Source organism: Protopterus annectens, chromosome 14.part0 (genome assembly GCF_019279795.1).
Source record: "Protopterus annectens isolate FY-2018-M chromosome 14.part0, PAN1.0, whole genome shotgun sequence".
Classification (NCBI taxonomy): domain Eukaryota; kingdom Metazoa; phylum Chordata; order Ceratodontiformes; family Protopteridae; genus Protopterus; species Protopterus annectens.
The window spans coordinates 550,367,746-550,485,245 of record NC_056748.1 but is presented as its reverse complement, the minus strand read 5'-3'; the positions used below and the strand labels follow the sequence as shown (position 1 = coordinate 550,485,245).

General features: G+C 38.9%; 1 long non-coding RNA gene across 1 annotated transcript; it reads right to left on the bottom strand.

Annotated features, from left to right (window-relative positions):
• Nucleotides 1-21,810: 21,810 nt before the first annotated feature.
• On the bottom strand, nt 21,811-76,482 carry LOC122789093. Its single transcript, XR_006362768.1, has 3 exons — nt 75,826-76,482; nt 24,256-24,430; nt 21,811-22,141 (listed from the first exon to the last, which is right to left on the bottom strand). It is a non-coding gene; the product is annotated as an uncharacterized LOC122789093 (long non-coding RNA).
• Nucleotides 76,483-117,500: the final 41,018 nt, after the last annotated feature.

Below are 117,500 nucleotides of genomic sequence, written 5' to 3'. Positions count from 1 at the left end.
TTCATAGTCAAGTTCTAAATTATGTGAACAAGGCTTCCATTTGTGCTGATGGTGACATTCCAGTTCAAAAATAGACCCTTACAATTTAATCAGCATCAGAAACTCAAATGTAAAATTTTGTGTGGCTTTAAGATCATTAAAGTAGCTAACTTAAGTAGCTTCCATGCCCTTAGTTAATATCCAGAAAATTACATGTTTTTTTAACTTAACATTAATTGCTATAACACCGTAACTGGTAAAATTGTATCCCTCTCACTCATATTTATACAGTGTGTCATATAAATGACAAATGGAAGGACTGTTACCTATAAGCAACATTGTCTGACTTCAGCCACAGCTACTTCATCTTTTTCTTAGGCCTTATATATCCAGGATAGCTTTCCAGAAGTACCATATTGAGTTTGCAAGTAATACAAACAGTGCCAAACTTTCAGGTGGAGGCTAGAGTGTGCATGAACATTCTAGGCTCATGTCCACGTATTTCCTGACATTTCAGGCTTCATGTTTGTGTAAATGTTTGCTAAATTTCCCTTTTGTAGGCATTGAGTTACACACCCCATGCCTTAAATTGCTGTTCAGAAAATATCATTTTACACTGGGCCGTGAGTAACCTTGCCAAGTGCTTCAGACCTTCACACTTCTCATGCTAACATTTCCAGAAACACATGCCACTTATTTTTAAGACGCAACTTTCGCAAGTGTCAGCAGAATTCCAGGTTCTTACATTTCAGACTGGCAACATATTTCCTTTGTCCTAAGCTCTTAGTCAGTGAGTTCTTGCATCAGTTTACAATGTGAGCAGCTAATCTAGTCTCAATGCCTTCCTGGGAGGTTGACAAAGGAAAGTGATCTCTTCCAACATGTACACAGCTTTTTATGATCAAGAAAGATTGAGTGTTTTTTCCTTCTAGTATTTAAGGAGCATCATTATATATTCTTTTTACGGTAAATGGTGCTGTTGATCCTCTATTTCTGAACTTTTGTGCACCTTATTTATAAATAAGAATCTCTAGGGTCAAGATATTGTTTCTTTTTTTTCTTTTTTTGTAAATATGGCACCAAGAATGCCAAGCCACTACAAATATACCAAATACACCAAATATACCCACAACTGGTATGTTTTTAATATTTTTTTTTAATTTGGGAAGTCTTTTAGATTCAACACAAACAGACAGATTAAGTTAATCTTTCAGATTTAGCACAAACAACCAAAGAGTAGGTCAGTCACATGTTCCAAAAGGAAAATCAAATAAACGAAATGGAACACTCCAAAAGAATTACTTAACAAAATTTAATGTTTTAGTGTTTTCATCTGATGACGTTCTTGTAATAGTAACAAAAGTGCTAAATCATTAAATTATATCAAGTCTTTGAGATTAAGTGGGTTTTATCATGGGTGGTCTGAAAATATACGTAAATGACTTACTCACCATTGTGGAATACAAGTGGAAACAGAAGGAACTAAACCAGAACTACACCATTAAACTCAGTAGTAGTTTATAACCTTAGCCTTTCATGTTGTATTGTAAGAATGCTACCAAACAGACTGTATATATTTTGGGAGAATTCATAGCTCTCATCTGTCCAGATTTTCACAGAATATCCAGATTTTTGTTCATATTTCTGGCCCATTTCGCATAAAATTGTAGTTTTCTGGCAAATCACTGGCAAATCACTGAGGACTGAAGTCAGAAAATAATGGCAGACATTTGATTTTCAGTCTTAATATCCTTCAGAAAATTCACATTAATGCAAAACTTGTTATTCTATCAACTTTCTAACTTAAGAACAATATTAAAAGTGTTCCTATTTTGGGCTTTTGACCCCCGTTATTTTTATTTATTTATTTAACATTTGTTTACTGGGAAAGTCCGACTGGACACAGGTCCATTTTCAGTGGAGGCCCGGGGAGAAAAGCTCCAACAATATGAAAAACAAACATTATACCACAAGAAAATTACAGAGTACTGGTCAACAATGAAAGTACACATTGCAAATATAAATGACTGAAAGAGATGACACCTTAGCAATTTTAACAAAATGTTTACATCAAAGAGTATTATACAAACTAGACTAGCATGTATATTAGAAAGCACAGTATGATATTTTTGAGGAAGACTTGGAATGATTTGAGGTAAAAGATTAAATATATACAGGGAAGGAAGAAGGCATAATAGGATAGTACTGTAAAGTGTAGATCTAAAGAAAGTCAGAAGGTGTGTACAAAGTGGAGAATATAGAGTTAGTCAGGTGGGTATTTGTGGCTTTGTCCAGATGTCTTGCTCTAAGAGGTTGAGAGGTATGAGAGTAATATCTCCATGACATAAAATGATAAAGCTTTGATTGTGATCTAAATGACCTGGGTTTAATTACTGACTTGGACACTTGATGAGTCACCAAGCAGAGGATGGGAGTGTGAGGCTATTGCTGGCTCATTCATTCTGTGGAAGGGAAGTGGTCAGATCTATGCAATTCTGGCATCTAACATATGTAGGTGCCTGGCATGCAGATCTAGAGTCAGGGACAAGTGCTTGCATTGTTAAGCTGGTAATGGCATACCTCTGTTGTGCATGCACATGCATAGGGGAGGAGGTACCAGGGCATAACTACATGTGGTCTTTATCTCTATATACTTAATAATATGGCCTTGCAGGTGGGTTAATTGGATAGTTCGGTGGCCTGGATACCAGTAAACACAATTTTTGTTCTATCCTGAAACACTTTAATGGCCTCTTTAGGGATGGGATGAAACAGGCTTTCAGACAGCCAAGACAAGAATGCACCCTACCATACAGAATATGGAAGATGGAGAGTGGGGCACAATCCACCTTCATGCCTGTTGATGGCTATCACCTTATTCAGCAGAATGGCCCCTGCTGAATGGTCATGCAATGTCAGCAGTGCTGATAGGAGGGGACCCTATGGTTAACAGCAGAAAGGCAAAGAACATTAAAAATACTTCTGGGTGGAGGGTACGGTGCCTTCAGACTGTAAAATTGCAAATGTGATTGGCTTTCATAACTGTGACAGTAAGGCAGATGCAGAAAACTATTAACCTATTGGTTAGATCTCAGTCATAAGGCAAAGTATTTAATAAGTGCGAAATTAAAGAATTTTAAAATATCTGGGTATGGGAGCATATGATATAAAAAAAAACATGGGTTTATAAAAGGAAAGTTATGCTAGTTAGTTCTAAGAGACTTCTTTGACTTGGGTAATCAGGAGCTTAAATCAGAAACAGTTACATACCGGTCCTGTTTAGACTTCAGCAAGGCATTCAAAACTGTCCTACACTTAGCAAACAAATTAGAAATACCTGAAATGAGTCCTAGAGTGGTAGCATGTTGAAGGTACTAGCTAAACAATAAGACACACATGTTTACAGCTTATGGAGTCCACGTACCTGAAAAATGGCAGGAATGAGCTGCATAGCACACTGGGCAGACCCGCTGCATTTCATTTTCACTCGGTCTATGTGACATTACAAAAGTTGTTGGAGGAAGAGAGTGCACGTTTGTTACATATACAAAGATTTGCAGTGCAGTTGCTACAAACAAAGGATGAAAAGTGCGTGACTTATTGGAAGAATAGTTTAAGTGACTGTAGTTTGAATTTAAAGCACTACAATGCAAAATATAATTAATTTGTTAAGGAAATCCTCAACAAAATAAAGTACATGGTAGGAGAAGAAACATTAATGAAAGCAAATGTAACGATTTCTGATTACCTAAATATAAATAAACACTGTGAGAGAATAGCAAGGTAGCTTTATGTCTCACTGGGATGTTCTGGAAGGCACATATTCAGTAAAAGTCCAGGCATTGTTAACCTCGATGTAGACAGCTGTTAGCACCTCATATGAAAGAGTTTTTAGTTTATCTGTATAGATGCTTTAGGGTCAGTGTCACTAAACCAGATAGCAAAATGAAGTAGGCAGAAACATTTAACTAATGGTATGTTAAGGGAATCTATTAAATTCAAATAAGCTCTATAGTTCCAAGAAAAAGAGAAAGAGAGACAGAAATGTATGGTTAATTTCAATTATAATCAACTAGATGGAACAGAAAATACAAAAGCAAGCATTATTTCACAAAAAGGCTAGTAAATAGAACAGCATTTCTAGAGCAAGCAAGTTCAAAAACTGTAATAGGATTCACAAATGCATGACACAGACATATGGCAATATTTGTGCGAGGTGAAAAAAAATAATCAGTTTTCCGGGAGGGACTTGTATCTTGTCTATTATATAGGGGAACTGAGCATGCTCAGTGATTATTATCTGTAGTAAAATTATGTATTTATATATTTCTGTTACCCCATAATGATCAAATTGTTCATATCTGTGGACTTAAATAAAAACATTCAGTCAACACTGAAAAGGAAATAAAAGAACAGCTATCCTTTGTACACATGTGCGGCTGTATGTAGATGTACAGCAGCAGACAGTACTGACATGATCTTTTGTCCTGTGACAGATTAGTGATATTATTGGGTCTCCGTAGATAGTGAGGACTTGCCTGGCCTTTGCTCTGAAGACCACAGTGACAAAACATGGACTGTGTTTGTCAAAGTTACAACAGGCTTGCTTTTTTTTTTTTTTTTTTTTTTTTTTTATGTTTTTGTTTTTGTCTTCCTCCAGCTATAGAAATAAACAAAACAGCTTAAAACAGAATGCTTTATTCTGATCTGCCTGGCAGGTTACCACTGATACATTGATATGTAGTTTATTTACTTATTCACCCCTTGTCGACCAGGCTAGTCCCACTAAGCTAATAGCTTCTTTTCAGGGGAATGACAAGATTGTATTGATACTACTAGGAGAAATTTGTGACAGACTGTCACAACCCTGATTAATGTTCAGATAGAAGGGCTTAAATTAGTCTGAAAAAGATCTGTGATAATTAAGTTTAAACAATGACACCGCATTCGGTTTACATTTATCACCATGTGCTGTAAACTCAGGAAATATTTGGCAATGCACCATGATATGCAGGTCAGTGTGTAGTGCTGGGCAGTATGTCAGATAACTAGGGAGAAACATTTCTATTGCAGATGCAATCCAGTAGGTGGCAGACTGCTCAACAAATTACTTCAGGATGAAGTAAGCCTGTAAGAGAAAAACAAACAGGTCAAGTAGAAAAGCATTAACTTTTCAGTACCACATGTCCTCTGTGACATAACTACTAAAAAGTGTAGAGACATAATGGCTTTCTGTTGTTCTGGTCAGTACACATCAGTCTTGATAAAATTAACATATATTTTTAATTCATTATAGTGTATGAGCTCAAAAAGTAAGTTGGTACTCCAGATGACAGTGAAAGATTTTCTTCAAAACTGAACACAACGCCATAGCTCATAAAACCTTTAAAATAAAACACAATGTTTGAAATATATTTTATATTTTCATTGACTTAATAAACTGTTATGTTATACTATAAGACAAAACACTGAAAATGAGTGAGAGACGTGCGTGACATTTGGCTTTCAGTGCTCCTACATAGGAGAATGTTATCCTTTGATATCCTTTGATATCCCTGATTCAGATTAGCTCATTTGGCCTAATATAATTTTCCATAATGAAATGAAGTTTACAATCTAGCACTTGTTGGTCATATTCAGTGTGTGAGGATAGGGAATGAACCTGGTGCAGGCCACATCTGGTGGAATATTGTAGTATGGGCAGGGCATTGGCAGTAGTTATCAGGCTGTGAGCAGATCACTGGTTTTAATATACTATGAGCAAGTCAGTGACAGCAATTTTGGGCTATGGATAGGTCAGAGACAGTAATATGGAAGTCATAGTGCCACTTTATTGGGCCCTTATCAGATGCATCATTGAGTATAATGTCCCCTTTCTGCAGGTACCGGAACAAACATATACAACAGTTGTACCTTAAAGCCCTATCTCTATATTCGGTCTCATACAGGTTACTGAGAGGTAATCTACTCCTGGCATGCAAAGCATCCTCAGATCCAGCTCTAATGGACCTTTTGCACATCTACAAAATGAACAGCATCAGAACTACTAGATCCAAGGATATAAATTTTGCTTCTGACATAAATAAGACATGCTGGTGAGACAAGTATGTGATTCAGAAGATCCCCATCCATGTGTAGCAGAGTCCATCCCTAACCTTATTTAAGTGTACCCTTGACCAATAAATGGGAAATCAGAAATTTACCTCGGGTCTGGCCCGTGTCTCTGATATACAGAGGTAGACAGTAATGCCCAGATTAACATACCCCTTCCATATAAATTCTAGAAACTTTCTAACTAACATACCCCATCTTAATAAATGCTCATGATACATAGGGACACTATTGGTTTGGATTGCATGGCTAGACTTATAAAGGCCCGGTCGTTGTTAGCCTAGTATATAACTATGAAGCTATATACTGAGGGCATATCAGTAGCTGCATACTTTAGGCTGGTCAGTGACAGTAATATACTAAGGGCACTTCTGTAACATCATACTATTGGCAGGTCAGGGACAGTAACATCAGGCTGTGGATAGGTCAGTTCTATCAACATATTGAGGGTACATCAGTAACTTCACAGTATAGGTTGGTCAGGGGCAGTAATATTGGGCTTTGGATAAGTCAGTGACAGTAATATATTGTGGGCAGATCAGTAATGTCATACTATGGGCAAGTCAATAACAGCAATATTACATCATCGTCAGTTATTATTTACTAGGATTTGCACCCACCAGTTTGCATGATTTGGGGATTTATCACTAAAGAATATATGCCACTTGTTCCACTTTTTAATGAAATGTGAATGTGAGTATGTGGCAGAGAGTAGAGATGATGGACACACGCCTTTGGATCATATTATCATATCTGCAGACAAGAGCAAAATATGTCCAAGGAATTCTAAAGGTATTACTGCTCAATGCCTGGAGTCAAAACAAAAAGTTCCCCTCCCTCCAAGCTCTCCTCACCCTGGAGAATAGAGACATCTGTGCAGTTACAGAGACAAGGTTTAAAGCTACAGAGAGTACCCCAGAGTGCAAGGTTTCAGTGCCTTCCACACATTTAGACCAGCAACTGCACAGACAGGGACTAAAGGAGGAGGCGTCTTGACCTACTTCAATAACAAGCATACCTCTAGGTTTGTCAAACAGGATGACACACTGGACTTCCTTCACATCCAGATCACTATAAACAGAGTCTCATACCATATCCTAGCAACCTATAGGTCACTCTTTATGTGCCATTAAACCCATAGCTCATACTAAGACCTAGACACTCATCATTCAACCAAATACCATACTTATGAGGGACGTTATCCCTCTATAAGCTGGGAATCCTACACATTCTTATCTTTGCAGGCACAGATATTCCTACACTTCAAAAGCATAACTCACTAGGCCAGTTAGTGCAAAAGCCTACTAGAGGTCAAACATATTGGACTTGCTACTCAAACATGTTGGACTTGGTACACAGAAATATGGGGGAATGCAGCACCCATACCAGTGTTGTGTCCTCTCTGGTAAGAAACAATAATTGGTTCTGTAATGCCAGCAAATCTGTGACAGTTTGAAACTACTAAATTTCAAACTACCTTTTATTAAACGATAACCTGTCAAAATTTCAAGCCTCTCCAAACACAAATAACACAGCAGCCTATGCAGAATTATTCACAGAAGCTCTTTGCAACCATGTCAGTGATTGCAGAGAGGCTGCTGTGCCTGCCAGAAGAAAGCCCAAAACAAAGCCAAAAAACAAACCACCCTGGTGGAATCCAAAATTAAACAGGTTGTACAACAAAAGAAAAATGTCATAGCTAAAATTAGGACGTCTAATGCCAAAAAGATAAAAACTCTCTCATGAAGCTGTTTAGACAACTAAAATGGTTAAGTCCAACAAAGCAAATTTTGAGGTAAAGATAACATCTCTTTGGCTATGTCTGAAACCTCAAAGGCAGCACACAATAGTGTGTTGAACTGCTGGTAAATGGAGCCACATTCATGGAATTGAGAGATATAGCAAATCTTTTGGCAGACAAATTCAGCTCCATCTCTCCCAACCCACCCCCAGCCACTCCCCAGGAAATACCATCTAACATAATCCCACCAATTATCAGTAGGGAGCAGGTCTTAGATGCACTCTCTAAGACCAATAATACAGCTTCAGTGGACCCTGATAATATCCCATGATGTTTCCTAAATAGCCTGAAATATGACCTGTTACCGCCACTTGTGTCACTATTCAACCATAACCTCCACACAGGCTTCATGCCATGCAAACGGAAGACTGCAAAGGTCATCTCTCTGCAAAAGTGTGGGCCATCAACGGAACCCAGGACTGCAAGCCTATTAGTCTGACTAGCCTCATATGCAAAGCCATGGAAATGGTTAACAATGACATAGGAAACCTTCTGACACTGGACCCAGCTCAGGCTTGTTGCATCAAAGGCAGGTCATGCCTATTGAACCTATTGCAATTCTTTGAGAACATACCTTTTAACTCTAGATTTTCTCAGAATGTCCAGATTTTTCCTCATATATTTGTTCCTCATAAAATTTGTGGTTTTCTGGCAAATCACTGAGGACTGAACTCACAAAATGATTACACACATTTGAGTTTCAAACTTAATACCCTTTAGAAAATGCATGCTAACAGAAATCCTGTTATTGTAGCAACTTTCTAAGTTTATAAGAGCAATATTTAAAATCTGTTCCTATTTTGGGCCTTTGTCCTCCATTTTTGTCCATATTCCTTGCACTAATAGGTTGAGAGGTACATTTCAGAAGGTCACCAAGATGATGGATGAGGACAAAACAGAGCATATTGCCTACTTTGACCTAGCTAAGGCATTTGATACAGCACTCCACTCAGATAATGCAAACAAACTCATGGAATTAGGCATAAACCCCTATGTAATTTGCTGGATACCCAGCTGGCTAACAGACAAGACCCAGGAAGTTAGGACTGGAGAGATCACCCCCAAGGGCTCTGTGCTGAGTTTGTTCCTCTTTGACATCTGTTTTTGTTAAGTTAAGGCAATGCCAAGGGCCTCTGACTTATCAAGTTTACAGATGATTGCAAGGTATGAGTAATAATAGAACACCTCCCCCAATATACAAGCATCTTACAGGAAGGTCTAACAGACAAATGACTGGTGCTAGAACGATGACTTAATACCAAGAAATGCATAATAGTATCATTTTGAAAGTTGGCTACCCAGGGAAGATAAATAGTAAATTTCGACCACAGCGTTCAAATAAAATGGCAATGAGGCAGCAACCAAGAACCCATAAACAGTGCAGGCACAAACCCCACGACACACTGTGAGTAAAATAATAGAAATAGATTTATTCCACCACAAAACAGCGACAAGGAAAGCAGTAAAAACCACTTGGACTAAGCGCTTTCACCAGTTCAACCGGCTTCTTCAGAGTCCTACTTAACATCTCAAGTTACTCCAAATAAATACTAATGATTTCTTTTACAAAATTTCGTAATTTTGTAAAGGTATTTTTATATTTTTATATTTTAGTTTATTATTACTGTTATTCATTGTTTATTCACATGTACAAACAATTTTGAGTTGATGTTACTTTCAAAATTTTTGGTTGTATCAAACATCCATACAGCTTTAAGATTCATGTTTTGCAACTGTTAAAGACTGATTAATTGGAAAATTGATTGAAGTTGGCAAATCATTAGTATTTATTTGGAGTAACTTGAGATGTTAAGTAGGACTCTGAAGAAGCCGGTTGAACTGGTGAAAGCGCTTAGTCCAAGTGTTTTTTACTGCTTTCCTTGTCGCTGTTTTGTGGTGGAATAAATCTATTTCTATTATTTTACTCACAGTGTGTCGTGGGGTTTGTGCCTGCACTGTTTATGGGTTCTTGGTTGCTGCCTCATTGCCATTTTATTTGAACGCTGTGGTCGGCATTTACTATTTATCCTGTGGATTCCTGTGTTGGAGTCGGAATTCTTTTGTACCCAGGGAAGATACATCATTGATAAAACACCCCTAAAAGTAGACACAGAAGTCAGAATTTGGGGACTCATGTAGATAGTAACCTGGCTTTCAACCAATTTGTCTAAGAAAATCATTTTCTGTCTCTAACGGATAAGTAAGGGTATGGAATCTAGGTCCAGGGAGGTCATCATGCCACTGTACTCAGCCATCATTAGACCCATCAATGAGTATAATGCCCTCTTCTATATGTACCGGACCAGGCTTTTGCAAAACTGGAATGCCTGTGGAGATTTCTCACAAAAAGAATATAGGGCGTAAACACAAAGTCCTATGCAAATCACTCTATTGCTAGTTTCTGTTTCCTACAGACTGCTGAGAGGTGAATTGTGCCTGGCATACAAGGCATCCTTGGATCCCGTTCTGATGGACCTTTTCATATTCACAAAATGAGCAGCACCAGAACTATTAGATCTAAGGATTTAAACTTTGATTGCAACTTAACTAGGACATGTTCAGGGACAGGTATTTATCTCAGAGAATGGCCATTCTCTGGAATAGGCTTCCTATCCACATGAAGCAGTGGCCTTTCCTAACCCTATTCAAGCTCAGCCTGAATCACTGGATGGGAAATCAAAAGTTCACCCCTGGTCTGGCTCCTATGTCTCTAACATATATTCCTTAGGATAAAATCTAAGGCACAATAACTTGTGAGATACATTTGAGTTGCATAACTAGGTTTATAAAGGCCCCAGTGGTCATTAGCCTAGAGATTTCAGCATCCTGTATCAAAACCACTATGATGTGATAAGTATATCTACTGAGGAACTAGGTACACATTATTTGGAGTGGGAAGCGGGAAAACAATGTAGAATTGACCTTTTGAGAATCCCATCTGAGATATTCAAGAAATATAATTCATTGAAATTAGTGGCGTGTTTATCAGCTTAAATAATGAGATGCAATAATAATATTCAAGATGACACACCATTTGTTGGACTTACATTGGCTTATTGTAGCAGCTCATGTGGCAAATTTATTCCACTTGCTACTGACTGTGTGGGATTTCTTATCAGGTTTCAATTATAAAACAGCCTCAGCCTCACTGGAAATTACCAAGTAAGCAAAGTTTTCATTATTAAATAAGTAAGAAATACAAGAATGTGCATATGTGCATTCAGAAATCAGTATGAATGGACTGATGTCAGTGGTTAATGGCATTACTGAGTGGAGAACTGTGCATTCTTTGATGTTTCCCTAACAAATTACAGTACCATACCTCTCAACCTCTTAAAGCAAGAAATCTGGACAAAGCCATAAATAAAAGTGGGACAAAGGACAAAAAAAGGGATATTTTTTATATATTGATCTTACAAGCTTAGAAAGTTGATAGAATAACAGGATTTGCATTAGGATGAATTTTTTGAAGGGTATGACGTCTGAATCTCAAATGTCTGTCATTATTTTCTATCTTCAATTTTTAATGATTTGCTACTAATATGTCAGAAAACCACAATTTTATGAAAAATTGACCAAAAATATGTTGCAAAAATCTGGACATTCTGCCTGTACGGTTGAGAGGTATGCACAGTACACATTACTCAAAGGCTGTGTGACAGGGTGCTTTGTTGATTTCTTGGAAGTCCATTTGGAATGAAGGATCATCTTTACCATATGACTGTAAAACCTCATTGCACATCCCTATACAGAGGTAACATTTTTATTTCCGTTACAGTAAATGATAATACATGTCATTGTAACATAAATGTACTTAAACAGAATCATATTAAAAGGATACACAAACAGTTGTCATGACAGCATTAGACAATGCAGATTTGGTAAACAGTGCCAAAGGTGACAAACCAAGAAGATCTTAAAAAAATATCAGTAAATATAACTCCATCCCTTAAATGCTTCTCAGTGAAGAAAGCTCCAGATTTCAAGAGTTACATGTACTGTATGATAAGGAGTTTTGGAAATGCAGTTGGCAACATATCACCAAACAGTCCAATAAAATCAGCTCTGTAGCATAACCTGAGGAAACTAAAGGTAATAGAAATAAAGTGCCTGAGGTGGGTGGCTGATAGAGTCCTGGCAACACAGGTTCATTTATTATGCTTAGGTTGGACACTGCAGAAGCCAGCCATAGAAGAATTGGGATAAATGGACTTATAGTGCCTCCCCTATCATAGACAAAGAAGGTTGCAAGTTCTCCATGCATGACCTTCATCTGTTGGAGGACAGCCACTAGCTCATGAATAGACCAAAGGGACAGGACTTTGGCCTTTGAAGCAATGTGCTTGCACTGTAGCAAGGGTGAGTGAGAGGGGAGGTTTACCCATGTCCTGATAATGAGGTTGTGGTATAGGAGTTCCCTGTTCTGGCAACAGAGGACAGGGATGTACATTAGAGTATATAAAAATTCCTCAGTCTGCTCTGGTTTGCAGTCTTCTGATGGTTAACTCTAATTTGTCAATACCTGGAAAGAAAACAAAAGAACTCCATTGGTGCAGATCCCCAGTGGAAAGACAAGCCTCACAGGGAGTAATGCGGGGTATTGTTACTAGGAAGGTAAAATGAATGAAATGGATAACCAATAGCTAGACGGTTCTGATTGTTAGGTAAGCAAGAAGGCCAAAAAAGATATAGTCCAGCAAAAAGTGTGTGGGTTTATGAGATTATAGCTTCCACATATTTATTAGCATTGCTCTTAAAATTATCTGTGGGATCAGGGTGTCAGCTCACCATCTCAGTCATCAACTTTCTTTTTCCCTTTTTTCTACAGGAAGTCAGGGGGTCACATCATCTGGCACCATCTCTTTAGATTCAGTGTCACCATTCCTAGCTTCTTCAACAGTCATGCTAGACTGTTGCAGGTCATCTCTCATGCAATCCATCCATCCATCCTTGGCTGGATAATCTCATCTCCTCTTGCCTTATTCCTATCACTCTCAAACCGTATTCTCCAAATCTTCTTATGCTTTCCTGCACATGTGCCTGAACCATGGCAATCTGTTCTCTGTGACCTCCTATGCAGTTGGAGCTACTTTGGCTTCTGCTCATCTGTCCTACAGTGTGCATCCTACCACCCTGCACAGGCACTTCATCTCCATCACCTCTAGTTTCCTAATCTGCTCTGTTGTCACTGCCCAGGTTTATGTGTCATGCAGTAGTACTGGTTGCACCACTGTTTTCTACACCATACTTTTCAGCTTCTCTGGCATTCTTTTGTCACACGCTATCTCATACACTGTATGTCAGTTGGCTGCAGCACCTGTGACCTTCTCTTTCAGACCTCCCTTCTCTTCAGCCATCCCTCCCATATACTTGAAGCTTTTAAACTGTACCAATATTTTCCCCCTTCAATCAGTTTTCACTTCTTACATGTTCCATTTGCTGCCACCGCATCTCTCTTGTTTGCACTCCATTTCATACTGTGTGTCTTAAGTTTTACATTTCAGTCCTCTATGTTTTGTGGAAGTTCCTTTTCAGAGTCTGCTTGTAGTGCCACATCATCAGCATACAGCAGCTTTGCTGTTCTTTCCCCTTCAACCGGTTTGCTAAAGTAGTCTATCACTAATGTGAATAGCAGTGGGCTCAGAACTGAACTCTGATGCATACATAGTCCCACTGGAACCCCTCTGTGAGTCCAAATACTGTAAGTACTTATGTCACTGAGTCTGTGTACATAGTCTGCATTAATTCTACCAATGTTTCTGGGACTTTAATCTATCACAGATCTGCCCAAATCAGCTTTTTTCGTACCTCATCTTATACTTTCTTGAAGTCTAGGAATGCCCAGTTTGACTCAGAGTGCCCACTAGTGACTGATCAACAGATGTTTACAGAACTGAAATACTGTATTTTAACCCCACCCAACTGCTTGTATTAGTAGGATTACTTGAGGTTTTATAAAAGGGATAAAGGAAACAAATCCAATAGTAGCAAATGTGAATTCATTATGACATGCCATTCATCTCTACTAATAACTAGACTATGAAGGACCTGTATGGTGAGAAAGTAAATCCCAAGTAAGAGGAGATATGGAGTGCTGATATCTCCACTAGTTGGCAGAGGTATGTAAGAGTAAGTGCATATTTTTGCTTGACAGTAGAGCCATGTATGCAGATTCTTGTTCTTCAGGGAGTGGGCAGTACTGGACACCTCCTGGAAAAGATTTATTCACAGCAGGCATGTTTCTTTTTTTCACAAGAACTGGAGACAATAAGCTCCACTTTCTTGTGTGTAATATGGGTTTTAATAACTCATTTGGAAGTGGTGAGTATGTCCTTCTAAACAGTAGCAGGACAAAGTGATGACCCCTGCGAATGAAACATACCTTTTCAGTGGGTTATCCAGCTATGCCATACCAGGGAATGAAACAAACCTTTTCAATGGGTTATCCAGCTATGCCATACCAAGGAATGAAACAAACCTTTTCAATGGGTTATCCAGCTATGCCATACCAGGGAATGAAATAAGCCTTTTCAGTGGGTTATCTAGCTATGCCATACCAGGGAATGAAACAAACCTTTTCAATCCGTTATCCAGCTATGCCATACCAGGGAATGAAACAAACATTTTCAATGGGTTATCCAGCTATGCCATACCAGGGAATGAAACAAACCTTTTCAGTGGGTTATCCAGCTATACCAAACAAGGGAATGAAATAAACCTTTTCAGTGGGTTATCCAGCTATGCCATACCAGGGAATGAAACAAACCTTTTTAATAGGTTATCCAACTATGCCATACCACAAGTTTAAATTAAACTATACCCCTCTTCCTCCCTCCACAAACAGAAATAGTTATTCTTGTTGTGCTTTTCAATGTTGCTCATCAAATTGTTAAGTACTTTAGCGGGTGAACTGGGTACTACAAAAGGAAGGTCTGCATTAGGCATCTTTGCACAAGATGACTTTTCTAAAGTATTTGAGTGAGATAATTACATTTATTTTTCTTGCAATAAGGAATGTTTTTAATAGCAAGATTTGGGATATTTGTACATATGTCTGCTATTACTTGTTGCCTACTTCTAGCACTTCTGTGTGGGAGCAGGCAAGGGTACTAAGTAAGAAGAACATTTCTCTCCCCAGCTTTAGCAATTAATGGGACAGAGAATGAATATCTGCAGCTGAAGGGAACTATCTAGCATTCTAGCTATGAAGTGTTTTATCTGTAGGCACCTAGTATTGATAAATGAAATCCAATCTCATTGTTTGCACCATTATGAGCAAACCATTCCATTACAGCATCTGGGGTCTGCAGCTCATGTTGTCTGTACAGTTATAACAAGGGGCCTTGAACACACCACTGCACAGCAGCCTTTAATAAAGCTATTATAATACAGGCTGTACCATTTCATTACAGCATTTAATAAACCTAGTATAATACAGGCTGTACCATTTCATTATGGCCTTTAATATAGCTATTATAATACAGGCTGCACTATTTCATTATGGCCTTTAATAAAGCTATTATAATACAAGCTGTACCATTTCATTAGGACCTTTAATAAAGCTATTATAATGCAGTCTGTACCATTTCGTTACGGTCTTTAATAAAGCTATTATAATACAGGCTGTACCATTTCATTATGGCCTTTAATATAGCTATTATAATACAGGCTGTACCATTTCATTAGGACCTTTAATAAAGCTATTATAATACAAGCTGTACCATTTCATTAGGACCTTTAATAAAGCTATTATTATGCAGTCTGTACCATTTTGTTACAGCCTTTAATAAAGCTATTATAATACAGGCTGTACCATTTCATTAGGACCTTTAATAAAGCTATTATAATACAGGCTGTACCATTTCATTACGGGCTTTAATAAAGTTATTATAATACAGGCTGTACCATTTCATTACAGCCTTTAATAAAGCTATTATAATACAGGCTGTACGATTTCATTAAGGCCTTTAATAAAGCTATTATAATACAGGCTGTACCATTTCATTACAGGCTTTAATAAAGTTATTATAATACAGGCTGTACCATTTCATTACAGCCTTTAATTTCATTACAGCCTTTAATAAAGCTATTATAATACAGGCTGTACAATTTCATTAGGGCCTTTAATAAAGCTATTATAATACAGGCTGTACCATTTCATTACAGGCTTTAATAAAGTTATTATAATACAGGCTGTACCATTTCATTACAACCTTTAATAAAGGTATTAGAATACAGGCTGTACCATTTCATTAGGGCCTTTAATATAGCTATTATAATACAGGCTGTACCATTTCATTACAGCCTTTAATAAAGCTATTATAATACAGGCTGTACCATTTCATTATGGGCTTTAATAAAGTTATTATAATACAAGCTGTACCATTTCATTAGGGCCTTTAATAAAGCTATTATAATACAGGCTGTACGATTTCATTAGGGCCTTTAATAAAGCTATTATAATACAGGCTGTACCATTTCATTACAGGCTTTAATAAAGCTATTATAATACAGGCTGTACCATTTCATTACAGCCTTTAATAAAGGTATTAGAATACAGGCTGTACCATTTCATTAGGGTCTTTAATATAGCTATTATAATACAGGCTGTACCATTTCATTACAGCCTTTAATAAAGCTATTATAATAAAGGCTGTACCATTTCATTATGGGCTTTAATAAAGTTATTATAATACAAGCTGTACCATTTCATTAGGGCCTTTAATAAAGCTATTATAATACAGGCTGTACCATTTCATTAGGGCCTTTAATAAAGTTATTATAATACAGGCTGTACCATTTCATTAGGGCATTTAATAAAGCTATTATAATACAAGCTGTACCATTTCATTAAACAAGATTAAAATGGCAGCCACTCCCATAGCTATTATCTTCATCTCCAAATATAATGGGAAAATGGGAAAGTAATTCTATTTTTTTTTTCCTTAAGATGGATTTCCTATTTTGGATAAGAACAAATTATCACCTCTTTGACAAATTTAAGGAATAACTACCTTGGTTTTCTGAAGTATTTGAGGAAATGAGATGACTAGTAACTTTATCAGACCAACTCTCAATCCATAACTGAAGGGCAAGGTACCAAGTCACAGCTTTACTCACATCAGGAATTAGTTCATCACTGCAAGAGAACTTTTAGGGGGTAAGATTTCTAATGTCTGCCACTGTGGTCACTTCCAGTTATTTAAGCTAATTTCAATGGGGCACTATTGTTGGACAAGCAGGCACATATTCTTTTGGGTAAGGTATGTCCATAATATCAATATAAGGCTTTGAACCAAAGGTCTGAAATGACTACAAGATTTTTGTCTGTGTATAATAGTGAACCATTTACTTTTGTAGTACTATAGGCAATCCAGGTATAGTGCCATTTTCGTCAGCTTATATTTAGATACACGGTGCTCTTTTCTCACACAGGTTCATAGATTAGTACTAGGCTAACTGCCCCTGAGGGCCACTTTAAGTCTAGCCAAATACAACATGAGAGAGCCAAACCCTGCACCTTGTGTCTGTAAGGTAAACACTTTAATCATTATGCCAACCACTCAACCCCTGCCAACTATCAAAGGGATCCCATAATCTTGTAATTCACAGGTTGCCCACAAGCATGAAAAATCATTCAGATTATCTAGCACTTTACTGAACTGATGTAAAGTTATAGGGAAACTATTTGTGGTTTTCAAGATTGTCAGTACTTTTCCTCTATTTGTTAAAGGTCATATTGCTGAGAGTTCTATTCCGTAACTAAAGCCTTGCTTGCTTGTAAAGATTTGGATCATGAGAATCCTGTAACTCCTAAATCACACTGGTATTCTTGATAAATAGGGATATCTAGCAATAAGAAATGATTTGGTCCTTCCTCCTAGGAGAAGCGGAGACACTTAGTGCCAGCACTGCAAGGTCTCGACAGTTGGCTGGAAGGTTAAGAAATTATATATTAAATCCTCATTAAATGTTGGCATGAAGATTGTATACAACCCACTGACAGTTTTGGAAGGTTCAGCAGTATATTTCTAACCATCCAAAGTGAGGAACAAGTCTTCAGACATCATTCAGCTAAACAACATCTATACATGCTTAAACAGATTTAACTGTACTAGATATAGGTTAGGGGTATATGAAGTCTGTTAAGCATCCACGCATAACCTGTCAGTATTCCTGTTATATGGTACATACAGAGCTGCTGTAGCAAGTGATTATTTATACTGAATGGGGTAAGCCAGCCTGAAGGTGCATAGGCAAGGTGTCTCTCTGCACCACTGGTAACCTGAGTTCTGGAAAGGATTTAATCTGGTGGTAGGGCTGGTTGGTGGATAGAATTAAGCAGCCTATGGCCAGCTCTCCTATCCTGGAGCAGGGTTTGGGGAAAACCTAATGCCTGTGTGCTCTCTGGTGGAAACCAGAAGCCTCACACATCATGGCAGGTTGTTGCAGGGAGTCGCAATTGCATCCTGACAGCATTGTACCAGCCACTCTCATAGCTAGAAAAATGACCAGCCATTGTAGCTTCACACTTACTGCTTCCTGTCCCTCACTTCAAGGGTCTCATACTGAGATACCACTGAGATCAGCATCATAACGAGTCTGAGGGCACACCCAGAGAAGGGTCACATTTAGGATACCTGGTAGGAGGAATTGATATCTCTAGGGATGAGTGAGTAAAGAAGCCAGGGTGGAAAAAGTTTGAAGCTGTTAAAAGTTGTGGGGGGGGTGAATTAAAAAAAAAAAGAAAAGAAAATGTACACTAAATGGGACTACACCATCTTTGTCATGGATGTAAATGAAGCGAACCTGTACTCTGCAGTGGGAGTTAAGGTGGGTACAAGCACCAACTATCCCCTTTGAATCATCCACTGCATATGTCCTGTTGTCCAGGGCACAACATACCACAACAAGGTTAAGGCCCATTGGTACTGAGTGCATTGGTGCAGTGGCGTTTTTACCTTTCCATACCATCACCTTTAGGAATATTGCAACGTCTTCCTTTAGTTTAATATACTGGATTATGACTACACCAACCTAGCCCAAGCTCTGTTAAGTCTGTGTAAAACCATTCTGTTACTTGAATGAAGTGCCAAGGGCTGGAACATTCTGAGCTAACACCATAGCCAGAAGAGTGGAAATCTTTTCATGTCGGCACTTTTATTAGATATTTGCAATAGCTGGAATCCAAGTTCAAGTTTCAGTTTATTGCAGTGCTTACAAGTAAGCAATAGTAAGCAAAAACATACATATAACAAACAAATTAAAACAGTAAAAATAGTGAAATACTAAACAGGATTAAAACAATTACAAGGAACAAATCAAAAGAAAGATTTACGGCAAGTCAGGTGTTAAAAACTAGTTAAGAAAGGTAAGCTTGGAGGAATCTTTTAAAAGCATTTAGCCCTTGGAACTTAGTCACAGTGGCAATACACTCCAAAGGTGTAATCCTTAATAGTCAAAGAATGAGATTGGATGAGATTCTAACCACAACTTAGGAGCCAATAACAGCCTCATAATGTCAGAACGTATGGTGGGAATAGCTTGATAGCATTCCAGTAGTTCTTGAAGCTAGATGGGACCCAAATCATGTAGGACCAAGTAAACCATGACCAGAATCTAGTATATGCGATCGAATAAGCAGACTATGCAGGCTGTGGAGAGCTGGTGTAATGTATCATGAAATGCATAAATAGCCAGACTGTGGAGTTCTGCACTATCTATATGTGACCAATTTGATGGTACAACAAATGCTACTAGGGCAAAGGACTGCAGTAAAGAAATCTCAAACATTGTTTAAATAGCTATTGAGGCTATCTTGACCAGTTACAAACCATTAAGTAGTGGCTGCATTCCAATTCAATTGCAAGTGAAGTTGTCATAGACATAGTTTCCTCTAGGAAGGCAATGTATATCTGTGTGATATCAGCATAATACTGCAAACCTTTCCCTTGAATAACATCTCCCAGGGGAAGGATACACATGGAAAACAACACTGAGCTCTAAAGGGAAGCAGGCAGAATACTACAAGTAAGAGGTAGAAGAGCTGACACCTCTGAGTACCCACAGCAATCAACCAGCCAGGTAGGAAGCAAACCAGTCCAGCCATTGCAGTGTTGTAGATATGGAAGAAGATCTTGTGGTCCACCATATCAGAAGATGATGATATCAAATATGACCAAAACTGAACAAACAGTACTGATTCTGACCACTAACTGGTTATTAGTTATTATAATGGTTGGGCGGCACAGTGGTGCAGCGGTTAACGTTGTCACCTCACAGCAAGAGGTTCTCCAGTTCGATTCTCAGCTGGGGTGCCTTCTGTGTGGAGTTTGCATGTTCTCCCTGTGTTCGCGTGGGTTTCCTCCGGGTACTCTGGTTTCCTCCCACATTCCAAAGACATGCATCTGGAGCGTTTCCCCCCAGGCCTCTGCTGAAAACAGGCTCTGTGGAACCTAGTCGGACATTCCCGGTCAACAAATGTTAAATAAATAAATAAAAATTTAAAAAAATATATTAAAAACTACAGTGAGGGCCACCTCAGTATAGTGACTTAACCAAAAACACAATTGGAAGGGATTATAAATATTGTTATACTAAGCTAAGACTCATGCTGCACATGTTACCTTCACCAGAAAGTCATTCATAATAAAATGAAGAAGTCCACTTTCTTTCTTTACTATAATAGTAACAATTCAAACTGTTCTTTTCCCCCATGATTTATAAGTGTCCTGTTTGTACACTTTCTTAAAAGTTTATACTAAAGTATGTAGGTTAGGATGAGAAGTATTCTTTTTCATAAACATCGTCTGTTCACTAGGGGTATAACAGTATCACAGTCAGTTTTATCAATGTTAACCTTGTCAAGCACACCTTTCAAGCCTGGATGGTAATTTATTTATTTTGATTTGTTCATCAAGGTAGAATGCTGATCCATTCAGATATGTTTAGCCTCATACTGGGTAGGAAACCAGTACAATGACAAAAAATAGCAAAGTATTTAATCCTGCACTTTTAAGAAAAAAAGCAATCTACAGGTAGCTTGCTAAGAACAAGAAAAACAAAATCACTGTAATTAACAATTGTAAACTTACTCCAACCAGTTATTCCTGTGAACACATGACATTCTTGGTGGCAAAAGAAAAGTGGCCAATGCATATTTTTCAGGAAAAGAAACCTAACTAGAGAGACAGGATGAACTGGCCATCCTCCTACCACCTAAAACAGAGTAGCTAGTTGGTTAGCCACTGTGGACCTCTCCCAGGACAAATGCAATAATTTCTTCTGGAAGATGTCGGCCTGATAAACAGAAAAAGTATTATTGAGTAGAACCCTGTCGTGGAGCAAACAGGTGTGATGACAACACCTTTATACATTTCTCCTAAGCTCACAAAGCTTATATTCGTAGCATGGTTAATGTTCCACAAAGCGGACTTCTCATACATCAGATGAAGCAAAAATTCCAGGGAGGAGGAGGTCACAGCTTTCCTGTAAGCTTTAACAAGCTCATCCAATTTATAAACCCTTCTGCCCTGAAAAAAGATGGAGGAAGAAAAGAGGAAGTAGGTCTGATATTATCAGACTACATTCCTATACTACATCAGCACCAAATCAGGGATTTTAACCAGAGTTGGTTGACTATAAAATGAATAAGGATATGGTCTAACCATGTGATAAGTTCCACCAACAGGTCAGTTATGAGGATTTCAACCAAGGTTGGTTGACTATAAAATAAATAAGGCTGCATTCTAACCATGTGATAAGTTTCACCAGCAGGTCAGTTATCAGGATTTCAACCAAGGTTGGTTGACTATAAAATGAATAAGGCTGTGTTCTAACCATGTGACAACTTCCACCAACAGGTCAGTTATCAGGATTTCAACCAAGGTTGGTTGACTATAAAATGAATAAGGCTGTGTTCTAACCATGTGACAACTTCCACCAACAGGTCAGTTATCAGGATTTCAACCAAGGTTGGCTGACTATAAAATGAATAAGGCTGTGGTCTAACCATGTGATAAGTTCCACCAACATTATGGTGAAAAATAGGAAAGGAAGAAAAGTGTGACATTTACCTTTTTGCTGGAGTACTGTGGAAGATAAAATAATAAAATTAGTATTGTCTTATGCTGCTCTTGGTGTTACTGCAGATGGCAAAAGCCAATGGAAATAAAAGACATGGTGTGCCTTCAGACATGTCAAATAAGCAGAGCATTCTGGCAATGATATCACACAGACAGTGTGCTAACCCTAGAGAAAAAAGAAAATAAAAGTAAATGAAAAATCAAGACCATTTTTTTCTCACTTCTTACTATACAAAATGCTACTATTATATATCTCTATTCTTTTAATTGTCTCCCTAGTCGCACATCTAACCACCTATCACTCACTCATAACCACACCTCAACCTCATAATAAAATCACATCCCCTTTTCCACAACACAAGAAACACCGAAACTTTGAGATATCCCCAGCTATCTATAATTCCATACATTGAATGATTTATTCACATTATATACAAGCATCCTCCAAAAGGGTCTCACAGAGATGGATAACTGGTGCCAGAGCCATGGCCTAAAGCAAAATGCCAAAAAGTGCATAGTCATCCCCTTTGGAAAAACAGTGTCCACAAATTACCACATAGGTGGTAATCCATTAAGTACGGAAGAAGTAATTAGGGACTTGGGGACCCAAGTAGATAGCAATCTCTCCTTTGACAATCACATTGCCAAAATGGTTAGAAAGACCTTCTATATAGCCCACCTTATCATGAAAGGGTTCACATCTAGATCAAGAGAGGTCATTGTGCCTCTCTACTCATCACTTATCAGGCCCATAATTGAGTACTATGCTCTGTTTGGGATGTACCTTACCCGACACCTGCAGCAGCTGGAAAGACCCCAAAAGTCTCTCACCAAGAGGCTCAAGGGGCTCAAACAGATGCCCTATGCAGTTCAGCTAAAGAAACTCCAGCTCTACTCAGTTGCGTACCGCCTACTCAGAGGCGATCTGTGTCTGATGTATAAAGCCATGTCCAACCCAGAATTAATGGACATGCTTCACCTCAGGAAATCCAAATCCCTTAGAGCTACACGCTCCAGGGACTTGAACCTCAGCACAGAAATAAATAGGACATGCTGGAGGGACAGATTCATATCCCAGAGGCTCCCCTCACTCTGGAACAAAATCCCAATCCATGTTAGGCAGAGCCCCTCACTGACCCTCTTCAAGAGTGGATGGGAGATCACAAGTTTACCCCTGGGATCTCTTCTGTGTCCCTGCTTGACAGAGGTACAGTAAACTAACTTTAAAAGGGCTACATTCTGTGACCTACTATACAGAGGCACAGTCAACTAATCTAAAAGGATGGTGAAAGCCAAACATACTCTGGCTAGGCTTATAAATGCCCTAGGGCAGATAGCCTAGTATCAACCTATGAACCTATGAACCTATGTGTTCATCATAGTGCAACTAATATCTCCATTAGGTATCACAAACACATCTCTAAGCTACTACATACTCTTGCTATTATAGCTTCTAAACCTCTGATAAGGGGAGACATCCATCTAAATCCAGGTCCCAGAACCACCCCCAACCAACAAGCAACCCTTCCTGTCAGTGCCAAAATTCAATTTTAACCAGAGTTGGTTGACTATAAAATTAATACGTCTGTGTTCTAACCATGTGACAAGTTCCACCAGCAGGTTATTTATCAGGATTTCAACCAAGGTTGGTTGACTATAAAATGAATAAGGATGTGTTCTAACCATGTGACAAGTTCCACCAGCGGGTCAGTTATCAGGATTTCAACCAAGGTTGGTTGACTATAAAATGAATAAGGCTGTGTTCTAACCATGTGACAAGTTCCACCAACAGGTCAGTTATCAGGATTTCAACCAAGGTTGGTTGACTATAAAATGAATAAGGCTGCATTCCAACCATGTGATAAGTTCCACCAGCAGGTCAGTTATAAGGATTTAAACTAAGGTTGGTTGACTATAAAATGAATAAGGCTGTGCTCTAACCATGTGATAAGTTCCACCAACAGGTCAGTTATCAGGATTTCAACCAAGGTTGGTTGACTATAAAATGAATAAAGCTGTGTTCTAACCATGTGACAAGATTCACCAGCAGGTCAGTTATCAGGATTTCAACCAAGGTTGGTTGACTATAAAATGAATAAGGCTGTGTTCTAACCCTGTTACAACTTCTACCAACAGGTCAGTTATCAAGATTTCAACCAAGATTGGTTGACTATAAAATGAATAAGGCTGTGGTCTAACCATGTGATAAGTTCCACCAACAGATTAGTAATCATAACATTATGGTGAAAAATAGGAAAGGAAGAAAAGTGTGACATTTACCTTTTTGCTGTAGCACTGTGGAAGATTAAATAATAAAATTAGTATTGTCTTATGCTGCTTTTTGCGTTACTGCAGATGACAAAAGCCAATGGAAATAAAGGACATGGTGTGCCTTCAGACATGTCAAATAAGCAGAGCATTTTGGCCATGAGATCACACAAATAGTGTGCTAACCCTAGAGAAAAAAGAAAATAAAAGTAAATGAAAAATCAAGACCATTTTTTTCTTACTCCTTACTATACAAAATGATACTATTATATACCTCTATTCTTTTAATTGTCTCCCTATTCCCACAGCTAACCACCTATCACTCATTCATAACCACACCTAAACCTCATAATAAAATCACATCCCCTTTTCCACAACACAAGAAACATCGAAACTTTGAGATATCCCCAGCTATCTATAATTCCACATACATTGAATGATTTATTCACATTATATGTGTTCACCATAGTGCAACTAATATCTCCATTAGGTATCACAAACACATCTCTAAACTACTACATACTTTGGCTACTATAGCTTCTAAACCTTTGGTAAGGGGAGACATCCATCTAAATCCAGGTCCCCAAACCACCCCTCACCAACAAGCAACCCTTCCTGTCAGTGCCAAAATTCAATTTAGCTAGCTCATAAAGATTCAGGTCTACTAATTTTCAACTTAAACCTCAGAAGCATTGTTAATAAGTTTGAGTAACTCCATGCCTCCCTTTCACTCTACTCAACAGACATCACCATCTTACCTGAAACCTGGCTTAAACCACATATTAACAGTAATGACTTAATTATTCTCAGGTAAAATATTCTTAGAATAGACAGAAAAGAGAAAAAATGGTGGAGGAGTAATCATAATGTTCAAACACAATCTCATAGTGCAATTGCTAAATCTAACTCCACCATCTTTTGACAATGCCAAAATACTATTGAGCAAACTCCAAATCACCCCAAACAAACACATAATCATAATAGCTACCAATATCCCACCTTGATACACCCTTACTACAACAGAGCATATGCTCCACTGGATATCAAAAACGATTTCTCAAGAAACCATCATTATGGGTAATTTCAGTACAGATTAGGTCTCATGCAATTCCCAAACCCCAAGCAATCATATCAACCTTTATGGCTTTACAAACGTTATCCAAACCCCTACCAAAATAGACAAATAAATCAAACAAGCAAACTATCCTAGATTGAACACTGACTAACAAACCCTCACACTCACAACACTTTGGCTGTCTCCCTGATCATATGCCAATCTAGCTACTTAGGTGACATGTAAACCCTCTCAAAGATATCAACTATCATCAAATCTGCAATTAAGAAAAAACGTCAACATCGAAAACCTGATATCCACTCTCAGACAATACAACTGGACCAACCTTCAGATTTAGACCATGTCCCTATATTCAGTAGTAGAATGCTTCAATGAGACTTTCCTTACAATTCTGAATAATATCATCCCACTTAGAACAATATGTATCAAAGAAAATTATACTCCATGGCTAACCAACAAAACAAGACCCCCTCCTTTAACTTAGAGACAAAGTCTGGGTCCAGTTGTATGCTAAAAAATATCAGCCAATTCACTTAGAATATTAAAAACTTAGAAGCAAAGGCAAAAGTCAAATCAAACAAGACCAACAATTACTATGCTAATATACAAGAGAAACACCAAAGAAATCCACAAAGATTTTGGCCAGCAGTTAAAAAGATACTCAATCCAGAACAAACACAGGGGCGGCTCATGCTATTGACTGCAGGACTGCAGCCCCTCCCCCCGAGCTGAAAATGAAAAATAACAAAAAAAGAAAAAAAATAAATAAAAAAAAGACTCCCGGAATGGAAAATAAAAAAAGACTCTTGGAACAGACTCAGCTCATGTGTGCAAGCATTCCCGGAACTACAGACGTATGCATGCAGAACCAGACTGTTTTAAGAGCAGTCTGGATTAGGCAGCAGACTACAGAAATGACTGGAAGGGGACTGGACTGCAATGTTTGCAGGTTGGATATCCAGCCTGCTCTCACAGGAACGTTTTCCTTTCTCATCAGTGTGAGTGTGTGTGTGTGTGTGTGTGTGTGTAAAATGCCCCAGATAAATATACCTTGTGGCTAGAGAGACTCAGGCAACAGTAGTGTTTAGAGAATAACTCGGGCTCAAACCCTGTACCTTGTGTGCAGGTAGTAAGAGCCTGAATTCCCTGCCCACTATCATTTGTGAAAACTGCTCAAATTTTTTCCTCGTATTTTTGTTCTGTTTTGTTCCTCATAAAATCTGTGGTTTTCTGGATTTAATTTAGTAAATAATGACAGGCATTTGAATTTCAGACTTCATAATCTTCAGAAAATAAATGGTAACACAAAACCTTTCATTCTAGCAATTTTCTAAGTTTATAAGATCAATATTTGAAATTTGTCCCTATTTTTGTGGTTGTATTACCCCATTATTGGCATTGTCTAGTTTTTTTTTGTGTTAAGAGGTTGAGAGCTACGGTGAGAACTGAATTCACTGAATATATTTGGGGGCTGTATTCCCCCATTATTGGCTTTGTCCAGGTGTTTTGTGCTAAGAGGTTGAGAGCTATGGTGAGAACGTAATTACTAAATGATAGCCATTTAAGTTTCAGGCTTTCCATGTTTCAAGAATCAGTTGATTTGGTATATTGTTATGTTGCTCTGACTGTAGTGCCCAGGGTCCTGCATTCAAGACTTGGCAATAAAATGCATGGTGGTAACACAGCATTTTATTCTAGCAACTTTCCAAGATTATACAAGTAATGTTTAAAATGTGTCCCTGTTTTTTGGCTTTGGCTTTTTCTAGATTTCTTGTGCTGCAAAGTTGAGAGATACAGTTGAGCGGTGAGTGGATTTTACAAGGAGCTGAGAGCTTCAGTGGAAGAGAAGTGTAGTGCTGCTTATGTTGAGTCTGCTTGCACTGTTAATAGCACAACAGATAGTGTACTTGCTTTTGATACAGAAGGCTGTGGGTTCTACTCCCACAGTATCTAGATACATTGCTGGGGGTGGATAATGCAGTCCTGACAATGTCTTCTTTGGTGGAGATACCTAGTAACTATGAACCTGTTAAGAGTTTGCCATCCATTCCCTATTGCAATATTATTAGCTTATATTTTTTTTATGTAACATAGGCAATTTATTCCTCAAGGGCAGCAGGCACTTTATTTGTAGATGAAACTATGAAATATAAAGTTGTTTGCTAGCAGCAACCTCTTCATTAGTTACAGATCTCTTTAATGTGGAATTATTTAGATGACTTCTAATTCTGCAGCGATTGTGCATATTTATTGATACTGGTAGATTGTAGAAGTTTGCGTAGACTTTTATGAGGGAAATGTTCTGAATTGGGCAGTTTTATTGGTGCATGCATTTTGTTTCATTGTTTACTGGAAAAATATTCAAAACAATAAATTTAAAATGCCCTCTAACAGCTGTACTGTATTATACAAGGAATATAATTTAATGCAATCAGGAAGGGGTATCAAAGAACACATGTATGTTTCCTGTGCAAGGTGCCTATGCTTTGAAAACAGCCCATAGTTAATCATTATCTGCCACTGGCCAGATGTATTTTGTTTAAATGTGGGTTTCAATGCTGTTTCAATGAATGTGAGTTTCAAGAGCAGAGAAGTTTTAATGCTAAGTCTGTTTTCATTGTGAGATTGCATTGCTTTGTTTAGCACATGTCTATTAGTGTTTGTGCTGTAAAATGTAAAATAAAACTTTTAAATGAAATCCAAACCATCGTAGAAGTAAAGCAGTATGCATATTACAGTGTTTATAGTAAATTAGATGAAATAGCCACATAATGGGACATTGGAATGGCTGCAGGGGGTCCCATTCAACCAAATCAAAGACAGCCCCAGCTGAACTATACCTCTCAACTGTCCAGATATTTGCAGAATGAATAGATTGTTGCTTCTTATTTTTGTTCCTCATAAAATTTGTGGTTTTCTCGCAAATCATTTAGGAATGAAGTCACTAAATAATGACAGACATTGAGTTTCAGACTTGATGTCCTTCAGAAAAATCCATGCTAAAGCAAGACCTGTTGCTCTGTCAACTAAGTTTATACAAGAGCAGTTTTTAGTACTGTTTGTATGTTCCCCCAATATATTTGGCTTTGTTGAGAGGTAAGTGCAAATAAATCACTTTATAGAATTGGGTATATCTAAACCTCTCAACGGTCCCCGATTTTGACTCAAAGTGTTGCACTCCCCCTAAAAATTCCTCTGCAAAATGGCAAATTTGGAAGAAATCGTGGAGGGTTTACAATTAATAAGTAATTGTAATGATCAGAGTTATGGATTACTTTTAATTTCAGAAATGCATGTAGATTCTTATTTTTATCAGCTGCTCAAGTTAACAGTACTAATATTAAAAATGTGTCCCTTCTTTGACAGGTTCCCAGCTGTATTATGTGGCTATTTTATATTTTTGCATCACATTTTTGCATCACATTTTTGGTCCGTTTTTCATAAAATTGTGGCTTTCTGGCAAATTAGTTGTAAATCATTAAAGACTGAAGTTAGAAAATAATGACAGAATTTGAGTTTCAGATTTCATACCCTTCAGAAAATTCATACTAATGTGAGACCTACAATTCTATTATCTTTCTAAGTTTATAAGAGCAACATTTAAAATCGTCCTTATTTTTGGGATTTTCTCCCACTTCTATGTACAGCTTTGTACAGACTTCTTTCTCTGAGGTTGAGAGGTATGACAAATGTGTCAAGCCATCACCATCAGCCAGAGACATTTCAAATTGTAAACTACAAAGGAAACTAAAAACTGTCAAATAAATACAAATAGCGGGCGAAAAACTGAGACAGCAAATAAAAAGAACAAAAACAGTTTAATAAGCACTTTCGGAAAAGCTAGTACTTTTCCTTCTTCAGACATTTTGAAAACCAATTAACTCACGGTATATACCTTTACCTATGGTCAATTAAAATCAATTAAGCTAAAATGGTAACACTCCAAAAGATTTAAAGCTATAATAACATTAACAATATATATATATCTAATGACATTCCATGTACCCTTCAAAATTAGAAGAGCGGACAAAAGACCAAAGCCAAAACACTTTTGATAGTCTGGAACTTTAAGGGACATCATAAACCTTTGCCATTTAGAAAAATACTTAAATTGTATTTATATATATATATATATAGATATATATATATATATATATATATATATATATATATATATATACAGTAGATCTTATGCAATAGGTAAAATAGTATAAATTAGAACCGGCTTTTTTAGCGGTAAGCTCCAAACAAGAGTAAAGTTACACAGCAGTTATGCAGTGTAAATGTGCAGAGTATCCTCCCATCCAAGGTAGGCACAAGTACTACAGTGGCTTTTCATCTGTCCTTGATTTTGCAGAATGTTCTGGTTTTCTGTCATATTTTTATACTGTTGACTTATGCTTCTTCTTATTCAGAAAATGCATGTTGTTGCAGTACCTGTTGTTTGAGATTGTAAGATGCAAGTAAGCACCAAAATTAGAAGTTTGGATGACTTTGTTAAAATGCAATGCTTTAAAGCCATTATCTTAGGAGTAGCTAGTTGTGGGACTGAGTATTAAGTTATACTGAAGATCTACAGAAGGTGGGCACAAGATGCCACAGCCTCAATCTGGGGATAAGTACATGATCTCTGCTATCATTTGCAGTGTCATCATAGGTTTATAGGTTTGTAATAGGTAATTTATCTAACTGACCATATAAAACATAGACATGCACCCAAGAGATTATCGCTGATAGATATATATTTCTACTGAATAATATACATATTGATAATCCCAGGAATACATTTGTACAAAACCATCTAATAGTCAAGCCTTAACTTGAAAGAGGCCAAAATATTACACCATTTAACATACAAGTGAAGTTTGTATTACAAGTGGAGAATCCTTTGAGCAAGAAACCTGTCCCTTTGGGATGTCCTGTTATGTTAAGATATAATTTGAGAACTTTGAATTGAGTGTTTATTAACATTACTAATATATCCAAGGTGTAGCTGTTCAACTAAGACAGTCTTTCATAGTCCATAGAACAACACAAAGTTTTCCATACGGGAGTCTGCACGAGATGGAAAAAAGTGAGGTGACTTTTAGTTTAGGTAGGTAACTAAGGGAACCTATACCTTTGATTATTTTGGCTAGAAAGCACTGGGTTCTTTCAAGTCTGTTTACACGTTTGGAGAGATACAAATGAAATGCTTCATTGGCAGAGCACTCGAGAGGTAAGTTTTTAAGCAGCACAGGACATGAAGCAGAGATATATATTCAATAAAAATTCTGAAACTGGGAATAACCCCCTCTGTCACCCAATGAATTGTAAAATGATTCACAGATAAGACACAGGAGATCAAATATGGGGTACCCACCTCAACAAAGAGGCCATTCATTAGTGGAGTCCACTTGGGATTAGTGCTAGGATCTCTTCTGTTTGGCATCTACTTCTCTGAAGTAAAAGCCAACACTAATGGTACTAGATGACTACTTTTGCAGATGACTGCAAGCCAGAAGCAGTTATTTTAACCCCAAATGACTTTGCCGTCCTACAGGAAGGCTTGTCCAAAACAAATAACTGGTGCCAGAATCATGGACTGAAACTAAATGCAAAAATATGCATTATCATATCATTTAGGACATCATGTACTGACCTACCTCATTGACACATTGCCCCTGAATGTTGACCCAGTTATTCAGGACTTAGGAATTTAAGAGGACAGTGACCTAACTTTCGACCAACATGCATCATCTGTTGTAAGAAAGTCCTTCTATATTGCACAGTTTATAAAAAAACAGATTGCAACTGGATTTAGAGATGTCATTATCCCCCTTTGCTCACCCCTTGTTAGAGCAATCGAGTATAATGCACGCTTTGGCAAGTATGTGTCCAGACACATTCCAACAACTGGCACGCCCACAGGGATGCCTTAATAAAGGATGCAGGGTCTAAACAATATGTCCTGCATGGACTGCCTCAACGTCACTATACCCGCTGTGTACAGACTGCTAAGAGGTGACCTATGTCTGGCATACAAGGCATCCTCTGACCCAATATTAATGGAGTTACTAAAGATGGCATCAGAAATACTCAGTCTAGGAAATCTAAACCTCTTCTGCAACATCAACAAACAGTTTGGAGGAGCAGGTATATTGCACAGACGATACCACTATTCTGGAAGAAGACTCCTCATCCATGCAAAACAAAGCTCATCACTGTCCATGTTCAACATCAACTTAGATCTACGGATGAGTAATAGTAAATTTATTATAGGACTATCCCTGTACTACTACTGGATAGGGACAGCTTCTAAATTATTTATCCCATGCATGGGTCACCTCAAATTATCTGTGGCATGATCCCAGTTCATAGGTTCATAGGTAGGTACTAGGCTATCAGCCCGAGGGCCTATGTAAGCCTAGCCAACAAGTTTCCCTGACTTAAGCCACCCAAGAAAGTTATTTTCCTGTGCCATTGTCGAGCAGAGACACAGAAGTGATCCCCAGGGTGCATTTCCTATTTCCCATCCACTCATCAAAATTTTTCTTGAAGAGTGCTAATGAAGAACTTTGCTTGACATAGATGGGTAGCCTGTTCCAGAGTATGGGAAGTCTCTGGGACTGGAATCTATCCATCCAGCATGTCCTGTTTATTGTGGTGACAAGGTTTAGGTCCCTAGAGTGTGTAGCTTGGAGGGATTGGGATTTTTTTAGGTCAAGCATGTCCATCAGCTCTGGGTTTGACATAGCTTTATATGTTAGGCAGAGATCACCTCGGAGTAGGCAATATGCTACAGAGTAAAGCTGGAGTTTTTTGAGATGGTCAGTGTAGGGCAACTGTTTGAGGCCGGTAATCCTCTTTGTAAGGTACTTCTGTGGTCTTTCCAGCTGCTGCAGATGTCTTGTGAGGTACATTCCAAAAGGGGTGTTGTACTCTATAATGGGTCTGAGTGTCGAGTAGAGGGGAACAATGACCTCTTTTTTCCTGGATGAGAACCCTTTTATGATGAGGTGTGCCACATAGAAGGACTTCCTGACTACTGTGGCGATGTGACTATCAAAGGACAGACTACTTTCCACCTGGGTCCGAAGGTCTCTTATCACATATTTGGTGTTAAGTAGACTGCTGTCTATGTAGTAGTTCATGGGTACAGAGATTTTACCAAAGGGGATGAAAATGCACTTTTTGGCATTGAGCTTGAGGCCATGGCTCTGACACCAGGCATCGGTCTCAGCGAGGCCCTTCTGTAGGATTTCCACATCATTTGGGGACTAGCCTATGGCTCCTAGTTTGCACTCATCTGAAAACTTCATTAGCCAGAGGCCTTCTGTGTTAGCCTGTACTTCAGAGAAGTAGATACCAAACAGGAGAGGTCCCAGGACTGAACCCTGTGGTACTCCACTTGTCACTGGTTTGAGGTTAGATTTGGAGTGTGCAACTTTTACACTGTGGGTTCTATCAGTGAGCCAGTTGGCAACCCATCTTGTGACGTAGGGATTTATACCTAGTTTAGTGAGTTTAGCTATAATTCCAGACTGGGGGATGGTGTTGAAAGCGTTGGCGTGGTCAAGATAATCTGTGTGAACCACCTTACCCTCATCTACGGCTTTGGTTGACTGCCTCAAAGAAGTCAATCAGGTACAGGAGGCATGATCTGCCTTTCACAAACCAGAAATGGGTGGGATCCAGAGTTTGGAGGTTACCAATGTCTTTGTTTATGAGTTCCATGATGATACATTCCATGGCCTTGCACACCAGGCTTGTCAGGCTAATAGGGCAATAGTTCCCGGGATCAGTGGTGGCTCCCCCTTTGTGGAGTGGGATAACTGTTGCTGTACACCATTCAGTGGGCACAAAGCCTGATGAAAGGCTATGATTGAACATGGTGCTTAGGTGGGTAGCCAGTTCGTTCTGAAGTTCGTGTAAAGTGCAGCCTGGGATGTTGTCCGGTCCCATGGATGCCGTGTTTTTGGCTTTAGAGAGTGCAGCTTTTACCTGCGTAGTTGTGATTACAGAGACTCTGCATTCTTCCTGTATTGATATGGGCCCTTTAAGGGGTGTGGAGTGGTAAAGTTAGTACTGAACCTAACTGCCAGGATGTTGGCAATATCAGTTGGTTCTGTAATTTTCATGCCATTGGGCTGTAACTCAGAGCCAATCTGGGTGTTGCCATTGAGATTCTTGACATAGCTATAGAATGCTTTGTGGTTGTCCTTAGAATCAGTGGCGATTTTGTTTTCATAGCCAGCTTTAACTTATAAGATACTCTCACTAGGGGAAATATGTAGTTATCTTCCATGGGATGGCTAAGACCAATCTAACACCAAATGGGATAAGTTAATTTCAGCACCAAAAGGGAAACTGGCTAGGTTTAAAATGGCCTGCAAGGACAGCTAGCCTACTTTTCACCTATAAGACACATTATCTTTGAAATGCAGATAAAAGCTCCAAGCTCATACATTAAAAAAATGATTTTGAGACAATGCAAAAGCAAATCATTTTAAACAAGTTTTTTTTTTATAATGCTGGATGGTGACATTTTTAAATTGACTACAGCATACTGACTGGGAGAAGGGAAGAGAAAGAAAGAACAATTAAATTAACTTATTAGTAGCACAAAGCAAACAATACACTGTTTACCAATTAACACAGAGGTATTACATTCCCAAATCGCAAAACAGATAAACCATTTAAGTGCTACTATACAGCAGCAAGATTTGATCTTAACTGCTGAGCATCCCTGCTTAAACTGCTAAGGTCAGGTATTGCACTAGGCAGTAAAACTTGCCAGTACTAGTCAGTAAACAGCAGCAGCAAAATTAAAGCAGCCTTTTTTTCCTGCTGCTGTATGTGCCAGTAATCTTTTCCTGACTTTCTTTCCCTAACATGATAGGTGCTAAACTGTCAAGTGTTTTTCAGCTTTGAAAGCTGGCAAAAGATTTTGGGGGTTTTTTTTCTATGGTGCATAAGGAGCAGATGAAGCTCCATGCACTACAAATAATTATGGTTTTGGATGGAAGGTTGGTGTAATGGTTAAGGTGCTTACCTCCCTGACACCAATGCAGGGTTTGATTCTTACATGGGGTAATTGGCTGTGCTTAAAATGGCTTCCAATGGCAGTTAGCCTAATACTGATCTATGACTGGGTCTCCAGTTGTAATCTTCCATTATGAGGTGAATTTCTTGGTATCCATTTCTTGAACACAAAATACCATTGTTACAATCGGAGATCCAGTCATAATTCTCCCTATTATACACAAGGGCTCCTGATTTTTCATTGATCAAAGACTGAATCATACTCTGCAGTTGGGTTACTTGTCCTGGTTCATTTGTAACAAATGGCAAGAAAAGTTTATATCACTGCTTAAAGAAAACAAAACAAAAAACAAAACAAACAAAAAAAACAAAAACAAAAGGAAAATGAGTGATGAAACTAAGCTGCCTATGGTGAAGGATAGGTGTGACACACTAGCTGCATTAGATAGGAGGAGAAGGGTGGAAGGCAAAGACTAATAACATTACACATTTATGGAGAATGAAGTTTCCTCAAGCAGAAGTTATACTTACCTAGAGTTGAAAACAAAAAAGCCAACTAGATGGGGTTATTATTTTATTTTCTCTGGGTTTTTGAAGAAATGTTCACAAATAAAAAGTACTTCCAGACATCTATCAATCATTCCTTAGTGCTAGTTCAGTTAAAGCTGTTTTGAAGATGAATTGGGCATTATTAACCTATTAGCTGACAGGTTTGGTGAAAATTTCACCCCCCTTTCCCCTCCTAACATTTAACAAAGCATTCCTTCTACATCTCCCCCACCTTGCACCTCCAAAGAGTAAGTCATTAATGCTCTCTCTAACGCCAAAAACACAGCCTCTATGGGACTGGATGGCATCCCAGATTGCATTTTAAATGGTCTAAAACATGAGTTAGCAACTCCATTAGGCACTCTCTTCAACCACAGTCTGAGTACTGGTTTTGTCCCTGCTAAATGGAAAACAGAAGCCGTCATCCCCCTTCATAAAGGAGGTACAGCAACAGACTCTGCAAACTACAGACCCATAAGCTTAACCAGCCTTATCTGTAAGGAGAGGGAACAAATCATAATGGACCTTAAGGATATAGGTGATCTCCAAACCCTTAATCTGACATAGTTTGGTTTTGTCAAAGGCAGGTCATGCCTGTTCATAGGTTCATAGATTACTACTAGGCTAACTGCCCTTGCAAGCCATTTTAAGCCTAGCCAATTATCCCTTGTGAGACTCAAACCCTGCACCTTGTGTTTATAAGGCAAACACCTTAACCATTAGGCCACCCTCCCAACCCTGACAACCCTGTTGAACCTAGTGAACTTCTTTGAAAATGTCTCCAGAGCCATAAATGAAGGCAAATCTGTACATGCATCCTACCTTGGCTTAGCAAAGGCCTTCAACACAACCTCACATTCAATAATCATTGATAAACTATCTCAATTGAATATCAACCCTTATGTTGTCTGGTGGGGTGCTAACTGGCTCAACAACAGATCACACTCAGTCAAAGTTCGGGACTTTACCTCAACCAGCAGACCTGTCAGTAGTGGAGTTCCACATGGGTCAGTGCTAGGCCCCCTATTGTTTGTAATATACTTCAAAGAAGTTCAGGTCAAAACAAAGGGGCTGTGGCTGACTAAGTTTGCTGGCAACAGCAAATTAGGTGCAATCATTGAATCTCCAAACGATGTCAATATACTTCATAGGTTCATAGGTAGGTACTAGGCTATCAGCCCTGGGGCCTATACAAGCCCAGCCAAATAGGTACCCTGACTTTTGCCACCCAAGAAAATTATTTTCCTGTGCCACTGTCGAGCAGAGCCACAGAGGTAATCCCCAGGGTGAATTTCTTATTTCCCATCCAATCATCAAGATTTTTCTTGAAGAGTGTTAATGGGGAGCTTTGTTTGATATTGATAGGTAGTTTATTCCAGAGTATGGGAAGTCTCTGGGACAGGAATCTATCCCTCTGGCATGTTCTGTTTATTGTGGTGGCAAGGTTTAGGTCTCTAGAGCATGTAGCTTGGAGGGAATTGGGATTTACTTTAAGTGGAGCATGTCCAACAGCTCTGGGTTTGACATAGCTTTGCATGTTAGGCAGAGATCACCTCTGAGTAGGCGATATGCGACGGAGTAAAACTGGAGTTTTTTGAGACGGTCTGCGTAGGGCATCTGCTTGAGGCCAGTAATCCTCTTTGTGTGGTATTTTTGTGGCCTTTCCAGTTGTTGTAGATGTCTTGTGAGGTACATACCAAAAGGGATGTTGTACTCTATAATGGATCTAATGAGCGATGAGTAGAGGGGAACAATGACCTCTTTTTTCCTGGATGAGAACCCTTTTATGATGAGGTGTGCCACATAGAAGAACTTTCTGACTACTGTGGCGATGTGACTATCAAAGGACAGACTACTTTCCACCTGGGTCCCAAGGTCTCATCACATATTTATTGTTAAGTAGACTGTTATCTATGTAGTAGTTCATATGTACAGAGATTTTACCAAAGGGGATGACAATGCACTTTTTGGCATTGAGCTTGAGGCCATGGATCTGACACCAGGCATCTGTCAGCGAGGCCCTTCTGTAGGATTTCCACATCATTTGGGGGCTAGCCTATGGCTCCTAGTTTGCAGTCATCTGTGAACTTCATTAGCCAGAGGCCTTCTGTGTTAGCCTGTACTTCAGAGAAGTAGATACCAAACAGGAGAGGTCCCAGGTCTGAACCCTGTGGTACTCCACTTGTCACTGGTTTGAGGTCAGATTTGGAGTGTGCAACTTTTACAGTGTGGGTTCTGTCAGTGAGCCAGTTGGCAACCCATCTTGTGATGTAGGGATTTATACCTAGTTTAGTGAGTTTAGCTATAATTCCAGAATGGGGGATGGTGTTGAAAGCCTTGCCGAGGTCAAGATAGGCTGTGTGAACCACCTTACCCTCATCTACGGCTTTGGTTGACTGCCTCAAAGAAGTCGATCAGGTTCAGGAGGCATGATCTGCCTTTCACAAACATGAAATGGGTGGGATCCAGAGTTTGGAGGTTACCAATGTCTTTGTTTATAAGTTCCATGATGATACGTTCCATGGCCTTGCAGACCAGGCTTGTCAGGCTAATAGGGCAATAGTTCCCGGGATCAGTGGTGGTTCCCCTTTTGTGGAGTGGGATAACTGTTGCTGTACACCATTCAGTGTGCACAAAGTCTGATGTAAGGCTATGATTGAACATGGTGCTTAGGTGGGTAGCCAGTTCGTTCTGAAGTTCGTGTAAAGTGCAGCCTGGGATGTTGTCCAGTCCCATGGATGCTGTGTTTTTGGCTTTAGAGAGTGCAGCTTTTACCTGCGTAGTTGTGATTACAGAGACTCTGCATTCTTCCTGTATTGATATGGGCCCTTTAAGGGGTGTGGAGTGGTAAAGTTAGTACTGAACCTAACTGCCAGGATGTTGGCAATATCAGTTGGTTCTGTAATTTTCATGCCATTGGGCTGTAACTCAGAGCCAATCTGGGTGTTGCCATTGAGATTCTTGACATAGCTATAGAATGCTTTGTGGTTGTCCTTAGAATCAGTGGTGATTTTGTTTTCATAGCCAGCTTTGGAGGATCTTATAAGTTATTATATAATTTATAAGATACTCTCACTAGGGGAAATATGTAGTTATCCTGCATGGGATGGCTAAGACCAATCTAACACCAAATGGGATAAGTTAATTTCAGCACCAAAAGGGAAACTGGCTAGGTTTAAAATGGCCTGCAAGGACAGCTAGCCTACTTTTCACCTATAAGACACATTATCTTTGAAATGCAGATAAAAGCTCCAAGCTCATACATTAAAAAATGATTTTGAGACAATGCAAAAGCAAATCATTTTAAACAAGTTTTATTTTTATAATGCTGGATGGTGACATTTTTAAATTGACTACAGCATACTGACTGGGAGAAGGGAAGAGAAAGAAAGAACAATTAAATTAATTTATTAGTAGCACAAAGCAAACAATACACTGTTTACCAATTAACACAGAGGTATTACATTCCCAAATCGCAAAACAGATAAACCATTTAGGTGCTACTATACAGCAGCAAGATTTGATCTTAACTGCTGAGCATCCCTGCTTAAACTGCTAAGGTCAGGTATTGCACTAGGCAGTAAAACTTGCCAGTACTAGTCAGTAAACAGCAGCAGCAAAATTAAAGCAGCCTTTTTTTCCTGCTGCTGTCTGTGCCAGTAATCTTTTCCTGACGTTCTTTCCCTAACATGATAGGTGCTAAACTGTCAAGTGTTTTGCAGCTTTGAAAGCTGGCAAAAGACTTTGGGTTTTTTTTTTCTATGGTGCATAAGGAGCAGATGAAGCTCCATGCACTACAAATAATTATGGTTTTGGATGGGAGGTTGGTGTAATGGTTAAGGTGCTTACCTCCCTGACACCAATGCAGGGTTTGATTCTTACATGGGGTAATTGGCTATGCTTAAAATGGCTTCCAATGGCAGTTAGTCTAATACTGATCTATGACTGGGTCTCCAGTTGTAATCTTCCATTATGAGGTGAATTTCTTGGTATCCATTTCTTGAACACAAAATACCATTGTTACAATCGGAGATCCAGTCATAATTTCCCTATTATACACAAGGGCTCATGATTTTTCATTGATCAAAGACTGAATCATACTCTGAAGTTGGGTTACTTGTCCTGGTTCATTTGTAACAAATGGCAAGAAAAGTGTATATCACTGCTCTAAAAAAAACAAAACAAAAAAAAAACAAAACAAAAGGAAAATGAGTGATGAAACTAAGCTGCCTATGGGGAAGGATAGGTGTGACACACTAGCTGCATTAGATAGGAGGAGAAGGGTGGAAGGCAAAGACTAATAACATTACACATTTATGAAGAATGAAGCTTCCTCAAGCAGAAGTTATACTTACCTAGAGTTGAAAACAAAAAAGCCAACTAGATGGGGTTATTATTTTTTTTTCTCTGGGTTTTTGAAGAAATGTTCTCAAATAAAAAGTACTTCCAGACATCTATCAATCATTCCTTAGTGCTAGTTCAGTTAAAGCTGTTTTGAAGATGAATTGGGCATTATTAACCTATTAGCTGATAGGTTTGGTGAAAATTTCACCCCCCTTCCCCTCCTAACATTCCACAAAGCATTCCTTCTACATCTCCCCCACCTTGCATCTCCAAAGAGTAAGTCATTAATGCTCTCTCTAACGCCAAAAACACAGCCTCTATGGGATTGGATGGCATCCCAGATTGCATTTTAAATGGTCTAAAACATGAGTTAGCCACTCCATTAGGCACTCTCTTCAACCACAGTCCGAGTACTGGTTTTGTCCCTGCTAAATGGAAAACAGAAGCCGTCATCCCCCTTCATAAAGGAGGTACAGCAACAGACTCTGCAAACTACAGACCTATAAGCTTAATCAGCCTTATCTGTAAGGAGAGGGAACAAATCATAATGGACCTTATAAATAAGGATATAGGTGATCTCCAAACCCTTAATCTGACACAGTTTGGTTTTGTCAAAGGCAGGTCATGCCTGTTCAACCTAATGAACTTCTTTGAAAATGTCTCCAGAGCCATAAATGAAGGCAAGTCTGTACATATAGCCTACCTTGACTTAGCAAAGGCCTTCAACACAATCCCACATTCAATAATCATTGATAAACTATCTCAATTGAATATCAACCCTTATGTTGTCAGGTGGGGTGCTAACTGGCTCAACAACAGATCATACTCAGTCAAAGTTCGGGACATTACCTCAACCAGCAGACCTGTCAGTACTGGAGTTCCACAGGGGTCAGTGCTAGGCCCCCTATTGTTTGTAATATACTTCAAAGAAGTTCAGACCAAAACAAAGGGGCTGTGGCTGACTAAGTTTGCTGGCAACTGCAAATTAGGTGCAATCATTGAATCTCCAAACGATGTCAATATACTTCATAGGTTCATAGCTAGGTACTAGGCTATCGGTCCAGGGGCCTATACAAGCCCAGCCAAAAAGGTACCCTGGCTTTTGCCACCCAAGAAAATTATTTGCCTGTGCCACTGTAGAGCAGAGCCACAGAGGTAATCCCCGGGGTGAATTTCTTATTTCCCATCCAATCATCAAGATTTTTCTTGAAGAGTGCTAATGAGGAGCTTTGTTTGATATAGATAGGTAGTTTATTCCAGAGTATGGGAAGTCTCTGGGACAGGAATCTATCCCTCCGGCATGTTCTGTTTATTGTGATGACAAGGTTTAGGTCTCTAGAGCATGTAGCTCGGAGGGATTGGGATTTCTTTAAGTGGAGCATGTCCAACAGCTCTGGGTTTGACATAGCTTTGTATGTTAGGCAGAGATCACCTCTGAGTAGGCGATATGCGACGGAGTAAAACTGATGTTTTTTGAGACGGTCTGCGTAGGGCATCTGTTTGAGGCTGGTAATCCTCTTTGTGAGGTATTTCTACGGCCTTTCCAGTTGTTGTAGATGTCTTGTGAGGTACATACCAAAAGGGGCATTATACTCTATAATGGGTCTAATGAGTGATGAGTAGAGGGGAACAATGACCTCTTTTTTTTCTGGATGAGAAACCTTTTTTGATGAGGTGGGCCACATAGAAGGATTTCCTGACTACTGTGGTGATGTGATTATCAAAGGAAAGACCACTGTCCACCTGTGTCCCGAGGTCTCTTATCACACTTTCGGTGTTAAGTATACTACCGCCTATGTTGCAGTTCATGGGTACAGAGTTTTTACCAAAGGGGATGACAATGCACTTTTTGGCATTTAGCTTGAGGCCATGGCTTTGACACCAGGCATCTGTCTCAGTGAGGCCCTTTTGTAGGATGTCCACATCGTTAGAAGTTTCGATTATGGCTCCTAGTTTGCAGTCATCTGTGAACTTCATTAGCCAAAGACCTTCTGTGTTAGCCTGTACTTTAGAGAAGTAGATACCAAACAGGAGACGACCCAGGACTAAACCCTGTGGTACTCCACTTGTCACTGGTCTGAAGTCGGATTTGGAGTCTGCTACTTTCACAGTGTGGGTTCTGTCAGTGAGCCAGCTGGCAACCCATCTTGTGACATAGGGATTTATACCTAGTTTAGTGAGTTTATCTATATTTCCAGAGTGAGGGATGGTGTCTAAAGCCTTGGCAAGATCTAGATAGGCGGTGTGAGCCACCTTACCCTTGTCTATGGCTTTGGTGACTGCTTCAAAGAAGTCTATCAGGTTTTGGAGACATGATCTGCCTTTTACAAACCCGAACTGGGTGGGATCCAGAGTTTGGAGATTACCAATGTCTTTGTTTATAAGTTCCATGATGATACGTTCCATGGCCTTGCAGACCAGGCTTGTCAGGCTAATGGGGTGGTAGTTCCCAGGGTCCGTGATGGCTCCCCCCTGTGTGGAGTGGGATAACCATTGCTGTGCTCCATTCAGCAAGCACAAAGCCTGAGGTGAGGCTATGATTGAACATGGTACATAGGTGGGGTGCCAGTTTGTTCTGTAGTTCGTGTAGAACGCAGCCTGGGATTTTGTCTGGTCCCATGGATGCTGTGTTCTTGGCTTTGATGAGTGTGGTTTTTACCTGTGCAGCCATGATTACAGGAACTTTGCATTCTTACAGTATAAAGATGGGCTCTTTAGGGGGTGAGAGGGTGGTAAAGTTAGCACTGAACCTATCTGCCAGAATGTTGCCAATATCAGTTGGGTATGTATATTTAGTGCCATTGTGCTGTAACTCAGAGCAGATCTGAGTGTTGCCATTGAGATTCTTGATATAGCTAGACTCAAAGCCTGTCACAAGTGGTGTCCCACAGGACTCAGTCCTGGGCCCAATCTTGTTCGTCATCTACTTTTCTGAAGTGCAAGCAAACACAGGAGAGTTATGGCTGACAAAGTTTGCAGATGACTGCAAACTGGGCGCCATAGTCGAAAACACATCTGACACAGATATCCTTCAGAAGGGTCTCACAGAAACAGATAACTGGTGCCAGAGCCATGGCCTAAAGTTAAACGCCAAGAAATGCATAGTCATACCCTTCGGGAAAAACAAGGTTACCCCTAGCTACCATATAGGTGGCAATCCACTGAGCACAGAAGAAGCTATCAGGGATCTGGGGACCCAGGTTGACAGTAACCTTTCGTTTGACACTCACGTTGCTAAAGTAGTTAGGAAGACCTTCTATATTGCCCACCTGATCATGAAGGGATTCACATCTAGATCAAGGGAGGTCATCATCCCCCTGTACTCATCACTCATCAGACCAATTATTGAGTACAATGCCCCTTTCGGAATGTATCTGACCCGACACCTGCAGCAGCTGGAAAGACCCCAAAAGTTCCTCACCAAAAGGATAAAGGGTCTCAAAAATATGTCTTATGCTGCCCGACTGAAAGAACTCCAGCTCTATTCAGTCGCTTACCGCTTGCTCAGAGGTGACCTGTGCCTGACATACAAGGCCATGTCAAACCCAGATTTGATGAACATGCTTCACCTCAAAAAATCTAGATCCCTCAGAACTACAAGGGCAGGAGACTTAAACCTTGACACGGTTATTAATAGGACGTGCTGGAGGGACAGATTCATCACCCAGAGACTCCCTATGCTGTGGAACAAAATCCCGGTACATGTGAGGCAGAGCACCTCGCTGGCCTTGTTCAAGAGAAATCTTGACCAATGGATGGGAGATCACAGATATACCCCTGGGATTACCTCAGTGTCACTGCTTGACAGAGGCACAGCAAAATAATGGGCATAGTTTTCTTCAAACGAAAGGGGTGGCGAAAGCCACAAAACTCTGGGCTAGGCTTATAAATGCCCTTGGGCAGATAGCCTAGTATGAACCTATGAACCTATGCTTTGTGGTTGTCTTTAGAATCAGTGGCAATTTTGTTTTCATAACTAGCTTTGGAAGATTTTAGCAGGGATCGTAGCTTCTTACTGAGGCTGACCAGGGAGCTCTTCCACTCATGGGATTTTACTCTCTTTTGCAAGAGTTTCTTCCTTCTGTTGTACAGTTTGTTTATGGCAGGGGACCACCAGATTGGCTTCCTTTTTTTGGAGGATAGCGTCTTGGTTCTGTTTGGGATAGCTCGATCCATGCGCTCATGTAAGTGCTTATAAAGTGCAATTGTGTAGGATTCAGTAGCCGTAACTGTATTGTCCATCTGCATGGGTGTCATGAAGTTCACCACTTCTGTCTTAAGAAGCATGAAGTTGGCTTTGGAGAAATTTTTTACCATGGGTTCCTTAATGGGGGGGGGGGTGGAGGCAGGATGTAGATATCTAAGGTAATTAGCTTATGGTCAGATTGGACCAATGAGGTGTTGACTTCAGGTGTGGAACACCAGTCACTCGTATTGGTAATGACTAGATCTAAGATATTGTTGCCCCTGGTGGGGGTGTGGATAAGTTGATCCAGGGCATTGGAGTTTATGAATTCCAGAAAGCGTTGAACGAAGGAGTTGGTACATGAGTAGCTTTCCCAGTTAATGGAGGGGTAGTTGAAATCGCCCTTTATTAGGGTGTTTGGTTGAACCCTAATATTTTCCAGTACATCAAGAAAAGAGGAGTGGGAATCCTGGGGCATGGTGGGGATCTGTAGCAAGGTACAATTTGGATTGCAGTTTTGCCCAGAGTTAGTTGCACTTGGATAACCTCGGCTGCGTTATGCTGAGCAACTAGCCTGGAGGTGTGGATATCCTTAATGAATATGGACACACCTCCGCCTTTGGTGTTCCGGTCCAGGTTACATGGCCGAAAGGTGTGGTATGAGTTATAGCCTGGTAGTGCAGGGGTGCTTTCTGGAGCCTTGAACCAGGTCTCAGTCACTGCACAGATATCGATGTTCTCCATTTTAAGGAGGGCCTTGAGTGAGAGCATTTTGAGATTTAGACTTCTAGCATTGAGTAGCATCACCCTCAGTTTTTGCTTGCCTGTTCTTGTTACGGTGGTGAATTTGTCAGTTGAACCTTGCCTAAAAAAGGCACTATAGGGGAGGCAAGAACCTTAGCCAGTATCCAGAATGCCAGGGGTGACAGGTGCAGGCCATCTCTGGCAAAGCATTGTGGTCTGTCGACCATGTCATCCCAGGCAGACAGATACTGGATCCCTTTAGAATGGCACCAGAAGCTTAGCCAATTGTTGAAGTCAATCATGTTGTCCTTGTACTGCGGCATCATTCTGGGTGATGGCAGAATGCTACTCAGGACTAGGGTCATACCTGCCTGGGCTACAAGATCGGAGAGCTCTTCCATGTCTCTTTTCATGTAGTCCAGGGAGGTACATCTCAGGTCATTCACACCAACATGGACAATGAGAGAGTCATATTTGTACTTGTTGTGGAGTGCGTGGGTTATGTGGCGGATCCTGGCACCCAACAGGCAGCTGACAGTAACCTTCTCCTTGTTTAGCCTGGTGAGTGGGACATCAGTGTGCCTGACTATAGAGTCACCTATGACTAGTGTGTTGGGTACGTTGTTTTGCCTTATTGGCTGTGGTTGAGTGGCACACTGAGTCTGCGGGCTGTGTCATTTGGGTTGTGTTGGGGGGTGGAGGTTGCTTGCATTTCTGCTTTGGAGGTCTCTGTTGCTTGAGCAGATTATTGAGAGCCTCTGCGAATGTTTTTGTGTTTCTATGTGTGGATTTTGGTGGTGTAGATTTAGTGAGACTATGTGATGAGTGTGGTGTGGTGCAAGTGTTTACCTTCTCCTCTTGACTGTCTAGTTCAGTCTTGATTGAAGAGAGCTTTACTTCCAGTTTGGCTAGATAAGGGTATCTCTCACAGGTTGTAGTGTTGGGTGGTAGGAGGAGAGGGTTGTCTGTGTACGAGGCAATTTCTACATTGCCCCAAGATGCCCAGATTCATCAGATAGACAGGAGAGAGCACTGAGAGCTGACCCTTGGACATGCCTGAATAAAAAAGCTATTTTCCTCTAGATAAATGAGGAAAGTGAGTACAAGAGCTAATTTTCTCTAAGCAAGTGAGGAAAGTAAGTACCAAAACTGTTTTCCTCTAGGTAATGAGGAAGGTTGAGTGCTGTAGTAATTAATAGGTTATTTAGTGCTTACAGGTTCTGAACAAGTACTTCAAGAGGAACTTACACAAACCAATGATTGGTGCCAAAGCCATGGGCTCAAACTCAGTGCTAAAAAATGCATTATCATCCCCTTCAGTAGAAACAATATCCTTGCAGACTATCATATAAATAATAATACCTTCAGTAACAACTCAGTAGTGAGAGACTTGGGAGTGCAAGTTGAAAGTAGCCTAAACTTTGACCACCGTGTGTCTATTGTGGTAAGGAAGGCATTCTACATTGTATGCCACATTAACGGAAGCATTGCCTCAAGAGTAAAAGAGGTCATAACTCCCCTATACTCGGCCCTCATCAGGCCAATAATTGAGTGCAATGCTCCCTTTGATATGTACCTTACCAGGCACCTGCAGCAACTTGAGAGACCTCAGAGATTTCTAACCAGAAAAGTCAGGGTCTCAAGCACATGTCATACATTGACAGACTGTGTTCAGGGTCACTGTACTCAGTAGTGTACAGGCTACTTAGAGGAGACTTGTGCCTGGCCTACAGAGCAATCTCAGATCTAAACCTAATGCAAATGCTGTACATCTGCAAGTCATATGGGACAAGGATTACCCACTCCAGGGACCTTAACCTGGCCTGCGACATATATAGGACCTGCTGGGCAGACAGATATGTCTCTCAGAGGTTGCCTCTATTCTGGAATAGGCTATGAATTCACAGCAAACAGAGCACCTCTATGACTCTGTTTAAGCGTAGCCTGGATGACTGTATTGGAAACTGTAAATTCTTGTCAGGGATTTCACCTGACTCTGCTAGATATGGGCAGTCATTGCTAACTAAGATCTTGAGTCTAGGCAAGATCCTTTATATTGGGTTTCTCTGGCATTATTTTGGGTACACATAGCTAGGCTTATAAATACCTTCAGGTTCATAGCCTCGTAACCACCTATGAACCTCTAAAACTATTTGAAATGTTTCATATTGAAAAAAGTGAAAGGATAAAAGCGCCAACAATCCAGTGGAAGTATGCATCTCTCCTTCCCGTGGAAATTGGCAGCCTTTAAAACATGTAATGTGGCTTCTTTAATAAAGTATACTTAAAAGTGTAATCGTGAGAGACACTTGAAATTTGATAAATCACACAAACTGTTAATACAGTTAAAGATTTTATAGAAGAATTTTATTTGGCAAAGAGTTTCTCCTAGGGTACCCTGGGATACCTTGCACCTGTGGAAAAAGGTAAATTTAAACCAGTTAATGCAGAGATGCTGATTTGTTTTTTCACTGATTTGGATAATTTACTCTGAGAATATGATATTAATAAGTAACTATATATAGTCTAAGCATGTATGGCATTTGTGTTTGACTACATTGTATGATAAAGACAGTTTACTAAAAAGCATGTAAATATTGTTAAATAATAATATAATGTGCATGCTTTAAAAGACCTCTGCCTCTTTGGATAATATCCTCCATTAGATAGAAGAAGAGTGAAAAGTCCATGTTAAAATATTACCATTCTAATACGTTTATATTACAGCAAGTCATATGTAAGGCTGATGTAAAAACATTGTTTTTAGCTGTAGTTATAGCAAAAGCTAGTTTTTTTTTTTCTAATATACCTCACTACATACTACTGTGGAAACTTCTTTAGCAAAGATAACAGATAATAGCTAAATCTGAGTCATCTGTTAAAATGCATCAGTCTTACAAGAATAGGATTGTTTCATATAGAAATATGACTACTCAAGGGAACATATTACATCAAATGTACTAGACACCTATAGACATTAAATGGCTTTCTGTTAAGATCATGTGTTGCTAGCATGGATGTCAGAATTTGGTACTAATGTATTATCGCAACCACATTTTTAACCTCTTGTAATTAGTAATGTTTTCACTAAACGACTGCATAATTATATAAAATTCTAAGTAATATATATTACTGTATAAGTACAATTGAGTGAGTAAACGTCCACTTAGTACTTTCACATTGCTTGGAAAAGAGGAATCAGAATAAGAAGCGCAAGCAGGAGGTTGTCAACCACCTGCAAATGGACAACAATTGTCATCAAGTGCATTATTTAAACCATGCAGCCTATCACCTTTCTGTATACCACTCTGCACAGAAAAGCAGGGGAACTGCGATCCTCGAAGTGTTTAACTTGGTTGTACTACTTTTAAAACAAGCTTACATGTTGGTTGCATCCATTAAGTCCAAGCAATGCTACTTTTCTTTGGACAATTTGGTGTCTGTATTCAGTACGCATGGCATGACCCTATTTTGCTTGAAAGTCAAGCTCCTTTGTACATGTTTTCTTGCACTTAGTGAACGTCAAATTGCGGAGCCGAAAGGACTCCAGAATTGTTGCTAATATAGCAACACTCACTTGCTCGGATCCTATCTGCGAGTAAACAATGCAAATAAGCGATGTAAGGCGATCCTATCTCGCCTACATTCTAAACTGATGGGCTTGGAGCTCGGCCGGTACACTAGCACAAAGTCTCTGATTGGCTGGGCCAACCCCTATATCCCAGGATGCACTACACCCAAGCCCCCAGATCTCGTTTGCCACTCCTAGTGCTAAGACATGGTTTCGAGTTGGCTGTGGCTAAGTACCCTATTTTTTTTAGTCAAATTTGGGTTTTTTTGTGAGCTTTTTCTTAACATTTAACCAAAACAGCTATTTTAATAGCTATCTTGTTGTCTGAGTGTGTATTGGTTGTTTTAGCTTAAAGTTAAAATTTCTGTGGTAAATTCCTGGTGTTTGGCGGGCCTTAGCCCTACCTTTAGAGTGTTTAAGTTAGAGCTCTATTCCTTTCCTTTCCTTCCTTCAGTGTGTGTTTTTTGGTCAGAATGTCTGGAAAAGAGCATAGGCCTTCTGGTTTTAAAAAATGTACCAAGTGTGGGTACAAGATGTCTGTCACAGATGGCCATGACATCTGTGTTTACTGTTTAGGGGCCAAGCACTTGCAAGAGTCTTGCAGTGTTTGCCATGCCTTTTCCTCCAGGGTCCTCCAAGAGAGAAAAAATAAACTGATTTTAAAAGGCTTAATCAGGCCTTCTTTTGAAGAGGCTCTTCAGTCTTCAGAGCCTTGTGGTAAGAAGAAAAGGTCGTCGGTTCCGACCAGTCCATCGGATCTGCTGGCTAAAAGAGGAAAATCTATGTCTTCATCTTCTGCTCCATTGCCCTCGGAGCCGAGAGATGAGAGACCAAGTTCTGCTTCCCCTTCCTTGGTTCCACTGACTTCGGAGCCGATGGAAAGGGGTTTGAAATTGGGATCTCCTCCCTTGGCTCCTAGGGCTTCGGAGCTGAGAGAGAGAGGGTCAGCTCCAGGATCGGTTTCGTCGGCTCCTACTTCATCGGCTCTGAGGGAGGCTTTGGTGTTCCTTGAGTCTGCCTCGGCTCCAATATTGTTGGAGCCGATTCGAAGCCGAACTCCTACGGTGATATTGGAGCCCATAGAGACAGTTTGTTGAGCCCCTTCTATTTCCTCCAAGTCCTCTAGGCTCTCTGATTCGGACCTGGACAGGGTTGTCCAGAGGCTCCTACAGTCACCGGTCTTTTCCAAATTGCTGTCGGCCCCAGCCCAGTCGGCCCCAGAGCCAGCCATGCCTGTACCGTCTCTTCCTCCTTCGACAACCTTAGGGTTGTCAGAACCGGGGTTTACAGAATCTGGGGAAGTTGTTGGGTCAGTTCTGAGACCCACTGCTAGTCCGTCGGGACCTACCTCTGCTCCAACCTTCTCGATACTTTCGACAGGTCCTGGTACTCGTGGCTCTTCAGTCGGGCCTGAGGGGGAGTCATTGGGGCTTCTGACCTTGGCTCCTAGTCTCCCTCTTGGTGCTTCAGCGAGGGGGGGCCCAACTCTGGTCAGGGCCTCGGAGGGGGGGTCTTTCTACAGACTCTGGTGGACCCGCCTTCGAGCCTATGAGGAGTGCGCTGGCCAAGTCCCTAGTCACTTCTCCGAAATCTGTTGCTCCTTCCCTGGGCATGGCAACTAGAGCCTCTGGTGCACCCCTGTCCTCAGACAGCGGGGCTCCCAGGCCTGATGATACCTCCTTGTGTGGTCCCTTAGTTTCAGATGGGCCTTCAGAGTCCTTGCCTGATGAGACCCCTAGGAAAAAGATGTGCAAGAGGAAGCATGTGGACTCCCCAGACGAGTCCGTCACCTCAGACACTGATCTGGATGATGCGGAAGGGTCCCATAAGTCATCCTCTGATGATGTCTCATTCTCTGACATACTAGAGATCTTGAGACAGAGAGGCGACTGGCCTTCCAAAGCCCCTTCCATGGAAGAGTCGGTGTTCCTTAAGGCCTTCGGAGCCCAGCCCTCTGCCTCCTGGGTATCTCCATCCTTCGACGAGTTACTGGACAATATTTGTCGAAGGGTGTGGGAGCACCCTGACTCTGTGAAGCCTGCTCCCACTCGTCCCAATAAATTCTTGTCTGCACCCCCCGATAAGCAGTTTCTCACTAAGGGAGTTCCAGTAGATGCTATGGTGGTGGCGTCCGCCACTCAACAGGATGTGGCAGAGGCTTCGATGTCTATCCATCCACCTAACAAGGAATCTAGGAGCATGGATAGGTACAGGAAGCATACCCTATCTTCAGCAACCTTTACCTTGCGGTCACTGAATTATTTGTGCCATTTCACAAGACTACAAAGGGATCTCATGAAGGAGTTGGGAGATACCCTTTCGGGTAATATGCCTGAAGCATTGGCTCAGTCTGTCAACTCCCAGCTATCTACCCTGTCATCCATCATTAACTCGTCCATGAGGCTCATTTCATATGCGGCCGAGGGGGCGGGTAGAGCAGCGAGTTCGGGCGTAGCCCTGAGGAGGCAGGCTTGGATGCGCTTGTGTCACTTTGCAGAGGCATTCAAGTCTTCATTCACAGATGCCCCCTTTGATGGGTCCTCACTCTTTGGACCCAAGGTGAAGGACACCCTCACTAGATGCGAGCAGGAGGGCAAGACCTTGTCTGCCGTCAGGGCCCATTTTTCGCTTCCCACGAAACCTTATCCCATGGCTCAGAGGGGAGGGAAGATGTGGTTCAAGAAATCGAAAAGGTCTTTCCCTGCTCATCAATGTGAACCCCCCTCCAGAGGCAGAGGAGGGGGGAATTACTCTGGAAGGCATTGTCCTAGAAGCAGCGGAGGCCCCTGCAACACAGGAGACTGCAAATCCTTTCGCAGTTCATCCTTCCAAGGTCCCTGAGGGACGGCCCGACTGTGCGTCTCCGGAGCCAGTCAGGGGTAATTTTTCGGGGCACCTGAAAGCCTGGGAGTCCATCACTCAGGATCAGTGGGTGCTACGGATAATCGCTGGAGGTTACACCATACCCTTTATTCATTCCCCTTCCCCTCCAAGGAAAATCCCGGACGTGCCACCCAATCAGAGGGTTCAAGCAGCTACAGAAGTGTTAAAGCTGCTAAAAAAAGGAGTCATCCAACCAGTCCCCGAAGGCCAGACCAGATTAGGAACTTACTCAAGATTATTTTTGGAGCCAAAAAGAACAGGGGACTTGAGACCTATTCTGGATCTCAGCCGTCTCAACCACTTTGTGAAGAAGTCCAAGTTCCGGATGGTCATGCTACAATCCATTTTCCCATTGCTGGAAAAAGGAGTTTGGATGTGCTCCATCGATCTCAAGGATGCCTATTATCACATCAAGATAGACAAAGCGTCCAGGGCTCACTTCTGCTTCCACTTGGGATCCAGTCATTACCAGTTTTGAGCCCTGCCCTTTGGTCTCACCACAGCCCCCAGGGTGTTTACCAAGTGCCTGGCAGTGGTAACGGCTCACCTGATGCGTCTTGAATTCCAGGTGTTTCCGTATCTAGATGACTGGCTCCTCATCGTCCCCACCAAGTATCTGCTCACTCAAGCTGTGACTACCACCATTGAATTAGGTCAATTGCTAGGCATAACATCCAACTGGGAAAAGTCTGTATTGCTGCCATCACAGCATGTTGCCTTTATAGGTGCAGAGATAGACTCCATAGAAATGCGAGCCTACCTCCCAACAGAAAGGATAAGGATCTTACAGAACCAGGTCATGGACCTATTGCCCCGTCAGAAGGCTCCAGCCAGATTAGTCCTTCAACTCTTAGGATCTATGGTGGCCACTATTTTGTTAGTTCCGATGGCAAGGCTGCACATGCAAATTCTACAGTGGCTCCTTTCGAGCCAATGGTCCTTTTGGGAACTCCCGTTGTCTCACCCGATTCTAATCACGGACACTTGTCGGCGGGATCTCCACTGGTGGCTTCTCTCCTCCAACCTGAACCTAGGCAGACCTTTTCACCCCCCCTTACCCCGTTGCCACTGTCACCATGGATGCTTCCCAGACAGGGTGGGGGGACATTATCTGGGCATGACTGTCCAAGGCACTTGGCAAGACCACGAGACTCACTTACATATCAATGTCCTGGAAATGAGAGTGGTGCATCTAGCATTGCAGGCACTTCACAGCTCTCTCCCACTGTGGACAATCGCGATCCTTTCAGACAATATGGTGGTGGTTTGATATCTCAACAAACAGGGAGGAATCAGGTCTTACCCCCTTTGCAGAGAAGCCATGAGAGTGTGGGAATGGGCGATTGCTTCCCAGAGGTTCCTAGTGGCAATGCATATTCCTGGGAAATCCAATATTATAGCAGACAGGCTGAGCAGGGACATTCTGATGCCTCACGAATGGTCCCTGAACAACCAAGTGGCGGATCGGATCTTCGGCCGGTGGGGGTTGCCTTGCTGTGATCTATTCGCCAGTCCGCTGAATGCGAAGTGCGACAACTACTTCTCCATGATTCCTGCCCAAGGGGGAAGAACCCAGGGATGCGCTAGTTCACAAGTGGCCCTCCAGTCTACTCTATGCCTTCCCTCCACTTCCTCTACTGCTCAGACTGATTCAGAAGGCTATCCATCTGGGAAGCTTCATGATCTTGATAGCCCCATTCTGGCCCCGTCAAGTATGGTTTCCATTCCTGAGGAAGTATGCGGTGGACGGTCCCTGGATCCTAGACCCGGTCCCAGACCTCCTGACTCACCAGTCGGGGCAGGCCCATCCGTCTCTACGGACTCTCAAGCTAGTGGCCTGGTTGCTCCACTTCCGACCTTAGTCAGGCAGCATGTGTTTTCGCCTGAGGTGGTTCAGATACTGTCCTCTTCACATAAGCCCTCTACCAAGAGTATTTATTTTAGCAAATGGAAAAGATTTGCCTTCTGGGCTCAGCGGCATAACCTTGATCCCCTGACAGCCCCTGTTTTAGCAGTATTGGACTTTTTGGCTTCTCTTTTTAGACAAGGCTCTGTGGTTTCTATGCTGAAAGTGCTGTTAGCAGCAATTTCCAATTACCATGTTACCTTTGACCCTTCTCTCATGAGTCACAAATTGTGTAAGGCCTTTCTTAAAGGAGCTTGGTTGCTTCATCCCCCTATATCACAGCCAGTTTTACCATGGGATTTGAATGTGGTCCTTGCTGCTTTGACATCCCCTCCATTCGAACCAGCAACAACTTGTGAGAAAAAATTTTAGTCATGGAAAACTGCATTTTTGGTAGCTATTACTTCGGCCAGAAGGTTTCAGAACTTCAAGCCCTTTCTGCCAAGCCTCCTTACCTCATTTTCCATAAGGACAGAGTATCCCTGAGATTAAACCCATCCTTTCTCCCAAAGGTTTTTTCTGCTCTTTCTCTTCAGCAATCAGTTGAGCTTCCAGTCTTCTTTCCTGACTATTCCACAGATGCAGAATACAGATGTCACCAGTTGGATGTGCATAGACAACTACGTCTTTATCTGGATAGAACGCAGCAGGACAGGAAATCAGATCAATTATTTGTTGCCTTTGCAGATAATAAAATTGGCAAACCAGTCACTAAGGCCACTATTGCCAGGTGGATCAGGGATTGTGTATCCTTTATTTTTCATCGACAGGAAGGTCCCTTCCATTTCCACTTAAAGTACATTCTACTAGAGCTATGGCAACTTCAACAGCTTTCCACTCCAGACTGTCTGTAGATGAAATTTGTGCTGCTGCCACTTGGTCTTCTCCACACACTTTTATTGCTCATTACAAATTAGACTTGGAGTCCAGGAGTCGGGCGTCATTTGGCTCCACAGTGCTCGGGAGTGTTTTCCAATGAGCCTCCCAGGATCTAGGTGCTAGGGACATGGTCCCATCAGTTTAGAATGTAGGCGAGATAGGATCGCCTTACATCTTTTAGTTATGTACTTACCATAACGATAGATGTATGCAATCCATCTCGCCTACATTCGTATATACCCGCCCTCCGGCCCCCTACCTGCAGGATTTGGAGGAAACGCTTTGTGGGGTTTCCACTGAAGGTCTTATTCCCTTCTCTGGATCACGTATCTCTGTGAGTTGGGTACATGTGAAGGGGACTTTGTGTGGGCAAACAAGATCTGGGGGCTTGGGTGTAGTGCATCCTGGGATATAGGGGTTGGCCCAGCCAATCAGAGACTTTGTGCTAGTGTACCGGCCGAGTCGGAGCCAATTCTCAGCTCCGAGCCCATCAGTTTAGAATGTAGGTGAGATGGATTGCATACATCTATTGTTATGGTAAGTACATAACTAAAAGTTTTCAGCCCCAGAAAGACAGGCACAACTTACTTATTTCTCAGAAATTAAACGTTTCTAACAGTATTCTGCTGTGGATTTCAGGATTGCTGCATGTAAAAGTCAGCAAAAGTTTTAGGCGACCAAAAATGTTTTTAATTATATGGGGTTAGAAATCTGGTTGCGATAATACTAAGTACCCAGAATTTAGTAACAAGGGAAAATAGGTGATTGTCATATCTTAGAATTTTGAGAGTGGTTGAAAACTTTATAGCATTTAGTGTCGACTTTTTACTAAAAGACACAAAATGTGAATATTACATATTGTGTGTTATAAGCATTCTTTAAAAGAAAATCTGAAGGTATTTTCACCTTGCAGCTTTATCCATAAAAAGATTATTTTTTGTCTAAATGGAGGCAGACCATGTCTAAAGATAAAACTTTTCTTTTAGTCTTCTGTTTGGCATGCTTCCTTGAAACGTTAACTTTTGAAAAAAAAGTATATATATTGAATTGGATAAATGGGACAGGAGAGACCAATCAAAGGTGCAAAACATTTGTTTTTATATTTAAGATTATTCTTCAAAAATTATGAATGGAAAATTAAAAAAATCACAAAAATAAAAGAAAAGTTTAAATCAGCATTAGTAATATTAAATATCGAGTATAATATATAATGAAATTAAGTAATCAAAACACTTACAGTAAAATAAATGCATAACCAAATAAGGGTTTTAATTGCATGTGTGCTATAATAAAGTAAGTCAATATCAGGATTAACTGCTAGACTACATACATGCATCTGGAGTCAGTCTATTCAGTAAGAGGAGCCACTGTCAGAGCCAAGAATCCTTTTGCTTTTATGCCTTCCCAGAGGTGGTTCTGGGGAAAGTGCATATGGCTAAATAGCATATGCCTCTTCTCCCAGAATCCATCATTAGCATCCGGGCCTAACTAGTGCTGCACATCTTTGTGTCAGGGGACCACACAGTACTGTCTTAGGGCAGTTACTGAATCAGGGGAAGGTAGCATGATGTGTGCAACGTTAGGGCAGTTACTGAATCAGGGGAAGGTAGCATGATGTGTGCATCGTTAGGGCAGTTACTGAATCAGGGGAAGGTAGCATGATGTGTGCACCATTAGGGCAGTTACTGAATCAGGGGAAGGTAGCATGATGTGTGCATCATTAGGGCAGTTACTAAATCAGGGGAAGGTAGCATGATGTGTGCATAATTAGGGCAGTTATTGAATCAGGGGAAGGTAGCATGATGTGTGCAACGTTAGGGCAGTTACTGAATCAGGAGAAGGTAGCATGATGTGTGCATCATTAGGGCAGTTACTGAATCAGGAAAAGGTAGCATGATGTGTGCATCATTAGGGCAGTTACTGAATCAGGAAAAGGTAGCATGATGTGTGCATCATTAGGGCAGTTACTGAATCAGGAGAAGGTAGCATGATGTGTGCATCATTAGGGCAGTTACTAAATCAGGGGAAGGTAGCATGATGTGTGCAATGTTAGGGCAGTTACTGAATCAGGGGAAGGTAGCATGATGTGTGCAACGTTAGGGCAGTTACTGAATCAGGGGAAGGTAGCATGATGTGTGCAACGTTAGGGCAGTTACTGAATCTGGAGACGGTAGCATGATGTGTGCATCATTAGGGCAGTTACTGGATCAGGGGAAGGTAGCATAATGTGTGCATCATTAGGGCAGTTACTGAATCAGGAGAAGGTAGCATGATGTGTGCAACATTAGGGCAGTTACTGAATCAGGGGAAGGTAGCATGATGTGTGCAATGTTAGGACAGTTACTGAATCAGGGGAAGGTAGCATGGTGTGTGCATCGTTAGGGCAGTTACTGAATCAGGGGAAGGTAGCATGATGTGTGCATCATTAGGGCAGTTACTGAATCAGGAGAAGGTAGCATGATGTGTGCATCATTAGGGCAGTTACTGAATCAGGGGAAGGTAGCATGATATGTGCATCATTAGGGCAGTTACTGAATCAGGGGAATGTAGCATGATATGTGCATCATTAGGGCAGTTACTGAATCAGGGGAAGGTAGCATGATGTGTGCCTCATTAGGGCAGTTACTAAATCAGGGGAAGGTAGCATGATGTGTGCATCATTAGAGCAGTTACTGAATCAGGGGAATGTAGCATGATATGTGCATCATTAGGGCAGTTACTAAATCAGGGGAAGGTAGCATGATGTGTGCATCATCAGGGCAATTACTGAATCAGGGGAAGGTAGCATGATATGTGCAACGTTAGAGCAGTTACTGAATCAGGGGAAGGTAGCATGTTGTGTGCAATGTTAGGGCAGTTACTGAATCAGGGGAAGGTAGCATGATGTGTGCAACGTTAGGGCAGTTACTGAATCAGGGGAAGGTAGCATGATGTGTGCAACGTTAGGGCAGTTACTGAATCAGGGGAAGGTAGCATGATATGTGCATCGTTAGGGCAATTACTGAATCAGGGGAAGGTAGCATGATGTGTGCAACGTTAGGGCAGTTACTGAATCAGGGGAAGGTAGCATGATGTGTGCATCATTAGGGCAGTTACTGAATCAGGGGAAGGTAGCATGATGTGTGCAAAGTTAGGGCAGTTACTAAATCAGGAGAAGGTAGCATGATGTGTGCATCATTAGGGCAGTTACTAAATCAGGGGAAGGTAGCATGATGTGTGCACCATTAGGGCAGTTACTGAATCAGGGGAAGGTAGCATGATATGTGCATCGTTAGGGCAGTTACTGATTCAGGGGAAGGTAGCATGATGTGTGCAACGTTACGGCAGTTACTGAATCAGAGGAAGGTAGCATGATGTGTGCAACGTTAGGGCAGTTTCTGAATCAGGGGAAGGTAGCATGATGTGTGCAACGTTAGGGTAGTTACTGAATCAGGGGAAGGTAACATGATATGTGCATCGTTAGGGCAGTTGCTGAATCAGGGAAGGTAGCATGATGTGTGCATCTCCATGCAGATGTACATGTCACTCTGTCTTCTTGAATCCCCACATTGTTTTGAAAATACAGACATGTTGGATTCCATATATATCTCACTGTGAGGACAGCATTAGCAGAGAGACACAACAAAGCATTACTGGACCCAGAGGTCCAGCCATTAAATGTATTGAATGTTCTTTACTGGAGACTGAGTGATGATTTTGCTGTTCATTGTTTTGCAGGGACAAGTCTCCCACCTGCAACCTCACAAGGGGATCTGCACTGTCTTTTTGAGTCTGCGATCATGTCACCAGTGAGGAAAAAAATAACATGTTTTTCTGTTAGCTATTTCTCCATAGCCTCAGACTGAGTATATGAAAGTACTAAGGGTATGGGACAAATCCCTCTCCATAGGGCTGAGTGTAGCCATGTCCAGTACAACAGTGTGTACTGAGCTTCCAGCCATATAGATGGCTTCAACCTTATTTCAGCATTTACTTTTTAAATGTTTCAAGTTCATTCTTTTCTCATTCTTTTTGTTACTGATAGTCCTATGTGAGTGATAATTGAAAATTTATGGCTTAAACTATGGAATGTAGAGCCATGCAATAGCAAACAAGCTAACTTTGATGGGAAAATTAAAAGAAAACATATCATCCATAGTACAGACTGAAAGATAAGTAAAACAAGATCAATGTCAGTTGTTTTACAACCTAAACTAATGTCTTTCAGCTTTTCCCGGTTAGAGGTCACCACAGCAGAACTCCAGTCCACTAATGATTGGCAGTGGATTTCTACAGTGCCAAGGTGCCAGCCCAACACCCAACCTTCAAAGAAGGCACACCCATTCACGCATGCACCTACCTGCATGTCTTTAAATGTCACTCGACTGCAGGGAGGACATGCAGACTCCACACAGAAGGTGCTCCAGCCAAAAATTGACCGGGAGAACCTCTTGCTGTGAGGCAACAACACTAACCGCTGTATCACTGCGGCCTAGTTGTCTTACAATCTGTGGGGGCCAATGATGACACTTTTGCAGAAGTGAATAACATTTATTCAGTATTTCAGAATGTTTGTCTCAGTTTACTTCCCCAGAAATACTTTTTCCTGTGCAATTGTTAAGAAAATGCCCAAAATACAACAAAAAAGTTGTGCTGCCATGATGTGGGTATTGGGGGAGGGGACATCCTCTTCAGTTCATGGAATCATTGGGAAGAGAATACTTTTGATACAATTCCAATAGATGATTCATGAGGCATCAACATTTTTCTAGAACTTTTTCTGACCAATTTCATGTCCATCATGCAATGGTTTTGAGAAAACCTCTCAAATGGCCATATTTTTGCAGAATGTCTAGATTATTGCCTCATATTCATGTTCCTCATAAAATGTGTGATTTTTCTGGCAAATCACTGAGGGCTGAAGCCATTAAATAATAACTCACATGAGTTTCAGACTTACTGTCCTTCAGAAAATACATGCTAATGCAAAAACAGTTATTTGAGCAACTTTCCAAGTTTATCAGAACAATATTTAAAGTTTGTCCACGATCTTGGACTTTTATTTCTCCATTATGTTATGCTTTGTCCAGATTTCTTGCACACAGAGATTGAGAGATGTGGTTCTAAGGTTGTTGCTGATCCCTTTCTTGGTTATGTCTGGCAAAGGAGATCATGTTTTTCACCTATAATATCTTTTGTATCCATTAAAATGAATCTGGTAAGATGTTTTCCAATAGCAGGAAGAACGCTTAAAAAATACAGTCAAGTATTTTCAGTGGAGTGACGAGAAGGGCACTGTCATAAAAATGTCCAGAAACTGAGTTGGCTCTCTTCCTGAAAGTATTTAATGATGTCAGAATTCCTGGCCTGCTTTTAGCAAGTTTTATGTCTTCAGATGGTGGGACAATGAACAAGTAATTCTTTTATAGCATGTGGAAGTACAGATGTAATTATGACAGCTGCCACAAAGGCCACACATTTCAAGGGAGCCTGAAAGCACTCCTTCCATCTTGCTTAAATGGTTTCAGTGCCTTTCAGGGTCTTTCACCATCCCAAGGATTAAAAGGAATAAAACTACTATAGAGAGAGATAAATAGGGAGAGAAAGAGAGCATATAAACTAACGATGCCAAATTCATTGATTAAAACCCATGAAAATACAAAGTGTCAAATATGCAGTCATCACAGAATTCACTTATGACATAAGCACATTATCTTAAAACAGAAAAAGCACACAAACCCAACAAGTTAAGTCACTCTAACTCATGTGAAATCAGCAGCCTGTATCATCTCCACCAAAGCAAAAAGACACAACAATCAGTCTCTTTAACCAAACTGCCCATGACATAATTCCTATACCAGATACCTAAAACAGAAATTTTGTAGGAGCCTGCGGCACCCCTAGCTGCACTCCACCTACTTAGATATAATAGCTCCATGATCACACAGCCACAACCAAAGAGATATACCCATGAAGGTGCTATAGTCAACTAATTAGAAAATGACTACAGTATTGATAAACTATGATATTGCCATGTCTTGCCACCTGATAAGCTTGTCAACAAACCATGTAGTTGACAACATGCAGATAAAGTGCAAGTGTGTGTGTGTGTGTGTGTGTGTGTGTGTGTGTGTGTGTGTGTGTGTGTGTGTGTGTGTGTGTGTGTGCACGTATGTATGCTTGCATGTGTCTGCTATGTATGTGTATGTTTGCATGCATTTGCTGTATGTGGTGTATTTGCACATCTCAGCATTTTAGTACTAAGGATGAAAATAGATGTTGTTTGAGTGATCATTGTAGCTGTGACTCTTGTATCTCCAGTACCACAGGAGCCACAAGTGATAAATCCATATTTCCTAGGATGTGAAGTTACTCCATCCATCCACTATATTTTGATAACTGATTTTATCCTTTACAGATTTGTATGAATACCAGAGCCAGCCACTCTAAAACAGGCACAGAGAACATCATAACCTCTGTTAGCTTTATGGGAGCCAACTTTGTCTGCAGTCTGTGTCATTTCTGAAATATATTCTCTAAAACGAGACAACTGCTGTATCTAGTTAAGTATTCAGTTTGCTTCAGACTGATAGTTTGCCATATAGTCTGGTAACGTATTATTGTGATACCAAGTATGGCAGAATTATTCACCCTTTTTCCCAAATAATCATGAACCCTACTTCTTCTCTTTCCTTGTAATGATTTTAATGCAGGTGTAACACTTGACCTTTTATGGGATTCTAGTGCAGCTGTATCTAGGTTAGCCATAATCTTGTTCACAGGTTCATAGTTTCATAGGCAGTTACTAGGCTAACAGCTCTAGAGCTCTTACAAGCCTAGCTATATTTATCTTAGGTTACCCCAATTGTCAGTGGTTAGGTGAGTGAAGCTTGCAGAGGTAAGTGTCTATGGTAGTTAATACTGACTTCTTCTGTCCAGAAGGGACATGGGCACCACCCTAGGAGTGAATTTGTGGTCACCCATCCATTGATCTAGGTTGCATTTGAAGAGGGTCACTGAGGGTCTCTGTTTCACATGAATTGGAATCTTGTTCCAGAGAAGTGGCAGTGTCTGGGAGATGTATACAGGTAATTACACTTCTAAGCATTTCCTAAAGCATGTCAGTCTTTTTCAGAACTGGTAACTTAGCATTTTGTTCCAGTCCCAGTTATACCATGGAAGTTGGGAGGGAAAAGAACAGTAAAGAGTGGAAATGCAAAAGGCTTAGGTTGATTCAGTTTTAAATGCTTTCTGTGGTTTTATATAGGGAAAGAAACTTCTCTAGCTGACAAGTAAAAATGATATTTCATCAAACTGGCAGTGTCATCAAATTACATGCACAATGGTGGTAAATCCTATGCTGAAGAATATTCATCATCATAGCCCATAACATAGCAAGCAGGAGAGGGCATCTGGTAGAGTAAACAAGGTCAGAAGTTTCTTCTTCTTCTTTAGCCTCAGTTTCAGGTGATGGAGAATGGTTTCTCTGTTTTTTTGTTTAATTTTCTTTGCAGTAATTTTCACCGAAGAAACATTTTTTTGTATTCTGCCCTAGAAATAGATGCATTTGCGTCTGCAATCTATGAACACAGGAGCATCTGATGCCCGAGGGACTGATGTCTGATCCTCAGATATTTGCAAGTCTGATGAAAAAGTATGAGTTCCATTCCTAAACAATAAGGTTGTTCTTTTGCCTGGGCATTTGCCCCACCAATATCCCATCCCAAGATGCCTCCATCAAAACACTTGACAAGTAAATCTGATTAGAGAATACAAAAGCATGAACCATCTCTTTACCAAAAGTCTCTGTAGCCACCCAGACAGCGAGTGACAGTGGCCAAGGGCAGGAAAATTATTGTATCACTTTTCTCCAGCTTGCCCACCTCTTTCTGAGCCTGTAGAGTTAGATATATATTTTATTTTCAATTACCCGAGGAAGAGTTGGATGAGCCTGGACTTCTCTGTCTGGGAGGGTCTGGTAAAATACCCCAGAGTTCCAAATGCCTGTCACTGAAATGACTGTTGCTGCTTTATAGGTTTGATTTTCATAATTTGTCATGTTGTCAGAGATCCTCTGTTTTCCAGCATGATTTAACTGGTGGGCCTTCTGACAGATTTAAAATACTAATCCCGTAAATTTTGAAAATTGTTAAAGTGGCATGTTTTGCATTACCATGCATTTTCAGAAAAACAGAAAGCCTGAAACTCAAATGTCTGTCATTACTTATTGACTTCAGTTCTCCATGATTTACCAGAAAACTACAAATTTTAAGAACAGATCAAAATAGCAGGCAAAAATCTTGACATTCTGCAAAATTATGGACAGTTGAGAGTTATGGTTCCTTCCCATTCCAAAGATGCACTCTAGGTGAAGTGCTGATTCTCTTAACTTGTCCATATGTGTGGGTGTCATGTGAGAGGAAGTGTGTGTGTGTGTATGTGTGTGTGTGTGTGTGTGTGTGTGTGTGTGTGTGTGTGTGAGTGAGTGTCTGTATGTGCGCCCGCATGTGTGTATGTGTGTGTGTGTGTGTGGGTGTGGGTGCGCGCGCGCGTGTGTGTGTGTGTGTGCGCGCGCCCGCATCTGTATGTATGCATCATCATCCTGTAATGGATTGGCACCCTATTTAGGATGAGTCCCTATGCCTTTAATCCATTTAATGAGAGGGTCAGTGCAGGCTGCTTTCCAGGTCTGTACTGAATTAAGGCGGTAACAGGACACGGAATGCATGAATGATCCTTAGGTAACAGGACACAGAATGAATGAATGAATGATCCTTGGGTTTCAGATAATTTCTCTCCACCCAAACTAATTAACCAACCTGAGTTAGTCAGTTATAGTGATGCATATAAATTCAGATTTAAAGACATAGTATAGCCATAATAAGAAACATCCCATTAGTGTCTTATTACCATGTCTCTGAGTCAGACACTGCACTCTCAGACCTGACCATGATCATGTTCTCCCTAGCAGTTTGTGGATAGTGTTGACAAAGGCACACCATCAAACACACACACACACACACACACACACACACACACACACACACACACACACACACACACACACACACACACACACACACACACATTCAGCCTCATTCATGCCCCGTACAAACACTGGCACACATGCCTAAAATGACCTATCCCAACCCCTTATAGCTTCACTGGACTTACCTGTACTACAAGCGGTCACATAGGAGTCAATAGGTGACAGCCATCTTTTGATGGTGTTCACTTTTTCCTCCTAGCATAAAATTGTATTCAGCTGAATGATCCTGTGATAATCGTGATCCTCTGGTTATCCTTCTGGCTATTGATTATACATACCTTAAAACCATAATGTTGCTGAGATAGCCCTGAAAGCTTATAGTGCAATTAGATAAGCCATATTGCTCATTAAATAATTGTAAACCTTCGATTTTATGGGTAAATGTTGTGCATATGATTATACATCACATGTCGGCTTTATTTGCTGTTTTTCCTTCTTCCATATATTATATGACTGGGTCTTTAACTATCTCTTTAATTATAACATAAGTAAGGAAATAAATAGTGTAAGCTAATAAAATACAAGCCTAAGAGAAATGATGGACAACATAGTTGTTACTTTTTGACAACTACTAGTACCTGAGCTATTCTAAGAAAATAGCAACATAAGACCATACTTTTTTAACAAAGAAAGATATTTTAACTAAATATTTATTCCATTCTGAAATGTGGTCCTGCCTACATTCAAAAGCCAGTGTTATAATTTCCAGACAAATGGCAACAAATAAAAACAGAATGGCTTTAATGCTACATTTTAATAATCAAGTCAAGTTCATATCTGCTCCATTGCTCATTCTAAGCCAACGAAACAAACAAATGCTGCCTGTTAAGCCACATCTTATAGAACTAGCATGGCCATTGTTCTTTGACAGCATTTCAATATATGTTTAAATTCATATTTGGAAAACAAAGATGCTAAAAGGGGTGGGAACCCCCCACACGATTCAATAAATCTTTGTTTGAAGATAGACTTTGGTCCAAACCCTCACACAAGTATTTCTGAAAATGTTTTACTGTAAAGTGAACACATATTAAAGAAATGATATAATTTCTGTCTCCATCATCATATTAGCCTGTACTTAATGTGCCCTTACCCACTGGACTACAGTACAGTTAATGTAGAGGCACACAGTGGCACAATACTGAACCATACATAAAACATCAATGACTACCTCCCTCCTACTGCTACATATTAAATATACATTAAGCCTTAGACCAAATGTCCAACAAAATCCTCTGCAATAATAAACTGTTGGCATTACATAAACCCTTATTCTCCCACCCAAAAAGCATAAATACAAGATAAAGTCTTTATATTTTCATGCACTCAAATACATTAATAATAAAACAAAAAAATGTTACACAAAACTATCACTGTAGTATATGCTTTCAACTGTCCCTTTCTAACAACGTTCCCTGATTTTGCCTCATATTTTTGCACTGTCCATTGTAATAATTTTTGAGTTTATAGTAAATTACTATGGATTATAGTTGGTCAGTAAAGCTAGACATTATTGTTTCATAATTTATATTAGTCAGAAAATGCATCTTGATATAAACAGTGCTGCTTTATTACCCTTTTAAGTGAATTGCAGTAACATTTAAAAACTGCCCCTGATTTTAGGACTTTGTCCATACATTAGTTTTGACTTTCAATGTTTATGATAACTCCACGTTGCTCTATTAATTTCTATACCTATCCCACTGTTATTGTACTCAGTGTTTATTATAACTCCCTCATTGCTCTGTTACTCATCATCCATCCTACCGTTACTGTACTCAAGAGTATATTATAACTCCCTTGTTGCTCTAGTACTCATCTTACCATCCCACTGTTACTGTGTTACTGTGCTTAGTGTTTATTTTAACTCACTCATTGGTCTATTACTAATCATACCATTTTACTGTTACTGTACTTGAGTTTATTATAACTTCCCCACTCCTCTATTACTCATCATACCATCCCATTGTTACTGTGTTACTGTACTCAGTATTTATTACAACTCCTCCATCGGTCAAGTACTCATCATACCATCCCACTGTGACCTTACTCAAGAGTTTATTATAACTCACCTGTTGATCTATTACTCATCATACCATCCAACTGTTACTGTGTTACTGTACTCAGTGTTTATTATAATTCTATTACTCTATTATGCATCATACTATTCCACTGTTACTGTAGTCAGTGCTTATAATAACACACCCATTACTCTGTTATGCATCATACTATCCCACTGTTACTGTACTTGAGTGTATCACTCCCCTGTTGATCTAGTACTCATCATACATCCCACTCTTACTGTACTCAATATTTATTATATCTCCCCCATTGCTCTGTTACTCATCATCCATCCCACTGTTACTGTACTCGAGTTTATTATAACTCCCACATTGCTCTATTACTCATCATACCATCCTGCTGTTACTGTACTCAAGCGTTTATTATAACTTCCTTGTTGCTCTATTACTCATCATACCATCACACTGTTACTGTGTTACTGTACTCAGTATTTATTTTAACTCCCCCATTGCTCTATTACTCAGCATACCATCCTACTGTTACTGTACTCAAGAGTTTATTATAACTCCCCATTGCTCTTTTTCTCTTCATACCATCCCACTGTTAGTGTGTTACTCTACTCAGTGTTTATTATAACTCCCCCACTCCACTATTACTCATCATACCATCCCAGTGTTGCTGTGTTACTGTACTCAATGTTTATTACAACTCCCCCATTGCTCAATTACTCATCATACTATCCCACTTTGACCTTACTCAAGAGTTTATTATAATTCACCTGTTGATCAATTATTCATCATACCATCCAACTGTTACTGTGTTACTGTACTCAGTGTTTATTATAACTCCATTACTCTATTATGCATCATACTATCCCACTGTTACTGTAGTCAGTGTTTATTATAACACACCCATTACTCTCTTATGCATCATACTATCCTATTGTTACTGTACTCATGAGTTTATTATCACTCCCCTGTTGATCTAGTACAAATTATGCATCCCACTGTTACTGTACTCAGTATTTATTAAAACTCCCCCATTGCTCTGTTACTCATCGTCCATACCACTGTTACTGTACTCAAGAGTTTCTCTTCATAGTATCCCACTGTTACTGTGTTACTGTACTCAGTGTTTATTATAACTTCCCCAATGCTCTATTACTCATCATATCATCCTACTGTTACTGTATTCAAAAGTTTATTATAACTCCCCCATTGCTCTATTACTCATCATACAATCTCACTGTTACCGTGTTACTGTACTCACTGTTTATTATAACTCCCCATTGCTCAATTACTCATCAAACCATTGCAGTGTGACCTTACTCAAGAGTTTATTATAACTCCCTTGTTGTTCGATTACTAATCATACCTTCCTACTGTTACTGTGTTACTGTATTCAGTGTTTATTATAACTCCCCCATTACTGTATTATGCATCATACTATCCCACTGTTACTGTACTCAAGAGTTTACTATCTATAACACCCTGTTGCCCTATTACTCAATATACATCCCACTGTTACTGTACTCAGTTTTTATTATAGCTCCCCCATTGCTCTGCTACTCATTATCCATCCCACTGTTACTGTACTCAGAGTTTATTATGACTCCCGCATTGCTCTATTACTCATCATACCATCCCACTGTTTCTGTGTTACTGTACTCAGTGTTTATTATAACTCCACATTACTCTATCATGCATCATACTATCCCACTGTTAGTGTACTCAAAAGTTTATTATAACTCCCCCATTGCTCTATTACTCACCGTACCATCCCACTGTTACTGTACTCAGTGTTTATTATAACTCCCCCATTGCTCTAGTACTCATCATACCATCCTACTGTTACTGTACTCAGTGTTTATTATAACTCCCCATTGCTCTGTTACTCATCATACCATCCTACTGTTACTGTACTCAGTGTTTATTATAACTCCACATTACTCTATCATGCATCATACTATCCCACTGTTAGTGTACTCAAGAGTTTATTATAACTCCCCCATTGCTCTATTACTCACCATACCATCCCACTGTTACTATACTCACTGTTTATTATAACTCCCCCATTGCTCTATTACTCATCATACCATCCCACTGTTGTTGTGTTACTGTGCTCAGTGTTTATTATAACTCCCCATTACTCTATTATGCATCATACTATCCCACTGTTACTGTACTCAGGAGTTTATTATAGCTCACCCATTGGTCTATTACTCATCATACCACCCCACTGTTACTGTGTTGCTGTACTCAGAGTTTATTATAACTGCCCATTGCTCTACTACCCATGCCACTATTACTTTTCTCAGTGTTTGTTATAACTCCACCATTTTTCTATTATTAAACTCATTCTACCTAATACTGCATCACTTAACTAAATTTTAATAATTTATTGCTTAATATTTACTCACTGATGTTTGCTATTTTTTTCTTTATATTGTTCAGTAACTTCTACTCCCCTGAATTTGCAAGTACTCTTCTTGGATCTATTTGTGTTTTTTTTTTGCATCCTTGGTCCATAACTTTCAAGTGTACCTCATTAAGAGGAATGTTCCTCATTTTGAATCTTAAAATGTTCATATTCCTCATTGTTCCATATTGAAAGGACCTGTTACAGATTCACTGCTGAGAAGTTCTGCAAATGATATCCATGGCAAATGTATACTGAATCGTATACACCCATCAAAATATCTTTTCATAAGTATAAAGTAGAACATTTTAACCATCCTGTGAAATTCCTAGTTGAAGTTGTTAGTAAGCTGCTAAGTGTTCCACATTTTGCCCATTAGTTCTACATTGTAAGAGATAGTGTTCCACATTATAGAGATGGAAAGTTGAGATATGCCTCAGCCTTATTCCCTCTTCTTAGTAACAATAGCTTTAATCCAACAAAACAACTAAATCATTCACTGACACCTGTGTTTTGTATTACAGATGTCATTAATTACCTTTGACTCAGTATAAAATTCTCATCATTCAGAAAATACATCAGTTATCCCTTACAAAAGCTACATCATTCTACATCACTTTGTTTATGGTGTTGTTATTGCGCAGACCACCACCACAAATGCACATGCTGCCACACTCACGTACACAGAGGTGTAGATAACTGACACATGACAAAAATTATAATTGCCTAATGATACCCAGTGTAGCATAATATTTTATCAATGGTAAAAAAGCAGCACACTGCAGTGTCATGACTTGGCATTACTAAGCTAATTTCTAATTATGTGAATTAAACATTTACATTTGACACAGTAGTTCATAGAAAGAAAGGCTGCTGGCACTAAAGTAACAATCAGAATTCAGTTGTTTAGCTTCACAGGAGTCTGAAAAGCATGGCATGTTTGACACTTGTACAGGATGTAGCAGTGGAGTTCCTACTGGAGAGTGTCAGCTCCATGATGTAGGGGTTTGGTCCTGACTATAACCCAGGTTACCTGTGTTTGATTAGCAGTCCAGGTGATAGGGGTGGTCCTTGGGGGGGGGGTGGGAAATTAGTTGGAAGTGCAGAGAACATGTACTCAAGGGCACTAACTTTGAAAAGGAGTGCACACCAAATATTCAGAATAGGTAGAAGCATACACTTCTAAGGACCCTGAGATGCACAGCTAGGCTTACTAATGCCTAATGGTGGTTGTTAGCCTATTATATGACTATGAACTTATATTGACAGGAATTACATCATGCTTCTTTTTGAAAGAAAGAAAGAAAGAAAGCTGTTAGGAAAATCAACAACCTTCTAACATCACAGAATAATGGCCATGGTTCCTAAATCTCACCCTTCCCTGTCCCAGCTCTTGAAAGAAACAAATGGGCAAGTCATTGACATGATACATGGTGACTATAGATGGGGAAGTTGGCCAAAATTTATAAAAATGTATACATTTAAGAATCTTTGAACAGATAAAGTGTATGACCCAGATAAGCTATCTTCTGTAGTGTTAAAGAAGTTGGCAGTAGTAGTCCATGAACCACAGTCAGATCTCACCACTGTAGTGCTGGAACACTGGAGATCAGTTGTTCTGATTTATTTAGCAAACATCTGTTTAAGTAGCTAGGGCATTTCAAGCTCATTTCTATTTTATGAAGGAATCATGGAAGAGATTGCACATGACAGGCTGGTAGTGATCCCCAAAAAAGAATTCTTAAACCACTCATAAACATTGTCTTCATACTGCAGAGCTTCTGCCAGGTCAGTGTTTATTTATTTATGCGGCTCTGTCTTTATTATGATTGCAATGTGCTTGAACTTTACTATGTCCTTTGACACTATATCTCACAGGAGCATAGTAGGAATATTATTAAAGTGTATGGTGGGGCACAACATTGTGCAATGGATTACTGGACTGGGAAATAACTCTCTCATAGGAAACAGAGGATAATTATTTGAAGGGAGCTCTCAATGATAAAATGTCATAAATAAGTGTAATGCCACGGGATTCAGAGCTGGGACCAGTTCTATTTAATATGATTTTTGTCAGGAAGCACACTGAGTTTGGAGAATATAAGCTTATATACTGAAATATAAAGAGTAGCCTGGCAGTTACAAATGAGCAACTGGTCATCACATAAATCTGCAGTGGCAATTCTATTGCAGATGACCATATCGTTAAACCCTAATTTATTTGTAACTAAACATAAAACCACAAAACTGCATATCATTTAATGTATGTAACCAAGCATAAAACTGTAACTCTACATGTCACTTAATGTATGTGGGCAAACATAAAAAACACAAACTTGCATCTACATAACCAAACATAAAAACACAAGCCTGCATATCACTTATAAAACCACAAGCCTGGGCGTCACCTAATATATGTGACCAAATGCAAAACCACAAGCCTGCATATCACTTAATATATATGTGACCAAACATAAAACCACAAGCCTGCATATCATTTAATATATGTAACCAAACCCAAAACTATTTATTTATTTGAATTTGTAAAGCACTGATCACAAATGACCAATAAAACTTTGTATCACTTAAAAAACAGCAGTAAAAAATATTTTTGCAAGAAGGGTAATCTTTTTTCTTCCATTACTGGTCACACAGCCTGAAAGAAGAGTATACATTTTGATGATATACAGTTTTGTAGTTTTATACTTTGTTAGGAATAATATGTTTTAGTCATAGGGTGGCCACAGTGGTGCTGCAGTTAGCATTGCCACCATACAGCAAGAGGCTTTCCGGTTCGATTCTTGGCTGGGGTGCTTTGTGTGCGGCGTCTGCATGTCCTCCCTGTGGTCGCGTGGGTTTCCTGCAGGTGCTCCAGTTTCCACCCACATCCCAAAGACATGCTGTAGGTGGATTGGACACTCTAAATTAGCCCTAGGCATGAGTGCATGTGTGTGCCTTCTGTGGAAGGTTGGGCACTTGGCTGGCAACTCGACACTGTAAAAACTCCACTGCCAATCATGAGCAGACAGGTGATCCACTGAGGTGACTCCTAACAGGGAAGAAGCTGAAAGAAGACGTATGTTTTAGTTATGTACAATCAAATGACAACCTACAGTGACTACATTGTGACAAGATTGGCAGTAAATGTATTTACAAAGGCAATATTGTGCACATTAAAAAATAAGAAATGGAGACTTGGTAATAGTGTCCTTAATCAAGGTATCGTAGGAAAAGGGGTTGGGGGTAATACCCATTATTAGATCACAATATACAGTGTGAAAAGAAAGTGGTATACCACTAAAATCCAGTGATTATATTGTATAGAATAGATTCTGCAGGTGCTGAGAATTTTTTTTTTCTAATTTTTACCTTTTATGCCTGTTTGGCATCAGTCACCCTTTGCAAGAGAGAATGCTCTGACCATGACCCAGTTGCCTCTGCCCAACAGGGACACAGGTACCACTCAAGAGGTAAATTTCAGATTCCCCATCCAGGTCCAGGTTGAGCTTGAATAGGGTCAGGGACAAACACTACTATACATTGGTTGTATCCCTACAGCCTAATTATAGTATGACAAGGGTGATGTCCTAAGACTCCTTTGTTCCCCTGCCAGCTTGGAAACAAGGATGATGTCCTAAGACCCCTTTGTTCCCCTGCCAGCTTGGAAATCCTCAGCATGGAGGCTACAGCCAAGGTTCATTATCCATAGGTTCATAGGTTCATAGGTTTATACTAGGCTATCTGCCCTAAGGCATTTATAAGCCTAGCCCAAATTTTTGTGGCTTACGCCACCCCTTATATGAAAAAATACTGTGCCCATTAGTTTGTTGTGCCTCTGTCCAGCAGTGACACAGAGATGATTCCCGGGATAAACCTACGATCTCCCATCCACAGGTCAAGATTTCTCTTGAACAGAGCCAGCGAGGTGCTCTGCCTCACATGGACCAGGATTTTATTCCACAGCATAGGGAGTCTCTGAGTGATAAATCCAGCACGTCCTATTTATATCCGTGCTAAGGTTTAAGTCGCTTGCTCTAGTGGTTTTGGTGGATTTGGATTTTTTGAGGTGGAGCATGTCCATTAATTCCGGGTTGGACATGGCCTTGTATGTCAGGCACATGTCACCTCTGAGCAGACGGTATGCAACTGAATAGAGCTGGAGTTTCTTCAATCTGGCAGCATATGACAGATTTTGGAGTCCCTTTATCCTTTTGGTGAGGAACTTTTGGGGTCTCTCCAATTGCTGCAGATGTCGGGTGAGATACATCCCGAATGGGGCATTGTACTCGATCATTGGTCTGATAAGTGAAGAGTACAGGGGAACAATGACCTCACTAGATCTGGATGTGAATCCCTTCATGATCAGGTGGGCAATGTGGAAGGTCTTTCTAACCACTTTAGCAATGTGAGTGTCAAAAGAAAGGCCACTGTCAACCTGGGTCCCCAGGTCCCTGATAACCTCTTCTGTGCTTAGTGGATTGACACCTATATGGTAGCTTGGGGTTACCTTGTTTTTCCCGAAGGGTATGACTATACATTTTTTGGCGTTTAACTTCAGGCCATGGCTCTGGCACCAGCTATCTGTTTCCGTGAGTCCCTTCTGAAGGATATCCGTGTCCGATGCACTTTCCACTATGGCGCCCAGTTTGCAGTCGCCTGCAAACTTTGTCAGCCAAAGTCCTCCCATGTTGGCCTGTACTTCTGAGAAGTAGATGCCGAACAATAGGGGGCCAAGGACCGAGCCCTGTGGGACACCACTTGTGACCGGCTTGGAGTCTGACATAGCGCCAGCAACTCTAACCCTGTGGGTTCTGTCCTTAAGCCAATTTGCAACCCATCTTGTGACATATGGGTTTACATTTAAGCTGGTAAGTTTTTCTACAATACCCGAGTGGGGTATTGTGTCGAAGGCCTTTGCAAGGTCAAGGTAGGCTGTATGGACTGCCTTTCCCTCATCAATGGCCTTGGTGACTGTTTCGAAGAAGTCGACCAAGTTCAAAAGGCATGATCTGCCCTTGACGAAGCCAAACTGGGTCGGGTCCAATGTCTGCAAGTCCCCTATATCTTTGTTTATGAGCTCCATTATGATCCTCTCCATAGCTTTGCTATGACATGAAGGTGTTTGTGCCTTTCCTTGCATCTAACAATGTGAACAACAAGGGTATTACCAGTTTTGGCCTAAACCACAACCCTTAGTGGCTGACATGGACATCCTGATCACTATGGGGGCCTACTACATCCTGCTCTTGTGTGTTCATGTTTTCTCCCACATCCTGATTAGGGTTACCTTCATTGGCTTGGTAATCCACAGTAAAGGCTGTTTCTTCATTATCTATATGTGTTGAAACAGCCAACTAAATGACTATTCCCTCTTTCCAGTGTAGGCAAGCCAGTGTTGGCTTTTCACTTCTACCCTCACTTGCCCACCTCTTTTAACACCCAGGCTACTAGTTTAATTGTATTCAGCCAGGTCATGGTCAGGGCTTTATCCCAAGAGCTGAAGCAGGCTGAGAAAATCCTTGTAGGTGGAACTGAAAGGGACAACTCTGGAATACTGTGTTAGAAAAAAAGCAGTAATCCTAGTATTATCAAAACACAGAAGGATATAGAAGCTCTGGAGACACCTAAAAGTTGGTCATCTTTCAATTAAACAATAGATTAGAAATGGCAGATTTGATCTGGACAAAATCCATTCTCTTGGGACAAGTGAAGCTGGCGACATGGGGGAAGTACAGTGGGCAGAGGACAGAGTCCACACCTGGAAGGAGGATATTTCAACTTAGACCTGAGAAATACTATTTTCCTAAGAGGGTGGTAGCACTCTAGAATGCATTGCCAGAGGCAAAGATACAGTAAAAAACATTAGACAGTTCAAAGTTGCTTGATAAAAAATAGGGCAAAGATGGGACAAGGGCATTGATGGAGGACAGACATATAGAGCTTAGCTGCAACACACAGACACACACACACACACACACACACACACACACACACACACACACACACACACACACACTCAAGAACATGTCTTCACCCTTCAGTATTTTAAAAGTTCTTTTTATAAACTGACTAAGCAAATGGTGTCTGAATGAGTGTGGGCACACAGGTTTTAATATGTTTGGTTAATAAAATAATAAAATAAACGGTTTCATATGATTATATTTTCAACTTTATTGGATTTACTGATTTTTTGCTGGCTTTCATAGTTTCTGCTCGTGATTTTACAAGGTTTCATTGGTGTTTTTTAGTTTTGTTTTTTGGTTAATATGCCAGCACAGAGGATTAAGGCTGTAAACTGTTTAGACAATGAGCTTTTAAAGAGCTGCTACTTCTTGTACTGGGTTTGATTCCCTCAGCCTCCATTTGCCTGCTGTGTACCTTTTAGCAAGTTACTTAACCAGACAGTGCTTCTAATTGTCCCTGAAATGAACACTTGTGTGCAGTGGACTTATTTGGATAGCAAATAAATAAATTAAAAAAAAAGGTTTCATTGTCATGAAATGACATAAAAAATATAAACCATTCACTTTGTCATGCAGCTCCAACCTTTCCTGTGTACATGATAAGTAGTTCTAGTGTGTTATTCACCACTGGTATATAATGTTTTTCATTTTCATCTTGCAATAATATAATAATATTTGGTGTTATAATCCATTGCAATAGTGATTCACACCTTATAGGAGGGCTAGTTTAAAAGTGGTGGCAGTGACATATCCTTGGTACTAACAAATTATACAGTAAGATGCAGAAAGGAAAATGAGACAACACTTTCTTCCCACTTAACATAAGTTAAAGACCACTGCCGAATAAGACAGACAAATATTAGATTTACCTGTCTGTCGGCATTTCATAAACACGTCAACTATACATGACACTGCCTGCATACAAGTTAAATTTATCAATCTCTCATTTCTTATTTAACAGCATGTACCACTCAATAGTTTCAATGGACATCTGAACCAGTTCTAATGGTTCAGGACAAATGTTGCAACCATTAAAATGTGGCCTGTTCATATTTATGTCTAGTAAATCTTGAGGAAATTAAGTACACATGTAAGAGAATACCCAAACTGTACCCTCTCCATGCTCTAAGGGTTGATAAGAATGGCCCTGTTTATTTGCTTTCCTGTTAGTCTTAAAACATTTTAAGTGATGTAACAGGCAAGAACTCCTGTCATGTTTTATCTATTGAAGGATGCTTTTCTAATTTAATGGTGTGCTAGTCATAGGTTCAGAGGTGATTACTAGGCTAAGTGTCCTTGGTGACCTTTTTAAGCCTACCCATGTTTTCCCATTTGTAAATGACAGGATAATTTACCCAAGGGGATTTAGTTGGGTTTAGCTGGCAAAGAATTTACAAGCTGCCTACATCCAACAGGGGCATAAGTACCATTCAAGAAGTAAATTTCAGATTCCCCATCTACTGGTCCAGGTTGCATTTGAATGGGATCAGGGACAAACTGTACTGTATGTTAGCTGTATCCCTTCAGCCTTATTATAGCATGACTATCACCTGCTTCCACTAGTGCCAAACTACCTCCTGTTAAGTCCTGATGTCACCCTCTAGGGTGTGCTGTGAGGCATGGCATTTTAAGGGGAAGAATGCAATAGGATTTTCAAGGGGGAAAAAATTGGTCCTTCTTGCCTGCCCCTAGTCCTGTGGCCCACAAAACCTTTTCAACCACATCAAGGATCATTTGCACATTGCACTGTATTTTAAAACAGCACACATTAGCAATGTTGTAAAAGTGTTTCTGAATTTGTGTTTAATGCAGGCCTAAATTATGTGCATGCTTTTTGAAACATACAAAGGATAATCTTACAAATACACACTATTAAATTACTAAAGGCCATCAAGCCCTCTAGCTCACAGTTTGTTTATGCTGTGAACAAATATTTAAGTTTTGTGTAACCACCAAAGCTTTCAACCTTCCGTCTCCAAAATTTGGAGCACTATCTGTCATAATGTGGAACAAATGGGCAACATGTGAAACACTTACTGACAACTTTAACTAAGAGGCTCACAGGATGACTCAAGTGTATTACTTTCCATTTATAAAAAAAGTTATTTTGATGAATTAATATGATGCAGTATTATTTACTATGGATATTAGTTAAAAATTCTTAACACTGAATGTATGCATAGCAGGTCCTTTCATTGTGGAACTGTGTGGAGCACTGTTTTTTTAAGACTTAAAAGGAAGAACATTCTTTATAATGAGGTGCACTTGAAAAGTATGGTAAACAGTGTTAACAAAAGAAGAGCTCCAGAGCATTGGTGTAGTGATAAAATTCCATTTTGCGCTCAAAAACTATTTTTTTACTGCCTCAACCCACCTGGCATTTAAAAAATAGACACAACTTTCAAAATGTTGCCCCCAGCAGTTAATAAATGTAGACATCATTTTCCGTACCCCCCCCCAAAAAAAAAATACTAAAGGTATTGTTTTTAGATTAGCAAGACTCTGTAAGCAAGTTATGTACTTGTTGGAGGCGTTGCTTTAGATAGTTGTAGATTTAATAGAGCCTGAAAAACACAATGTTTCTGAGTGATGCAAGAAAGAATGTACTCTGTAGACTACAAAGAGTGTGCCTGGCTGCAAAAAGCATCATCCATGCAGAAGGACATATTGTAATACTCGCCAGAGAAGCATCATCCATGCAGAGGGAAATATTGTAATACTGGCACTTGAATTGTGGTAGCAGTTGCATAGGATAGTTAAACTGTTTTACAGGTAAGGGTGCAAATCAGCTCAGAAAAAAAAAATCGAAATAAATATATTGAGCACACACTGTGATATGACCTCATTTATTATTTTGTACAAATAGTGAAGGGGGTGCGGATCAGGTGTTTAGTAAAGATATTAATTCTGGAGGTCATCTGTGACATATTATTTATATCAGCAGCCCAGTGTTGCTCTGAAACGCAATAGAATATTATAAAAACACTGACCGGTGCGCTCCATCTTCCGTACAAACGCCACGCACACCACTTTGGTATGTTTACGTGGGAGCCGGATAGTTGTTATAAGTTTGAGCTGGATGCCTTCAATTAAGTATCACAGGGGCACGCTGCTGGTAACTCCGATATGAAAACAGTATCTTAGATGCTATAAACTGGCAGTGAGTTCCAAAGAATGGCGTGCTGCTTTCCAAAAAGATGCTGCAGGTGATGGATGTATAGCAATCAAAATGATGGCAAACGTACTTCAATTAAAGCAGCTGCTGTTCTGCACTCTGGTAATGTCAGACGATGTCTTCCTCTGTTTCTAACGATGTGTTCACCTTCTTAGTTACCCATAACACAGCAATAAAGGTATTGCACCCAGGCAAGGCCAGTGATGCTGAACTTCCATTCATCATCCTATTATCGCCTTAATCCGTTGCAAGGCCGTGGGGACCAACATCCTATCCTGGCACTTTTTGGACGCAAGGCATAGAAATTCCAAAGGTGCCACCCCATCCTGGGACGCACACAAATGCTGAAGCCTTACTAAATTTGTATTCAGTGTAAAATGCGTTGATTTCCATCGAAAGTTACAACGTCTGAACCTTTTTGGGGGGTTATTCCTCCGTCAGTCATCTTTTTTTCTGTCTTTGGCACATTTTACAAAGCAGGTCTGGGTGACTGGCTATGCTTAGCCTTGCTTTTATACAACTTTTTTGCTTATTCAGCAAGCTTGCTGTGCACTGTAAAATGATCAACTGTCAGAAGCTGAGGAAAGCAAACAGCAGTTTTACTTGAAACACTATTAATAACCCCCCTGTGGCTCCCTCGTCCAGGGGTAAGTAATACGGTGACAGTTTCCTAAACGCTATAATAGCGAAGGAAACCTGACCCTGGCAAAGAATGCACAGTCTGCAACTCTGCAGCAAAGCATTTTTTACATACACGCATTCCAAGCAGGATCGCTGTTACACATCAGTACTCATTTCAGATGAAATTACAACTAAAAGGCCACACATACGAAAGGCTGGGAATATTGGTATTTAATAACTAATACACAATATTCACAACATTTGGAAGAAGTTGGCTAAACAAGCTATCTGCTAAGTGTGACGGGTAATGCTTGCACGCTTTATTCATCAGTGTGTTTATTTAGTAATGTCCATTTATTATAATTGACACTTGTTACAGTTATGTAACTGCACGTACCGAATAAAATCCTCGATAAACAATACCTTTCTGTTACTGCACCTACATTGTTTAATATTCTATAAAGTGGTCGTCAAAAGAACCACTGGAGTTGCTGCATTTCATTAAAAGACGTTTTGACTGTGCGTGTGGGTGTCTTTACATGTTTATATCTATGTATATATATATATATATATATATATACATATATATATATATATGTATATATATATATTTATATATAAATATGCATGTATAAATATATATATATACATATATATATATATATATATATGTATATATATACATATATATATATATATATATATATATATACATATATATATATATATATATATATATATATATATATACATAAATATATATATATACATATATATATATATATATATGTATATATACATACATATATATATATATATACATACATATATATATATATATATATATATACATACATATATATATATATATACATATATATATATATATATACATACATATATATACATACATATATATATATATATATATATATACATATATATATATATATACATATATATATATATATATATATATATATACATATATATATATATATATATATATATATACATACATATATATATATATATATATATATATACATACATATATATATATATATATATATATATATATATATATACATACATATATATATATATATATATATATATACACGTGTATATATATATATATATATACATACACACATACATACATACATATAGGGCGGCGCAGTAGCGCAGCGGTTAACGTTGTCACCTCCCAGCAAGAGGTTCTCTGGTTTCGATTCTCGGCTGGGGTGCCTTCTGTGCGGAGTTTGCATGTTCTCCCTGCATCCGCGTGGGTTTCCTCCGGGTACTCCGGTTTCCTCCCACATTCCAAAAACATGCATCTGGAGCATTTCTCCCCGGGCCTCCGCTGAAAACAGGCTCTGTGGAACCTAGTCGGACTTTCCCGGTCAACAAATGTTAAATAAAATAAATAAATATATATATAATATATAGACATACACACACACACACACATATAAGACCATCCCCAGTCATACATACATCACAACTCCAAGTTCAAATGTTAATATTAGCTGCCCATTCATCTCAAGTGAAACTCATTATAAGGAAGCGCTCCATCTCGAGTCTTAAAAATTCTGTGTTCTACAGTAAAAGAATTTGTCAAACATTCAGTGTTATTTTTTTAACTAATATCCATGGTAAATTATGTACCTCTGAACTGTCCAGATTTTTGCCTCAGATTTTTTTTTTTCAAATGTTAATATTAGCTGCCCATTCATCTCAAGTGAAACTCATTATAAGGAAGCGCTCCATCCCGAGTCTTAAAAATTCTGTGTTCCACAGTGATCTACAGTAAAAGAATTTGTCAAACATTCAGTGTTATTTTTTTAACTAATATCCATGGTAAATTATGTACCTCTGAACTGTCCAGATTTTTGCCTCAGATTTTTTTTTTGGTGTATTCCTCATACAAGTTGTGGTTTTCTGGCAAATCATTGAGGACTGAAGTCACTAAATAATGACATACATTTGAGTTTTAGACTTCGTACCCTTCAAAATGTATGCTAACACAAATCCTGTTATTCTAGCAACTTCTGTTTATATGAGCAATATTTAAAATATGTCCCTATTTTGGACCTTCCATTATTTTAAGCTTTGTCCAGATTTCAAGCACAAAGAGGTTGAGAGGTAACTCGTTGGCGTAGCTAGGCATACTCGGTGTACTCAAATAGGTACATTTTTTAGGAGCACATCTTGAAAATGTCAACATTTACAAAGCACATAATGTTTAGAACTGTGTAAACAAATATTTACAGTATAGTGTTTTACAAGGAATACTTATGTGAAATGAATGTACCTTCAAAACTATCTTCTTTACGGGTGTAAATGGTAACAGATGAACATAATGTGTCCCTTTCCTTTATGTCTGGGTACAACATTTTGAGGGTTGAGTATATTTTTGAAATAATAGGTGGGTGATGGAGGCAACGACATTAGGTCTGAGTACATAATGTAGATTTGTGGCCACAACCCTGACAGGTATGATATGATATTAATTCAGTGCATCTAAAGTAAATACAAGGTAACACGTTTTAAAAGAGTTGGAGCTGTTCTTAATTTTTTTCAGATTTTACTCATATATTACGAGGTAGTGTACCACATTCTGAAAATGGAAAGTCGAGCCCTTTGGCAGTAACAAACTGATTCACTATAGGAGGCTATCCCTCTTGTGCATTGAATTGATCACATCAGCTAATAATCCCCAGCCGTAATAAATCTATGCTATATGCAAAACTGACTCAGTAGACCATAATGAAGAATATATGATTTGCACTTGGTTATGGGGTAATTAAGTACCCAGAGGGTGCTTCTTTTCTAACCGTTAAGGTGGTTATTTTATTTATTTATTTATTTATTTATCTTTGCTGGTGGATTTTATATCCAGCAGGTTGGATATACTCCAGTGAGGAAACGTCAGCATTCTCATTTGTGCTTGATGCCGGCAGTGTGCTTACTGAATCAATTTGCAGCTGTACAGTCATGCAGATAACGGGAAATATTCGTAGCTACAACTAGCTGTTAATGACAAGAGGACATTCTGGCTTTAACGACAATTACTCTTCCAATAATGAAGTCTTGAAAGTTCAGGCGTTTGTTTCACTCCTGGAGTGGTCAGTTTGGAAGGGCGTCCTTGCTACAGGATGTACAATTTATTCATACACTGTAAGACTATGTTAAAACTTAGCAACGTGCTGTTATTACAAAATAGACAAAACCCTTTTACATGTGCCAGTAGCTGGTGAGCATGTCAATGTAAAACCGGGGACCATTCCCATCTGTCTTAACCTGGCTTGGCAGTGTACCGGGGTCACTTTAACCAAGCACTAGACAGAGCCCTCACTGGTCCTTATTGCAAAGGATACCATTCATTGCACATCATCATTAGTGTGTGAATCGGTCGGTCACAAGAATGTGCAACTAGTACTGATCTTAACTAGGGCCAGTTTTATAAAACATAGTGCTATATACAAAACTCTGTCCTTTTTTCGGTTTTCTTTTTGCTGTTATGTCTCTCATTTACTATCGAAAGATAAAGATGCAAAATGGAAAAAGCGGATGTCCCAAGGCTCTCTTTCCCTGAAATGGATTCCCTTGGTTCAAGTTATCCCATAATGATCAAAAGATGAACAGATGCTTTTAGGTATGGATACCATGCCAGACATAAACAGTGTACCCCCATTGTTTAGCATACCAAGGAACAATGGGGTGGATTAACCTTTAAGTCTACAACTGGCAGTGGTCCTCAAGTATGTCCTTGTAATAAAGTTAACAGTTAATTTATCAGAAACTCATTAACTTCGAGGTAGCTTTGACTCACATACTGAAAACATTTAATTTACAGAAATCAGCATTACAAGATCTTTTGTTGAGAAAAAATAACGTCTACTGCGATGCAGACCATTTTCTGTCAGTCTTACTGTATTCTTTCTGCAGCAGCAGCTGCCCAGCAGCATACTTTGTTTACTGACACCAAGCAGTTGCATATTCCTTTGTCGCTGTTAGTTAGCACTATGCAAGCAATGAATGCTTTTCAATTAACAGGGCTCTTTGCCTCTGATCCAGCGCCAGTCAATACACATTAAAATGTCCGTCACTGCAAAGCCCAAATGGAAGAAATGGATGAGGCATTGTCGTAACTGTTTCCTCTTTTATAACTAATTGGAGATCAACCCACAGCAACTTATGTTGTACTGACAGCAGATCTTTACTTATGCTTTGTTGTACTACTTGGAAGTGGCTCTTCAGCCGAGGTACGACTTTTGGAAATACCTGGAGGTTCTCGATGATTCCAAGACTTATTTGTATCCCAGCGCAGTTTGGTTAGGGTTCAGTCATGTGCAATTAACTAGAATACACGCAGAATCAATAAGGCATTATAAGGAAAGACATTTAGGTTCACTCATCTTCCAAACGTACGGAACTACCTCACACCTGCAAGTTATTTAAGCGCTTTTATAACTTAACAAGTTCCAGGACTGAGTGTAAAAATCTGAAGTTTTATTGATAACAAAAAGCTATAGCTGACATATCCAAGACAGTGACCGTTAAACTTGATTAAAAGTTCCAGGTATTATACTTATAAAGTTCTTGTTTTTCACGAGATGCATATTAATACAAATCCTTTTATTTTGTCAGCTTTCTAATTGAATATTGTCAGTACACTAAAAATATTCCTGATCTGGTTGTGGGACCTCTGCCCATGATTATTTTTTTTCTCCCTTATTTTAGTAAAAAGTGGTTAGGAGCCATGGATGGTGACCCATTTCGTTAAGTATGCGAGTGCAGAGAAAGCAAGTTACATTTCTATATCTGTGTACCGTGAAAACCTCGGTAACATTGATTTCCACTATTTTGGTGGGCTAACAATTTGTCTAGATTTCGTCTTAGTTTTGTAGAAAATTAGAAAAGTCCAATTGAAACACATTAATATAAGAAACCGCAGTTTTGCGCACCGGGCAGCGCCGGTATGACTATTCAAATTGTCCTTTGGAACTAGACAAACTTTCAACTTAAACACTCAAACCATTCACGTCTCAGCCCAGCACTTGCTCAAAACTCATAGCATGCACTAATAAACCTTAGCACAAGACCAACCTATACTGTAGAGAAGGACAAGGCTCTCTAATCGACCTTACTAGCAATCAGTAAAACAAGTTCACTGTATCTATCCAGGCATGTCCAAAGGGCAGTTTCAGGTGTACTCTCTCGTCAAACTGGTGAATCTGGGCATTTTGAAGCAATGTTACAACTGCCTCATGTACACAGACAACCCTCTCCTTCTACCACCAAAACACTAATACATGCGAGAGATGCAATTATACCACCAAACTGGAGGCTAAGCTTTCTCAACCAATGACTGGACCAGACAGTCAAGAGGAGAAGGGAATTACTTGCATCACACCACTAGTCTCAACTAGACCTATGAAACCAGCACCAGCAAAAACCACACATAAATACACTAAAACATACTCAGAGGCTCTAAATAAAAATCTGCAAAAGCAACAGAGACCTCCAAAGCAGACATCCAGGCAACCTCCACCCCCAACACAAATCATGAAACACATACTTCACAAAACCAGTGTGCCATGCAATCACAGCCCTTAAGGCAAAATAACATACCCAACACACTAGTAATAGGTGACTCTATAGTCAGGCACATTGACGTCACACTCACTAGGCTGAACAAGGAGAAGGTTACTGTTAGCTGCCTGTTGGGTGCCAGGATCCACCACATAACACAAGCACTCAGGTCACTCCAGAACAAGTACAAATACGACTCTGTCATTGTCCATGTTGGTGTGAATGACCTGAGCCATACCTCCCTGGCCTACATGAAAAGAGACATGGTGGAGCTCTCTGATCACGTAGCCCAGGCCAGTATGACCCTAACCCTGAGTAGCATCCTGCCCTTACCAAGAATGATACCAAGGTATAAAGAAAAAATTATCAATTTCAACAATTGGCTAAGCTTCTGGTGTCATTCAAATGGGGATCCAGTGTCTGTCAGCCTGGGATGACATGCTTAACAAGCCATTCTGCTTCACTAGAGATGGCTTGCACCTGTCACCCTTAGGCTTTTGAATACTGGCCAAGGCTCTTGCCACCCCCATAGTGCCTTTTTTAGGCAAGCCTCAAAAGACAAACCCACCACCATAAACAGCACAAGTAACAAAAAACTGAGGGTAATGCTGCTCAATGCCAGAAGTCTAAACCTCAAAATGCACACACTTGAGGCACTCATCAGTATGGAGAAAATTGATATCTGTGCAGTAACAGAAACCTGGTTTAAGGGTCCAGAGAGCACCCCAGCACTACCAGGCTACAACTCATACCATACATTTTGGCCACAAAACCCAGACAGAAATACAAAAGGCGGGGGAGTATCCATATTCATCAAGGATACCCATACCTCCAAGTTAGTGGCACAGCACGATGCTTCAGAGATCATCCACGTGCAACTAACAATGGGAAAATCTGCAATTCAAATTGTAGCTTGCTACAGATCACCATCCATGTCCCAGGACCCCCATTTCACATTTCTGGAAACACTGGGAAACATAAAGGTCCTACCAAACACCCTGATATTGGGTGATTTCAATTACCCAAAAATTAACTGGGAGAACTACTCAGGTACTAACTCCCTTGCCCAACATTTCCTAGAATTTATAAACTCAAATGTCCTGGATCAACTGGTCAACACCCCCACCAGAGGTGGCAACATATTGGACCTGGTCATCACCAACATGGGCGACCGGTGTTCCACACTGGAGGTCAACCCCTCGCTGGTTAGATCTGACCATAAACTAATCACTCTGGATATCCACATTCTGCCCCCACCTCTGGACAAAGACACTACTGTGAAAAACTTTTCAAAAGCAAACTTCACATTACTTAAGACCGAGATGGGAAGTTTCAAAGACCCCATGCCAAAGGATAATGCTGTCCAAGCTGCAAAATCCTTTACTAATGCACTCTGCAGGCACCTACAAGAATGCATGGATCATGCTATCCCAAGCAAAACCAAGACTCACTCCTCCAAGAAAAGGAAACCAGTCTGGTGGACCTCTGCCATAAACAAGCTATACAACAGAAAGAGGAAACTAGTACAGAAAAGAGTAAAATCCCAAGAAGGGAAGACATCCCTGATCAGTATCAGTAAGAAACTACGATCCCTCATAAAATCATCCAAGGTTAGCTTCAAAAGAAAAATTGCCAATGACTCCAAAGATAACCACAAGGCATTCTTTAGCTACATCAAGAATCTAAGTAGCAGTTCTCAGATCTGCTCGGAGTTAGTGCAGAATGGCACAAAATACACTGAACCGACTGATATCACCAACATCCTGGCAGACAGGTTCAGTGCAAACTTCACCCCCTCTCACCCCCAAAAGGGCCCATAACCATACAAGAAGAATGTAGTGCCCCTGAAATCACAGACACTCAGGTTAAAACAGCTCTCTCCAAAGCCAAAAGCACAGCATCAGTGGGACCGGATGGTGTCCCAGGCTGCGTCCTACACAAGCTCAAAGATGAACTAACCCCTCACCTAAACACACTGTTCAAACTCAACCTCTCCACAGGCTATGTGCCCATAGAGTGGCGCACAGCAACAGTTATTCCACTCCACAAAGGTGGAGCCACAACAGACCCCTGGAACTAACACCCTTTAAGCCTGACTAGCTTGGTCTGCAAGGCTATGGAGTGCATCATCATGGATCTCATAAACAGAGACATTGAGAACCTCCAAACACTGGACCCTACCCAGTTCGGCTTTGTTAAGGGCAGATCATGCCTCCTAAACCTGGTGGATTTCTTTGAGACAATTACCAGGGCTATAGATGAGGGAAAGGTGGTACACACAGCTTACCTAGACCTAGCAAAGGCCTTCAACACCATTCCCCATTTTGGTATCATGGACAAGCTCACCAACCTGAACATTAACCCCTACATCATGAGATGGGTTGCCAATTGGTTCATGGACAGAACCCACATGGTAAGAGTTGTGGGAGCCAGGTCTGACTCTAAACCGGTTACAAGTGGCGTTCCCCAGTGCTCAGTCCTAGGACCACTCCTGTTCAGCATATACTTCTCAGAGGTTCAGGCAAGCACAGAAGGACTATGGCTGACCAAGTTTGCAGACGACAGCAAACTAGGGGCTATAACTGACTCTCCAGTGGACACAGACATCCTCCAAAATGGTCTCACTGAGACAGATACCTGGTGTCAAAACCATGGCCTCAAGCTAAATGCCAAAAATTGCATAGTCATCCCCTTTGGAAAAAACGAAGTACCCACAAACTACCACATAGGTGGTAGCTCCCTAAATATGGAAGAAGTAATAAGGGAACTGGCGACCCAAGTAGATAGTAACCTCTCCTTTGATAATCACATTGCCAAAGTAGTTAGAAAATCCTTCTATGCTACCCACCTAATCACAAAAGGGTTTGCATCCAGATCAAAAGAGGTCATTGTGCCCCTCTATGCATCACTCATCAGACCCATCATAGAGTACAATGCCCCATTTGGGATGCACCTTACAAGACACCTGCAACAGTCAGAAAGACCACAAAAGTACCTCAACAAGAGGATCACTGGCCTCAAACAGATGTCCTATGCAGCTCGCCTGAAGAAACTCCAGCTGTAGTCAGGTGCATACCACCTACTCAGAGGTGATCTCTGCCTGACATACAAGGTCGTGTCCAACCCAGAATTGATGGACATGCTCCACCTAAAGAAAACCATATCCCCTTGAGCCACACGCTCTAGGGATCTAAACCTCACCACAACAATAAATAGGACATGCTGGAGGGATATATTCCAGTCCCAGAGACTTCCCATGCTCTGGAACAAGATTCCAATCTACATTAGGCAGAGATCCTTGCTAATTCTCTTCAAGAGAATCCTTGATGAGTGGATGGGAAACAGAAAGTTTACCCCAAGGATCACTTCAGTAGCTCTGCTGGACAGAGGCACAGGGAACTAATCTAAGGGGGGCAGCGAAAGCCAACACATTCCAGCTAGGCTTATAAATGCCTTTGGGCAGATAGCCTAGTATCTACCTATGAACCTATGAACATATAAAGCAGCATTCTCTAACAACAAGAAAATTAGTTATTTGCCTTACTTGAGGTTGAGGACACTTCTGCAAATGCCCACTAGTCAGTAAAGAATACTCCAGTTTGGGTATCTGAATAGCTAGAAAGGTAGACCACAAAAACAGCAATATCCAGTCCGGAAACCACCACAAAGAGATCACAAGGCTCACAATAAGGTAAACTCTGAAGCGCAGTTTATTAACGTGCAAAAATAAAACCACACACGTTTTCGTCGATCAAACACGACTTCCTCATATAAAATCACAAAGTACACTGTGGTTTAAATAATTCACATACTACCTTGCAAATTACCAATCAATTATACAATAATGTAATTAACCAAAGTATTTAAATGAATATCTTATGATGTAAAACATTTAAAAACACAGTAAATATAGATGATACTTGCTAGAAAGTAGAATGGACAACCATTACTGAATGGCAATATTACATATATTACTAATCTCTCTTAGTCAAGGCTATATAACAAATGATTTTACTTGTGTAATATACAATTTAAAACCATGAACCAAAAATAAATATATTGTTTGAAGTATAAAAAAGCTAATTTAAATAAAAAACATATATTAAATACGCCTTGCTTTGAGCTTGAGGTAAGGTGCAATTGTAATAAAATCATTGAGCCCTGGAACTTTATTGGACTCTAAGAGGATCTGCCAATAGGTCTCCCTATGGGCTAGCCTGGCCTCCCAGGGTCCACCTCTTATATCCTTGGGAACGGTTTCCACTACAAAATACAAAAAACTGGCTCCCTCACATTCAATAGTGTGCTTGTATAATGCATTTTTAGTGTTAGATTTAGCTATATCGTATTGATGTTCATATATGCGTCTTTTTAGTTGTCGCTCGATGTAGAACGCCTGACATGATTGGCATACAGCCAGGTATACTACTCCGGTGGACAAACAATTGGAGTACCCTGTGGCCTTAATGTCCCTATTCCTACTCTCCAGGTATACATGATGGTCCTGGGCTATATATTTACAAGATGAACAATGCCCGCATTTGTATGTTCCTTTCCTTGTACGAGAGGACTGAAATGTCAGTTCATGTTGTTCCAAGACCCTTTTCATATTGAATCCTCTTCTAAATATAGTCTTCAGTTCTTTGTCTTTAAATGAACTTAAATCAGTAAGTTCCTGAAACGATTGCCATTCTTTTTCCACTATTTTTCTAATATGGGAGGCATTAGTACTAAAATCAGTGATAAAGGCAAAGTTACCAGAAAATGGCCCCCCTATATCCTTACGGGAACAACTATCAGTCTCCCGGTACCCCTTACCCAAAATGGGACTGAATCTAGTGTCACGTGCAGCCATAACTTCATCCTGGACTGATTCCACTAAACCAATGGGGTAACCCCTTTCTAAGAATAAAGATCTCAATTTGTCACATTCTGTTCTGAAATCCACATCTAAAGAGGTCATCCGTGAAATTCTAACGAACTGCCCTTTCACGATTCCTCTTTTTTGAAAACGAGGATGTGAACTCTGAAAATGTAAATAACCATTGGAGAAGGTGGGTTTTCTGTAAATACAGGATTTTACACCTTCCCCTTCCTTAGTAAGGGTCACGTCCAAATAATTGACACTGTGATGAGATATTTGATGGGTAAATTTTAAGAAAGTCATGGTGGTGTGGATATACGCAATAAAGTTATCAATACCCTCCACTGGTCCATTCCAAAAGATACATATGTCGTCCAAGAATCTGCAATAATAGTTCCAATTTGTAGAAAATGTACTATTCATTACAAATTTATTTTCCCACATGTACATAACAATGTCAGCATAGGTGGGGGCACAATTTGCCCCCATAGAGACTCCAGACGTCTGTTGAAAATATTCGCCAGCAAAGAAAACAAAATTGTTGTTTAATACCAGCCCCATTAGTTCAGTAACTATATGAACATCGTTGGTAGTAATGTCAGGACACTCCCACAAGGCCTCCTCTACCCACTCCAACCCTATGTCACTAGGAATAACTGAAAAAAGGTCAACAACATCAATGGTTAAAAATACCATTTCTTTTTCAAATAAATGAGTTTGGATATTGCGTAGAAAAGCCCAGGAATCCTTAAGAATATAGTCCTGCCTTCCCCACAATTCCTTGAGTTTCCAATCTAAATATTTGGAAATATTGTGTGTCTTAGACCCTTGTGCAGCTACAATGGGTCTCAAGGGCGGGTCCTTGGAATTTTTATGTATCTTGGGCACCCCAAAAATAGAGGGTACCCTAGGGTCGGAGTTATTGAGGTATGTATAGATGTCCATTTCTATAACGTCCTGATCAACCAAATCTTTGATGGCCAAGTCAATTTTATGATAAGACAAATTAATTTCATTTATTGAAGCAGATGTGTATTTGTCATAATCATGTAAGATGTTATACATCTTGGCCTGATATAAATTTTGATCCATTAATACGGTTCCACCGCCCTTGTCTGGTTCCATAACTCTCAAGGATGAATCCCTACTTAGTTCTTGTAACAATGTACTTTCTTCCTGGTTTAAATTGGCCACATATTTATCCTTGGCCAGTTCCTTCCTAAATTGTGTCTCAATTCTATGCTCCAAATTTTTGAGCTGTGGGTGGAGTGGGGGATTGAAGGTACTAGATTTTCTCAAATGTAAACTGGGGGTCCCAGATGTAGCTCCCAATAAATTCTCTAAATTGAGCTTACGAATGAACAGCTTCAAATCCAGAATTGTATGCACTGGGTTACTACGTCTATTGGGGACAAATTTAAAGCCCTTAGTAAAGAGCTGAAAACAGCTGAATAGCTAGAAAGCCTAGTTGCAACATGGCAGTGAGATGGTGATGCTAAGGTTTCTGACCATTTGCAGGTAGGTATATCAGTCTCTGCTGTATCTTTTTGCCTACTTAGGGCAATTTCCACTCTCCCCATATTTTTAACACAATCACATATTAACATGTACCTTTGATTTCTCCCTCCCATTATGAGAGAATTCTTCACTGCATCTCACATTTCCTTGTTTTCTCCAGTTTGAACAGTGTCTATGATCATAGCCTTTTCTATTGCTTCATGATCCTTTTATTTCTTCAATTTGTTCACTCTTTGTAGTACCCAGTCAACCAACCCAATGTCTCTTTCCTGACAGGGTCTTCAGAAGGCAACATACTAATCCAGATATGCCCCCCCTCAGTGCTTTGTATAACATGAGCAGGGTATACATATTTCTTCAATTCTCACTACTGCAAATGAAGTTCAGCATTCTGTTGGACATTGCAGCTGACCCTCATTGCAAAGCTGGATTCAGCCTGGGAGTGGAGGTATGAATACCGGCTTCTTTTGTTTCCTGTGCCTGTCCTAACAGCACTGGCCTTAATATATATATAAGGCATATATTATGAGATTCCTCTCACTATGTGCAGAACTTTGTACTCTTTAATCTTAATCCCCAACTTCTGTTTGTCCACTTAGAGGCCATACCAGATAATGCTGTGTGTAGATTTTACAAGTGTCACTAGCAGTATCCCCCCCACTTCATCTGTTAGCTCCCCTTCATGTACAGATCTGATTGCCTTTTATACAAGATAATACCTTTGCCTGAAGCTGTAAACTAGCAGGCCATTCCTTCATGCTATGATTTGCTTTCAGCTTGAAATGGGGAGATGTAAATATGCTTCCACTGCTTTTTACAATTTCAAATTCCTTTAGATCAAAACTAAAATGTTAAGAGTAAGACTGCATTAAAATGCTGATAGAAATGAAATGCATAATAAGTGATTTGTGAAATACTAATGCTACCACATTATTATATAATAATGAGAGTATTAATAATAAAAATAACATTAATAGTATATATTGTTAATATGATGTTAATAACATAAATAATTACGGTTGGATGTCTGATCATAACTAGCTTATTATGTGTTTGAGATAAAGATGTCTAGAAATTCACCTTGTGAGCTAAGCTCGAGAGGTGAAACTTAGCATCCATCTCAAGAAAACATAATAAAAGGTCATGATCGGTGAGGTCTGATCATAATTCTTTCTAGTACATGGAGCTTTATCTGCTCTAAGTATTACCAGTTACAGAAAAAAGGAAAGATGCAGCACCTTGCAGGATAAAAGCACTCTCATCAAACTAAACAAATAACTCAGACGACAAAGTCTACCAACACCAAAGCCTCCCAGGCCAAAGCCAGCCGCAAAGCATTCTTTAGCTATGTCCGCAACCTCAAAGGCAATACACAATTGTGTGCAAGAGCTCATTGTAAATGCAGCCACCGATACTGAACAGAAGATATAGCAAACTTCATGGCTGATAAATTCAGCTCCAACATTACCCCTCTATCCCCATCAATCTTCCCTCAGGAAGTATCATCAAATATAATGCCCTCTACTGTCAGTAGGGAACAGGCCATTAATGCTCCCTCTAAGACCAAGACCACTGCATCAATGGGCCCAGACAGTATCCCATGATGCATTCTAAATTGCATGAAACATGGCCTATCAGGGCCTCTAGAATTACTATTTAACTGTAGCCTCCAAACAGGTTTCTTGCCTCATGAATGGAGAAAGGCAACAGTTATCCCTCTGTACAAAGGTGGGCTATCTACAGACCCTGGAAACTACAGACCCATAAGTCTCACTAGTCTTATATGTAAAGTCATGGAAAGAATTATCATGGAGATGATCAATAGAGATATAGTAAACCTCCAGACACTGGCCCCAACCCAGTTTGGTTTCGTTAAGGGCAGAGCATAGCTACTCAACCTAGTGGATGTTTTGAGAAGGTCACCAAAGCCATGCATGAGGGCAAAATCGTTCACACTGCCTACTTTGACCTGGCCAAGGCATTTGACACAGTACCTCATGTGGGCATTGTTGACAAGCTCAAGACGTTAGGTACAGACCCATATGTCACCCGGTGGATAGTCTACTGGCTCACAGACAGGACCCAGGAAGTTAGAATTGGGGATTCCACTTCTACAAAGAGGCCAGTCACAAGTGCAGTCCCTCAGGGATCAGTCCTTGGACTGCTCCTTTTTGGCATTTACTTCTCAGAAGTCAAGGCCAATGTCAGTGGTATCTGGCTGACTAAATTTGCAGATGGTTGCAAATTAGGAGCTGTTATTGAATCTCACATTGACACAAATGTTCTCCAGGAGGGGATGACACAGACAAACATCTGGTGTCAGAGCAATAGACTAAAACTAAATGCCAAGAAATTCATAATAGTATCCTTTGGGATGTTATGCATCCCTGGTAACTATCATATTGATAAAACACCCCTCTGAGTTGATCCAGTAGTCAGGGACCTAGAGACACATATAGATAGCAATCTAGCCTTTGACCATCATGTGTCTACAGCGATGAGGAAATCATTCTATATTGTGGAACTTATAAACAAAGGTATGGCATCTAAGCCCAAGGAAGTCATTGTTCCACTGTATTTGGCATTCATCAGACCTATCATTGAGTACAATGTCCCTTTGGTATATACCTAACCAGGCATATTCAACAACTGGAACGTCCACAGAGGTTCCTCACTAAAAGAATTCAGGGCATAAGTAAAATGCCCTCTGCAGACCGCCTCAAGGCCCTATCCCTGTATTCTGTCTCCTACAGGCTTTTGAGGGGAGATCTATGCCTGGTATACAGGGCATTGTCAAATTCCACTCTAATGGACCTCCTGCATATCCACAAAACAAACAGTACCAGAATTACCCATTCTAAAGACTTAAACCTTGTCTGTGATATAAATAGTACCTGCTGGAGAGATAGGTATGTATCCCAGAGACTACCCTGTCTATGGAACAGGCCCCCCATCCTTGTGAAGCAGAGTTCCTCCCTAACCCAATTCAAGTGCATCTTGTACAATTGAATCAGAAACCAGAAATACATCCCTGGTTTGGCACCTACATCTCTAATGGACACAGGTAACCTATAAATGGTTCATCTCCCAAACCCCTGGTTACACTTATAAGGGTATAAGAAGTTGTCAAAGATTTTGGATGCATGGCTAGGCTTAAAAAGGCCCTTGTGGTCATTAGCCTAGTAAATACCTATGAACCTATAAGATGGAAAGAAAGAAAAAAAGAAAGAAAGAAAGAAAGAAAGAAAGAAAGAAAGAAAGAAAGAAAGAAAGAAGGAATGCATGAGTGTTAAGTGTTTTACTGACTTTGAAAGCTGGTAAATCATTTAGTGAGTGCTGTCAAACAGGTAGAAGGCATTCCATTTCTTTGCTTAAGAATTGTGGCCTTTTGAAACTTAGAGCTAACACTTGTTCTGTTTCAGACTTTGTATTCATAACATTCAGCCTTGCCATCTCTTTTCCACACTTGCTTGACCTTCTTAGATAGTGATAATAAATTGCCATCTGTGGCAGCTTTGTTAGTATACTTAGATCCCACCTGCAGTGTTTTGATAATGTGTCAGTTTAGTTTTGTCTTTCTTTTGTATGGTTTTAATGCCTATGTTTTAACTTTGTCTGTCACATGAAGAGTTTTTTACCCCTTTTCACCAGCATACATTTTCAGTAATATAGCCAACGCTTCCAGTGACAAATGTAAAACTAATTTTTTATGTTTTTTCATGAAAAAGATAAATAGCCTCTCCTCTGCCTATTTCCATCTTAAGCTTCATTCTTGATTGTTCTGGAGATATTCATTTATTCATTCATTCATTTATTCATTATCTGATACCACTTCCATCCTGTTTTGAGATGTGGTGGAGCCAGAGTCTATCCCAGCATGCAGTGGGTGTAAGGCCCATAGCCGGCCTTAGGCATAGGCCAACTAGGCGGCGGCCTAGGGCAACGCTGTAGCAGGGGCACTTTTCCAGTATTTATTTGGTGTAGGTAGACCAGGATGGGGGCACCAGATGGTGTGGTAGGGGGCACCGTGGAGCCCTTTTGCCTAGGGCACCACTTGACCTAAGGCCGCTCCACTGGTTCTGGATGAAATGCTTGCTCTCTGCAGGATGCATATCCACATTTGCACTTTTTGCACACCTGTGGGCAATTTGAAGGATTTTTAGTTCATCTAATGGCATACTACTGGGGTGTGAGAGGAAGATGAGAGAGACAGAGGATGACAGAGACCAGTACAAAGCATTGGAGGGATAGTGTCTGATGCGAAGAAGTCATATAACCTGCCACAAATTTCAGCCAAGGTGAGAGCTAACTACAAAGAATGGGAGGAATATTTTATTTATTTTATTTATTTATTTGCATTTGTTTAACCAGGATAGTCCATTGGGCTCAAGAACCCATTTTCAATGGAGTCCTGGGGAGAAAAGCTCCACATACATATGGCCGAGGAGAGGAACTCACTCACCCTGCATTGCGTATACGACAAGGTGAGATAGAGATGGAGTGAGAGAGACTGCCAGGGAGGAGAATGGGGAAAGAGACAAGCACACAGACTGTCAGGTGTGGTGTATATGGAGAAAAACAGGCACATATACTCACTTTAGCATCTCCAAGTCTTTTGAGTTTCAAATACTATGACAGGAATGGACCCTATTCCTAAGTCAAAATATGATTAAAGGGTTAAAGTTCATGAACTTAATATTGTTTCAGTCTTTGATATTAGCAAAAAGTGTTCTTTGCAGCACACACAGTGTACCCAGAATTGATTCCTTCTGCAATTGATACACAGTTACATGTACTGGAAGCCTTATCTAAGTATGACTGTAAATTCTTTTTATGAGACCCATTGCTCCTACCACATTGGGAGTGTTTGGGTATCCTTCTTCCACATTGCCCTCATTTCTGCCTTCAAATCCTGGTATTTTATGACTTTGTGTGTCTTTCTGTACATAAGACACTGTAATCACTCGGTGTAGCAATTTCAATGATCAATGCTAGTTTTGTCTTCTTTTCATCTACTACTATACCTGGTTTTCTCGCATCTGTCTTTTGAACTGTTGGTAATGGGTGATCCCATGTGATATAAACTTCATCTTTTCCTATAATGCTCTGTAGCTCATGTTTCCAGTGCTTCCCAGCTACTTCATTATTGTAATGCTTACACAATCCCCAATGCAACAGTCTTGCCAAATTATTAAGCCTTTCAGTATACAGGTCCTCTGCCATTAGTGTATCACACCCAGCAACAAGATGTGAGATTGTTTCCAGTTCTGTTTTACAGAATCTGCATTTGTCTGTTTCTCCCACATTTTCAAAGGACCTTGTAAACCAACATGTATGTAGTCCACTATCCTGGGCCCCTAATATTAACCTTTCATCTTTTGATTTAAATTCTCCTCTCCTTAACCATTCCTGCTTCAGATCCTGATAAATATGAGGTTGTACCAGGAGTTTTCTGTACTTGCAGCTATATTTGCTCCTTTTCCACATTTCTTGTCTTGTCATCTGATTCTTCTCCTTATATTCTTTCTTTTGTTTTCTGGCACATTTCAGTTGCTACTTGATTTTTGACCACTTCTGGTTTAGTTTCCATTACTACTTGATACCAATATGCTTTTGCTAAACTAAGCAGGGAAATCATCTTAGATTTGTTTTCTTCATGTTTCAAAACTTTCATTATGTTTGGATCTGATGAGGTCAGCAGATATGCATGCAGTCCTACAATTGCAGATCTAAATATTTTATCAATTTTGAGGAGGCCCATTCCTCCTTCAGAACGAGGAATATATAATCGTGGTATAAACTGATTTTTATGTATCATTTGATGAGTGAAGCATTTTTCTTGTTTTCCTGTCCAACTGATCCAAAATCTTTCAGGGCCAGTCAATCACATTAAAACTGTAAGTTAGAACAGGAAGAGCAGGTTGATTTATAGCTTGGACTTTGTTCCTAGATATGAGGTTTGTTTTCAGTATTAATTTTAGTCTTCTAAAATAATCGTTACTGACTTTTATTCATTCATGTTTTATTGTTGATCTTTCATCAATTCCTAGATATTTATACACTCCCTACTGCTCAAGTTCCTTTATATCACATTCCTGTCCCAGACTGATTTTTTTCTTGGTGCTGCAGCTTTCCTGCTTTAAGTATTGCTTTGCAGGTTTATCAAGACCAAGTGACATTCTTATATCATCTGAGAAAGATTTGACCACTTTCAGTTGTGCTTTCAGCTTCTAGTGATAAGCTATACAATTTTAAATCATCTACCAAAAGATGAGAAGTCTTTACATTTTGCTGTTGTCTGGAAGCCAAATAAACATGACCTAATCTGTTAAGTGGACAGCTTAATGAGTTAAGGGCAAGACAAAAGAGCAGCAGTGACAGAGGCACCCTGGAATATCCCTCTTTAAATTTTATCCCTGGGATAATAATTTGTTCTTTATCATGGCTTAGCTGCAAAGTGGTTTGCCACTGTTTCATTGTCACTGTAATGTAATTGATCAGTGTAGGGTGTATCTTATACATCTGTAAACACTCCTTTATCTATGAATGTGTCTAATGCTTTTTTGTAATCTATCCATGTCATACTTAGATTCTTCCCCTTTTTACAATTCTCTGTTTTGACTTTATTTAACAACAAATGATCTTTTGTTTCATATGACTTCCTTTTGTTACCTTTTTGTTCTATTGCCATGATTATGTTTTCTTCTAAATGACTATAAACTCTGTCTGCATCAATTCCAGCATTTAGTTTATACATCGTCAGAAGGCAAGTTATTGGTCTATAGTTTTTAGGACAGCTTGCAAGTTCATTCTTAAGGAGTATATATTTTTTTCTGTTGTTAACCAGGTTGGTGTCTGTTAGGTGTGTGCATGTAAAGTAGTTTGTACTCAGGGCTAAATCTTCATGTAAAGATGTTAGTACATTTAGTCAAAAGTTAGGTACTGCATCTGGGCCTGGGGTTTTCCATTTAGGAGCTTTTCTTAAACTTGTTTCAGTTTCTATGCCTGTTTCTTCATCCTGTTTGATATCATGTACGTTTGAACTTCTTACTGTTTTTTTACTTCTTCTGTCCATGCTGTATCTTTGTTATGTTCCACAACATCTTCATGGATATTTCTCCAAATGTGCAGCTAAATTAATAACAGCTAAAATCTTACCATAAACATACAGGCCAAAAAGGGAAAGGAAGGGAAAAAAATCAAGATATCAGGCCTGTCACTAGTGGAGTTCCCTAGGGATCTATCCTGGGCCCCCCACTGTTTGGAATCTATTTCTCGGGGGTACAGGCAAAGACAAAAGGCCTGTGGCTGACCAAGTTTGATGACTGTAAGTTGGGTGCTGTCATTGACTCCCCAAACAACGTTAACATACTGCAAGAGGGTCTCACAGCAACTAATGACCAGTGCCAAAGTCATGGCCTCAAGCTGAATGCAAAATAAAAAGTATCATAATACCATTCAGCAAAAACATGACCCCTACTGATTACCACATCAACGACAACCCCCTAAGCACACAACCTGTGGTGAGAAACCTGGGCACTCAGGTTGATAACATTTGACCATCATGTAATGCAAGTGGTCAGAAAAGCCTTTTACTTGGTTCATCTCATAAGCAAAGGGACTGCATGCAGAAAAAAGGAGGTTATTACCTCTTTATACTCCTTCCTCATTAGGCCAATAATTGAGTATAACACCCCATTTGGGATGCACCTCTCCAAACATCTGCACCAACTGGAAAGGCCACTGAAACACCTCACAAAGAGAATCCATGTCCTCCAACACCTGTCCTATGCAGACAGTATCACTCTACTCGGTATCATACAGATTGCTCAGGGGTGATCTGTGTCTCGCCTACAAGGCAATCTCAGACCTCTCCTTACTAGCGATTCTCCATATCCATAAGTCTAACTCCTCATGCACTACCCACTCAAAAGGCCCAAACTTAATATGTGACATTAACAAAATCTGCTGGAGAGACAAGTTTGTCTCCCAGAGGCTGTCCCTTCTCTGGAATAGACTTCCCATACACGCCAGAGCACCTCGCTGACCCTCTTCAAGCACAACCTTGATGAGTGGATAACAAACCACAAATTTGTCCCAGGGGTTCCACCTGTGTCCCTCATTGACAGGGGTGACAGGTGCTGACTGAGGTTTCTTTTGGAGGATAAATTCTTGGCTAGGCTTGTAAGGGCCCCAGGGCCATTGGCCTAGTAACCTCCTATGATCCTATGTGTCTATTTCTACTTTTTTGGTGGTGTTTCTACTTCTTTAGCTTTGTTTCCCAATTCACTACAAAACTTTTTTGAGTCATCAATGAATCATTTATTTTGTACTTTCCCTTTATATTTATCTGCATATCTCCTAAGTTTTTCTCTCTGTGTTAAAATCTTTAGTTTATTATTTGCCGTAGTGTACTATAGATCCTGGTCTGCTCTAATACTGCATGCTTCTTTACCATGACTATCTTTCTAAGTATTTTTCTTGATCTGTTCTCTTTTCAATACTCTTTTAACAGTGTGACCCTTCTTGTCTTGATTGTTTTATAGCTTTTTTCTGTTTGATGCTTCCATGATGGCATTTGATTTCTTTCCTTCCTTTCCCTTTTTGGCCTGTATGTTTATGATTAGATTTTAGCTGTTATTAATATCCGATTTATTTCTGTTATACTACATGAATTTATGTTAATAGTTGTGATTACTGTGTTCATTTGTTTTATCAGACTTGTATCATTTAGGGTCTTATTGACTTTCTGTAATCTATTTCTTTCATCGATCTTAATATGTCTATCCAGCTCTATTAAATCGAGCAACTCTTCTCTTAGATCTTTTTCATCTAAAATGAGGGCACATTATTTATTCTCCATTTCCTACAGGCTTGCTACAGAAAGTTCCAGAACATCTTCCTGTGACATATTTTCTTCAGCTGCATCCTGCTTCATTTGTTGATTTTTATATGGGAACTCACTGGCCTATCACTCGGCAATATTGACTGTGTCAGAGCTGCCATCATTTCCTGCTTTTTCCCTTGCTGTGCAACTCCAACTGAACTTTTGTCCTAATTTCCTACTGAGGGTTCCAGAGTATTTTCATGTGGCAACTGATTATATGCTTCGCATTCCACCTGTTATTCCTCATTGTTCCATCATGCCGTGACATTATCAGAGTTGGATTTTCTATACTAAATCCTTTACTTCACAGGTAATTCAAAACTTCAGTTTCTATTTCATAACTTCTCCATTAATAATCCTCTTTTCTACTTTCCCCATTTGTTTTCTTGTTTTTATCTATTGCAAATGTTTCCATATCTGGATGCCTTTGCATATATTTCTCTTGAAATATCTTTGGTGCTTCTTTTTTGTATTTATTAGTTTTGCTTTCTCCTTTGCATAACTATTGCACCATATTAAATCTCTTTCTCTTTCTCACATCCATATTTTTTTCTTCAGATGTCTCCCACTCCATCTGTTTCTCCTTATTTTGTGGACTCATTGTTACATCATGCTGCGAAATAAACTTTGTTAGACTTTCTACACTAAATTTTTCATTTTGCAGGTATTCCATAACTTCAGCTTCTGTTTGTTTAACTTCGGCTTTATTAATCTTCTGCTCTACATTGCCTGTTTGCAATCTTATTTTTTGTATTGTGAAATGTTCCCTATCTGGGTGCCTTTGCCTGTATTTGTTATGAAGTATCTTTGGTACTGCTTTTTTGTTATTGATTAGTTTGGCTTTCTCCTTTGCATAAATATTCCGCCATATCAGATCTTTCTTTCTTTCTCATGTTCATGTTTCTTTTTTATAGCTTTCACAATCTCTAGGATCTGTTCTTTATATTTTCACATTCCCTTAGTCGCTTCTTTTTCCAAATGACCCAAGGTTTCTTGGTCTATATGTTTTTCATGAATCTGTTGTATTAATTAACAGAAATTTGCATTTGAAGCTTTTGACAGTTTTTCTTGTGCAAGTATTTTTCTTTCCTCTAGTTTCTGTCTTAATCTTTTTGAATATTTTTTATCCATAAATTCTGTGCTTCTTACATTATACTAATAATACGTAATTTCTTTCTTATCCTCAATAGTCCACATTATCATCTTTATTACTCTTTTTGGCATGTCAGTTTTTGTGCTTTTTGTGAACTACTACTTCCTTCTACAACAGGTGGGCCATCCTCCCCCTGAGCCTGGCCTAGCCCCATTATAGGAAGGATTCTGTGTTAAGGATTTTGCCCTATCATGTTTTGCAGTCCTGGCATCAGTGTGCCTACCAGAACTGGGCACATTTTATCCTGGGACTTGTGCATCCAGCTGTTTTTTAACCTACTTCTGTCCATGATGTACAGGATATAAAATACAGTCTATATATCAGTGTCATCTTGGTGAGATTTTGTAAAAACAGGGTCCACCTCATAAAGGTACTTACCAAGACTTGAGGATTAATTAAATTCCAGAAATACTTCTCTTCTTTGCTTGCCAATTTTATCATCTCTCCATTTGTACTGTGTGAGACAGCAGATGATGAGTAAGACAGCCCTGTGGAGTACCAGAATGGTGAATAAGGAGATAGACAAGCACAAATATTGTAAGAATATCAGACAAGGTGAAAAGCATACAGACTGATACTGGCCGTGACTGGGAAAGGGGATGGACATGCAGACTTCCAGGAATAGTGAATGATGAGTGAGACTTCTATGTGACAGGAGAGAAAGGCTGGCACAGACTGGATGGATTATTAAATGTGATGAATTACAGAAACACAGACTGATATAGGTGATGAGACATAAGACAGACAAATACACAGACTGTGGTGAATGTTGAATGGAGACTGAGAAAGGCACATGATCTACCAGGAATGGTGAGTAATGTGAGAGAAAAGCACACTTACACAGTAGTGTAGAATGGGATAGCCACATGGACTGTTAGTAATGGTGATTGGTGCATGAGACAGGCACACAGACTACTGGGGATGATATAGGAGGAGAAAGGCAGGTATACAGCCTACCAGTAATGGTTGAATGAACAGTGAGACAGACACACAAGTTGTCAAGGGCAATGGCTGAAGAGACGAGTAGGAGCTAGGCTGCCTACAGGTAATATAATGCACTGAATGATGAGGAATCCAGATATACAACCTGATAAATGTGCAGAATGATAGGGGGTACAGCCATGGGGGGGGTGTGTGGCAGTTACAGAAACAAGCACAGATGGTGACTGATGAGAGAGAGAGAGAGAGAGAGAGAGAGAGAGAAAGCACAAATACTGCAACATGTTTGAATAAAGAAGCAGGTATACAGACTGAAAGTGGGTACAAATGAAGAAAAAGACAAGCACACAAATGTATAGGGCTGGCATATGATGACTGTGAGGGATAATGAATGTGGGAAAAGATGGGCACATGAGTTTCTTTGGTTATAGAATGACAAGAAAGTCAGACAGGCAGACAGATAAGTTGATGAATGGTGAAAGAGGATCAGCATACATTAACTGCCATGGATGTAGGAAGAATGATTATTATTATTTTATGTTTGTTTACCGGGATGGTCCATCTGGGTGAGAAACCCATTTTCACTGGAGGCCAGGGGAGATAAAGCCCCATAAGTTACAGAGAATAAGCACAGTATTAAGTATTGCAAACATATGTTAAGAAAAACATGTTAAGAAAAGCATCCTTAGCTATTGAAATAATATGTGCTAGTAGCAACAAAATTTTAAAGAAAGAAGAGCCATATCTTATATCTCCCTTTTTCTTTTTTTACTATAGTTTTTTTTTATTTTTAAATATGATAATTCATCAAATATTACATAGATTCAAAATCAAGGATAAAATATATATACAATTTTACAATATATAATCTCTTAACATTAACTATATACATTAGTGTCTATACAGGCAAAGCTATGAATACATTTAAATATATTATAAAGAACAATAAATTATTTTATAAATCTTTGTCAGTTTTCTCAAATATTGCTAATATTTTCATCCAAGAGTTATAAAGTGATGTAGGTCTGGTAGTTCTGTTCTTCAGTGTAGATGTTTCCTTAAATGTGGGAGAAGTCGTACTTTTCCAATGGATGGTGATAATTTTGTGTACTACTGCCATCAATGACCATAGTATCTTGAAATCTTTTTTGGCACACAATTTGGGATGGGAGAGTTGAACAGAATCATTGATTTTGTTAACTGATAATCATTAAAAGCAATTTGGAGAAAATAATTAATATTTTCCCAGTACGAATTGTGACACTCGCATTCATAGAAAATATGATGCCAGTCAGCCCTTATTCTGATTTGACATCTCCAACATTAGTCCTCACTAGCAAATATTTTGGTTAATTTATGTGGTGTATAAAAACTTATTTTTAAATATCTCCAAGTAAATAATTGCCAATATATTGATAATGTTGTTTGTTTTGATGATCTTAAGATAATCTTTTTCTCTTCTTCACTGGGAGGGTAGTTGTTTATCTGTAAGTAATAATTCCAGTATGTGTTTGGATAATAGATTTTTGTTTTCTTAATACACTTGTAAATGTAATATTAGATAGGTAGCTTTATCCTTGATAAGGTTGTGTTACAATTATAATAAAATAACCAATGAATTTAGGGACATTTTGTCTAACTGATGTTTGCATTTGTTCTATTTATAAGATATTGTCTTAAATTTTGCAAGAGCAACCATGAATCTTTATTTATATTATACTTGTTAATTATCTGATCATTTAATAGTTTCTCTTGTTCAGCTAGTTGATACCAATAGTTTATTGAACTTTTCTTTAATGTATTTTTTTTTGTGTTTGAAATGTATCAAGGATAGCGGGTGTAAAGGCTATTGGCAGCGTAAAAAAAAAACAAGAATTGATATTTGAGACTTTGTTTATAAATGTTTTAAATGTTTTTAAGGTAGTATTAATATATTTTGATGGAAATGTATTGTTTTTATTTTTCCCCCTACTAGGTGATATTTTAACATCCAGATTATGGATGATGGTATGATAGTTAAATAATCCTGTATATGAATTTGATTAAGTTCTATATAAATCTGTTCATGTATTTGTTTCCAAATAGGAATGTAGTGAGCATTTAACCATAAGGCTATATTTTTGATAACAGATGATAAAATGTATGTCTCAATGTCTGGTAAATTAATTCTTCCTTCTTCCCAGTTTGGTAAATGCTTATTTAAAGCAATTTGGGGTTTATTTGGAAACCTTAAGAAGTTTAATATTATTTTGTTAAATCTTTTGGATGACATATTTAGGAGGTGGCAGTGAGAAACTTTGTATTATGTATAGTACTTTGGGAAAAATGATTGATGTAATATAACCTGTCTCCCATTGTAAACATATATTTGTTCCAGTTAGATATTGTTTGTTCTGTTTTGTCTAATTTTTTTTTAATTAATATATAAGTGAATTTGTTAAATCTTCAAGTAATTCTATACCTAATAAAGTATTTTGTTGTCTACTGCTATATATTTTGAATATTCTTTGCTTATATATTTCTTTTTGGCATTGCATGGTAAGATTTTTGTTTTGTTTTCATTAAAGTGTAAGTCTGAGACATTTTAAAATTCTTTTATATCTTTGAATAATGCCTGTAAAGATTTGTTAGTGTCTGCAAGGGTTAGAAGTATGCCATCAGCAAAGAGCTATATTTTAAGGTTTAATGTTTTGTTGATGTGTATTCCTTTAATGTTATTGTTTGATCTAATTTGATTTGAAAGGGGTTATATTATTAATGCAAATAGCAGTGGTGATAAAGGACAACCTTGTTTAGTTCCCTTCTTGATTGGTATAGGTCCTAATTTAACATATGCTATAGATTCTTTATATAATGATTGAATGAGGGTATTGAAAGTTATGGGGAAATTATATGTATTTAAAACTGTTAGAAAATCCCAGTTAACCAAATCAAAAGCCTTGTTAATATCTAGGGATATTAAGTTTATGGGTTCATAGGTAGGTACTAGGCTATCAGCCCGAAGGCCTACGTAAGCCTAGCCAACAAGGTTCCCTGGCTTATGCCACCCAAGAAAGTTATTTTCTTGTGCCACTGTCGAGCAGAGACACAGAAGTGATCCCCGGGGTGTATTTCCTATTTGCCATCCACTCATCAAGATTTTTCTTGAAGAGTGTTAATGAAGAACTTTGCTTGACATAGATGGGTAGCCTGTTCCAGAGTATGGGAAGTCTCTGGGACAGGAATCTATCCCTCCAGCATGTCCGGTTTATTGTGGTAACAAGGTTTAGGTCCCTAGAGCATGTAGCTTGGAGGGACTGGGATTTCTTTAGGTGTAGCATGTCCAACAGCTCTGGGTTTGACATAGCTTTATATGTTAGGCAGAGATCACCTCGGAGTAGGCGATATGCTCCGGAGTAAAGGTGGAGTTTTTTGAGGCGGTCAGTGTAGGGCATCTGTTTGAGGCAAGTAATCCTCTTTGTAAGGTACTTCTGTGGCCTTTCCAGCTGCTGCAGATGTCTTGTGAGGTACATTCCAAAAGGGGCATTGTACTCTATAATGGGTCTAATGAGTGTTGAGTAGAGGGGAACAATGACCTCTTTTTTCCTGGATGAGAACCCTTTTATGATGAGGTGTGCCATGTAGAAGGACTTTCTGACTATTGTGGCGATGTGACTATCAAAGGACAGACTACTGTCCACCTGGGTCCCAAGGTCTCTTATCACACATTCGATGTTAAGTAGACTGCTGTCTATGTACTAGTTTATGGGTACAGAGTTTTTATCAAAGGGAATGACAATGCACTTTTTGGCATTGAGCTTGAGGCCATGGCTCTGACACCAGGCATCTGCCTCATCGAGGCCCTTCTGTAGGATTTCCACATCATTTGGGGACTTGACTGTGGCTGCTAGTTTGCAGTCATCTGCAAACTTCATTAGCCAGAGGCCTTCTGTGTTAGCCTGTACTTCAGAGAAGTAGATATCAAACAGGAGAGGTCCCAGGACTGAACCCTGTGGTACTCCACTTGTCACTGGTTTGAGATCAGACATGGAGTGTGCAACTTTTACAGTGTGGGTTCTGTCAGTGAGCCAGTTGGAAACCCATCTTGTGATGTAGGGATTTATACCTAGTTAGTGAGTTTAGCTATAATTCTAGAATGGGGGATGGTGTTGAAAGCCTTGGCGAGGTCAAGATAGGCTGTGTAAACCACCTTACCCTCATCTACAGCTTTGGTGACTGCCTCAAAGAAGTTGATGAGGTTCAGGAGGCATGATCTGCCTTTCACAAACCCGAACTAGGTGGGATCCAGGGTTTGGAGGTTACTAATGTCTTTGTTTATGAGTTTAGTATAATCTATGAGTGATAAAATTCTTTTAAGATTATCATAGGTATTTCTTCCCTTAATAAAACCTGTCTGGTCTTCATGGATTAACATGGGAAGAAAGTGCTTGATTCTGTCTGCATATATTGCCATGAACATTTTGTAATCTATATTTAATAATGATATTGGTCTATATGATGATATTTCTTCTCATCTTTGCTTGTTTTAATTATTGGAGATATCAATGAGTATTTTCAAGAGTGTGGGATATTTATGTCTTGTTTAACTATGTTATATACTTTTAAAAGTAAGGCTATAGCCTGATTAGGTATTAATTTATACATTTCAGGTATTATATTATCTGGGCCAGGTGCTTTATTTACTTTAAGTTTTTTAATTTGTGATTTCAATTCCGTCATTGCAATTGATTTATTTATAGTGTCTATTTGTACTTTCGTTAACCTAGTAAGTATTTTATTTTCAAGGTAATTTTTCATATCTTTGGTGGATATTTCTTAAGAATTTAAAGAATTATCAGAGTTATATTGTTGTCTAAATGCTTCCAGAATACTATTTGCATCTGTTACTTTTTTCTTGGTATTATGCATATATATTTCTTTAATTTATTTGGATTTGATTATTTTTTTGTTCTGTTTGCTAATTGTTTTTGATGCATTGGATTAGTAGAATAAGAGTTTAGTTTTATCTTTTCCAAATTGATCATAATCTTATGATGTACTATTTCTGCATATTTATTGTTAGTTTGTAATAGTTATTGAGCTGAATCTATGTTTCCTTTTTGAACTTCCAACTTCAATTTATCAGCCTTCTCTTGTAATTCTAATATATCTTTATTCCAGATTTTCCTTTTATTGATGTATCAAGATAATACTTTCCCATATATAAATGGTTTTAATGAGTCCCAAATATATATTTCTGAGATGTCCTCTGTTGTGTTCAAATCAATAAAAGCTGTAATTTCTTTTTCATGGAATTCTTTAAAGTCAGTTAATTTTGTTATGTAAGAGGGTATTCTTGTAATGGGATTTGCGTCTATATGCTTAAGTTCTAGCTCAAAAAACTAGTGCATTATGATCAGATAGTGGACAATTTATTATTTTAACTTTATCTATTTTCATTATTAAATCATTATATATATATATCCTGTCTATTCTGAAGTTAGTTTTATGTATATGAGAGTAAAAGGAATAAATTAACGAGTCTGGGTTAGAAAAATCATTTATGTCTTTTAAGCACATTGTGTCTGTGAATTTTAAAAGTGCCTTTGATATATGTGATCTTTTTCTAGTGGTTTTTGAATCAGGGTCTTTATCATTTGTTATACAATTAAAATCTCCTGCTATTATCAGGCTGCCTTTAGTTAGATTAATTATTTCTTCAAAATGATGTTTAACTGTTCCCAGCCCAAGTCCTGGTATCCAATATAAATTTATTAAGGTATAAACTTTTCCATTCAATTTCATAGACACTAAACAAAACATGCCTGATATATCATGATAGGTATTAATTATTTTGGGAGATATGATTTCATTACGAATTAATATGGCTACCCCTCTTTTTTGTTTATATTGAGAGCTTATTAGCACAGTGTAGTTATTAATATTTATACTGTTTATATCAATATCTAATAAGTGAGTCTCTTGTAAGAATACTATTTGTGGTTTGTGTAAATTTATATATTTGAATAAACTCCTCCTCTTATTACTATTGTTCAGACCATTAATCTTTATGGATAAGCATTTCATATTTACTTTATGTTTGTTTTGTACAAGAGATTATGGAAATAACTTTGACTCTTGTTTTTATTTTATAGAATTGTTTTGATCTCATATTGTTCATATATGTATTAAGTATTATACCTGTAGACACCAAACCATTATAAAAAAACAAAAGAACTATTACCCTTATTGTTTCAACTCTTATAATACATTTCATATCACTATGAGGTAATATACCCCTTTGCCTGGTTAGCAATACTACCCAATTAAACCTTCTAACCTTGTGAATAGTGTTTGGATTAATCTCTCTTTAACCTCACAATTAATATAATAATATTTACATAGTTTAAAAGAATAATATAATCAGCTAACGTATGAATATGTAATGATATGTATGAAAGTATTGTTATGTGCATATCTAATTCTTTGCAGAATATTTAAGATAGTAATTATGTTTTATGTATTAAATGTAAGTTTATTTCCATTCTGGATTAAAAGAATAACATTTCAAATTTAGCATTCAATATTACTTCAATACCATGCTGTAATTTACATGACATTCAATGCAATACAGTTTCAAGTTAATTTATATACCCCCCCCCAATTATTTAGGTACCTTTAATTATCTTTGTTTTGTAATTGTGACAAAACAGTATGATATTAGTAATGATAATGTTCAAACATCAGTTGTAATTACAACATCAATTGAATTTTAACTTTTTTTTCACATTTTCCCCATCCACAAAACAAGAAAATAATCAAATCTGCATCTTGAATGAATTTCAGCAGTTTAATGATGTAACTTCTATTTAGAATTCAATTAAAGCTTAAGTTTTCTATTCAGATATTAGTGAGTTTCAGAGCAAGTCTATATATCAATAAATAAAACAATATCACAGATCAAGTTAAACACTAAATCAATTAAGCTACATCAAAGCAATATAGGTTTCTGTTATAGTTAATTTATGGATATCTCAATAGGAAGTTTGTAGTTATATATTTAGTAAGTCAAAAGGCATAAGTTTCATCTTTTCAATTGCATGAGCCAAATGACCAATAACTATCAGCAACACTGAAAGGCCTAGGTCCTTAAAACTAGAAATGATAATAATGTTACTAATTCACATATTTTTACTAAAATCTAAGTACTTTGACATAGCTGTAATATATTCATATTATACATCTTAATCATATGAATCATTAATGATTAGATAGCATAATATAAGTATTTGAGTTTTTTGTTTTTTTAAATAAATAATATAATTAGTGTAATTATAGTCCTCGATCCAACCACTGCATGTCTTTTTACAAAGTAGACATCTGGGTTAAAAGCCTGACCATAATCAAGGAAGGATGAATTTCAGAACCATGTTGGGGTAGATACACATGCATTTATCTCAAAAAGTGTGACCTTGTACCAGTGATAAAATACTTTTGAAAGTTTATATGACTTCCTATTACAAATGTGAGATCCACAATTATGGGCCCCAAAACTATGAAAAATAAATAAATCGCAATTACATCAAAATAATATAGTTTTTCATATGTGGTTTTATGTAGGATCTAGATACAATAAGGAATGTACTTCTCCACTAAAGCCCCATCAATGTCTCCACACCAGATAACATCACTAAATTGTGTTTTAGTCTTTCACTGTTGGAGGATACTGCACTTCCATAGCATGTGTTTCATTATTGCAATCATGAGCCTTTCCATTTTCATTTACTTAATGGTAAGAGCAGGCAATAACAGACAGTAAACTGACATCTGAAGTCTGCAACTTAAACAATCTCTAATTCCTTATACTCAGGATTTACTGAAATGCAAAACCTAAGTGACACAATGAGGTGATGGAATCATTACAAATAGACAAAGAGGTTTTATAAGCCTAAAATATTGACCGAAACAGTTGTAAATGAAAAAATGTTGGTAACTATATCAATAAAGTGGTGATACCAGTGAAACAATAAAATAATTCACATCACCATGTAATATTTAAATGTTTATTCCGTTGGCACCCTGCTTGCTGCCTTCCGATCAGGCTGAAGCATACATACATGGCTCTGTAAATATAGGAAGTTCATCTTTACTCAACAATGACAACCATCAAATGACACTACAAATGAAGCAAAAAAGGGGACACCACACATCAGGCAACAACCACCTGCAGATACAGGGCCCAGGAGACGTAGTTACAAACAGGAAGCACAGCCAGATCCCATCCTGTATATGTCAACTGACCAAACATCAGCAAATCAGAGCAGCATGCACCGGCAGGGGCAAATGCCACACTGCCACGCTCACCACTCAGCTTTCACCTGAAACAATGCACTTGAACCTTAAACAAGGGTGATACCATTCCCAACTATTGCCGCCCATTAAAAAGGCTATCTTCTAATTATTGGTTTCCACTAACCTTCTCAAAAAAATGTTGGTCAAAAGGTTTTACTAACTAGACCATCATTGTGTGTTGGAAATAGATACTATGAACTCACTCTTAAAATGTGTCCAAGTTCCATCCCACTTACCCATCTAACAGACATTACAAAAATAAACACATTTGCTGTTTCTTTAAGAAGCAATGTAATATAGGCCCTTAAAGAACATAACTTGCAACCAGACTTACAATTCCTTAATCAGGGCAGATCTAAATAATAGTTATAATACAAAAATAATAGCATGCATTAAATATATCCATTCTGGTAGCATCGCAGTTATAATGACAATGAGAAAGCCGGCACAATTGGACATCTCCAGGCAGTGTGATGCATTAAGTTTTGGTCAACAAAAATCCTGCTTTCATTGAAATTCAGAAAGCAGACAGACTGAAAATCAGTGATCTTGCAAGGTTCATGATTAGCAGCTTGCAGCTGAAAGACTTGGTCAGGGAGAAAAACAAGGCAGTTCAAGGAGAAGATGGACAGTTATACAAAGGAAAGGACAAAAGAATTTAATTATTAAATCTGGCCATTCTCACCCATTTCAGATGGAAACAGTCCATGCTCTCCGCTCTTCCACGCCGAGAGCCATTCAGAAAAAAATCTGTTATAATTTCAAATGCAACCACAACCCTTGTACTGTGAGGCTGAGACACATGGATGAAAACAGAAATTCAGCAGATCGGATTCAAATGAAAAGCAGCTGAAAGTCAGCAGCATCACCCACACACCACAAGTCCAGAAATACTCATGTACACCACCCTCCCATCAGCCTCCACGGAAAAGGGGACAGGCACAAACTCACCAATATACAACAGCAACCACATGTCAAACAAGCACACAGTGTATATTCTTGTGATAAAACCTATATATACTTTACCAGAATAAATAAACATTATTTACAACATCAATTGTGAAATGATAGGGGTTCAACAGGAAAGCATCATAAGGAACTTTTATTATTCAGTGCTGGTGCTAACAGAGCTGTTGCTTTAAGAAGCTAGCTCATTTCCATACTTTTTGTCTCTACTTCATGATGAAATGATTACATTAATTTAAGGGACGATAAACGTAAACAAAGAAATGTTGCATATTGGATTTACTGTCTGTAGAGCTGATGGTGCATTATAACTAATGTAAATAGCTCGAGGACCAGGTGGGAAGGAAAGAGTGATTTTTTTCCCCTCTTTAATCAAGGTAAGATTTGCGTGAGCTTAATAAACTGTTTGCAATTTAAAAAATAACAGTTGTAGTTGCTCTCATGACAATTCCGAGAAAAAAAAAGGAAAGTAAAGCATAATAATAATATACATATTTAAGTACTTGTCCCTTCACAAATTTTAAACTGTCTTTCCTTAGAACGGCTTATAATAGTAGATTCTAACAATATTCTAGTTTTGTTAAATTATCTTATCAATAAATATTCAAAAACGAATATATCTGTGACACTGTTCCTATGGCATCTTTATAATAGCAGTAAACATAAATGTTTACTAGTTGTTGCTATAAAATCAAATTAATTTAGAGCACCTATTTCCTGAAATTGAACATTTACTTTGAAACTGCATCTAGTAACAAAACTTTAAACATTTTTGCAGTTCATTTAATCGATTAAATCAAAGACAAATCAAACATTTACATGTCAATAAGAGTGTATAGAAGAACTTTCCTATTTGTTAATGCGCTAAATGTGTTATATATGGAACTCTCCATATATTATCTTGTATGTTTTATCAAAAAAGTATAGAAAAACTTAATAAAAGATTTTAGGATTAAATTTGTTCAATACCTTATAACTCTAACTCTAACAGTATTTAAGAAATAACTGTAAATGTGTGCCTGTTTTAAGTTGTTTTTTTTTTTTTTTTTTGCTTGATACTCCTAGAACCTTGTTTATGTTTTAACAGCATGTAAGAGCATTTATATTTATTTGTCCTTCAGTTTTTTTCTTTTGTTCAACAGTCTTCCAATTGCTTACTTCTGCATTTCTTTTTGGTATACTTTTGTCCATTCCATAGATTCTTCTTGTGTTAGTATGTTGTTATTGGAAAGATATTTTATTGCTGAATTAATTGTTTCGAATATTTTTATTCCCTCTGGGAGAAAGATTTTAAATCTTGCTGGAAACAAAAGATGGGTTTTTAGTTGCTTCTTCTTTAGGATTTTTATTATTGGTAGGACTTCTTTTCTCTTAGAAACACTTTTACCGAATAATCATCGTCAAATCTAATTTGAACATCTTTATATTTTATGGGTGAATTTGCCCAGGCATTTCTTAGGATAAGATTTTTGTCTTGGATAGAAAAAAGTTTCACAATTATGGATCTTGGCTTATTTTTGTTTGAAGAGGTATTTCCAGAGGCTGTTAATGACCTGTGCGCACGTTCTATGCCATATGAAAGGGGTTCAGGCAATTTCGCTATATCTAGTATCCAGGTGGTGAGAAGGTTTATTGTATTGTCCCCTTCTGTTTTCTCTGGTAAACCATATATCCGGATGTTGTTTCTTCTTGTTCTGTTTTCCATATCATCAAGTTTTTCTATTAAGTAGGTATTTTGTTGTAATAAAAATTCTGTTTGATGTTCCTCTGTTAGTAGTCTTGAATCAATGTTATTTAAAGACTGTTCCATGAGTAAAATTTGCCCTTTTTGTTGAGTAAACATTTCCTGAAGTTGTTCAAGTTGTTGTGAGCATTTTACTTAAAAGTATCTATTTTGTTATACATCTTGTCAGTTTTGATTGTGAGTTCCTGTATATTAGAAATAAGGGAGTGCAGTTCCTTTTTGATGTTAAAGTCCTGGGCTGAATTCTTAAGGTGACTCATTATGTATAGCTGATTGTGATGTTGTCCTTCTAGTAGTTAATTTGACAGGATTTATTCAAAAGCAGTCAATGAAATGTCTTCTATAGATGCTCCGGGGTAATAGAATGTTGTTAGTAATAGAAATATCCTCAAATTGTTCCTTATTTAATAAAATTCCTGTCAGGAATAGTAATGAGGTAGGAGAGCTGAGAGAAAGTGCTGTTACCAGATCAGCATCTTGGCCACACACCCCTATATCTCCCTTTTTCTGAAGCAAAAATAAATGACCTTGTGTGGTACAGTTTTGAAGGGTACTGTTTTAAATTCTACAGATTTTACTCTGTCTCTGACAATGTGCTTATATTTTTCCATTATTTTGATCACTCTATTTTTTAAACAAATGTTTCTGAGTAGTATTCCATATTCATACTAGAAGTGGGAAGAGTTATGTGCTATTTGATATTCAAAGTTTATGTTAATTGGGTATCAGAATTTTAGATGGATGTTCTGACTTTCCAAGGGCCTCTGTTCCTATTTTCAATCTCTGCAGGTTGAGATTATGTCTGCCTACACAAGAGAACAAATATAAATGTTAGTGTAAAAGTATTACAATGTTTCAGCCCATTGTAATAATAATAATGTGGTATGGCTTTATATTTTATGTAAAAGAGTAATATTGGAAAGTTTAAATTGATAGTAATATCTAGATCCATCTATCTTTCTATGTATATATATTTACATATATATATGTACAAATATTTATATATACACATATAGAGAGACAGATTTAGATATTTGACAATTTATCTCAGACTCAGTTTAAACTGAAAATGTGAGAAAAATCTGATATAAAACCATTTTGTCTGATTGTATTTGATTGAAAAGTGCAGTGGACTGTAACAAATTAATGCTTGTGTGGTTTAGAGTGATATAATTTGCAAGGTATATTAGTCTAGTACACCAGTTGTACCTAGCTAATGCCCACAGACAAGTTTGTGTATCAGTAGCAGAAGCTTAGCTAGGGTTGGCAATACGGGCTGACACCCTGGATGCAAGGTGTTAGGGTGCAGGATCGGCAGTACCAGAATGTACTTCTGTACTTGCATGTCAAAGCCAATAACTGAAGCAAATTCCTGCTCCACTGCTTCAGGGCTTTGTGTTTGGTAAACTTTAAAGCCAGGAAGCAGTTTGCTACAGTATTCAAAGTTTAAAAGTTGAAACATAATAACTTTTTCACAGAGGACCTAGCACTCAAGAGTGAGGCAAGGAGACCCAAATCAATGAGAATGGACCTTTTTGTGGTCCAAAACATAGAGCTGACGATCACCTGTTCACGGATTTGTACTGACTACTATATGAGACAGCTATAGCTGTGATCAGCAGTAATTCACTGTGTGTGCTGTTTCCTCTTCTCTTTATAGTTGTGAGAACATGAAGTTAATACATTTAAGAAACGGGTATAGGGGTGTGGAGAGGAGGCTTTCCCCCTGCAAAAATAAATTGTTGGAGGAGTATTTCCTTTATATGAAGTTTTATGTGTACAGTGATTCAACTAAATGCATTTTAGGTGAAATTTTTAGATGATTCACGAGTAGATGAAAAGTTTCTTAAATGTAACATAATATACCTCTCTCTCTCTCTCTCTCTCTCTCTATATATATATATATATATATATATATATATATATATATATATATATCTATATATGGATTCAGTTTAGAAAATCGACAGCCCCATAACATTGAAATTCAAAACACTGAGACCAAAATCTTGAAAATTCAAAAGACTGAAAACTCAAAACATTGAATCCCATAACAGTGAAAATACATAGGAAAGCAACATGTACTATATTGCAGCACAACCCCTACAGAAACAAATTAAAACAAATCATATTACACTTCTTCAAATATAACCACCATACCCCCTACTACTTAAATATATCAACTGTTATGTTGTAATATAGCAAGTAAGAAGGGAACATGACAGAGGTTATCTATGAAACTTCAGTAAGTACTGGAGAGATATATAGTAAAGGTTAATGTTTTAAACGTGAAGTAGTGTTTCGAAGAAAAGGTTGAGGATAGCTTTTTTTTACAATTTAAACAGGCAGTGATGAAGCGTGGAATGGTATGTTTGCCATTTTGTTCTGTGTAGTGTGATCTCAGAGATAATATATTTAAATAGCAGGGGGGTGGGGGGTGCAGGGGGGCTTGTCCCCCTGCTTATAGTTTTTTTTTGTCTTTTGGCTTTTTCCCCGGTAAGGGGTCTCCACAGTGGAACTCCGGTTTGCTAATGATTGACAGTTGACTTTTACGAAACGCCGAGGTGTCAGCTCGACGCTCAACCTTCAACGAAGGCACGCCCATTTACGCATGAATGTCTTTCGAACACTACCCAACTGCAGGAAGGACATGAAGACTCTATATAGAAGGCACTCCCAAGCCAAACTGAGAATCGAACGGGAGAACCTCTTGCTGTGAGGTAACAACGCTACCGCTGTACCACTGCGGAATCCCCTGCTTATAGTTGGAGAAGTGCAATATGGTTTGTTTTTTATTTGTTTCTGTATGTAGTTGTGCTGGCATATATTAAATGATGGTTTCCTATGTATTTTCAGTGTTATGGGATTCATGTTTAGAGTGTTCAGTGTTTTGAATTTTCAAGATTTTGGTCTCAGTGTTTTGAATTTCAATGTTATGGCTTTTTAATGTTCTAAAGTAAATGTGTGTGTATATATATATATATATATATATATATATATATATATATATATATATATATATATATATACAGTATATGGGTCTACTTTACAAGATCAAAATGCCAGTAGACCGACTTTCATAATGCCGAGATGACAACGCTGAATATACATAAGGCTGAAAATCTAAATCAGTTACTCTCAAAAAACCGACCCTATAAAATGCAACTTACTTCTCATGTAATACACAGACAAGCAAAGCTCAAATAACCAAGTAAAAAACTGCCAAAGTGGATCCAACAAAAAGACGCCAGTCGAAGTAAAAATCCCAAAATACTTTACTGTTTGTGAGCGCTTTCATGCATAAGATACATGCACTTCTTCAGACAAACTAATAGCAAATGCTTCGGTACTATTATAGTCCCTCTAACTTTTCACATAATTGAATCATTGATTTAATTAGTTAATTAACCATCCCTTTAAAAAAACCTACTGCAGTTGAACATTTCTCAATGGAAAAATACTAAGTATATATATTCAATCTTGACCTTGACAGAACATTAAAAAATCAGGAAATTTTTCCTAAACAAAGTATATACTTTGTACCCTTGACTTTATTTTAATTTATAAACATTAACAATGTATTTTCATCTAAAACACACCCGCTAAAATACTAAATGAATTGTTATTTTGTTATGTATAAATATTGTACAAGGAAGAAAACTTTACAAACTATTTTTGATGAAATAAAAATACATTACATTAAAAACAATATACATTATACATTCATTACCTTCATCTCATAAGAGATTTTAATTTTAACAGACATTTGATGGAACACATTTCATTTATGCCTGGATGAATATAGGCACTAGTTTTGAGCTGCCACAATAGCTCAGATTCTTCTAGTTTGAGGTGCCAAGGGCCACCTCTGGGATTCAACTCTATCTTTTGCACTACTATGAATAAAAAACCATGAGTTGGGTTTTCAGAAATATGTTTCGCTAAAGCATTTGTTAATACTCCCTTGGAAATTGCATACAGGTGCTCATATATTCATTGTTTTAAGTGACGTTCCGTCTTCCCCAAATAGAACGCAGCGCAGTTTTTACAACTAGTGAGATATACTACGCCTTGGCTATTGCAGTCACACTTGTTGTTCATATGGTATTTTACATCCCGAATTGTAAAGGAGGTACCTGTCTTTATATATTTACAGTATCTACATCGGCCACATCTATACATTCCATTATTCAGTTTTTGTTCCTTAGGTGTGCGTTCCAAAAGAACTTTTAGGGAAGGAGCCTTCTTAAAAACAACTAATGGTTTTTGTCCTAAATTTTTACTCATGTGAGCATCCTGAGTGATAAATTCCCAATTATTATTAAGTATACGTCTAATTTCTGGTGACAGTATATTAAATTGTATGAGAAAACAAGTACTGTAATCCACTTGTTTTGAACCTACATTAACCAATGGGCATACTTCACTAGTCAAATTTTCATTCACAGTGAATGTATTAATCTGGTCTATTTTTAGAATTGGTCCTAAAAGGCCAGTCTGTCTTTTATGGGAAACCTCAACTATCACAGAGTTAATTAATTTGTTCGGGTACCCTCTGTTTAAAAACATTGAAGCCAAATAATGACATTCTTCCTCGAATGCTGTTTCTTCGGAGCACATTCTTGAAGCCTGAATGATTTGGCTTTTCACCACGCCTCTCTTCTGAAAGTAGGGGTGGCAACTAGTAAAATGAAGAAAAGAATTACTATAATGAGGTTTCCGAAACACACTAGTGCAAAATATGCCTTTTTCGAAATCTTTTCGTATTAAAATGTCCAAATAATTTATGGAAATCTTATTAAAGCTGTAGGTAAAGGACAAAAAAGGGGTAAATGAATTCATAACTCCAATCAAATTTTGAGCCACTTCTTCATCTCCCTTAAATATTATAAGGATGTCGTCTTGGTACCTTGTGTACCATACGACGGCCTCCTTATATAATGAATGTTGGAACAAAAAAGTATGTTCCCAATAAGCCATTACTGAATTTGCAAAGCTGCCCCCACAAGGGGAGCCCATTGCAACACCTGTAAGCTGTAAATACAGATCTTTTTTGAACATAAAGAAATTATTACTCAACACCAATTCTAAAAGACTAACAATCAGATCAATGTTGTTCCCTGGCACTCGTTTATATAACAGAAAATCCCTAACCCAATCTATACCAATGTCTTGCGGAATCACCGTGTATAAATCCCTGACATCAGCTGTCAGGAAATTAAAATTGGTGTCAAAGGGAATGTTATTTAAAGATTCCAAAACGTGCCAGGAATCCTTACAAATTTGAGGCTCGGTCTTGAGTATATCTTTCAACTTGTTGTCCACCCATTTAGCACATGAATAAGTAATGGACTGACGACCATCTATGATTGGTCTAAACGGGGGACTCTGAATGCTTTTGTGGAGCTTAGGGACTCCGAAAATAACTGGCACCAATGGAGCTAAGATAGTTAAGTATTGATATAAAGCAGTATCGATACTGCCATCAATGAATAAGTCGCTTAACACATTTTATATTTTAGCATAGGCTTGGTTTAACTCATTTAAAGAGACTTTTCTGTAATTATCAGTTGATAACATAGTATGCATCTTTTCTTCGTAGTCTTTTTCGTACATTAACATGGCTCCACCCCCCTTGTCGGGCTTCATCACCCGAATTTTATGAGCTTTGACTATTGCGATCAAATTATTGTCGCTTGTGTCAGGAGTTTTATTATGGGCAAGTTGGTTGGTCAAGCCCCTTAGATGAATTTCAGTGATCTTTTCAAACAAAAGAATGTTATTATCAAGGGGGGGGGTTGTACGTGCTAGATATACGTTCACTACAAAACACATTACTATTCTGTCCTAATATCAGCTTTAAATTGAGCTTTCGTGTGAATAATTTAAGGTCACATAGCATACGAGCAACATTAGGCTTCTGTGGTAAAACAAAATTAAAGCCTTTTGATAGTAACTCAACGACATCTTGAGAGACCTCAAATTTAGTATAGTTATAAACACGGAAGTCTCTACTATTGCTGAAAATAATTTCAGGTTGACAGTACATTACTTTCTGCGCCAGTTGTACGCCTTCTTGTTCTGCGTTTTTTTGCCCCAATTCGCATTCTTGGCACCTCAAACTAGAAGAATCTGAGCTATTGTGGCAGCTCAAAACTAGTGCCTATATTCATCCAGGCATAAATGAAATGTGTTCCATCAAATGTCTGTTAAAATTAAAATCTCTTATGAGATGAAGGTAATGAATGTATAATGTATATTGTTTTTAATGTAATGTATTTTTATTTCATCAAAAATAGTTTGTAAAGTTTTCTTCCTTGTACAATATTTATACATAACAAAATAACAATTCATTTAGTATTTTAGCGGGTGTGTTTTAGATGAAAATACATTGTTAATGTTTATAAATTAAAATAAAGTCAAGGGTACGAAGTATATACTTTGTTTAGGAAAAATTTCCTGATTTTTTAATGTTCTGTCAAGGTCAAGATTGAATATACATACTTAGTATTTTTCCATTGAGAAATGTTCAACTGCAGTAGGTTTTTTTAAAGGGATGGTTAATTAACTTCTCATGTAATGCAATAGCAAAACCAACAACTAACCCTATCTAAATACTGCCCTGTCACTTTAAATCTATGTAATTGGTATCTAACTCTCCCCTAAACCCCGCCCACCAACTAATACCCATGTACTCATAAAAAAATCACGCCTGAATATTCATGAAAATATCTACACCACTTGCATGAACATTCAGAGGTTGTTGTCTTTCAGCTTTTCCCGGTAAGGGGTCGCCACAGCGGAACTCCAGTCCACTAATGATTGGCAGTAGATTTTTTTTACGAAACGCTGAGGTGCCAGCTTGA